The 137,038-nt window shown below is 54.4% G+C and overlaps 9 protein-coding genes and 1 pseudogene across 11 annotated transcripts in view; 5 read left to right on the plus strand and 5 right to left on the minus strand.

The window, feature by feature from the left end:
- Positions 1-227: 227 nt before the first annotated feature.
- On the plus strand, positions 228-3,836 carry PRAP1 (proline rich acidic protein 1). The gene is made up of 7 exons (XM_065919237.1): positions 228-232; positions 733-916; positions 1,398-1,470; positions 1,573-1,727; positions 2,370-2,419; positions 2,884-2,984; positions 3,087-3,836. The coding sequence occupies exons 1-7, from the start codon at positions 228-230 to the stop codon at positions 3,296-3,298; spliced, it is 780 nt and encodes a 259-aa protein (XP_065775309.1). The 3' UTR covers positions 3,299-3,836.
- A 5,598-nt stretch (positions 3,837-9,434) lies between these two features.
- FUOM (fucose mutarotase) lies at positions 9,435-12,447 on the minus strand. The gene is made up of 6 exons (XM_065923612.1): positions 12,326-12,447; positions 11,796-11,864; positions 10,784-10,854; positions 10,518-10,616; positions 9,973-10,046; positions 9,435-9,759 (listed from the first exon to the last, which is right to left on the minus strand). Exons 1-6 carry the CDS (start codon positions 12,408-12,410, stop codon positions 9,684-9,686), a joined length of 474 nt encoding a protein of 157 aa, XP_065779684.1. The 5' UTR covers positions 12,411-12,447; the 3' UTR covers positions 9,435-9,683.
- Positions 12,448-19,128: 6,681 nt separating this feature from the next.
- On the minus strand, positions 19,129-27,678 carry ECHS1 (enoyl-CoA hydratase, short chain 1). Its single transcript, XM_065923613.1, has 8 exons — positions 27,522-27,678; positions 26,253-26,450; positions 25,664-25,791; positions 24,747-24,846; positions 23,509-23,613; positions 22,938-23,057; positions 21,830-21,897; positions 19,129-19,818 (listed from the first exon to the last, which is right to left on the minus strand). Exons 1-8 carry the CDS (start codon positions 27,607-27,609, stop codon positions 19,753-19,755), a joined length of 873 nt encoding a protein of 290 aa, XP_065779685.1. The 5' UTR covers positions 27,610-27,678; the 3' UTR covers positions 19,129-19,752.
- A 13,502-nt stretch (positions 27,679-41,180) lies between these two features.
- On the plus strand, positions 41,181-49,061 carry PAOX (polyamine oxidase). Its single transcript, XM_065923614.1, has 7 exons — positions 41,181-41,449; positions 41,968-42,454; positions 43,055-43,254; positions 44,966-45,218; positions 45,879-45,991; positions 46,419-46,576; positions 48,669-49,061. The coding sequence occupies exons 1-7, from the start codon at positions 41,266-41,268 to the stop codon at positions 48,810-48,812; spliced, it is 1,539 nt and encodes a 512-aa protein (XP_065779686.1). The 5' UTR covers positions 41,181-41,265; the 3' UTR covers positions 48,813-49,061.
- A 2,441-nt stretch (positions 49,062-51,502) lies between these two features.
- Positions 51,503-64,227, plus strand: MTG1 (mitochondrial ribosome associated GTPase 1). Of its 3 annotated transcripts, none has more exons than XM_065923615.1 (11): positions 51,503-51,685; positions 52,540-52,604; positions 55,272-55,376; positions 57,454-57,534; positions 58,015-58,071; positions 58,273-58,363; positions 59,503-59,564; positions 59,819-59,915; positions 60,131-60,212; positions 63,108-63,220; positions 63,422-64,225. In XM_065923615.1, exons 1-11 carry the CDS (start codon positions 51,574-51,576, stop codon positions 63,553-63,555), a joined length of 999 nt encoding a protein of 332 aa, XP_065779687.1. In that variant the 5' UTR covers positions 51,503-51,573; the 3' UTR covers positions 63,556-64,225. The 3 variants fall into 3 exon arrangements, with proteins under 3 accessions (XP_065779687.1, XP_065779689.1, XP_065779688.1); XM_065923617.1 differs by lacking the exons at positions 51,503-51,685; positions 52,540-52,604 and adding exons at positions 52,639-52,748; positions 53,618-55,220 and having other exon boundaries at positions 55,305-55,376; positions 63,422-64,227; XM_065923616.1 differs by lacking the exons at positions 51,503-51,685; positions 52,540-52,604 and adding an exon at positions 52,767-55,220 and having other exon boundaries at positions 55,305-55,376; positions 63,422-64,227.
- On the minus strand, positions 64,078-67,759 carry SPRN (shadow of prion protein). Its single transcript, XM_065923618.1, has 3 exons — positions 67,561-67,759; positions 64,719-66,801; positions 64,078-64,211 (listed from the first exon to the last, which is right to left on the minus strand). Exon 2 carries the CDS (start codon positions 66,783-66,785, stop codon positions 66,354-66,356), a length of 432 nt encoding a protein of 143 aa, XP_065779690.1. The 5' UTR covers positions 66,786-66,801; positions 67,561-67,759; the 3' UTR covers positions 64,078-64,211; positions 64,719-66,353.
- Positions 67,760-74,144: 6,385 nt separating this feature from the next.
- On the minus strand, positions 74,145-75,080 carry LOC136157314 (olfactory receptor 226-like). Its single transcript, XM_065919238.1, has one exon. It carries the CDS (start codon positions 75,078-75,080, stop codon positions 74,145-74,147), a length of 936 nt encoding a protein of 311 aa, XP_065775310.1.
- Positions 75,081-89,718: 14,638 nt separating this feature from the next.
- Positions 89,719-90,694, plus strand: LOC136157316 (olfactory receptor 287-like; annotated as a pseudogene).
- Positions 90,695-110,158: 19,464 nt separating this feature from the next.
- On the minus strand, positions 110,159-111,206 carry LOC136158382 (olfactory receptor 6P1-like). The gene has a single exon (XM_065920175.1). It carries the CDS (start codon positions 111,170-111,172, stop codon positions 110,159-110,161), a length of 1,014 nt encoding a protein of 337 aa, XP_065776247.1. The 5' UTR covers positions 111,173-111,206.
- Positions 111,207-129,155: 17,949 nt separating this feature from the next.
- SCART1 (scavenger receptor family member expressed on T cells 1) overlaps positions 129,156-137,038 on the plus strand; it is an 11,456-nt gene continuing 3,573 nt past the window's right edge. The window contains exons 1-8 of the mRNA XM_065919239.1: positions 129,156-129,222; positions 131,039-131,356; positions 131,990-132,286; positions 133,098-133,406; positions 133,755-134,060; positions 134,208-134,525; positions 134,598-134,912; positions 136,748-137,038. The exon at positions 136,748-137,038 is cut by the window's right edge and continues 24 nt beyond it. Of these exons, the coding sequence (XP_065775311.1) occupies positions 129,156-129,222; positions 131,039-131,356; positions 131,990-132,286; positions 133,098-133,406; positions 133,755-134,060; positions 134,208-134,525; positions 134,598-134,912; positions 136,748-137,038 (2,221 nt within the window). The remainder of the gene's footprint in view (positions 129,223-131,038; positions 131,357-131,989; positions 132,287-133,097; positions 133,407-133,754; positions 134,061-134,207; positions 134,526-134,597; positions 134,913-136,747) is intronic.

Below are 137,038 nucleotides of genomic sequence, written 5' to 3' on the forward strand. Positions count from 1 at the left end.
GGCGTCCTGGGCCTGGGGACAGAGCTCTCTCTCCTGAGTCCCCCAGAACGGTCATTGTCTCCAGGGCTCCATCTCCAAAGGCCACCCCTGTGGCTTGGGAGAGAGAGCCCCTGTCTCTTGGGGCGCCTTGCCCCTGAGGAGAAGCACCGGAGAGGCCCTGGAAGCAGGTGGGAGACACCAGGGTCAGAGGAGGCAGCCCTATGACAGAAGGGAAAGGGGTCAAGACGATGAGGTAGGGGTGGAGGCCCGAGGGACCCTGGGGGCGGAGGCAGCCGGAACCCAAGGGATCGTCACCCTGGGAGCTGGGGTTGAGGCCGGGAAGTCCTGCGGCTCCTGCTGGGCGCCACTCCTCCTCACGTCGGAGCTCCCCTGGCCCTCCTGTCCTGGCGGCTCTTCCGGGCACCCCAGCTTGGACACGAGGTGGGCCCATCAGTGACGTGGGGGCCTCCTGGTGTTCAGAGCCTCAGCCTAGGGCTCGGTGCCCAGACCAGGCCAGGGCCCTGCAGTCCAGGGCAGCTGCCTGCCCTTTGCCCCCGTGGTGTGCATGGAAACCCCATGAGTCAGCTGGAGGGGTAAAGGTCTCCGTGGGGCTGGAGGCGAAGCTGGGGCATCGGCAGGAAGCCTTGGTCCCTGCCCCCAAACATGGCCCCCAGGCCCTCCCCAGGAGCGAATGCTCCCTACACAGGGACAGCTGAGCCAAGCTTGGCGGGTGAGACGGTCTGTTTATTTAAGCGAAACCCCACTGGAGTCGGGCAGCACCCAGTCAGCAGACAGAAGGAGCTCGAGTGGCACAGAAGGGGAGGCCGTGCTGGGCAGCGGCCCGAGCCGGGACACGCAGCAGCTGCGGGTGGCCGGCGCGGCGGGCTTCTCTCCACCAGGCCCTGGAAGGCAGGGGCTGCAGGCCGCCGGCCCCGCGGTGCCGGGCGATCCTGGACTGTCTGCTTCAGATTCCGTCCCAGGAGGGCCCAGACTGCAGTGAGGTCTCAGTTCAGGGCCGGACACGACTGAAGCGGCTTATTATGCGCACGCGCAGCGGCAGCCGCTCCCCAGGGGCCTAGTGTCCTGTGGTTTAATAACCGAGACGCCAGGGCACGCGCACAGCACACACCTGCACACGTGTGCACCCTCACATGCCTCAGGCCCCTGCCATCAGCCCCGGCCCCCTCGAGTCCTCGGGTCATCTCGTGTCCCCCGCGTCCCCCCTCACCTAGCCTTGGCCATGCCCCCCAGAAGCCCTGCTCAGGCTTGGTCTTTGGCCTCAAGGTCAGGCTGCAGGTGTCCATGCAGAGCACCCCATCTTTCCTGCCCACGTCGGGGGCAGAGGGAAGTGCTGCCTGCCTCTGAGGAGCCACAGGGTGTAGTCTCGGAGTGCTGTGGGCCCCTCACCCACCCCTCAGCCCCAGGCCCCGAGCACACAGCTGACAGATTCCGGAGCCGCAGGCAAAGCCGTGGGAAACCGGGGCCTGCAGGGTGGGGATCAGGCGTGGGCCTGGCCTGCGTGTCCTGATCTGCGACGCGGGGGACAGTGAACTAGCTGTGGACCTGAGCAGGACCCGCCCCTGGCTCCCCCAGCTGGACCAACTGCCGGCCAGGCCAGGCGTCCTGCCTGGAGGTGGAGCGGCAGGAGCGGCCTGTCTCTCACTCTCCCCTCTGCTCCCAGGCTCCTGCTGCTCACCGGCCTGGTGGCTGTGTTGCTGCTGGAGGCAGGCTCAGCCTGGACCCACCAGGTACGTGTGGGCTCCTCACCCAGCCGCCCCCCGGGGCTGGAAAGGCACCAGCGGGTGCGACCGCAGGGCCTGTGGGCACTGGGGCCCTCAGCAGGGTCTGCGGGGCAAGTCTCGATGACCCCAGGTGAGCCGGGTGGAGGAGAGGCCCTGGTGAGGCTCCCCTGTGCTGAGAAGCCTGGGACCCCTCCGTGTGCAGGGCTGCCCAGGGGGCCACGACTGCTGGGACCGTGTCCTTCCCCAGCCCTGGGTCCAGGCCACCCCGCCCTACAGCCTGGGAGTGCTCAGGTCAAGGGGGAGACACAGGCGGACGGGCACAGCTGTCCCGCAGTTGCTGGGCCCGGTCACGGCAGTGGGTCGCCGTTTCACCTGCTGCCCTGTCCCCGTCGGCCCTACAAGAAGGACAGGCAGAGGAACCAGCCCTGTCCTCAGGCCGCCAACTGGGGTGGGTGGAGCAGGTGCAGCCCCGTGCTGTCCCCAAGTCTCCTCAGAAACCACAAGGCCTCCAGTCAGAGACGCGGGGCAGGATGGAGCCAGCAGTGCCGTCAGGGGCCTCAGTGTGGCCCCTCCCAGCCGCCCGCCACCCGCCCCTCCCACCACCGCTGAGTGCTGCGCTGAGCCTCACCTGCGGCCTCCCTCTCCTAGGTCAGCGTCCAGACCAAAGGCAAAGTCGGGGCTGAGCAGGACACAGAGGAGTGAGTGCCCCTGGCAGTCCTTCCCACCCCCTGGGATGGTGGGTGGGGGGTCGTGTCCAGCTTTGGGGAGGGGAGGTATGGGAGCCCCTGAGAGCTGACTGACCGAGCAGAGCAGAGCGCGGGCCTGGGGGGTTCAGCGGCCCCCTGCCGCCCCACCCAGAGGATCGGGCCCCGCAGCCCGCCCGGGGCCCTGGCACCCACTAGGCTGGTTCCCGCTGGGGGGCAGCAGGCAGACAGCTGCATGGGCCGGGCAGCCAGGCCAGTGGATGCGGCCCCGTCTGCAGCCCCAGGCTCCGCTGACCTCTGCCCTGGCCAGGCCCCTGGAGCCTCCTCCAGGCCTTGCCAGCAGGGCCTCCTTGGGCCCACACACAGGAGGGATGTGGTGGGGACCCTGACCCGGGGATCTGGGCCAGGGCCAGGCCTCCTGCTGCGCGTGAGACGTGAACTGGCACTCTGAATCACAGGGCCTGGGATGCCCGCGCGGTCGAGTCTCCGGAGAAGGACAACCAGCTCATCTGGCTGCTTATGGCACCCAAGATCATGGCCATCAGCGAGGAGCAGCAAGGTGGGGGTCGGCAGTGCCCGCTGGGCCGGGGGAATGGGGTCGGCTTGGACGATGACACCTCGGGAGGGAGACTGAGGCCACCGCCGCTCTGTCCGTCCCCAGGTGCCAAAGCCCCGGCAGAGACCGAGGATGCCCTGGGCCGCGTCCTGGGCCCGAGGGAGGGTCCTGAGCCTGACCGGGACAGCCTGTTCCACAATGTGCCCGAGGAGGCCCTGGAGGAGGCGAGGCCCTGGGTTCGGGTGCTGCCCCCTCGCCAGGTGCTTCACGGACCTGAGGAGGACCGAGACCACATCTACCACCCCAGGGAGCCCTGACCCCACCCTGGCCAGAGAAAAATAAAGCCTGCAGAGGTGGTGGCGTCTCTTCAAGCATAGTGATTGTGGGCTGCCCGCTGTCTGGGAGAAGGGGGCTGCAGGTTGGCCCCACACATGCAGGGTCCCTGCAGCACAAGCTGAGCCCAGGCCCCCGCCCAGAGCCCTCTAACCTGGCAGCAGCTGCTCCCCCCGGCCTCCCCGGGTGCTGGGATGGGCGGGGAAGGAGCGGGATCGGAGAGCGGGAAGACTGGGAGGAGGGGACCCGGCACTGCTGGCTCAGTGCACGGGCGAGTGCGGCAGATGGGCCCAGGCTCTGTGTCCCGCGGGTCGGCAGGCCCGCCGTCGGTCGTGGGCGCAGGTCACTGGAGCGCTGCATGCCGTCTGCGTGCAGGTGCAGAGGGCTTTCCCTGGGGCCCGGGGTGTAGAGGGACACGTTTGGTGCCTGAAGCCTCCCCACGGCTGGACGGAGCCCACTCGGGGCTGAGACACAATGAGATGCCCAGCGGGGACCTCACGTGCCCTACAGCCAGTATGTCACCCCCCAGTTTCAAGCTCCTCAAGGACTCAAATGGTAGCCTCACCCCAAGATGCACTGCTCAGCAGCGTACAAGCCTCCCAGCCCAACAGGAGCTCTCGCACCCAGGCACTGATGAGGAAACCAAGGCTTGGCAGTGACCTGCTCACAGTGAAAGTGAAGTCGTTCAGTCACATCTGACTCTTTGCAACCCCATGGACTGTCCATGGGATTCTCCAGGCCAGAATTGGAGTGGGTAGCCTTTCCTTTCTGCAGGGGATCTTCCCGATCCAGAAATCAAACTCACATCTCCTGCATTGGAGGCGGATTCTTTACCAACTGAGCTATTAGGAAAGACCTGCTCAAGGTCCGGTCCTAACTGGGGCAGAGCAGTCCTGGTCTCCCCACCAGGCACCTCGCTGCCCTCTGGCTAAGTACAGGGGCAGTGCCGACTCAGTCCCCTGCTCCTGCCCCAGAATCGCCCAGGTCTCAGGCTGTTCTGAACCTCACACAGCCCCCATGAGGGCTCACGCCTCCTCCAGATCACCCTGTTAGTGAGGGGACAGCCATCTCTGAGTGAGAGTACAGGCGATCAGGCACTCTGTCCTGAGGAGGGCAGACCCAGGTCCACCCTGGGCACGGCCTTGGGCGGCCCGGGGGGTGTCTGTGGCCAAAGCTGCCTCCAGCCCCACTGGAGCCGGGTCATCTTGGGCCGTTCCTGCACCAAAGGCCGGCTAGAGAGGCAGCGGGTACCAGGGGTCCTCGGTGAGCAGGGGACACTGGCGGAGGCCACGGGCTGCTCCGCCCCCTGAGAGCCTGGGGAGGTCTGTTACCTGAAACAGCCGTGGCTCCTTCTGGTCCTTCATGGCAGACGGGGTGGAGGGGGTTAGGGGAGGCCCGCCTGGCTAGTTCCCCCTGCAACGCCCTAAACTCCCAGGGGCATTTGCACTGCTCAGCCGCCCGAGGGCGCCGAGTCCTCTGACTCCGAGCACGGTCCCCTCCCTCCGCCCCCATCACCAGGCAACGCATCTGCAGTGACGGCTGGTGGGGGAGGCACCTGGACAGGGAGGGGACGACTGAGGTCACCCTCCCGGGAGCCACGGCCTTCTGCCCTGATGCACAGCCCTGGGCACAGGCTCTTAGCCAGGCGGTGCCCACCGACCCTCACCGCCACACGCCTGAGCTGCCCCGAGTGGACTGGCTGTGACCCTTCCTCCCACGGCTGGAAAGGGTGGTCTGTGCTCTTCCCTGACTCTGAGCTTTTGGTTGAACCCAAGAGTGGAAATGACAATTGGGTTCAAGGGATTAGATCTGATAGACGGAGAGCCTGAAGAGCTATGAACAGAGGCTCATGACATTGTACAGGAGGCGGTGACCAAAACCATCCCCAAGAAAAAGAAATGCAAAAGGGCAAAATGATTGTCAGAGGAGGCCTTACAAATAGCCAAGAAAAGAAAAGAAGCTAAAGGCAAAGGAGAAGAGAAACATCTGAATGCAGAGTTCCAAAGAATAGCAAGGAGAGATAAGAAAGACTTCCTCAGTGATCAATCCAAAGAAATAGAAGAAAAAATAGAATGGGAAAGACTAGAGATGTCTTCAAGAAAATTAGAGATACTAAGGGAATATTTCATGCAAAGATGGACACAATAATGGACAGAAATGGTATGGACCTAACAGAAGTAGAAGATATTAAGAGGTAGCAAGAATACACAGAAAACTGTACAAAATAGATCTTCAAGACCCGGATAACCATGATGGTGTGATCACTCACCTAGAGCCAGACATCCTGGAGTGTGAAGTCAGTTGGGCCTTAGGAAGCATTACTACGAACAAAGCTAGTGGAGGTGATACAATTCCAGTTGAGCTATTCCAAATCCTAAAAGATGATGCTGTTCAAGTGCTGCACTCAATATGCCAGCAAATTTGGAAAACTCAGCAGTGGCCACAGGACTGGAAAAGGTTAGTTTTCATTCCAATCCCAAAGAAAGGCAATGCCAGAGAATGCTCAAACTACTGAACAATTGCACTCACTTCTCATGCTAGCAAGGGTCATGCTCAAAAATTCTCCAAGCTAGGCTTCAACAGTATATGAACTAAGAACTTCCAATGTACAAGTTGGATTTTGCAAAAGGCAGAGGAACCAGAGATCAAATTGCCAACATCCATTGGATCATAGAAAAAGCAAGAAGATTCCAGAAAAACATCTACTTCTGCTTCATTGACTATGCTAAAGCCATTGACTGTGGATCACAACCGTGGAAAATTCTTAAAAAGATGGGAATACCAGACCACCTTACCTGCCTCCTGAGAAATCTGTATGCAGGTCAGGAAGCAACAGTTAGCAGGGTCGGGCCTGGTTAGTACTTGGATGGGAGGAAGCAACAGTTAGAACTGGACATGGAACAACAGACTGGCTCAAAATTGGAAAAGGAGTACATCAAGGCTGTATATTGCTACCTTGCTTATTTAACTTATATGCAGAGTATATCATGTGAAATGCTGGGCTGGATGAAGCATAAGCTAGAATCAAGACCGCTGGGAGAAATATCAATAATTGCAGATAGGCAGATGACACCACCCTTATGGCAGAAAGTGAAGAGGAACTAAAGAGCCTCTTGGTGAAGGTGAAAGAGAAGAGTGAAAAAGCTGGCTTAAAACTCAACATTCAAAAAAACTACGATCATGACATTCAGTCCCATCACTTCATGGCAAATAGGGAAACAGTGGAAACAGTGGCAGACTTTATTTTTGGGGGGCTCCAAAATCACTGCAGGTGGTGACTGCAACCATGAAATTAAAAGACACTTGGTCCTTGGAAGAAAAGATATGACCAACCTAGACAGCATATTAAAAAGCAGAGACATTACTTTGCCAAAAGAAGTCTGTCTAGTCAAAGCTATGGTTTTTCCAGTAGTCATGTATGGATGTGAGAGTTGGAACATAAAGAAGGCTGAGCGCTGAAGAATTGATGCTTTTAAACTGTGGTGTTGGAGAAGACTCTTCAGAGTCCCTTGGACAGCAAGGAAATCCAACCAGTCCATCCTAAAGGAAATCAGTCCTGAATATTCATTGGAAGGACTGATGCTGAAGCTTGAAGCTCCCATACTTTGGCCACCTGATTCAAAGAACTGACTCATTAGAAAAGACCCTGATGCTGGGCAAGATGGAAGGAAGGAGGAGAAGGGGATGACAGAGGATGAGATGCTTGGATGGTATCACCGACTCAATGGATGTGAATTTGAGGAAGCTCCAGATGGTGAAGGACAGGGAAGCCTGGCGTGCCGCAGTCCACGGGGTTGCAAAGAGTTGGACACGACTGAGTGACTGAACAAGAACCTTCTGGTGGGCACAGGGGATCCCCAGCAAGAGCTTGGACTAAGTGAAAAATGCTGTGATTTGTCATCAGAAACATGTTTGGTCCTCATCCCTGATCCTGCACGGAGGTCCAAAAGCCTTGGGACTTCCTGTGATGAGTGTGATCCTTCACTGTGTGAATTAGGTGACTCTGGGAAGGTCCCTAAGGATGGGGCCAGTTGCCAGGGAACCCACCAGGAATTGAGGGTTGGAACTTCCAGCCCCACACCCAGTCCTGAGAGAGGGGAGGAGGCTGGGGTTTGGATCAATTGCCAGTGGCCAGTGCATGAACCCTCAGAGAAAACCAGGCTGGTCTAGGGCGCTCTGGGGTTGCTGAGCATGTGCAAAGGTGGGGAGAGTGGTGCCCGGGGGGCAGGAATGCCCCCCCCCCCAGGACCTCCCCACCTGGCGGTTCCCGAGTCCTGTCCTTTTAGGGTAAATGGTGATTCAGGGAGTGGTTGTTTCCCTGAGTTCTGTGAGCTGCTCCAGGAAATTAATCAAGCCTGAGGAGGGGTTGCAGGGACCCTGAATCTACAGCCAGTCAGCCAGAAGCACCTGGGGCTGACATCTGGAGAAGGGCGTCGTCAGGGCAGTCCTGTGGGATCCAACACATCCCCGGGCAGGCGGTGCCAGGAGCAAGCTGGAGAATAGGTCATCCGCTGGGGCCACAGGGCTGCCTGGTGGGGGTGGGAGCCCAGGGGAATTGGGGACCAGGATCATTAAAGGCTCTGGTCCAAAATGGGCAAGAGACTGACCGTTCATGTCAGCAAAGACAAAAGACAGAAGGTCACACACACCTATGAGAAGATACTCAACATCATTAACCAGTAGGGAAGGAGAATTAAAGCTGGAGGTGACATCAGGACAGTTCCACCAGAGAGGGATGAGGACCAGGGCTGGAACATGTATTCCCTGGGGCTGGGGAGGTCAAGTGGCTCAGCGGCCTGAAACAGTCTGGGGGCTTCTTACAAAGTCACACACGTGTGCCCTACGGCCAAGCCTTAAACAGAGGTGTTTACCCCAGAGCTGACATTCACAGCAAGCTTATCTGTAACAGCAAGAGCTGGAAGTAACCCAGAGCCCCCCAAGAGGTGCCAGGGAGTCGTGGAACCCCGCTCAGCAGCTAAGAGGAATCATGGGCTCACATGGCAAGCACCCTACAGGAGCATGCTGGGCACACGCGGCCTTCCTCGAGAACCAAATTCTGCAAAGTGCACACCGACCTGTGGGGTAGGGATGGGGGTGCTGATTCAACACCCAAACGAGCTTAACTGAACATGTTAGATGTGATCTGCTTACCGCCTGAGACTTCAACCTCAATAAAGCTGTTTCAAAAGAGGCCCTTCTTTGGCTGGAAGCGGCCGGCTGTGGGGCCAGCTGTCTGAGGTTAAGCCCCAGCAGTGGCGGCCACAGCACGGTCCCTTCCTCAGGCTGCGTCCCAGACCTGCCCAGCGCGCCTGTTTGCCCTCCAGGTCCACCAGCCCCGAGTCCAGACCACGGGAGGCTCCCCCGGGCCCTGGGGCTCCCCGCTCATCCCAGCTCCCGCACCCAGTCCTGCAGAGTCTGGAGGAGGGAGGGGAGCCTCAGGGAGGGACCCTGCGCAGCGGCCAGTGGGACCCCTGCCCACCGTAGTTTGAGACCCAGTTCGAGAACACACCAGGATGCCACCGCAGCCTCACGGGCCCCGTTCACCTGGGCGTGGGGCATCCCCGTCCTCTGCCACCACCCCAGCCATTCCCAGACGCACTCAGGCTTGTGTGTACACATTCAGTAGGTGCCTAACCACCGGACAGGGAACACGGCAGTGCCGTCCCCCAGCCGGTGGTCTGGTCGGTCCCCAGAGCTTCCGGGCCAGCCCCTGACATCTTCCCTCCTGCCTTTGGGGCTGAAGGAACGGCCCCAGCCCCCTCTTCAAGGACCACCTCAGTGCTTGCAGCGGGCGGGGCTCGCGCAAGCCCACACCCTACTCAGGGCTGCCCGGGCGGCTGACGCACCCCCTCCACCTGCCCTGTGCTGCATCACCAAGGACCCCCACCCAGACCCCCAGGGCCCTGCCCAGGCCCCCTCTGTGCTCTCCCCACTCACGGGTCTCTCTCTACCTGTGTGCACTCTTGTTCCACATCCAGGGACTTGCCAAGTCAGGTGACCCAAACCTACTAGGAGGAGGAAGGCCTTACCTCCCCCCTGAGGATTCACCAAGAGTGGGTGGGGCTCTGCTCTCTGGGGAGCCAACAGCCTCCCTTGCACTTAGCACCAAACAGGCCTCTGTGAGTCAGGAAAGAGCTACTGTTTAAAGCTGTGGACCCAGCGCTGGGCACACCACCTCACTTTTGCATCATTGTCATAAACGGGACAATCCTGGCCCTGGTCAGCAGAGGCCCACGCAGGACCCTGGCAAGGCGAGCTTTGGGTGCTGCTGGGGAGGGCCGGGCTGGCTTATCTGGCCACCGGACGGACGTGTCTGCTGGTGACCTTGGCAGGCTCGGGGGTGTAGATTCCTCTCTAGGTGGGTGGTCTTCAACAGGCGTGGCACAGGTCTTCGGGAGCCAGCACCCCCTTCTTGAGGATGAGGTTCCCGTAGAGGGCTGTCTCCCTGCACAAGGAGCAGGCTGAGCGCTGGGTGGGGATGCAGAGGACCCGGTTGCCCGGGCACGCCCAGCAAACCCCTCAGCGCTCTCATTCCCTGTGGGGCATTTAGTCCCAGGGCAGGGTCTGCGTGGAGGGTGGAGAGAGCTCTGGAGTGGGAAGGGGTAGGGACCCTGCTCAGCAGACGTAGTGTGACCCACTGGACCCAGCCAGAACTCACCCAGTTGCCACAACAGCAAAAGCCTTTTTCGCCCGCTCATAAAACGCAAACCTCTCCACCATCCCCAGGGAGCCCTGGAAGGCAAAACAGAAGGGTTGAAGCCCAGGCCCGGCAGGAACAGGCGAGTCTCCAGGCCAGGGCCCCAAGGACGCTGGCCTTCTGACCTGTGCGGGCTGCGCAGGCAGGGACTCAGGGGGCTGTGGTGGCCACCTGCCTGGGGCCCTTGAATCACCTGAGCTGCACCCAGGGTGGTGGGTGGGGCTGGGGGCCACTGAATGGACCGGGAGCCCCGGGTCCTCTCTTCAGGAAAGTCCCACCCAAGACCTGCCTGGCCCTTTGCAGGACAGGGGTGACAGGCAGCCTCAGGCCAGGCCTCTGGGAGCCAGGGGTACCCTGCTGTCCCCAGGCTGGGGTGTGTGAGGACCCCCGGGCAGAGACAGATGAGGGTCCCAGCAAGGAGGGGGTTGGCCCGTGGTGCAGAGTTTGGGGGCCTCCAAGGCACAGAGGGTCCCTGAGCCCTTCCCCGGTGGGGATCTCAGGCTCACCTCATAGCCAGCCTTGGAGAGGATGGACTGGTAGCTCGTCCACACTGGGGTCAGCAGGCCCCTCTTCCTGTCGCTGGGCATCAGCTCCATGACCACAGCCTAGGGATGGAGAGGCTCGACTCTGTGGCCACCCACCTTGCCCTGGGCGCCCCAGGGCTCCTCTGGTCGGTTCAGGACCTCGGGAACACACGCCCTCCCCGCCCCATCAGGGCAAGTGGTCCCCCATGATCTGGCAGAAGGTGAGCCGAGGCCGGGAGCAGCCTTACCGGGCTCTCCACGTAGGTGTCCAGGGGTAGCAGCTGCAGCACAGCCTCCAGGAGCTGGGGGATGCCCAGGCCTGGGGGCAGAGGGTGGCCTCAGACACCAGGCTCGAGCTGCCTACCTGGGGACACTTACTGAGTTCACACTGAGTCTCCCCGCCGGAGCCACAGCCCCTGTCTCTGTCTGGCCCTGCCCACGCCACCTTCACTCTTCCACACAGGCCGTTGGTGGGGACCCCAAACACGTGTCCACCAGGAGGGGCAGCCAGGCCACCTTCTTGATCCCAGGAGGCCCTGGAGATGACCCCCTGAGACGACAGTGAGGTCTGGGAAGAGGCTTCTCTTGGCTGCCCTCAGAGCTGCCCCGCTTGGCTCCAAAGCCCCCTGCTCTCCTGAAAGTTGGTTTCTGCTTGTTACACTAATGTGTGTTCATGTACAAAACTGGGAAATACAGAAGCCCATGAAAAGAAAGGACCATCCCACCCTCAGAACATGGCTGGGGGTGGGAAGCACCCAGGCGCAGCCGAGCCCAGCCCACCCCCGTTACCCTCAGGACTGCTAACCTCTCTCTTAGGTGTCCCCTCCAGAACCTGGCTCCAGGGCCCGCCCCCCAGCCGCACCTCCCACTGTCCCCTTCGGGACCTGGGACCCGTCCGCACCCCCCACCCCCCCCACCCCCGCCCATGAGAGGGTGAGAAGGTCTTTAGAGGCTTGTGAGCTGCGGACACCTCGAACATTTGGGGCCAGGTCACCAGGGCTGGGATTCTATAGCAGAGTTTAGGCTGAGCGCGTGGCCTGGGCTGGCCACGGCTGCTCGGTCGGGCCTGTTTTCCCCGTTGTAAGAGGCCACCAAGCGCTGCGTGAGACGGCGCAGGAGGCCCAGGCTCCGTCTAGGGGCGGGGCTGAGGGGAGGAGCTGGCGCTGAGACCTCCTGGGTCCCTGGGCAGTGCCTGCGGGCCTGGTGGGAGCGGGAGCAGAGCCCAGCGCCCCCTCCCACCCTGCGGCAGGCGGGGCTCACCGTCGGCTCGGATCTCCTCCGGGCCGCCTCTGCAGATGGAGCTGCTGGGGAAGTTCACGTCTGCAAGAACTGGAGGGCCAGCACGGCCAGACATCAGCGCGGGGTCGTCCCACGTCCCTCGCGCCGCGTGGGGGGCACAGCCCCGGAGCCGCAGGGCCGACGCCTGAGGACTCGCCCCGCCCCGCCCGGGTCTGCGAGCGCGAGGGACGGGAGCCCCCGCGCCCGAGGACCTGAGGGGTCGCCGAAGGCTGGGCGGGCTCCGGGCGCGCGGCCGCAGTCTCAGGAAGAGAGGCCGACGCACACGTCCCAGGCCGGCCCGGGCGCCGGCGGTGCGGGCCCGAGGGCCTGCAGGGGACGGGGCTGAAGCGGGGGCCGCGCGCAGGGCTGCGGCGGGGCGTGCGCTGGGCCGCTCAACCCGGACGCCGGGCTGGAGAAGGAACCGGACCTGCCCACCCCAGCCCAGGCCCGGCGCCCTGCCCGCCCGCGGCCCGCTGGGCCGGCTCTCCCGGAGGCTCGGACCCCGCGCTCACCGATCTCATCTCCGTGCCCCATTCTCGCCAGGGCGAAGAGGAGCTCCGGGGACAGGAGCGCCGGGACGCCCTTGAGCACCACCATGGTCGTGGGCGGGGGGCTAGCGGCCGGGGGGCGGGGCTGCGCGGGGCGGGGCTGTCCGAGGGGCGGGGCTGCGCGGGGCGGGGCTGTCCGAGGGGCGGGACGGCTGAGGGGCGGGGCCTGGGCCGAGGGGCCCCTGCCAAGCGCTGGGGATTCGGGGGTTGTTTGGGGAGAGTTGGACGTCAGTCAGTCCATCCCAGTGTTGCCGGAACCAGTACTAGAGAAAGCAAGCACCACACTCGGAGAGTTGGAGAACTCAGATTTATTATGTCAGGGGGCCCAGAGGAGTTAGCACTCCAAGCGCTAATCCCCGAACGAGTTTTTAGAGACAGACTTTAGTGGACTTATAGTGGGCTTCCCTCATAGCTCAGTTGGTAAAGAATCCACCTGCAATGCGGGAGAACCCAGTTGATCCCTGGGTTGGAAAGATCCGCTGGAGAAGGGATAGGCTACCCACTCCAGTATTTTTGGGCTTCCCTTATGGCTCAGGTGGTGAAGAATCCCCCTGCAATGTGGGAGACCTGGGTTCCATCCCTGGGTTGGGAAGATCCCCTGGCGAAACGGAAAAGCTACCCACTCCAGTATTCTGGCCTGGAGAATTCCATGGACTGTATATTTGTGAAGAGTCAGACAGGAATGAGCGACTTTCACTTTTCTTTTCCCACTTGATAGTGGTCAACACTAGCTGTTATAGGCTGGTTTAAACTAAGGGAACATGAGTTAAGACAGGGAAGGAGATGTCTGACCTTTACACTGACAGGCATGATTAAGCAGGTTTGCAGGGGCTGGGCAATTGCAAAGAGCAGGACAAGGGTGAGTAAGATAAGCTCCAGTTCCTAGTATTCTAAGTCCCCACTTTCTGAGACTACGTGATCCAGACTTTGCAAGGAGCTCGCTGAGTTAGGGAGGCAGAATGAGCAGGAGGTTATGTAAAATTTTAACTTTTCCTCTTCACCAGCAGCTGCCGGCTTTCAGGGCTTTGGCACCCCACCGGATCCGGCACCCGGGAACCCACGTGTTTGTGGTCGGAGATCCCCAGTGCCTTCCTTGCTCCAGGCCTCCGTTCTGCCCCCAGGCCTTGCTGACTTGCCCCCACCTCCACAGGGTCCCGGATGCCCTGGGGTGGGGAGGAGTGGGTGGTGGTACACGGTGACTTCTTCAGCTAACGTCTTCACACTGGAAAGACCCTGAGAGCAGGTGGGAGGTGACCTTCTCCTAAGCAGCAGTTCAGAGAGCACCGCCCCTCCCCCCCCCCGTCTCCCAGGTCAGCCTGCTGAGACCCATCTGGGACCCAGCTTGGGGCCAGCACCCCTGCTCTGGACAGTAGTTCTCGGACTCCACCCTTTGGCCCGGAATCCCGGATGCCAGCTCTGGGTTAACACCTTCGGGTTCAGCCCTTCAGAGCTGGGACCATCTACCACACCGCTTCCCTGTGCAGGGTGTCACCACCTCCTGTGCACCACGCTCGGAGGCTGGGAGAAGACGCCCATCACCCCAAAGGGGAGGCTGTAGCCTCTCAGCCTCCAGGGCGGAGTCAGGATTGTGGTCCTCGGACCTAATCTTGGCTGTTGTGTGTGGACAAAGAATGTCCCTGCCATGTTCCCAGGTGGCCCTATTGGTAAAAAACCTGCCTGCCAAAGCAGAAGACATAAGAGACGAGGGTTTGATCTCTGGGTTGGGAAGATCCCCTGGAGGAGGGCATGGCAACCCACTCCAGCATTCTTGTCTGGAGAATCCCAGGGACAGAGGAGGCTGGCAGGGTACAGTCCATAGGGTCGCAAACAGTCAGACATGACTGAAATGACTTAGCATGCATGCACACCATGTCATTAAACAAAGGATATTGAGGCCACCAAGCCTTCAGCTACTGCAGCTGCACCTGCGTTGCACCCTGAGGGGATTTACTATGAAGAAGAAAAAATGATCCTGGCTCTAGATAGCTGAGATGCATATTAAAGGCATGATTCCAAGGAGCCCAAACGCTGGCATCTGCCCATACATAGGCGCTAGATTCATTAACTTAAGATGTCTGGTTTTCTTTACTTAGCAATAATCTTTTGCTGTTCCAACTACCTGGTTTTTTGTTTTGTTTGCAAAAACTCCTATATACTGGCTCCTCCTGTGACCTGAAAACTGGGTTCACCTCAGTGAGTGTCAAACCAAAAGACACAACCAAGCTGGCAAAGATGATGAAAAGAATTATCACTCACAGCAAGTAAGGAAAACAAGAGGGATCTTTCCCAAAGCATTGTCTCCCCACTGGCAAAACTGGGGAAGTTTTAAGCTAAGGGCACCACCAGAGGGGTTTGAGCAGAGAATTCAACATAGAACTGGAGAAAAGATCAGGTGGACAGAGTCCAAGTCTTTGTTGTCTTAATTCAGGAGGGTCAACATCATCAGCCCAGCCTCCACCTGGGTGGGAGCCTTAGTTCCTGCAGAATTCAAAGTGTGTTATTATGTTTATCCCTTGAGAAGAACTAGGACTCTGCTTTGTCACTGCATTTTCTCTGTCCCTGCATTCCTCTGTACCTTTAAGATCACTGATTACTGACTGAGACCTGTTCAAGGGCAAGCACCATGACCAGGTTTAGATCACAAAATGATTTACACCAAAATGGGTTGTCTTATGTCAAGAATGTCTCTTATGCTGTGAAAGTGCTGCACTCAATATGCCAACAAATTTGGAAGACTCAGTAGTGGCCACAGGACAGGAAAAGGTCAGCTTTTATTCTAATCCCAAAGAAAGGCAAAGCCAAATAATGTTCAAACTACCGCACAATTGCATTCATTTTACATGCTAGCAAGGTCATGCTCAAAATCCTCCAAGCTAGGCTTCAACATTATGTGAACTGAGAACTTCCAGATGTACAAGTTGGATTTAGAAAAGGCAGAGGAGCCAGAGATCTAATTGTCAATGTCTGTTGGATCTTAGAAAAAGCAAGAGAGTTCCAGAAAAACATCTACTTCTGCTTTATTGACTACACCAAAACCTTTGACTGTGTGGATCACAACAAACTGTGGAAAATTCTTCAAGAGATGGAAACACCAGACCACCTTACCTGCCTCCTGAGAAATCTGTATGAAGGTCAAGAAGCAACAGTTAGAACCGGACAGGGAACAACAGACTGGTTCCAAATTGGGAAAGGAGTATGTCAAGGCTGTATATTGTAACTTAGCTTATTTAACTTATACGCAGAGTACATCATGCGAAATGCCGGGCTGGATGAAGCACAAGCTGGAATCAAGACTGTCAGGAGAAATATCAATAACCTCAGATATGCAGATGACACCATCCTTATGGCAGAAAGAGGAACTAAAGAGCCTGTTGATGAAGGTGAAAGAGGAGAGTGAAAAATCTAGCTTAAAACTCAACATTCAGAAAATGAAGATCATGGCATCTGATCCCACCACTTAGGGCAAATAGATGGGGAAACAATGGAAACAGTGAGAGACTTCATATTCTTGGGCTCCAAAATCACTGTAGATTTGACTGCAGCCATGAAATTAAAAGATGCTTACTACATGGAAGAAAAACCATGACAAACCTAGACAGCATATTAAAAAGCAGAGACATTACTTTACTGACAAAGGTCTTTATAATCAAAGCTATGGTTTTTTCAGTAGTCATGTATGGATGTGAGAGCTGGACCATAAAGAAAGCTGAGCGCTGAAGAATTGATGCTTTGGAGCTGTGGTGCTAGAGAAGACTCTTGAGAGTTCCTTGGACTGCAAGGAGATCAGATCATTCAATCGTAAAGGAAATGAGTCCTGAATGTTCATTGGAAGGACTGATGCTGAAACTGAAGCTCCAATCCTTTGGCCACCTGGAAAAGACCCTGATGCTGGAAAAGAGTGAAGGCAGGAGGAGAAGGGGACGACAGGGGATGAGACGGTTGGACGGCCTCACCGACTCGATGGACATGGGTTTGAGAAAACTCGGTTTGGTGGTGCACAGGGAAGCATGGCGTGCTGCAGGCCACGGGGTCACAAAGTCAGACACGACTGTGCGACTGAACTGAACTGAACATGGTATCAGTCAAGAAAGCCATTCCTGCTTCTCTCTCTGGGGACCCCCTGCCCTATCTATTTACACCCCCTCAGCTCTGTGGAACAGGCCCCTCAGAGCTCTCTGAGAGGCCGTGCCCAGGGCTGAAGTCTTCAGCAAGTCTGCTGAATAAAGCCTAATTCTCAACTTTTAGGTTGTGCATCCTTTTTAGTGGACAGGTATGATCATCTTCCCCAAATTGCAGTGCCACCCCCATGCCATATGGCATGCCTCCCCTGAGAAGTGGGTCTGTCTCCTTTCTTGGACCAGGTGAACCTCTGTGACTGCCTCCAATAGAAAATGCTCTACAAGCTGCTGCCTGGCTTCTGGGGGCATGTCATAAAAGGCAGTATGGTTTCTCCCTTCAGAACACTTGCTTTGGTGTTAAAATCAAATAAATTTGGGATAATTTGCTACGCAGCACCAGCTAACTAATGCAGGTGGCTCCGATGCCCAGCCGAGATGTCAACAAAAGTCCTGCTACACCACCCTTGGCCTTCCACCCTGTCTGCTCCATCCTACCCACCCCCGACCCCCAATCCATGCACTTAGGATAGAGGGCAGACCTCAGTTCAGATGGCCATGCCTGCACCAGCTGGGTCATACCCTTGCTTTAGAACCCTGCACCTAACCTCACTGCCCAGCCTGTAGACTGGCTTTTGCTCAGGCCAGCCAGCTCTCAGCTCTTCCATGCTCGGGCTCCTCCTTACAGGGCTGCCTTGCTCACTTGAGGACTTACTGCTGCTGGCCCTGCAGGAAAGTCCAACTCAGAGCCCGGACAGGCCAGGCTCTCTCCCCTGGGGACCCTGCCCCTTCCACCTCATCCCTCAGTGGACCTCAGCCCTGGCTGTGGTGGCGGGTCCAGAGGCCTGGCAGGTTCCGGGGAAGTACCGTATGTGAAAGAGGCAGAAGACCTGAAGACAACAGGCGCCCCTCAGCCATTGCTCGTCCCTGGGGAGCCTTGGTGGTCACAGCCGCCAGGAGGTGGCCGGCAGGGCCCGCACACAGCCACCCACAGCGGCCGACTGCACCCAGCACGACCAGGCTACTCCAAAGTCCGAGCGGAGAGACTAGTAGTTAACATTCCCTGAAGCTTTTTTTTTTTTTGAGAAATATAAGAGGGAAAAGCCAAGTTTATGGATAGATGAGAAGGAAAGTTCTCAGCTTCAAAAGCCAATCGCAACCCAAAACCAGTATGGGGTGGGAGGTCAATTAACTCCAGAGGGAGTGAGGGCTCTCAGGGTTTGGGGTCCCTGCCATCTGTCCAGGGTCTGCCTGCTGCCCTCTCGCCCACAGCAAAGCACGTGGTTACACGTGGACAGTCCTGTCGCTCCCAAGCCCAGGGCTAGCACACAACCCAAAGAGAAGGTTCTGTTCCCTGGGCCTGAGGGTAGACCCATCCCTGCCACGTTCTGAAACCCAAACAACTGTGTGGGTGCAGACCTTTGAGACACACACAGACACTCATGTGTGGGCTCCACATCCAGCCTTTCCTCAGCTTCCAACTGAGCCACTAGGACAAAGGACAAGGGTGCCTGTGGGCCTCAAACGGGCTCCTTCCAACTGGCCCCCAGCACTCGGGGCTCCATCAGTCTGAATCAAATCGATTATTTATTTGGCTGTGCCAGGTCTTAGTTGTGGCTTGCAGGATCTTCTCTGGAGCTTTTTTATTTCAGTTGTAGCATGTGGGATCTAGTTGTCCGATCAGGGGCTGAACTCAGACCCCCTGCATTGGAAGCTCAGTCTCGGTCACTGGACCACCAGTGTAATCCCACTTGGAATCAATTATGACGCGCCCTGACCGTGTGTGGAAAATTAAACCAATGCATTTCCTTCCTCAATGGGAAGGTCTCCCCCTGCAGATACTTCTGTGGGGTCATTCTAGACGGCGCGTCACTCGCACAAACCCTGGTTACACAGCTTTAGCACGTGGGTGCCCACATCTGTGATGGTGAGGACTGCCCGGCCGGGGCCAGCCTTCCGACCCCAGGGGAGCCTGATCTCACGGTCCCTTTGCGCCTGCTTCCTCTGCGAGGGCAACCCCATTATCCAGCACCTTCAACGACTTGCCCTGGTGCTCCGCTCCGATCTGCACAGTTGGGGGCGAGGCCCCACGAGAGCTGCTCTGCGACCCTCTGCCAAGGGGGACGAGGCTGCACCCCGGCCTGCCTGCTGCGTGTACTGCGAGGAGGGGCCGGTGAGGAGGCAGCGGTTCTGTTACACGACACGACCCTCACAGACGCGCTTGAGCTGAAGTGCAAGGGTTCACCCAGAGAATGTTTGTTGCACTGTTGTCACGACGGCTCTGACACAGGAACCTGGACATGGTCTCGACATCCTGAGCCACTTGAGTAAGCAGATCACAACGCACACACATCATAAAACACTTCAGGGCGAATAGGAATAGAACGCGAGTAGGAATCGTATTCAGCCATGAAAAGTGGCTGTTGTCACTGTAAAGTTGTCACTGTTACAACCTGGGTGGACTTTGGAAATATTACATTCAACTCAGCAACACAAAGTGGAATAAAGGTCCCCAGGACCTGGGGGCGGGGGGCCAGGTAGGGGCTTAATGTTGAGGCGTAGTTTCTGTTTGGGGCGATGAAACCGCATGGGGATAGATGAAAACACTGTGAAGGCACGCTGCGAGGTACATCCAAAAGTGGATAAAACAGCAAGTTTTCTGTTATCTATTTTACAATGAAAAAGAATCACAGTCATGAAGAACAGGGAGCATCTGTGCAAAAGCAGCAGAAATGTGGAGAACCATTTTCATACAAAGAAAACCGAGTTTCACAGGTTGAGCGCGTGGGCACAGAAAATCCTAAGAGCCATGAAGCTGTGAACAGAAGTCACCCTCGGACGAGGATTGGGAGCACTTCGCGGACTTTGTTCTGTTTGAATGTTGTTGCTTAGAATGACAGACAAAAGTGTTTAAAAAGTGATAGAACTCTCAAGAATAGAAATAACCAAAAAAATGCCTAATGTGACCTGAAGTCTGTCAGTCAAGAGCATGTCCCTTTAGAGACCCAGCAGCAAGGCCTTCACTCTGAGTGGCCACGTCCACCGCTGCAAATGACAGTGGCCAAGCTGGGGCCCCGTGACCACTGGGTGAAGGCCACCTGCCCCCCGGCAGGCTGGGAGCCCACACCACCCTGCAGACCCCGCAGACCCCGCAGACCCCGCAGACCCCGAGAGAAGCCGTGTGTCACCGACACTGCGCACGAGACAGAAGCGTTGATCATCTTCTGAAGCTGCTCGTCCTCCTAGAAAGGTGGCCGAGGTAGAGGCGGCCGGCTGTCACTGGTCTTTGAAGTTGGCCTTTCTCTTCTCCACAAACGCGGCCATCCCTTCCTTCCGGTCTTCCTGTGGGGAGAAGCAGCAGGGGTGGACGGCGACTTTTCCCGAGTCCAGGCCTGCTCACTGCCTGCCGGATCCTCCCACCCTCAGCCGTCCACACCCATGGGTTCTGTGGTGGGATCACCTCAAGGGTGAATGACCCAACTCCCTGACCAGCGAGGGTGGGCCCGGAAATGGGTATTTTCACAGTAAACACCCCTGCCCTGCCGTGGTAATCATCATTCTGTCATCCACTAACCTTCGAGTGAAACAAACCCTCATCTACAGAGAACCTCAGTTGCATGTACTCGTTCACCACATCATGACCTGGATCTAGTGCGACCTGTGTCAGGTGGTGTCCTGAGGGTGAGGAAGCAGGACACAAGGAAAGGCTCTACCTCGGCCCTCCTTCCTCACACACTCACTGACACACACGCGCACACACACACACTCGCAACACATGAACGCTCACACCACATACATGCACTCACACACAAGAGTACATATGCAATACCACACGCATGCACTCACACATGTACTCACAACACACGAATACACTCACATGTGCACACATATGCACTCACAACACACGAATACACTCATACCACATACATGCACTCACACATAAGTGCACACAGGCACGTACTCACACATGCACACATGCACTCACACCACATGCACTCACAGGACACGCATGCACTCACATATAAGTGCACACACGTACTCACAGTATACACATGCACCCCCACACAAGTGCACACACACGTACTCACACATGCACACAGTACATGCATGCACTCACACCACACACATGCACGCACACACGCATGCACACATGCACTCACAACACACAAATACACTCATACCACATGCATGCATTCACACATAAGTGCACACAGGCACATACTCACACATGCACTCACACCACATGCACTCACAGTACACGCATGCACTCACATATAAGTGCACACACATGTACTCACACGTGCACACAGTGCACTCACAGTACATGCATGCACTCACACCACACACATGCACACATACACACATGCACATATGCACCCACAACACATGAATACTCATACCACATGCATGCACTCACACATAAGTGTGCACATATGCACATATGCACTCATACCACATGCATGCACTCATACAACACACACTCACACAACACACATGCACCCCCACACAAGTGCACACACATGTACTCACACACATGTGCACACAATGCACTCACAGTACATGCATGCACTCACACCTGGACTCACACCACACACACGCACTCAGTACATGCGTGCACTCACACACAGATGCACCCATACCACACACATGCACACACACATATCTGCACTTCCTCAAGAACCAAGGTCATTTTAATCTTTCTTTTATGAAACACCTACATATGATTTCCTGATAGTAAAAAAAGAATTTTAGTGACTATTACAAGAATGACTTCCTTCAAGTTACTGGCAGATACCCTGGAAAATAATGTGCCAAGGCTTCAAATTAGTGTTAAAATACATTTGATCCCCATTCCAAGTAACTGGAACGATCTACGAAAATTATGGGTAAATAGATTGCCTTTTAAATACAGGAACTGCTATTTAAGTGTGCAGTTCCTAAGATCTTCTGTAATAAGAAATAACTGTAAAAGTTTTTGTACTTTTGAACTTCCACACACGGTGCTGTGTGCTATTTGCTCAGTCGTGCCTGGCTCCGTGTGACCCCGTGGACTATAGCCTGCCAGGCTCCTCTGTCCTTGGGATTCTCCAGGCAAGAATGCTGGAGTGGGTTGCCATGCCCTCCTCCAGAGGATCTTCCTGACCCAGGGATTGAAGTCAGGTCTCCCGTACTGCAGGTGGATTCTTTATGGTCTGAGCCACCAGGGAAGCCCCATTTATTTGCAAACATCACTGCCCAGCTACAGGGAGGCTATGAGTTCTGACCAGAGAGAAACGGTGATAAAATCTACAACCAAATTCCAGAACTTCCACGGCTGGACCATGTGATTCCCCACGTGAATGAGGCTACTCACGGTGGCAAAAGTTGAGTAGAAGAGCTTCTTCTCCAATTTAACGCCCTCTGCTAATGTCATTTCAAAAGCTGAAAAAGAAAACCCTGCAGTGAGGAGCTGAAACACAGACGTGGGAGCGCAGAACTTTTTGCAGAGGCAGGAACCAGCCCGGGGACCGACGTGTGCTTTGAAGTCACGGGATTGAAGTGCAGCCTCCCTCTCCAGGTGTCGCCCCGGCTGCGGCCCAGTGAGCAGCTGCTCCCGGGCTCCGTGGGCCTGTGTGGGGACCAGTGTGACCGGTGTGGAAGGCGGGATGGAAAAAACTGTCCAGTCACGAGGGGGCTGAGGAAGCCCAGACTCTAGAAGCACGACAAAGAAGTAAGGGCGACACTGAAAACGGAGCTGTGGGCAGTAGGAGCGAGGCCCAAGTACGTCTGCAGCAGAGGCGAGGGGGCGCGAGGCTCGTGGAAGCTTCCGCGGCAGCCCCCGCAGCCAGGTCCCGTGACCAGCGCCAGGTGATGACAGGCGCCCCGGGCCTCGCTGCGCACCCGCGCCCTGCACACTCCACACACTGAAGGCTGAGCCCGGGGAGCAGAGGCAGGGTTGGGGCAGCACGGCCCTCCAGGGCCACTCCCTGCCCTCACAGGCGGCACAAGCAAAGGGGCAGCCTCGCTCCACGCTGAGAAGAAATCGCCGTGGTAACACCCAAGCGATTCTCAAGAAGGGTGATCAGAGCTGCTCTGTTGGCCCAGAGTGGCCACTGAGCCCAGACCCACAGCCGGGAGGGCGGAACTGCCCCAGGCTCACCCCTGGACGGTCAGGAGTGGCTGCGGCAGAGAGGAACCTCTTCCTCCCAGGTTTTGCAAGGGACCCTCCCGGGCTGCCTCTGCTCACCAGCACTGGCCCCCAGGCTGGCCCAGTTCTCAGGTCCTGCTTCCAAGGGGAGCTCAGACCAGTTCAACAGAATTTGTGAGCAAGCAACTAGAAACTAGAATGCTACGAAGAGCCAAAATCGAAATACTGAGAAATCTAACAATTTTTGTCCAGATTAATTAAGATGTACAATTCAGACCCCGAATTGTCAAGCCTCGCAACTACTCCTGTGCGGCCTCTCCACCCTCTTCCCTACCTGCGTTCACTGATTCTTTGGCCATTGCTGTTACAATTTTAGAGTTGCTGGCAATTTTTTCTGCACATTGGATGGCTTCTTCGACCACTGTCTCAACAGGAAAAATTTTGCTTACAAGACCTACAACACAAAAAGGTAAACAACACGTGGAAACAGCTGATTCTAGTTCTCTGTCACAGCGTGGGCCTCCAACAGGGACACAGGAAAGGATCCACAGTGTCCCCTGGTGGGGCCGCTACCCTTGGTTGTGGAGGTCATGGGGCTCTTACAGTCAAAGGTCACTGAGGGGCCAGGAGAGGGCCTGCCTGCAGGGGGTCTTAGAGACCACCCATTGTTCACGTTGGTTCTGAGAAGTGGGATGGTTTCACTGTTAGTGTTTAATTCACAAGGACATTTGAGTCACTCCGTTGTGCATGGTGGTATTTCAAACAGACACAGGCAGGGAGTATCCTGGACTCGTAGGATGCCGGAAAGCTCCGTGCTGACCACTGTGGGAATCCCTGGGTGAGGCCCTCCCCTCTCCACTCAGCTTCCCAAGGGGGCAGCTCCACGGGGCGGCCCCAGCCTGTACCTGCTTGCTTGGCGTCCTGGGCCGAGATCCGGTCGCCAGTGAGGACCATCTCCATGGCCAGGGACTTTCCGACGGCACGGGTCAGTCTCTGGGTCCCGCCTGCACCTGCGGGGGCAGAGGGCTGCTGGGCGCCGCTCTGCGGCCAAGAAGCCACAGACACGCTGCTGGCAAGTGTCTCGGGCCTGAAGACCTACAGCACGGCTGGGGGGTGCGCAGAACTGGGGGACCCAGACACCACAAGTAACCTCCTTCCCACACTCAGGCCCCTGACTTGCGCCCTGGGCCCCCTGTACCAGTGCCTCTCCTGCAGGAGTCAGACTCTGGATGGACGCGTGGAGCTTGCAGACCCTGACCTGACCCACCCCGGAGGGCAGCTGGGGGCGGCCTCCTATCACAATCGGCTCTGCTCCCGGACTGGAACGTGGGCAAGGCTCCTGCCTCTCCGGCCTGGGGACGTGCTCCTCTCTCCTGGGATCTTCGGGTGTCTAGCCCCCCATGGACTTCACCTCCACAGGCGCTGCTCCCCTTCCCGCCCACTCAACGCCTCTGACTGGAAAGACTGGTCTGCCCATTCACCTGCCCACAGTGAGCCCCAGGGCTGCCAGGGCGAGCAAGCGGCCACCTGAGGGAGGCGTCCACGGTCCAGCAGACTCAGGCGCTACCTCAACATGGTGGAGACCTTGGGCACTGGGACAGAAAGAGTCTGGCAGTCACCCTCAGCTGACCCCACACGGCTCACCGCCTGGCCTGGCGGAGACCCTGGACTCCAGGCTCTACACCCGGGCAGAGACTTTGTGGGACACAGCCTGTGGCTCTCGTCAGGTGGGCCGAGGGGCAGAGGCACCGCTGTTGGCCCACTGCTCCCATTGCCCTCCCTGCGGGGGATGCGATTCCCTGCTCTGAACCTGCTGAGGCCACGGGTCTCGCTCTGGCCACTGAAACGGGAGCCCTCAGCGCTGGCCCATGGTCACCATGTTTTCTTCTCTGAGCTGCTGACCTACAAGGACCCACCATGGATGCGGCTCAGCAGCAAGAGTCACTACGGTCGGAAGCCAGTGTGTGGCCTGCCCAGAAGAGCCGGCAGGGCTCCAGGCCCCCATGCCCTGCCCCTCGCGGACGGTAGTGCAGCCAGGCTCACACGACAGCCTCTGTTTCTGTCTGACGCTGAGACAGCCCAGATGCCCGGCAGAGGGCTGATTTGGGCTGATTACTTGAAGAGCTGACGCTTGAGCCTTTACCTGGGATGGTTCCTATTAGAATCTCCGGCTGTCCAAACTGGGCTTTCTCTCCAGCATAAATGATGTCACACATCATAGCAAGTTCACAGCCACCACCAAGCTGCAAAAGAGGCAACACAAGAGGACCCCAGTTAAAAATCACTCTATTTGCTCATTTAAATCTTCTATTAAAAGGAACGCCATCTGGGGTACAGTAGACGTCAACACAGAGGTGGTAAGTTAGGTAACTGTTTCCATAAATTACGTACACAGTTGATTCTGCCAACCTTTCTGGCAAGAGCCAGACAGCAAATGCTTTTGGCCTTGCATGTCCTATAGTATCTGTCGTGGCCACTCCACACGGCTGAGGGAGCTCAAAAGCAGCCAAGAGAGGGAAGAACTGAGAGGCCGCTGTGTTCCAATACACTCTGCCCACTGACCTGCTCACCCCAAGGAAGCTTTACTAAGGATTGTGAGTTGAAAGGTCCTTCTCACTTCTGTACAGGCCACAACCAGCCCCAGAACCTCTGAACCTTCCAGGCGCCTACAGGAGACCCTGACGCACCAAACGGGGCACCCAGAGCTTTCAACAGTAGCAGAAGGAGTTAAGTCATAAGGCAGTGCAAGTTGAAAAGTCATCAAAACTGCACAGAAAGCCAACACATGTGCCCTTAACCTTGCAGAGGGGGGAGGCGGCTCCTGGGGAGTCTTAGGGACCGTGCTGAAGACTAGGGGGCTTTACTAACAGGGGAATCCAAAGGCCAACAGCTGAACCCCCTCCCACAGAGCAGATGCTAAACGCCCTTTACAGGTCTTGGTTCTTTTGCATCACTGAGAACAAGACACAGCCTCCTCCAAATAAAAACCGGTCTTACTGCTCAGATACAATTCCTTCAGGTGCTCCGAGTGCAAGGAGGCGGTGTAGGGGGAACACTCACGGCATAGCCATTGACAGCAGCTATGATTGGCTTCTTGACACGTGTGAGTCGGTCCCAGTGGCTCAAAAACCCGCCAGAGTAACAGTCCTGGAACGTGTGGCTCTGCATTTCCTTGATGTCGGCTCCAGCTGGGTGGTGGGAAATCATGTTCCAGTTATCAGAGGTCCCACATCAACAGGCAGCTGTTGAGTGTCCCAAGGGTAAGCATTGGGGTTTTGGGGAAGGCCACATGGACACACAGCTGGGCTGGAGGCAGAGGGCAACACCGTGCGATACGAGGTGATGGAAGTAATGCAGAGGGAAGTGGGCAGGACAGACCAAGAGGGGACTCAGAGAGAGCTGGGCTCACTCACTAGTCCCTCTCACCTGAGACCTGCCTGCCTGTGAGCAGGTTAAGTTTGCTGGCAGAGCGTGCTCAACATTAAACACCAGAGGTCCCTCCAAGCAGCTCAGAGTTTGGTCTACCTTATGTAAATAAATCCTCACGCTGCAGAACTTGCCTGATGCCTTCATGGAGGTATAAGGCTGCCTGCCACGCCACAGGTGTGATCACATACCTGGTGGCCGGCCACCATGCTGCCCAGCTCACCTGCAAACGCCTTCTCCCCGCCTGTGAGGACAATGGCCCCCACGGCTGGGTCTTCCTCGAAGGCCTGCAGTGCCTGGTTGAGCTCCGCAATCAGGCCATTGCAGAGCGCATTGAGGGCCTTGGGGCGGTTCAGCTGGATCAACCCCACGTTGCTGTTCTTTCCCTTCTTTGCTGTGATGATGTACTCAAAGGCTGCACCTGGGAAGAAAAGGGAAAGCGGGATTTCCACTAACAGAGGCATCAAACTGGGGGATGTATTCCGTCACTGGATAGGGTGACCCCGACACCTGAGGGCCCTGCTCAGTCCCTGGTGCTGCAGCTCACACTGCAGGGCTCTCTGCTTTCACAGATGTTGGAATGTTTCCTCAAGTTAAGACAGCCCCAGCAATGACCAGCGGCCTTCCTTCTGAATGTGTTGGTTGGCATCTCCCAGAACCTGTGCTGGAGATGCCTGGGATCCTGCACAAACAAGAAATGAGGAAACTCCCTCTTTAAACAGATGCCAACTGGGTTAAGTGCACACAGGCAAAGGGCAGGGGCAGCCTGCTCAGGGAGCCAGAATGACCTCGGGGCGGGAGGGGGTTGGGGGGGGAGCTTAACAAAGGCAGCTGCTTCCTTGAACGGGGTACCTATCCGGTGGGCTTGCTGGGGAGTGACTGAAATCACCCATGTGTAGGCAGCATCCCCCACACCCCGTATACAAGACCAGAAAAGACTGCTGGGTACAGGCCAGGATGTAGGAGCAGGTGGTCAAAAGGAACTCGGGTAACATGAACGCCAGTTAACAGCTAGGTTAAGTGGACACATAGGTGAAAGAAGAGGCTGTAGAGATTCGTTCCCAGAGATGTGGCCAAGAGTTCCTGGGAAACACGGGGTGGTGGGGGCGGAGGAGGGGGGGTGCCGGCTGGCCGGGGGTGGTACAGGCAGAGCCTGAAGGGAGAAGCAGTGGATCTGGGGAGGATGGGCGGGAGGCACCAGAGGACAGCACGCGCGACCCCTTCCAAATGCAATGCGCGAACCGCGCGTCCTCTTGGTCTGAGGGCTGTCACACCAAATGCTGAAGTGGCCAGAGGTCTTGGTACTCAGCCCCGAGAACCCGGGGTCGAGACGCTAGTGATCCCAGGGCTCCGCGCGCTCAGGAAGGAGGTGCTGGGCGGGGGAGTCAGGCTGGACGCTCCGGGGCAGGAGCGCGGAGCGGCCCAGGGGTCCCGCCCCAGGAAGAGGCCCTGCGACCCCAACCACGGCCCGCCCCCGCGGCCCCGCACTCACTCGAGGCGAAGGAGCGCTGTACCGGGCAGCAGAGCCAGGGCCGCAGCGGGGCGCGGACGCGGGGCAGCAGGGCACGTAAGGCGGCCATGGCGCTCGCGTGGACGACTGTACCGTCCGCCCGCCTGCGCTGAGGGCCCTTCCCCGCGGAGCCGCCCCCCGGCCGCGCCAGTCAGCGCCGGCCCCGCCCACCGGCCCGGGCCGCGAGACCAAGCAAGTATCGCGAGACCACGCCAGGCGGCGGAAGTGGGCGGGGCGACGGGCCTGCGGTTTTGGGAGGAGGGGGCAGGAGGGTCCAGGCGGAGGGGCGGAGGCGGCACAGGGCTGGGCGAAGGGTTTGGAATTCGGGTTCTGGTCCTTCTGCTGCCTGTGCTGCCCCAAGCGGTAGGAAATGTTGACTAAAAAAATGCACAATGTGAGAGTTTCAAGTCAAGTTTTATTTGGGGCAAAATGAGGACTGCAGCTGGGGGAGGCTGTACCTCAGATAGCTCTGAGGAACTGTTCAGAGGCAGCGCTGCTGCTGCTGCTGAGTCGCTTCAGACGCATCCTACTCTTCGCGACCCCATGGACTGCAGCCTACCATGCCCCTCCGTCCATGGGACTTTCCAGGCAAGAGGACTGGAGTGGGTTGCCACTGCCTTCTCCGAAAGAGGCAGTGGGGGAAGGTCAATATGTAAGATTTTGGTGCCCGGGGAGGTCACTGCAATCAAGTGCTTACTTTACAAAAGGTATTCAGTTAGTCATGAGGAGCCAGGGTGAAAGGTGAACGTCAGGGTGAAGGGATTTAGTGCTTTTCTAGATACCAAGAGATGGAAGGACTGGGGTCATGAAATAAGTCTCTGAAAATATCTGTCTAAAGAGCCCTTACACCAGTTTCCCTGGAGCACAGAGTGTCTCACTCTCCACCCTGAATGAAGATCGGCAACCACAGTAGCACAGGGTTGGATCTCCGAAGACGCAGATGGCAAACGCCCTTGTTGTTGTTCAGTCACTGGCAAATGCCCTTGGCAAGTGCCCATTGGCAGTTGACAGAAGTAGCCCAGAAGATCTGAGACCAGACGCTCCGGGGCTAGCTGAGCCGTGCGGGTGGAAACTTGCGTGGCCTGCTCACCACCGGCCCCCAAGCCTGGGGCCTGATGATGCACAGCTGGCTGGGACACCCAAGTGCCAAGAGGAACCTGCAGGAGCTCGCGAGAGTGCACCAGTCCACCGGTCCATGGTGCTGGCCTGCAGGGCTCTTGGTGGAGCTGTCTGCCGGCCTACACTACCTCGGTCTTCTCTACTCTAGGCGCAGCCGTGCCCTTGACCTTTGGCCCTTCCCGCTGTGTCTCAGGCTGCGGGACAGGCAGGGTGTACCCACTCTTGAGTGATTGGACCTGGAGCCACAGCTGGGTCCTGGACTCTGAGCTGGAGGCAGTGGCTTTCTAGCCAAACCTGCCTGTGGACTCCCTGGAGCTGGGCGGCCCTACCTGTGACCTGAAGTCAGCACTCAGGGCCATGTTCAGGTGTAACCAGAGCAGAAAGCCAAACTCCCTGACAGTGGGTGTTAGCAGCATGCCAAGCAAAGGGGTGAGAGACAATCTCAGATCCACTCAGACCAACTCTGATAAGCCTCTGACCAACTTGGTCTTTGATTTACAGGATTTTTTTTTTTTTTAAGTTTTTTTTTAAAAAAAGGTTGAGATTCATTTTGTGACATTTCTAAATCTAGTTTCAGGACTCAGGATATCTCCGATTTACGTTCTCAGGCTTGGTGGTCCATGGTTGAGGGGTCTGTGAGCTCATCTTGCCCTGGAGAAATAACCTGAGTTTGTACATTAGTGAGGTCTACAGCAGCAATTTTAGTACACTAACTCTTTTATCGACAGCATCCATCTTAGTCATCTGACTCTACCTGGTTAGTGTTCAGTTAGCACAGTACTGAGGTCAGAGGGCACAAGAAAGAAAGGTTTGGGTGGAGAGATTAATCATGAACTCAGAGGATTTGGTTTTAGGGGGACCTGATTTAAATGTCACGGAGAATTCAGTTAATACTGTTTTGCAGTGTGGACAGGAGTTGTGAGGCAGATGTGTTTAGAAAAGGGAAAGATAATTTATTAACAGAATGCTTCCTTTTAGAGGCATCACGTAACTGAGTTTCCCCCTGCTGAGCACTGTGACAAACATCTATTAGTACTTCATGTTTCGCTTCCTCCCATCTCATGGGCCAGTCGTGCTCATGAGGTGTGTGCGGCGTTAGTCGCAGCAGCTGCACTGAGTGGCTGAGGGAAGTTTTGCGACAATTATGAACAATTCATGTCAATCTGAAGTTTATGTATTTATAGGTCTAGACATAACATGAGTGAAGCATAATACAGACTCTTTACATTGGTAGCTAGATATCTATCGAATATTAGATGTGAGTAGTTTATTTTTGTTAGATAAGATGTAATTGGTGGTGCTAGTAGTAAAGAATCTGCCTGGCAATGCTGGAGACATAAGAAATGTGAGTTTGATCCCTGAATCAGGAAGCTCCCCTAGCGGAGGGTATGGCAACCTACTCCAGTATTCTTGCCTGGAGAATTCCATGGACAGAGGAGCCTGGCGGGCTGCCTTCCATGGGGTCACGAAGAGTCGGACATGACTGAAGAAACTTGGCACGAACACATGCAAATTTTAACAATGAAATAATTTCTTTACTTTGATTTATAAATTCCAAATGTTTGGACACCTATTATTAGCCTCCATTTGTATTCTTGCCCAAATTCTGCAAATTTGAGGGTGAAGATAAAAAGATAACCTACATGGGACTACCTGGTGGTCCAGTGTTAGGACTCAGACCTTTCACTGCTGGGGCTTGGGTTTTACTCCTGGTCTATGACCAGGAGAACTCTGACCCTGCAAGTTGCACGGGGCAGCCAAAAAGGAAAGAAAAAAAAATCACCTACAAATGAAAAGCAAAATGGATGTTTTCAAGCAAACAATAAAATCCAAATTAGAATTTAATACTCAGCAAAACTTTATTTCCAGGCTAAGGATAGAATAAAGACGTTTTCCTACAAAGAGATAACAAGAGACTTCACCACAGTCGGCTCTGTCTTAGCGTGGGCTGCGGCGCTGTGCAGGCACCCGGCGGGAGTGGCTCCAGCATGGAAGGGTTTCCTAACACTCCAGGGCTAGTATTGAGTAGGTGGCTGCTGTCCTTCATGAAATAATTTATGGACAAAAGCACAAATGACAAAAGAAAAAATACACACACACACACACATATAAATTAGACTTCACCGAAATTAAAAACTTACATGTTTCAGAGGCAAACATAAAGAAAGTGAAAAGCTATCTCACAGAATGAGACAAAGTCTCACAAGTCATATACCTGAGAAGGGTCTTGTGTCTAGAAGATATAAAGAATACTTTCAACTTGCTATCCAAAAAAACAGTCGTTTTACCATTTTCGTCTATTTTATGAGACTCATGACTCAATGGACATGAGTTTGAGTAAACTTCGGGAGTTGGCGATGGACAGGGAGGCCTGGTGTGCTGCAGTCCATGGGGTTGCATAGAGTTGGACATGACTGAGTGTCTGAACTGAACTTAACTTACCATTTTTCCCTATTTTACAGAGAAAAAGAGGAAGTTGGGAGGAGTTCTGAAAAAAAGTCAATTGGAGGCAAATTAGAGTTCAGGGTGGTGACAGGTTCTCATTGGCCTAGTAGCTAGGGTCCTCACCTTCCTGGAAAAGATGCAGTGAATGTCTTTTGGGTTGGGACCCGTCAATGCAGTGAATGTCTTTCGGGTTGGGACCCGTCATGGAGGATTCTTTCCTGCTGGTGACCCTCCTCTCTGGGTCTGTAATTGACAGTCAAGTGTCTGAGAGCTCCCCCTTCTGGCCTTCCAACTCCATTTTAAATGGTTTCCCTTTATTGATGTTCACAAACTCAGTGATACAAAGACAGTTAACAAAGAGCAGAGGATTGAACAGACATTTCTACAATAAAAATACACAGATGGCCGATGAGCACACAAAAAGTGTTCAACACTACTAGTCACTGAAAGTGAAAGTCGTTCAGTCGTGTCTGACTCTTTGCGACCCCATGGACTGTATAGTCCATGGAATTCTCCAGGCCAGAATACTGGAGTGGGTAGCCTTTCCCTTCTCCAGGGGATCTTCCCAACCCAGAGATCAAACCCAGGTCTCCCGCAGTGCAGGCGGACTCTTTACCAGCTGAGCCACAAGGGAAGCCCGAGAATCCTGGCGTGGGGAGCCCATCACTGGGGAAAAACGAACCAGTGGCATCATGAGATGTCTGTTAGGATGCTGTTCAGTTGCTGAGTTGTGTCCTACTCTTGTGACCTCGTGAATGCCAGGCTTCCTGTCTTTCTTTTTTCATTTTTTTTTCCATTTATTTTTATTAGTTGGAGGCTTCCCTGTCTTTCACTGTCTCCTGGAGTTTGCTTAAGTTCATGTCCACTGAGTTGGCGATGCTATCTAATCATCTCACCCTCTGCTGCTCTCTTCCCCTTTGGCCTTCGGTCCTTCTCAGCATCAGTGTCTTTTCCAGTGTTGTAGCTTTCTGCATCAGGTGGCCAAAGTATTAGAGCTTCAGCTTCACCATCAGTTCTTCCAATGGAGATTTTCAGGGTTGATTTCCTTTAGGATTGACTGGTTTCATCTCCTTACTGTCCAAGGGACTCTCAAGAGCCTTCTCCAGCACTACAGTTCAAAAGCATCAGTTCTTCTGCACTCAGACTTTTTTTATAGTCCAACTCTCACATCCATACATGACTACTGAAAAACCATAGGTTTGACTATACACACCTTTGTCAGCAAAGTGATATCTCTGTTCTTGAATACATTGTCTAGGTTTGTCATAACTTTCCTTCCAAGAACCAAGCGTCCTTTAATTTCATGGCTGCATTCACTGTCCACAGTAATTTTAGAACCCAAGAAAATGAAATGTCACTGCTTCCACTTTCCCCCCTTCTATTTGCCATGAAGTGAGGGGACTGGATGCCATGATCTTAATTTTTTGAATGTTGAGTTTTAAGCCAACTTTTTCACTCTCCTCTTTTACCTTCATCAAGAGGCTCTTCGGTTCCTCTTTGCTTTCTGCCATAAGTGTGGTGTCATCTGCATATCTGATGTTATTTCTCCTGGCAATCCTGATTCTAGCCTGTGATTCATCCAGCCTGGCATTTTACATGATTTACTCTGCATATAAGTTAAATAATCAGGGTGACAATATAGCCTTGTCTTACTCCTTTCCCAATTTTGAACCAGTCCATTGTTCCATGTCCAGTTCTAACTGTTTCTTCTTGAGCCACATACAGTTTGCTCAGGAAACAGGTAAAGTGGTCTGGTACTCCATCTCTTGAAGAATTTTTCACAGTTTGTTGTGATCCACACAGTCAAAGGCTTTAGCATAGCTAACGAAGCAGATGTTTTCCTGGAATTCCCTTGCTTATCGAATGATCCAATGAGTGTTGGTAATTTGATCTCTGGTTCCTCTGCCTCTTCAAAACCCAGCTGGTACATCTGGAAGTTCTCGGTTCACATATTGCTGAAGCTTAACTTGGAGAATTTTGAGCATTACCTTACTAGTGTGTGAGATGAATGCAATTGTGTGGTAGTTTGAGCATTCTTTGGCATTGCCTTTCTTTGGGATTGGAATGAAACTGACCTTTTCCAGTCCTGTGGCCACTACTGAATTTTTCAAATTTGCTGACATATTCAGTGCAGCACTTGAACAGCATCATCTTTTAGGAATTTAAATAGCTCAGCTGGAATTCCATAACCTCCACTAGCTTTGTTCACAGTAATGCTTCCTAAGGCCCACTTGACTTCACACTTTAGTCTGTCTGGCTCTAGGTGAGTAACCACACCATCATAGTTATCTGGGAAATTAAGACTTAAAAAAAAAAAGTTCTTCTTAATCTCTTCTGCTTCCATTAGGTCCTTACTGTTTCTGTTCTTTATCTTGCCCATACTTGCATGAAATGTTTCCTTGATCTCTCCAATTTTCTTGAAGAGACCTATAGTCTTTCCCATTCTTGTTTTCCTCTGACTTGTTTTCATTGTCCTTTTAAGAAGGCCTTCTTATCTCTTTGCTATTCTCTGGAACTCTGCATTCAATTGGGTATATCTTTCCCTTTCTCCCTTGCTTTTTGCTTCTTTCCTCAGCTATTTGTAAGACCTCCTCAGACAACCACTTTGCCTTCTTGCAGTTCTTCTTTGAGATGGTTTTGGTCACTGCCTCCTGTACAGTGTTATGAACGTCTGTCCATAGTTCTTCAGGCACTCTGTCTACCAGATCTAGTCCCTTGAATCTATTCATTACCTCCACTGTATAATCATAAGGGATTTGATTTAGGTCATACCTGAATGGCCTAGCGGTTTCCCCTACTTTCTTCAACTTAAACCTGAATTTTGCAATAAGGAGCTCCTGATCTGAGCCAGTCAGCTCCAGATCTTGCTTCTCCTGACTGTATAGAGCTGTTCCAATCTTCAACTGCAAAGAAAATAGTCAGTCTGATTTCAGTATTGTCCATTTGGTGATGTCCATGTGTAGAGGTGTCTCTTGTGTTGTTGGAAGAGGTTGTTTGCTATGATGTATGTTCTCTCACCAAAACTCTTTTAACCTTTGCTCTGCTACATTTTGTCTTCTAAGGCAAAACTTGCCTGTGATTCCAGGTATCTCGTCTTCCTACTTTTGCATTCCAATCCCCTATGATGAAAAGGACATTTAAAAAAATTTTTTTTATTTTGGTGTGGTGTTAGAAGGTCTTGTAGGTCTTCATAGAACTGGTCAACTTCAGCTTCTTTGGCATCTTTGGTTGGGGCATAGACTTGGATTACTGTGATACTGAATTGTTTGCTTTGGACATGAACTGAGATCATTCTGTCTTTTTTGAGATTGCACCAAAGCACTCTATTTCAGAGTCTTTTGTTGACGATGAGGGCTACTCCTTTTCTTCTGAAGGTATCGTGCCCAAAGTAGTAGATACAATGGTCAACTGAACTAAATTCACCCATTCCTGTCTCTTTTAGTTCACTGATTCCTAAGATGTCGATGTTCATTCTTGCAATCTCCTCCTTGACCACGTCCTACTTACCTTGATTCATGGATGGAATATTCTAGGTTCCTATACAATACTATTCTTGGCAGCGTCAAATTTTACTTTCGTCCCCAGACACAGCCACAACTGAGTATTGTTTCTGCATTGTCCCAGCTGCTTCATTCTTTCTGGAGTTGTTAGTAATTGTCCTCCACTCTTCCCCAGTAGCATATTGGACACCTTCTGACCTGAGGGGCTCATCTTCCAGAGTCATATCTTTTTGCCCCTTTCATACTGTTTATGAGGTTCTCACAACAAAGACAGAGGAGTGGTTTGCCACTTCCTCCTCCAGTGAACCATGTTTTGTCAGAACTCTCCACTATGACCCATCCAGGTTGAGTTGGCATGGCATGGCTCACAGCTTTATTGAGCTACACAAGCCCCTTCACCATGACAAAGCTGTGATCTATGAATGGGCAAAATTCTATGTATAGTAAATGTCCAGAATGGGCAAAGCCATAGAGGCAGAAAGTAGACTGGTGGTTGGCAGCAGCTGCAGAAGGGGGTGGTGGGCCCTGCTAAAGGGCAGGGGGTTTCTTTATGCAGTGATGACAATGTTCTAAACTTGACGTGGTGATGCCTGCACAACTCTGTAAATGTCTTGTAAACCAGTGAATTGTTCACTTTAAATGGGTGAAGTGTATGGCATGTGAATTATAATAATAAAAACTGTTTATAGAAATGAACAGCCTGATTTAGTTAAGCCACAGATATTGTCACTGGGTAGTTACGGCCTCTATTGTTGTGCATGGCCCTTGGGCATCAGAAGAAGCCCATGACTTTGTTCTAGGCAGACTGAAATGAGGTGTGTGTGTCAGACCTGCTGCTGGTGGCCTGAGAGCCAGCAAAACAGTCCAGCGCCTGGCCACGGCCACATGAGCAGGTGGGCCAGTGATGACAGACCAGCTGCAGGTCAGAGGGTTGGCTGCAGTCACTATAGTGTTCAAGTGGTAGTACTACATTAAGGGGACAAAAGGCATGAATGCCACACCCCTACATCTCCTGGGGTCTAAGGTGCTCCCTTCCCAGGAGTCAAGAGTGCTGCCCTCGATCCCTGGCCATAAAGTCAGTGTCACAGTTTTGTAACTCTGCCTTTGGTTCTATCACCAGGCCTTTAGTCCAGATCAGGTATGAGTGGGATGAGGGCGTTTTTACACCTTGGCCACCACGGGGGTACTCAGCCATGTAGTCCCTGCCTCCATGGTGCAGAGTCCTGCCAATCAACAAAAGGCTTCAAGAGGCTGAGCCAGAATTAAGTTCAAGCCCCTCAGACTCCTTCTGGCTGTTTCCACCCAGGGATGGTCAGGGCTGAATCTCAAATTTTCTAAATAGGCCTAGGTAAGCCCTTGTCATCCTGAACTTTACTAGAGAAAGGCTGACGGGCAGAGAAGAGGGAGGAGATGAGGAGGGCAGTGTGGAAAGATTCTACTCTGACCATCCCTGGGTGGGGACAGCCAAAACAGGGTCTGGGGACCATTCACCCTGCTGGGCTTCAGCTTAGCTGACTCTTGGGGGAACACCTCAGGAGGGTGCTCCGCTCTTCAGGCAGCAAAATGGGGGGCACAGTTCCCTCTGCAGACAGGGACACCAGGGCCAGGGTGGGGGCACCCCAGATGGGCTGTCTCATTGGACTTGCAGGGTCACCTGGCCCTTTCCTCCTTAGTTGCAGGATGTCAAGCTGAGCGACCAGGCCAGAGGTGTGGGCAGCATTATGGGCTGGGCTCAGGCCCCGTGCTTTAGCCAGGAGGTGGCACCGCTGAGCCCGGGCCGCCTCTGGATTTCCGAGGTCACTGCCACCTCCAAAGGTGGCGCTGCGGGGACAAACGAGGTGAGCCCCTGCCCAGGACCAGCACGAAGGTGGCCGCCTACCCCACTCGCCGCAAGTGGGGTTCTTCAACCGGGCGCTTTCCCTGTGGGACAAGCGTGATACGCGCCTGGAGGGCAGCAGCCGGCTCTCGTGGTCCCATGTAGGGGAGGGGTGCAGGGATGCGAAGCGGCTTGGAGAGGCGAACGTGGGAGAGGAAGGAAGGGCAGGGGGTGCTCGGCAGGGCGGGGTGGGGCGGGGTGTGGACAGTGTTGAGTGAAGGGCCTGAGACGGCACACGTGCAGCAAACTCGCAGCAGACAAGTTATCAAGCCTCTCCAGAGCTGCCCTCCACCCCTGCTGTCCCTCGGGCAGCGGGCTGTTACTGGCAGTCACGCCTTGATCTGCTTGGCAGCCTGTACGACCAGCCACAGAAACTGTTCAGTATCAGGAGCCAGAGAGCCTGTAGTCTGAGCACAGGGGGAGAGTTTTCAGAGCTTGCTACCGGTTCATAGCGACACCTCTCCTCAGTTCAGTTCAGCTGCTCAGTCGTGTCCCGTTCTTTGCGAGCCCATGGACTGCAGCACGCCAGGCTTCTCTGTTCATCACCAACTCCCAGAGCTTGCAAACTCACGTCCATCGAGTCGGTGATGCCATCCAACCATCTCATCCTCTATCGTCCCCTTCTCCTCCTGCCCTCAATCTTTCCCAGCATGAGGGGATTTTCCAATGAGTTGGCTCTTCACATCAGGTGGCCAAAGTACTGGAGCTTCAGCTTCACACTTCTCCTAGATAGTTCTTTTAAAAGGCAGGTAAATGGCCACCTCATGCGAAGAGTTGACTCATTGGAAAAGACCCTGATGCTGGGAGGGATAGGGGGCAGGAGGAGAAGGGGACTACAGAGGATGAGATAGCTGGATGGCATCACCAACTCGATGGGTATGAGTTTGGGTAAACTCTGGGAGTTGGTGGTGGACAGGGGGGCCTGGCGTGCTGCGATTCATGGGGTCGAAGAGAGTCGGACACGACTGAGTGACTGAACTGAACTGAACTGGCTACCCAATCCTATGGACAGAGGTGTCTGTCAGGCTATAGTCCATAGTGTTGCAAAGAGTAGGACATGACATGGCTTATCAATTAGACAGCAGTAGCCGCATCCCTTGCACACACATCTCATTGGAGGAAAGGACCACATTCAGTTCAGTTCAGTCGCTCAGTCATGTCTGACTCTTTGCGACCCCATGAACCACAGCACGCCAGGCCTCCCTGTCCATCACCGACTCCCAGAGTTTACCCAAACTCATGTCCATTGAGTCAGTGATGCCATCCAACCATCTCATCCTCTGTCGTCCCCTTCTCCTCTAGCCCTCAATCTTTCCCAGCATCAGGGTCTTTTCAAATGAGTCAGCCCTTCGCATCAGATGACTAAAATACTTGAGTTTCAGCTTCAACATCAGTCCTTCCAATGAACACCCAGGTCAGATCTCCTTTAGGATGGACTGGTTGGATCTCCTTGCAGTCCAAGGGACTCTCAAGAGTCTTCTCCAATACCACAGTTCAAAAGGATCAATTCTTTGGCGCTCAGCTTTCTTTATAGTCCAACTCTCACATCCATACATGACTACTGGAAAAACAATAACCTTGACTAGTCCATATTGACTTTTCAATATGCTGTCTAGATTGGTCATAACTTTCCTTCCAAAGAGTAAGTGTCTTTTAATTTCATGGCTGCAGTCACCATCTGTAGTGATTCTGGAGCCCCCAAAATAAAGTCAGCCACTGTTTCCACTGTTTCCCCATCTATTTCCCATGAAGTGATGGGACCAGATGCCAGGAACTTAGTTTCCTGAATGTTGAGCTTTAAGCCAACTTTTTCACTCTCCTCTTTCACTTTCATCAAGAGGCTCTTTAGTTCTTCTTCACTTTCTGTCATAAGGGTGCTGTCATCTGCATAGTTATATGACTATTTTCTGTCTCCCTCCCACTGGTCTCCCATGAGGGCTGGGATTCTGTCCCTCTTACTCAGGATTGAGTCCTCAGCACCTTGATTCCTTGTATAGGTACTGTCTTCTCAGGTTTGAGAAGCAATTAGATCTTAAACCTCATTCCAGGCAGTGGCGCTGAGTGACTGGCAACAGCCTGGGAGGCATTCTCTGCAAACCAGGATTCCAGGAGGGAACAGCACACGGAACAGCATGCATAGTTGGAGGTGGGTCTGCTGTATCCAGTACGCTGACCTTCCCCCTCCTGTCCACTCTTTGGCTCCCATAATACTGGCAGCAAGGCTTAAATGCTCCAGACAGGAGACTGGAAGACCCTTCCCAGGGAGCCTGACCAACCCAAGAGGAAGAACTTAAGAGACATGGATGATGGGGGTTCCCCAACTAAAGCCCCTCTCAAGGAACACCCCAGAGTCAAGCTCACAAACAGCTATCTGGTCTATCATTCCTGTCACCAGGAGACAGACAAACATCACCTGATATCTCAGAAAGCCAAAAGAAACAGGAAGAGGGACTCAGAAAACAGCGACTGAGCAGGACACAGCACTCACATCCCCCGTCTCCCGAGAAGATGAGGCATGAAGAGACCCTTCTTTTCTCTAGAAAGAAACATCTGTACATGAAGAAAGGGCTCCTGGAAATGAACACTATGATAGTAGAAATGAAAGCCTCAAGTACCACAGAAGCAGAGCAGTAAAGATGGGAAACAAGAGGAACGTGAGCATTCAAGGGCCGGGTTCAACCTCTGACGGCCTAAATTGAGGACTTTAGAAGAGCTAAGAGCAAACCAGTAGGGAGCTTGCTCAGGGACGAGTCATCAGCAGAAATGACTGACTGTGAAATAATGACATCGTTCGCTAGGACTGAAGCACAGGAATTCCCAGACCGAGGCCCTCTGAGTGTGGGACGCAGTAAACAAAAACCAAGGAGCACGGGAGCACCACATTGTGAAACTTCCGATCTTAATCCTTCTTGAAGTTTCTAATTTTCTTTGGCCACGAAGCACAGCATAGGGAATCTTAGTTCCCCAACCAGGGGTTGAACCCGTGCCCCCTGCACTGGACACGTGGAGTCTTTTTTGTTTAATTAATTATTTTTGACTGTGCTGGGTCTTCATTGCTGCTCATGCGCTTTTCCTAGTTGCAGCGAACGGGGTCTATTTGTTTTGGAGTGTGGGATTCTCAGTGTGGTGGGTTCTCTTGTTGTTGAGCACAGCTCTAGGGTGCCTGGGCTTCAGTAGTTGCAGCACTGGGGCTCAGTAGTGGCCCACGAGCTTTGTTGCTCCATAGCACGTGAGATCTTCCCAGACCAGGGATCAAACCCGTGTCCCCTGCATTGGCAGGCGGATTCTTCACCACTGGGCCACCAGGGACGTTTCCAGAACATCTTAAAAACTTCCAGGGAGGAAAACACCCCCACTGCTTGTAAGGGATTAGAAATTAGAATGGCATGGATTTCTTCACAGCACCCCTTGGAGGGAGGAGAAAGGGAGCAGTGCCTTCAGAGTCTGAAGGAAGAGGCTTCGGACCTAGAATTCTATGCCCAGGCAAACTACAGATCAAGTGTGAGGGCAAAGTGAAGGTATTTTCAGCTTTGCAATGTCCTTTAAAGAATGATCTCCCAGACACCTCTTCTGGGCTTCACCAAAACAGGAGAGTGAATGCAAGAAGAACAAGACTATATGACTGAGGGGGGCAACACGGGGAGAGAGACGGGGCTCCTTGGAGATGGAGGAAGACGCCAGACAGAAGGACCACCTGCCCAGGCAGGAGTAACTTCCCTCCCCGCCCACCCCAACTCACGGAGGCACCACGGGCAGCGGCGGGAGCCGCAGGACCAGGGGTGGAAGGATGATGTGCTTATGGGGCAGCCCGATGGCCCTTTTAGCAGAAAGCAGGCGCTTTCTAATCGCTGCAAGGCTGTAGGGGAGACTTGCCCAAACCAGAATAATTCTCCAGAAATGCCTGCAGGCTCGAGCTTGTTTCCGGCTCCTGGGGTCAGAGAGGTGGGCGCGGGCGGGGGTGGGGGGGGCGGTAGGACTCGTTCTCCACTCACTGTTTATCTTGCACTTTGTATTTCACAGGTGTGGCATCCTAACTGTGGACACACACCAGGATCGTCGTCTCTCCCTATCCGCCCTGAAACCTCGGCACCGCGCTCCGCTGGCTCTGGAGGTGAGGCGCTCGCTCGCGCATCGGAGGCAGAAGAGAGGCTCCTCCTCCGCCTCCTGGCCGCCGTTCTCACGTCTCCTGAGGACCAGGACACGACCCGAACAGGCCACTCGGCCTCCTCGATTCTCCCTCGGTGGGGACGGTCATGCACACCGCCGGCACCGGTGGATAACGCACCGACCCCTCCGCGTTGGCCGCCGCACTCCCGGGCGGCCTTCCGCCACCTTTCCGTGCAGTGGGCCAGACCTCGCGTCTTAACTCCCTCGGCGCGCGCGCAGCGGAGCCGGGCCCACGCCGTGGGGCAGGCCGGGCCGGAACTCCTCGCTCCCCTCACCCCGCCCCCGCCATCGCCCCGCCATTGCCCCGCCCCTCACCCATCCTCCTCCGGCCCCGCCCCTCGCCCCTTCCTCCTCCGGCCCCGCCCCTCGCCCCTTTCACCTCTGGCCCCGTCCCTCGCCCCTCACCCCTTTCCTCCGGCCCAGTCCCTCGCCCCTTTCCTCCTCTGGCCCCGCCCCTTGCCCCCTTTCACCTCCGGCCCCGCCCCTCGCTCCGTTCTTCCTCCGGCCCCGCCCCGCCCCTTGTCCCGCCCCTTATCCCCGCCCCTCCTCAGATCTCTTCTCGGCTCCACGAACCTCCTAGCGGCGGGGGGACTTTCGGGAACCGCCCGGGACGGCTGCGATGCAGTCGGGTGGTCGTCAGGCGGAGGCCCCGGGCCGCGGCCCGCGGGTGCTGGTGGTGGGCGGCGGCATCGCGGGGCTGGGGGCGGCGCAGAGGCTCTGCCGCCACCCGGCCTTCTCACACCTTCGGGTTCTGGAGGCCACGGCCCGCGCCGGTGGCCGCATCCGCTCGGAGCACAGCTTCGGTAACAGCCTCTCCCGAAACCCCTTCCCAGAGCCCCTTCCCGGAGCCCAGCCGGTGCCTCCGGAGCCCTGCTGTCTCCTGGCTCGGCCTACGTCCAGGGTTAGGCGTCCCGGAACCCTTATCCGGCCCCTGAGCGAATCCCCGCTCGGCCCCACGTAATTACCGAAGTTCACTGCTCCCCGAAACTCAGCTGCCCGCAGTGAGCAGGGTCGACCGCTGCGGCGGAGGGGAACCCGTGACTACACAGCGGCCCTGGTTCTGACGGCCGCAGGTAGCCCCCCACACCACCACCTCCAGCCTCCAGGTGGTGCCTCTTCTGCCCCCAGGCCTTCCTCCAAGTATCCTTCCCAGGCATTTGCAGGCCAGCACCCCCTCAGGGGGTGTTCCCTAAGCCAGGTCTGACGGGCCTGCCTGTGGTCCTCGGGGACCGTGTGGCCCTCTGGGAAGGGCAGGGCTGAGTGTGCTCAGGGGAGGGACACAGGGCAGGGAGCCTCAAGGTGGCCTCTCCTGCCGCTCCAGGTGGCGTGGTGGAGGTGGGCGCCCACTGGATCCACGGGCCCTCCCAGGGCAACCCCGTCTTCCAGCTGGCTGCCAAATACGGGCTGCTGGGGGAGAGCGCCCTGTCCGAGGAGAACCAGCTGATTGAGACCGGGGGTCACGTGGGCCTGCCCTCTGTGTCCTATGCCAGCTCCGGGGTAAGTGTGAGCCTTGAGCTGGTGGCGGAGATGGCCAGTCTGTTCTACAGTCTCATAGACCAGACCCGGGAGTTCCTGCAGGCTACTGAGGCCACCCCGCCCAGCGTCGGGGAGTACCTCAAGGAGAAGATCCGTCAGCACACGGCCAGCTGGACAGAGGATGAGGAGACCAAGAAGCTCAAACTGGCCATCCTGAAGAACTTGTTCAACGTGGAGTGCTGCGTGAGCGGCACCCACAGCATGGACCTGGTGGCCCTTGCGCCTTTCGGGGAGTACACTGTGCTGCCAGGGCTGGACTGCACCTTTCCTGAGTATGTGCCTGCCCCACTCACCCAGACAGACCCCTCCATGCACCCCCGGGGGTCCCGACCTGTACCTCAGGCCAAGCTTTGGGAGGGCTGTTTGTCTTCCCTGTGTTAGGGAGCTTGGTCATTTATTTCCATAGTTTTGATCACTGTGAAAAAGAAAAGAAGTCTTCTCAAGAAAAAGTGGTTAAAAGAAGGAAATGCATCTTGTAATGCCTTGCTCCCCCCAGGTTTAGGAGGCCTCCTGCCTGTAAGCACTGTGGGGGCTTGGACCTCAGAGTAGGGCAGACAGGCCTGCTCTGTGTTGGGGTGGCTGTCCCCTCAGGGGGCCCTCCCGAGACTCTCCAGGACTGCCCTGCACAGGGAGGGCGCTGTGATGGGGACGAGCCCAGAAGGGGAGCCCTAGGCCTGCTCTCCATGAAAACCTGGGGAACTCTGCTCTTGTAATCCTCCAGTGAGACCCCTTCCTCCCTGCCCTCTTCTCTGGCTGAACTGGGACCAGAGCCCCCTGCAGCTCCCTGATCTGGTGTGAGCTTGGAGGGGCTTGTTGCAGAGCCTCGCCTCCAGGGCCTGGTCCTGACCATGGGACACCTCTGTTTCCCTCAGGGGCTACCAAGGACTCACAGACCGCATCGTGGCCTCCTTGCCCAAGGACGTGATGGTTTTTGACAAACCCGTGAAGACCATTCACTGGAATGGGTCCTTCCAGGAAGCTTCTGCTCCTGGGGAGACATTTCCTGTGCTGGTGGAATGTGAGGATGGAGACTGCTTCCCAGCCCATCATGTGGTCGTCACCGTGCCCTTAGGTAAAGCCCGCTGTTCTGGTTGGTTCTTCCAGTTCCTGTTCAGGTGCCCTGGCCCCTGGCTTTCTCCAGCCTCATTCACTCCAGGATACTCATTGGCTGCTCAGCTCACATTTTCATTCTGAGTTTGGGATAGAGTTACTCTACTGTGCTTTGTAGCAATTGTATGCTTTGAAATAAAAGTTTCACAGGAAGAGAAAACACAGGTCAGCAGGTGTGTTGCCTCTTTTGGAAGTAATTCATGGAAAGGTTGGGACGGCCTCCTGAGGCTCACCACACTGCTTTCTTAGCAAGGTGGAGAGGGCAGAAAGCCAGGTCTTATGTTTCTGTCCCGGTGGTAATCGAGGAAGGAGTTGTGAGCATAATTCTATTTAATTCCAGATATGATGCTTTGGATCTAGCAGCAGGAGCTGGCAATCTGGTAAAAGGTGGAGATAAGTGAAAGCAAGTTTGTGCCTGTTTATCTCATCTGCTCCTCTGGCAGCTTGGGAAATCTTGGCCCCACCCCCTATTTGACAAATGATAACACAGAAAAGTCACGTAACTGCCCAAGTTCACAAAGCTAACGGGTGCCAGCATGGCCGGAAGGTGAAGGGCAAGAGTCTCCCCTGCCCCGACCCCAGCCTGAGGGCTGTGGCCGCAGATTCTGCCTGTCCCCTCGGGCAGGGTTGGGTGTCGATTGGCGTGCTCAGTGCCGGCTCCTCTTTCCCACAGTGGACTCCACTGCACACGTTATTAGCTCAGTGTTCTGCTACTCCTATTTCCAAATCAGTACAGACAGGTCTGTCACGGTCTTTGTTCTTTTACATGGATGGCCTTGTTCATGCACAGTTGTGGTGTGGGCTCACTGAGCCTGCTGCAGTCAGTAGGTGCATCATTATGGCTGTGTCGTCACAGTTCACAGGGGGCCAGGCACCTGTCCCATTTGTTCTTTATAGCTACGCCGTATTTTCTCATGTGTAGGTACCACTAACTTGCAGAAGGAAATGGCAACCCACTCCAGTATTCTTGCCTAAAGAATCCTGTGGACAGAGGAGCCTGGTGGGCTGCTGTCCATGGGGTCGCATAGAGTCGGACACGACTGGAGCGACTTAGCAGCAGCAGCAGCGGGCACCATTGATAAATACTGACACAAGTTTAGTTTCCATGTGTTCTCTTGCACACGGTGCTGTACACACGTGTGTCTGGATGCGTATGTGTAGGACCAAGTCCGGTCCTGCAGGAACTGGTGGGCTGAAGCTCTACAGTGAGAGCGGCTGTGGGGAGACACTCCCCTCCGTGACGTTCGTGGCTGGTGCCTTGCTTCCTGTCAGACTGTTGGTCTTCTTCTCGTGAACTAGCGAGGTTGGCTTGTGCTGCGAATGTTTCCTCTCCTTGTGGTCTGACTTCAGGCTAAACGCTGATCGGTTTTCCTGTGGCTTCTGGGTGAAGCCTGTGTGTTTCACTGTTCCTGCCAACTATCCCCGGGCAGCCTGAGAGGCAGCAGGCTCAGGCCTGTCCCGCAAAGCGGTCTGGGGCTGGGCCACCTGACCCTGCGCGGCCAGCCTGTCCCTCCACTGCGTGCTGGCTGTCGGGGCTCTGGCCTGCAGGGAGCCTGCGAGGCTCGCAGACGCCTTTCTCTGACGACTCTGATGGGCTCAGGGTCCATTCCTGTGGTTGTCGATTCCCATTTAAGAGACTGACATGGTGTAAGGTGTCCAATTTTGAATTTCAGGTTTTTTTAAGAAACATCTGGACACCTTCTTTGAGCCGCCACTGCCCACTGAGAAGGTGGAAGCGATCAGGAAAATAGGCTTTGGGACCAACAATAAAATCTTCCTGGAGTTTGAGGAGCCCTTCTGGGAGCCAGACTGCCAGCACATCCAGGTGGTGTGGGAGGACACGTCGCCCCTGGAGGACGCCACCCCCGAGCTGCAGGACGCCTGGTTCAAGAAGCTTGTTGGCTTTTGGGTCTTGCCTCCCTTTCAGTACGTCTTCTTTCCGGGTCTCTCCGAGGAGGCCTGGGTGTGAGCTCTCTGGGGGGGGGTCCGGCACTGTGCCGATTCTCCTTGAGGCGTTTCTGGAGGGTTTAAATGAGGGGGGGACGCCAGGGGCACCCTAAAGTGGCGAGACAGACCCCCCAGGCCCACTCCCTGCAGGAACAGACAGAGGCCCACTGTGTGCAGCTCGTCAGTATCTCTCGGGACCTGGAATGTGCAGTAAATACTTGCAGTTGTTTTCCTTGTAAGAGACACACTTTGCTCATTTATGAGACGTGTTCGCCGAGGACCCAGGGGTATTCACCCCTGGCAGCCAAACCGAGGTCCGCATGGCGTGCCTGGTCCCCTCCAGCCCATTGTGTGGGCTTTTTTTTTTTTTTTTTTTTGTCCGTGCAGGGTTTTATAAAGAGGAGTAGAAGGGTCAGGATTTGATACAGAGTCCCCGACCATGCTAGGGACAACTGTCCCCACCAGCCTTCGACAGTGGAGACAGCAGGAACCATTTTGGTGCCCTGAGAGTTCTGACCTTGCAGACTCCGTGTTGTTGAGGGACCCCGGGGCTTCGAGGCTACACCGCTGGAGCTGCTGGCCAGGGTGGAGCCAGCCTGGGTGTGGCGGGCCTGGTCCAGCTCTGCTTCTCTCTGGCAGGGCCAGCCACGTGCTCTGTGGCTTCATCGCGGGGCTTGAGTCTGAGTTCATGGAGACACTGTCGAACGAGGACGTGCTCAGGTCTCTGACGCAGGTGCTCCGCAGGGTGACAGGTACTGACCGCAGGGGCCATGCTGCCGCCTCCCACCGGAGCGGCTGGTCTGGGACAGGGACCAAACCTCCCCCCAGAGAGGAACTGGGTTCAGCCCTGAGTCTCTGGGGACAGTCCTTCCCATGTCAGCTGGCACTAAGAGTTCTCCTCTCTGGGGGACTGAAATGGCTTTGCAAGCACTTCCCACTTCTCTTTTCTAAAAATCTGCCACCAAGATGGACGTGAATGTCTGCAATCAGAGCTTTACAGGCGAGACGCCGAGGCTCGGGAAAGCAGCGGTGCGTGTCCGTACGCTGCTTCAGGGGCCTCCTGAGGGGAGCCCTACTCACACTCCCTGGGCTTGGCTTCCCAGCGGGGGTCTCGCTGTTAACTGCTCGGTCTTTACGGGTGGGCGGGCTGCTGGCTGACCTGTGCGTCTCTCGGCCCAGGGAACCCCCGGCTCCCTGCGCCCAGGAGTGTGCTGAGGTCCTGCTGGCACAGTGCCCCGTACACCCGGGGCTCCTACAGCTACGTGGCCGTGGGCAGCTCTGGAGACGACATGGACCGGCTGGCTCAGCCCCTCCCTGCAGACGGCAAGGGGGCGCAGGTAGGAGGATGCCGCCAGGCGAGGGCACCAGGGTCCTGCGGAGGGCCCGGGGCCAGGACGGGCCCCGCGAAGGCTGGGGCTGCGGTGCAGTCAGTGGGCCGGGACTCTGCGACTCAGTCCATTTTCTTTTTGAAACGTGTTATTTTAATCAGAATTATACATACCCGTAGCTTGAAGTGTCACAGCATTGTATAGTGATGGCTAACAAAATAGAATAAAAACAAAATATAGCCTTTTGGTGGGGGGCACACCGCTGACCCTTCCCAGGCTGTACTTCAGGCTGGTTCTGATTGCTAAATAACACATTAAGCTACTGCCTTTTTAAAACCGCCTTTTAAAAGTGAAGTTTAGTTGATTTACAATGTTGTGTTAGTTTCAGGTGTCCGCGAAGTGACTCAACCATGTGTATATATGTATGTATTCTTTCTCAGACTCTTTTCCATTATAGTTCTAGCACTGTTTACAAAGGGGCTTCCCTGGTGGCTCAGTGGTAAAGAATCTACCTGCAATGCAGGAGACATGGGTTCAGTCCCTGGGTCAGGAAGATCCCTTGGAGAAGGAAAAAGCTACGCACTCCAGTATTCTTTGTCTGGAGAATCCCATGGACAGAGGAGCCTGGTGGGTTACACTCCATGGGGTCACAAAGAGTCAGACACAACTGAGTGACTAACACTTTCACTTTTTACAAAGCATTGAATTGTGGAAAACTTTCAACGCTACAAAGGTTGGCAGAACATTTGGCTTCCTGTCTCCAGCTTCACAGCTGTCTGCTCCTGGCATCTCCCTGCCCTCCTAACTCACTTTCTAGTAAGCATGTTCCACAGGCGATATTGTTTTATTTGCAGCTGTTTCAGTGTGCATCTCTAAAAGATCGAGGACATGTCTTAAAATACGTCATTACAGCACTGTTATCACCCCTCGGAATTCACACATCATCTAACATTCCCTGTTCAGTTTTCTGTGTGCCTCTCCTTCCATGCCTCACAGCATGTGGGATCTCAGTTCCCAGACCAGGAATGGAACCTGGGCCCCCTGCATTGGAAGCACAGTCTTAACCACCAGGGAAGTCCTCCTAAGTGCTTTTTGATAAAGTTGCTTGTTGATGCTTCACTTTCAGGAATCGCTGATGGAATTCTGACCACAGCACATAAAGTTTTAGCTTTCTTCCACTCCTCCGCCCACCCAGCCCTCAGGCCTCTCCCCACCCTCCCAGGTGGGATGAAGTAATTTTGTTAAGACTACTATTTGCACACACCTTCTTTGCTGTGGGCACTGTCCATGCCTGAGCTGCCTTCTTTTTGGTGGAAACAACCACTTCCCTGGGCTGCTGAATTCTGTAGGTGGGCACCGTGGGACAGCTGTTTCTGCCCATGGTGTCCAGGCCTCAGCTGGGGGTGACTCAGGGCTGGGCTGGGTCACACGAGGCCGCTTCTGTCACACGTCTGCCCCGGGCACAGCTGGCATGCTGGCCGGAGCGCCTGCCTGTGACTTCTCCGAGCGGCCTGGGCTTCCTCACAGCGTGGCAGCCTCGGCATGGTCACGCTGCCCTGTGGTTGCCCGGTGTCCTCGAGGGCCTTCTGTGAGGGCAGCTGCCTCGCTCCAGTGAAGCTGGAAGGAGAAGAGGTCCTGCACGCAGGGGCTCAGAGCCCAGCCGTGCTGCCTTCTGGCATGTATTCAGTCATCTGGGACTCTCCTGAATTATCTCATCATGGTTTTATTTTTGTTCCCTTTTTCTTTTTCTGGATTTCTGGTTGGATGGTGTACTTCTGAGCTGGCCCTAGAATTTTATCTTTTCCCTGCTAATTTCCCTCTCTGGTGTTTTGCTCTATGTTCAGACTTTCCCCAGAACCACCTGACGGGTCTTCCACTCTGTGATTGCGCTGGATTCCGGGTGTGCCAGCTCTGAGGCATCCTCACTGTTGTAGCGCCTTCCCGTGGCAGCGGCCGGGTGCTGGTCCTTGCCCAATTGCATCACGGTGCTGGGTTAAGGCAGCAGCAAAGTGCCACACTTGCCATCACTTCTGCAGCCAGGGGACTGGTGTGGGGCTGGCGGCCAAGGCCTGGCACCCAGCTGACCCCCCCTTCTTTCCAGCTCCAGGTACTGTTCGCAGGCGAAGCCACACACCGGACGTTTTACTCCACCACGCACGGGGCTCTGCTGTCTGGCTGGAGGGAGGCTGACCGGCTCATGACGCTGTGGGACCCGCAGGCCCAGTGTCCAGAGCCCAGGCTCTGAGCCCGGCCCTGCACTCCCAGTGCTGGGGTGGGGGAGGCTGGCCCCACCCTGTCCTGTGACGGATGAGGTTCAGGCAGGCTTGGGATGTTGTCACCGGGGGTCAGCTCCCTCATTTCTCAAGTTGCTGGATTCCGGCCAGGACTGAGCTTGATCTGAGCACAGTCTTCTTGGAGGAGGGAGATGTGGGATGCTGTCGCTGCCGCCGTTGGTGGCACATAAAGTGTGTAAAACAGCCTGTGTCCAGAGTTGTACTTACGCCTCCGAGCTGTAGCCTGGGTGGCTCTGTCCTTGTCTTGCTCTGGCCCTGGTCACTGCAGGACTCTGTGCCCCCAGCACATGGCCCGCCTCCCTCAGACAGCTGGGACCCTGGGTATGTTCCCGGGTCCCCGAGTTCTCACTGCAGTGGCAGCGGAGCTGGTGGGCCTCCCCGGTATGCGTCCACAGACCCTTCACCAGGCAGTGGCTGCCCTGTGGGCTGGGTGAGGGCCAGCGAGTGGGAGACGGGAGTTCACAGAGGCTGGTGGCACCCTGTTCTGATCTGCGGCCCAGGGTTTTCTGGAGGAAGTGAACAGTGAGGCCTGAAGGGTACAGAGGAATGGGGTGCCCTGGGCAGTGTTGGGATAAATGTGGGGGCCTGGGTGCTATGCTCAGCTGCCCCCATCTCATTTCACTGCATCCTCAAAGTGTCCCAGGGAAGCGGCTGCATGGTCCCCATCTCACAGCTGAGGAAAGGTCAGAGGCCTCAGGTGGGGCTGGCAATAGCCAGTCTCACAGCTGCCACGGCAGACTGTGGGCATCTTTCCAGGACTGTCCCCAGAGGCGGTGCAGCTGGAGGCCGGCCTGCAGAGGGAAGCGGGGAGCTGCAGAGGGAAGCGGGGAGCTGCAGAGGGAAGCGGGGAGCTGCAGAGGCTGGGACTCCGCACCGCAGGCCTGGAGCCCCCCGGCCTGGCGCCCACCTCAGGTCAGTGGCTCCTGATCCTCCTCGAGCCTCGGGCTGCACGATGTGCCCTGCTTCGCATGTGGGCCCTGGAGGAGTGTGTGCGTGCCTGAAGAATCGCCTCTGGGCTCCTTTCCAGCCCCAGGTGGCCAGACTGTCAGCCGTGGTGCCCTCAGCCTGGCACCTTCTCATCACCTTATCTCAGGTCAAACGCCCTCCTGGGGACCTCTGCCCCCAAAGGTCTGTCTGTGTGTCCGCTGTCTTGTGCCCCCGGAGTCACTTTGCTTGGGGCACCTGCCAGTAAGATAGCTGAAGAGAAATCCGGGATTTGGCAGGATTATATTTCAGTTCTTTGGTCCCAGGGCTGTGGAAGGGCAGCTTCTGTCAGGCACACAGCTCTGTGTTGTTGTCTCAGGTTTTGTGAGTCCGTGTGCAGGACTGAGGATGTCTGAGTGGGGAGGGCAGCTCAGTGAGGAAGGTCTCGGAGGTTGGGCAGGGGGCCCAGGTGGTCTCAGCCCCAGGAGGGCCTGTCTCAGCCCCAAGAACAGCTCACCCTGAGTATTAGGCTTAGGGCCATCAAGATGACAGTAATGATAGCTTTGAGCTGAGAATCTGAGCATCTTTGGACTTTTAGGAGCTTGTTTTAAAAATTCCATTAGCTTCATACTTTTATAACAAAGTGCAGTTAGCAGTAGCCCCGGCTCCTGATTTAAAGTTAAAATCTGGGGACTTCCCTGTGGCCTAGTGTTTACGATTCTGGGTTTTCACCACTATGGTCTGGGTTCAATCCCTGGTTACGAAATAGCACCTGCAAGCCCTGCAGCACAGTGAAAAAAAGAAAAAAAAAAGAAAGTTAAAATCTGACTATACTTACACCGAGTATTGGTGCAATGAAGAGAATTTCATGCTCACTGTATTTAGAGATTTAATTTAGCAGAACTGCAGTGTTTGCAAAGGGTTTGTATATTAAAATCCAGAGTACTTGAAAAAGAGGATCTTACACTTGTCAGTTACATTTAAAATATCTGAAAAGTTTTAGCCAAGTTTGTAAAAAGGATCAAATTGACAACGGACTATTAAATTTTGTCACTCAGAATATGGTTAAGGAAGAACCAAGATTTTTAATTTAATGAAGAGGACCCCTGAGAACTCCCGGAACTGCGCGGGTGCGCCCCTGGCTCGTAGCCCGGGCCGAAGCCCTTCCAGGGGACCCACCGGTCCCCGTCCCCACCCCCCCCGCCCCCCGGTCCCCCGGGCCCCCGTCCCCAGGTCCCCCGGGCCCCCGCCCCCGGTCCCCCCGTCCCCCGTCCCCCCGCCCCAGGTCCCCCGGTCCCCCGTCCCCCCGCCCCAGGTCCCCCGGTCCCCCGTCCCCAGGTTCCCTGGGCCCCCGCCCCCGGTCCCCCGTCCCCGGTCCCCCCGTCCCCCCGTCCCCCGTCCCCCCGTCCCCCGGTCCCCCGGTCCCCCGCCCCAGGTCCCCCGGTCCCCCGTCCCCAGGTCCCCCGCCCCCGGTCCCCCGTCCCCCCGTCCCCCGGTCCCCCGCCCCCGGTCCCCCCGTCCCCCGGTCCCCCGTCCCCAGGTCCCCTGGGCCCCCGCCCCAGGTCCCCCGGTCCCCGTCCCCGCCCCCGGTCCCCGTCCCCGTGCCGGTCCCCAGCCCCAGTAACCGCCCGCTAAGCGCCTCCTGCAGGCCGAGGCAGCGCCGTGCGCATGCGCGGGCCGCGCCGGCCGCGTGGAGCGCCGGAACCCTTGTGCGGGGTCGCTGGCCGGGCGGACAGGTCCGTGGGCGGAGCGGGCCGTAGTGGTGCGCGGAGCCCGGGACGCCGAGCCATGAGGCTGTCTCCGCGGACTCTGTGCGCCGCCGGGCGGGCGGTCTGGCGGGAGAGCTTCCCTCTGGAAGGTCGCGACGTGGCTCGCTGGTTTCCGGGCCACATGGCAAAGGGTGAGGCGCGGCGGGGCGCGCTGCTCCCCCGGCTCCTCGCTGGTCCAGCGCGGGGCGGGCTCGTGGGCTAACGCCGGCAGGGCCTGTTACTCGGCTCGAAGCCCATGTCCCCACCTGCTTGGAAAAGGACACAATTTCCTGGACGTTATTTGGGGACGGAATGAGGCAGGGGTAGGAAAGCACTTTCCAGGTTGAAGTCGGCTGTTTAATTACCTGAGCACCTTGAGGCGTAGATGGAGCTGTCTGTCTCTCGCCTGCACCCCCTGAGGTTCTTACTTTCCTCAGAATTTGGCTCCAAGAGCGCCTGCAGGCCCAGCCCCACCCGGTGTGAGGGTGGCGGCCCGCGGCCTGCGCAGCGCCTCGGCCCCTAATCAGGGGGACAGGGCGCCCGCGGGCGGGAAGCAGGCGGGGGAGGCGAGTTGTTGGAAAAGAAAGAAAGAAAGTGAAGTCGCTCAGTAGCGTCCGACTCTTTGAAATCCCATGGACTATAGCCGTCCAGGCTCCTCCGTCCATGGGGTTTTCCAGGCAAGAACACTGGAGTGGGTTGCCATTTCCTTCTCCAAAGGATCTTCCCGACTCAGGGATCGAACCCAGGTTGAACCCGCGTCTCCGGCTTTGCGGCAGACTCTTTACCGTCTGAACCACAAGGGATCCAGCCACAAGGGATGTTTGTGGGTGTGCTCGAAAGACTGGTCTTGGCTGAGTCAGGGGACGCTGAGGGGCAGTGTGTATGTACAGCTGATTCACTTTGCTGTACCGGAGAAACTAAAAACATCATAAAGCAACTAACTGTGCTTCAGTAATAAAGACCTGGATCCCGTCCTCCCCTGAGGCGTCCCTCTTCTGTTTTCCAGGGCTGAAGAAGATGCAGAGCAGCCTGAGGCTGGTGGACTGCACCATCGAGGTGCATGACGCCCGGATATCCTTCAGTGGTGGTGACGTCCTCACTTAGAATAAGCAGTACCTATCTGGTCTTTGTCCTGGTTCTGGCACAGAGCTCCTGAAAGTCTTGGAGTTTCCAAAGTGAGGAGTGTGATAAGGTGTCTCTTGCTGTGTTAATGAGGTGATTTTGGAAAAGACCCCTGGTCACTTAAGGGGGGAGCTGGTTGCCGGGGGAACCACCCTTGCTATGGGGAGGATTAGAACTTTCAGTCCTACCCCTGCCACCCCCACCTTAGGGCCTGGAGGTTGAGTTCACTCACCAAAGGCCAGTGTTTCACTCTGTCCTGCCTGTGTAATGAAGCTGCTATAAAACGCAGGCTGTTGTGGGGTGGGGGTGGGGAGAGCTTCCTGATGGCTGAGAGGGTGGAGATGCAGGCAGAGGCACCTGCATGGGGGGAAGCTCCACGTCTTTTCTCAGCCTTCCTCCTGCACATGTCTTCCATTTGGCCACTCCAGAGTTGTGTCATTTTTGTTGTTTAGTCATTTAAGTCATGTCTGACTCTTTGTGACACCATGGACTGTAGCCCGCCAGACTTCTCTGTCCATGGGATTTTCCAGGCAAGAATTCTGGAGTGGGTTGCCATTTCCTTCTCCAGGGGATCTTTCCCACCTAGGGATTGAACCTGGGTGTCCTGCACATATCTCCTACATTGCAGGCAGATTTTTTACCCCTGAGCCACCAGGGAAGCCCGATCATAATGTAATAAATAAAATGTTTCTCTCAATTTCTTGAGCCATTGTCCAGACTAGTTTTGCTAGAACCCAGGAAAGGGTCTTGGGAACCCTTGATTTGGGCCTGTTGTTCAGAAGTGACAGGTGACAACCTGGACTTGGAGTTGCTATTTTTTAAAATTAATTTATTTTTTATTGAAGGATAATTGCTTTACAGAATTTTGCTGTTTTCTGTCAAACCTCGACTGCAGTTGCTATTTGAAGTGAGGAGTGGTGGCATTCCTGAGCTCAGACTGTGGGGTCTGATGCTGTCTCTAGGTAGATGGAGTCAGAGCTGCGCTGAACAGAAGGACCCCAGCTGGTGGTGAGAACTGCCCAGCCCCACTGGGACCGGGAGCAGAGCTGTGGTGCAGGGGAGGCCATTCGGCATCGGGCAGCGCACGGCTCGAGAAGCACTCCTGGCTGTCACCTCGTCTTCATCTGCCTTCTTCCCTGGCCCCTGCTCTGGTCCAGTCAGCCCCACGGTGGCCAACAGGGTCGCCTCTCATAGTTACTGACATTTAAAGCAGTGGTTCTCGATCCTTGTTACATATTAGAATTCCCCCGGGAGGCTCTTGAAAATACTGATGTCTAGGCCCCTTTCCAGGCCTGTGAGTCAGAATCCCTGGTGTGGGGCCCAGAAGCTCCCCTCTGGCACACAGGTAGCTTGTTTGTCTCAGGTTTCCGCCTGGCACAGCCGCGCCTTCCAACTCACTACAGCAGTAGCAGGCTCCAGGTGGGATATGAAATCTCCATTAGAAAGTTGCTGCCAACCAGGCTTTCTTCCTGTATGAAAGGATGCATCGGAAGAGGGAACCATCTCCCTCAGTAATGAGCATGCTTTGCATACCCTGTTTTGGCTGTATTTACATGAGCTGTGTTTAGAGGCTCTCTGTAAGACACATGTGTTGGTTTGAAAGTCATCACCATCTCTAGTTGGAATTTCTGAGAAAACTCTCCAGTTTCTGTACCGTAGGCTAAATGTTTCAGTTCATACAATATCTCGTGCCAGTCAGAAGGGCTTGCTGGCAATTGCATGTCTGATTACTGAAAAACAAGGAAACCTGCTGTTGCTGTCTGTGTGCCGAGGGGCGGCGCCTCCGCTCCGTCCTCCTCTGCTCGCTGGATGTCCTGACTTCTCCAGGACGGCCTCTCGAGGGAGTCTGGAGGCTTTCAGTATGCTCAATTAGCTCAGGCTTGGTTAACCTCTGAGGGCAGAGTGCTGTTTATCGAAAAAGTAAGTTGTTGTTTTTGTCGTCCCTTTGTTGTATGGGTGGGGACACAGCGGCTTAACTGGGTGCCTGGAACGGGGGCATGCTGAGGCTTCGGGACTCCTGGGGACAGGCACCAGGGAAGGGCTGAGCACTCCCGACCTGCAGATACAGACCTCCCCTCCTGACGTGCTGGGGTCACAGTGAGTGCTGGGGGCCCCTGGTGGAGATAGGAAGGGGCTGCCCCTGGTGTGAGGAGGTGGGCTCACTGGAGGTCTCCATGAGGACGCCTGGGGCTGGCGGTGGTGGCGTGACATGCATTGGTTAGGACTCATGGGAGGCACTTGTCCTGAGTGACCAGATCTTTTGGCAACTAAACAGTGATCTAGTCACAAAACCTTCCATTGAGCTTTGTTTTTGCCGCCATCGTTCCTGTTTGAGAAGCCACGAGAGGGCCGCTGCCCTGCCTCTTGTCCACAGGACGTGTCGGGGGGCCTGCAGGGGCTCAGTGGCCCTGAGGTCAGTGAATGCAGGACTTGGGGTCGGGCTTGGTCTCGAGGTTGGGCTGGCTGGAGCTCTCCTGCTCCTGGACAGGCTTTAACACCCTGTCCTTTCCTTCCGAGGGTGTCCTGTTACAGGCTGGTCCAGTCTGCATAACAAGACAGGGGAAAGTATGTGAATTGGCTGGTCAAGTTGATGGAATTTTGCCTTAATTTTGCCACATCCCACTTTCAGGCCGAAACCCTCTGTTTCAGGAAACCCTTGGGCTTAAGCCTCACTTGCTTGTCCTCAACAAAATGGACCTTGCAGATCTGAAGGAGCAGCAGGTAGGGCTCAAATCTGACCGAATCTCTGGATGGACGTGGTGCCCGTCTGCCCAGGCCTGCCAGCTTTAGCAAAGTAGCCTTTGACTAACCTGTCATCCGAGAGACAGAAGAATTTGTACCCTTCAACAGGGGTTCAGCCGTGGGCAAGGGGAGGAGCTGTGCTCCCACGTGGTGGGCAAGGGGAGGAGCTGTGCTTCCATAGAGCAGCCGCAGGGCCCTCGAGGCTGGGAGCATATGGCATGTGGCTGCAGCTGCGGTATGGATGCCTACATCTTGTTGAACTGTCACTCGCTAACGTTTCAGTTGCCTCCTGAGGTGGGTCAACAGCACCCTGCTCAGTGCTCTCCAACCCAGAGGCCTCTTGGTGTGGCAGCGGTGGCTCCCAGTGTCCTCAATGGCCAGGCCCATGGCCTCCCAGACCCCTGGTCTGAGCTGTGGGCTGCCTGCTGCCCCCCGAGTGATCTGGAAGGTGGGAGACCCAAAGCAACTGGGGGTGTCCCCGAGCCCTGCTGAATGGGGACACAGTGTCCAGGGGTGATGTCCCTGAGTAAGAGAAATGTAAAGAGTAGGTGTCAGAATCTTGAAATCGAGCCAGCTTTTGTGTGTGTGTAGCTTTTCCTTTTGCAGCAGCAGTTCTGGTTTCTTAGTTGGCTGTGGTACATTGAATTCTTTAAACTCCATCCACAGACCTATAGCTCAAGGTTTGCAGGGAAACCCAGGCACTCCAGCCCCAGGGTTCTTTGTTCATTGAGTGCCCGAGGGAAAGGCATTTCCCATCCGAACCCACCTCCCCGCAGGCTTCTAGTTGAATCTCTCCTGCCCCGAGGACAGATCCCTGGCTCCCACTCCAGGGGCAGCTGTCCTTACTTGTCATCACAAGCTTTCACTTGCTTTTCTTAGTTGAGACTTGGGTCTTAGCATCCAGCAATTGCTTCTGCTCCGAAATGCTCATCTTTGTGGAGTGATGGGCACATTAGGTGGCCTGATGGGGGTGTCGGATCTTACCTGCAGGAGGCAGCTGAGTCTGGGGAGGACAGGAGGGAGCAGCCCCTCGGTGGGGGTGGGGGGTGGGGGGTGGGGTTGTGTCTGCCTCTGCAGGTTAGGAGGGGGGCGTCCCATGCAGATTTGTATGCAGCCTGCATTGTGACTTCACGAAGTCTTTGTGGGCCTGACCTTCATCTGCATCATCACAGCAAACGATAAATCAGTAAAACTAACTGAAATTATGAGTGACTTTTTTGTTCCTTTAAGTAAATCAGTAGCTGATCAAACAAGGTAGTTCAGTTCAGTCACTCAGTCGTGTGACACTTTGTGACCCCATGAACTGCAGCACACCAGGCCTCCGTGTCCATCACCAACTCCCGGAGCTTGCTCAAGCTCATGTCCATCGAGTCAGTGATGCCATCCAACCATCTCATCGTCTGTTGTCCCCTTCTCCTCCTGCCTTCAATCTTTCCCAGCATCAGGGTCTTAGAAAAGACTCACTAGAAAGTGAGTCAGTTCTTTGCATCAGGTGGCCAAAGTATTGGAGCTTCAGCTTCTGCATCAGTTCTTCCAGTGAATATTCAGGACTGATTTCCTTTAGGATGGACTGGTTGGATCTCCTTGCAGTCCAAGGGACTCTCAAACAGTGCAGTACTGGTTGTAAAAATAAGAGTCATACGGTGATTTTGCTTCATGTTAAGGCCAGTAAGTTCATATTAACCTCAGTTTACTTTGGGGCTTTTAAAGTATTCCATATACTTCGTAGTTGGGTTCAAACCTAAGTTTAAGTGGAGCTTGTTTTGTGGAAGCTGGTTGGGAGGAGAGGAGCCATGATGTGACTGAGTGGAGACCAACGCTGCGTCTCCAGGGCTGCAGGTGATTTTGGATGACCTGGTGTGGCCCCTGCACCGTGTCCTCACACAGAGCAAGGGTGCCCCGCGGCCGACCTGCTCTCCCCCGACGTGCCCTCAGGCCACCTGCCCCGGCGGCCCAGCCTCCTCCCTGGCCCACGAGCAGATCCTCAGACTTTAGCTTATGATGCTGTCCATGTCTTCATTTAGTGTTTGAAATGGAAACGTCTTGTCTCTTTTAGAAAATTCTACAACACTTAGAAAGAGAAGGCCTAAAACATGTTGTTTTTACCAACTGTGTGAAGGATGAAAATGTCAAGCAGGTGGGTCTCTTCTGTTTTGTGCTCTGAGGCTTCTGCTTAAAATGTTAAAGAAACACCACAGATTACTCTGGGCTTCTGCAGGGAGCAGAGTGTTGTTGGGTTCGGGGCACAGTCACCTCCTGGGTCGGGCAGACTAGGGTGGGAACAGCAGGGTCGGGCCGAGAGCCGTCTTCGGTCCCAAGTAGGAGGAGCCCGTGGATGGTCTGTGCCTGTTTTCCCGGTCAGGTTTGAGAATTCTGCCGCTGTCATGTGTCTTTGGAGGGCATGGCAGTGCCTGCTGTCCCCCTCGGGCTCTCCTCGTTCCTGGGGAAGGACAGGGCAGGGCCCCGGCCACCCTTACAGCTCCCCAGAGCACAGCCTGCGACTGATGTGTGTGGACCCGTGCCGGCCGGTGGTGGGACGCCGGTGGGAGCGCCCGCCTCCAGGGGCCGAGGGAGGCCAGGCTCCCACAGGACGGTGCCTGGTGGTTGTTGGTTGCAGATCATCCCGATGGTCACGGAGCTGGTTGGGAGCAGCTACCGCTATCACCGAGGAGAGGTTGGTGGTGGGCCGGCCCGGCCGAGGGCCTGCCCCTTCTGCTGGGACCCCAGGCCCAGCTGCTGAGCCCAGCCTGGGTCCCCCCTGCGGGGTCTCGGCAGGTGGGGTGGGGCGGCCTCACCCTGTTGGACACACCGGTGCCCCGGGCGTGTGGGGGTGTGGGGCTAGGTGGGCGCCCAACCCCTGCCCTTGCGCTTGCAGCACGTGGAGTACTGCATCATGGTGATCGGGGTCCCCAACGTGGGCAAGTCCTCACTTATCAACTCCCTGCGGAGGCAGCACCTCAGGAAAGGTACTTGGGGGAGGGGCAGGCACAGATTCTCGTGCTGGGATGACCCTCCAGAGCCTGAGGCCCCAACTCGCTGGGGGCGCTGTTGGCACCAGGAGGCCCCGCTGACAGCTTGGCGTGCAGTCAGCTGGTGAGACAGTCATCCCCTTATACATTTTCACTTCATTCGTTTTCTGTCTAAAATGTTTAATATATGCAATTTCTAAACGTGGGTGATTTTGTCCTTCCGTTGCTTTGTCTCTGTCCCGCTGTGCTCGGGGTGTGGGAAACGTGGGTGAGACGTCAGGCTGGGACCTGGGGAGGGCTCTCGGGCCTGTGTCTCGTACCTGTTGGTGTTTGACGCCAAGGCCGTGTTGACTCGAGTTTTGCACAAGTGTGTCCTTTGGGAACCTCCCCCAGACAGACCTGTGCTGGACCGTCACCTCAGGCTGTTTCTGCTGCCAGTTGGAGCACAGTTACAGTCAGCTATTGCTTATTTTCCTGTGATTGTGTCTTTAAAGCCATCATTGGTGTTAGTACATTAAATGCTGTGCAACCTCACCCTGTCAGTCTCCAGACACAAGTGGGCCTGCCCCCCGGACCCCCTAGAGCCTTGGGTCTACTTCCTGTCGTATGAATTTGATCCTCTGGTGCCTTGAGCCTGGACTCACAGGATCTGAACTGTGCTGGGCTTATTTCATGGACCTAACTCTTCGAGGTCCAATGGTGTAGCATGAGGTATAATTTCCCTCCTTTTTAAGGCTGAGGAACACTCCTTTGTGTGGGCGAAGCACATTTTGCTTACCTGTCCGCGCTGATGGATGAGAGTGTTGCTCCAGCACAGGGGGAGGGTCATGCCCTGAGCTGGGACCCGGGGCGGCCAGTGTCGAGAGCACAGGCGGCTTCCCGGTCAGGAGTGGCCCCAGGGATGGCCTGTTGTGGGTGGTCCCGGGGCGGTGCCGGCCTTGCAGGGAGGAAGGCGATGCCAACAGGCAGCCCTGCCAGTTGCTGTGGGCGTGTCAGTGGGTCGTGGTGCCTGGGAGGCAGTTCTCTGCTTGCAGTGGCCTCGCTGGGCCCTGCTAGGCTCCCCCGTGCATCCCTGCTCATCTACCTTATCTGCCTGGGGGTTTGGCAGACTCTGACATCTCCCTTTCATCTCACAGGAAAAGCCGCCAGGGTGGGTGGCGAGCCTGGGATCACCAGAACTGTGATGTCCAGGATTCAGGTAGGGCCTTGTCCTCACGCCAAGCCTGGGCCAGGGCTCAGGTGTCTTCCATCCCAGGGGCATGCAGGATCAGGGCAGAGCCTGTCCTCCTGGGGCGAGGTGGCTGCTGGGCTCCTGCCCTTATTCCTTCTCCACTCAGCAGTGGCATCTGTGGGGATGCTGAGAGCTTGGTGGCAGTGACGACTCTGGGGGACAGGTTCCAGGGCCTCCTTGAGCCTCAGGCAGAAGGCCAGCTGACCCCCCTCTGCCCACAGGTGTGTGAGCGGCCGCTGATGTTCCTGCTCGACACCCCCGGGGTGCTGGCTCCTCAGATTCCAAGCGTGGAGACAGGCCTGAAACTGGCCCTGTGCGGTGAGCCCAACGCCCACCCCCACAGCAGGCTCCCAGGCCCCCAGGCTGGGCGGCTTGTGCTTGGCCTGGCTGCTCACGGGTGACACCCCTGGCACCCTCTGAGCCCGTCGGGCCTCCTGGCCCACTCTGGAGGGGGCGCCCTCCTCCCACTTGACTGCTGGGGTGCAGAGGGCAGGGAGCAAGCTGAGCACTCACCCTCCGCTGCCTGTTCCCAGGAACCATACTGGACCACCTTGTGGGCGAGGAGACCCTGGCTGACTACCTTCTCTATACTCTCAACAGGCACCAGCTCTTGGGGTGAGTGCAGGGGTGGGCCCTCTTCCCCGTCCTCACCAAACATAACTAGAAAGCCAGCACTGTCAAGGAGCTGTAGACAGTCTGTGGTCATTTAATCTGTACAGTCTGCTACGCTGTGACATGTGGGTACACCTGTGAATCTGTTCCGTTCAGTCACTCAGTCGTGTCCGACTCTTTACGACCCCATGGACTGCAGCACACCAGGCCTCCCTGTCCATCACCAACTCCCGCAGTTTACTCAAACTCATGTCCATTGAGTCGGTGATGCCATCCAACCATCTCATCCTCTTTCGTCCCCTTCTCCTCCTGCCTTCAGTCTTTCCCAGCATCAGGGTCTTTTCCAATGAGCCAGCTCTTCGCTTCAGGTGGACAAAGTATTGGAGCTTCAGCTTCAGCATCAGTCCTTCCAATGAACACTCAGGACTGATCTCCTTTAGGATGGACTGGTTGGATCTCCTTGCAGTCCAAGGGACTCTCAAGAGTCCTCTCCAACACTACAGTTCAAAAGCATCAATTCTTTGGCACTCAGCCTTCTTTATGGTCCAACTCTCACATCCATACATGACCACTGGAAAAACCACAGCCTTGACTAGACGAACCTCTGTTGGCAAAGTGACGTGAAGCCGTTACTCTGTCCAGGAAACCCCCCGTTTCCTGTGCTGCTGTGTAAACCCCTCCCTGCCCCGCCTGCCTCCTGCCGCCTTCTGAAGTCTCCTGGTGGGGCCACGCGTGCAGCCTCCCTGCCTGGCAGGGGCCCCCTGGCTGGGCACCCGCCTGGGCTCACGCGTGTCCACACAGTGGGCAGTGCAGGCGGTCAGTGCAGATGTCCAGTCGGTTTGCCCTCACCAGCGAGGATGGCGAGCGTGCGTGTGTCCTGCAGGCCCCGGAGACGTCCTTTATGACCCTGAGGACCTCAGGCCAGGTTTTTGGTTTTCCCCACAGAAGTGGCTTCTGGTTTCCACTTTCTGATCTCTGGGTTTTGTTTTGTTGATTGCTGTCTGGTCTGTGTTCCTCCCTTGTTTCACATTGCTGATTGTCTTCCTGTTACTGCTGTGGGCAGGAGATGGGCTCTCCCCCCACCGCTGGTCCTGCTCACGTGTTTCTAGCCTCCGTGTCGCGGGGAGGTCTTTGTGTTCTCCTGGTGACTTGAGGACGTGACCTCCTTTATCCTGGACAGGATAGTCTCCGCTCTGAAATCTCCCTCATGTGTTCCTCTCCCTGGTCGCTTTATTTGAGCTGGTGTGTCTTTACATTTAAAATATGTTTATTGCTGCATGTAGCTGGCCCTTGCTTTTCACCCAGTCTGACCGTTTCTCCTTTTATTTTAGGTATTTAGACCATTCACGTCTGACGTGGTCACTGACGTTAGGTTTACATCTGTCATCTTGCCTTTGTCCCAACTGTCCTTCGTGCCTCTCTTCCTCTCTCTTCGGCCTTTTTTAGATTAGTCAGGTACCTTCTCTTTAATTCACTTGGCTGTGCCAACTCTTAGTTGCAGCTTGCAGGATCTTTAGTCACAGCATGCGAACTGCTCTTAGTTGTGTCTTGTGGGATCTGGTCCCTGCCCAGGGATTGACCCTGGCCCCTGCACCGGGAGTGCGGACTCTTAGCCCCTGGACTACCAGGGAAGTCCCTCAGACGCTTTTCATGATTCCCTTTTGTCAGCTTGTGACCTAGAACGTGGGTGAAGGTGGCTCTAGGGTTTGCAGGATGTCTGGGTGGCGTTAGCGCCGTGTGGCCTGAGGGCCTTTCCAGTCTGCGGACCTCGCCTCTGGGCCAGTCTGGTGACACGTGTTGTTCTTTGCGGCAGACATGCTGCTGCGCTTTCTGAAAACATGGATGTAAAGTGAAGACTCAGTCTTGGTGGTCTGCCCTGGGCCTCGCAGGTCACGTCCCGCCTGGTGTGGGCCCCCTGCCCTCTGGGGCCGTCTCCCTGTCAAGGATTTCCTGTGATGCTGGTGGCCGTGCAGCTGCTGTCTGAGGATGTGTTCATTTCACCTTCCGTTTTGAAGGGAGTTGGCCCTGTGGGTGGAGTTCTAAGTGGATGGACTGTCTGCAGAGGAGCGGTTTCTGATGAGGGTCTGTTCTCTACGTATGACGCTCTGGCTGCTAAGGTTTCTCTTTGTCAAGCGTTTGGGCAGTTTATGACACTGGGCGCTGGCGTGGTTTCTTCTTGTTTCTTGTGCTTGTCCTCAGCCCTTGATCCTCACCCCCGAGGCCGTGCAGTTTGCGTCACATGTTGGTGATTCCAGCCGCTGTCCTCGTCCACCCAGGACTGTCACCAGGCTTTGACCGCAGGTGCAGGGCTCTGTCACCTGCTCTGGCTGCAGGAGGGCCAGCTCAGTGCCGCTGGGTCCCCAGCTCCTTCACCCTGTCCCCTGTGGAGTTCGAGCTGCTTTAATTTCCTCTGTGTGTGTTTCATAGTGTTTTCTTCTAGGTATTAGATTTGGATTATTTCTTTTTATTGTCTTCTGTGTGGGTTCTTTGCTTTGTAACCACAGGGAATGCAGTTCTAATAACTGATTCAGGGTCTCTCTGGATTCTGGCATCTTGGGCGGTTCCAGCTGACGGGTTTCTCCCCCGACGGGTCTGTTCTCCCGCCGTGTGTGCCTGGCAGCTCTGCCCTGACCTTCGGGTGGCTGGTGGCGGGTATTCCTGCCCTGGGACTGTCATCAGGAACGCTCCGGCCCTTTTGGTTAGGGTCTGCAGGGAGACCCTCGAATGGTCAGCTATCCTGGCAGCTGCATCCAGGGTTCCGGTGTGTGGCTGGGTCTCAGGGCAGCCGGCTGTGGCCACGTGGAAGGTGGGTGTCGGTGAGGCCCTCAGCTCTGCAAGGCGGTCATTGGCACCCACGAAGGGGTCGTCGGAGAGCCAGTGACTGCCGCCTGCACGCAGGTACGTGCAGCACTACGGCCTGGGCGAGGCCTGTGATGACATCACCAGCGTGCTAAAGCGGGTGGCTGTGAAGCTGAGGAAGACCCAGAAGGTGAAGGTGCTGACAGGCACAGGTGAGACAGGCAGCCCCGGGCCGGGCGGGGGTTGGGCCCAGGGCAGAGGGGAGGAAGCTCCAGCCTGCGATGCCCTCATTTTTGTGAATTCAGGTGTTTTTCCCGAATGTCCTGTGCAGACACCCACCTGTGTGGGCCTGAGGGGGGTGGGCTGGGCCCCGCGCGGGGCTCCCTCCTCACCGGCGCCTCCTGCCTCCTCAGGGGACGTGAACGTCATCCAGCCCGACTACCCTGCCGCTGCCCGCGACTTCCTGCGGGCCTTCCGCAGCGGGCTGCTGGGCCCTGTGATGCTGGACCGCGACGTCCTGCAGGGCCGCCCCGCGGAGGAGCCGTGACCTGGCCTGGCGGGAGGGCCTGGCCCCTGGCCTCGGCTCCGCGGCTGGGGCTGGACTCCCAGAGTCCCCACGCTGGTCACCACACTGGGTCTCTGTTCCAGGAAGGAGGCCGAGCCCTCCTGCCCCACAGCCGGCCCCTGGTCCCAAGGGACAGGCCTGGGTGTGGATGTCAGGGCGGTGGGCGTCCCGTGCGCCTGGCCCCGGGGGACACTCACTCATGTTGTGTCTCTCAGCTCCTCTCCTAAGGAGAAGCTGGTGTTTTCTCAGAAGGAGTTGAAACCATCATCTGTAATTTTAAGATTTTAAATTAAAAGGCCCGTCTCTGAGCACAGCTGGGCTGGGGCCGTCAAGGAGGACTGAGTTGCCCAGGAGCTTCCCTGGTGGGCCTTCCTGTTTAAGACTTTCAAGCCGTCACATTGCCTCTGGGGCCCTGGCTCGGGCTCGGCCACCCCCAGCTGGTCTTGCAGAGCCTGGAGCTCTGTCTGTGAGGATGAGGGCATCTGGGCGCCGCACCCAGGAATGCCGGCAGCATGGACACAGGAGGCTGCGGGGTCGGCCTTCTTACTGTGCAGACCTGCGGGCCCCTTGCCAAGAAAAACAACACGAACTTCTCAGCACCCAAGGGCTCGTGCGTCAGCTTCCTGAGTGTCCTGGTCCTGCAATAAGGATGGTCTTATTGGCAGCAGAGTTTATTTCACCACTGAAGCGCACACACACACACACACACACACACACACACACACACACACACACACCCTCTCCCTCTCCCTCTCCCTCCCCCCCGGGAAGCCTTGGCAGAATCCAGCAGCCCCATCCCCTTGGTGCCCAGGGCTGATCTGCTCACACAGCCCGGCTTGTGCACAAACCAGGGCGGTCAGTTGAGACCTCAGGCCTTCCTGCCACCTCTGAGCACCTTCCAGCTAATGAGACGGTGCCAGGCGTAGCTGTGCTCACGCCTGAGGGGCAGGAAGGTCACCACCACAGCCTGCACTTCTAGAAGAGGGCGGGGAGGGAAGGGTGCTGAGCGTGGGCGTGCACCTGGTCACAGTTCCAGCTCTTCTGTGTCCAGTGGTGGTGCGACCTTCCCGGAGCCTCTGCCACGACACCCCTCTTCCTGTAGGCGGCCCTCTAGGTCCTGTTGCCCCCCCGCCCAGCACACTCACCAGTTCTCCTGAGGCTGTCCACCCTGAGCGCCGCCTGTTTCCTGCTGGAACCCTGCCCCGTGGGGTGGGAAGTGTTCAGGGATGTGTGGCTGCACATGCCAAACCCTCCTGAAGTTGCGTTGTGGAGTGGAATCATTTGACATGAGTGCTATTTCCAGCACGTCCATTGTTAGCGGTGCATGCTGCAGAGGCAGAAGAGGGTCTGGACCAGCCGGAGTCTGTGTCCTCCTGGGCGTCTGAGGCTGAGCACAGCTCAGCCCGGCCCATCAGGGAGAACTGAGTCACCAAGGAGCTGCCTTGATGGGCCCTCCTGCTTAAGACTTTCAAACATTGCCTCTGCGGCCCTGGCTTGGGCTCAGTCACCCCCCGCTGGTCTTGCGGAGCCCGGAGCTCAGTCTGGGAGGATGAGGGCATCTGGGCACCGCACCCAAGAATGCTGGCAGTGTGGACACAGGAGGCTCCAGGGAGCTGTGTCCTGTAGCTTGACACCTGGGTCTTTGGAGAGAAATGCTTGGTCCAGGCCCCGTGGATAATTTGAGACCCTGACTGCAACCAGAGCCGAGGGCCAGCTGGGAAGGCAGAGGCGGCAGGGCTCCCGGAGATGCTGGTCTGGACACGCGTCTGTCAGCTGAGCACAGGCCTTGTAGCACGGGGCATGCGAGGGCAGATTCTGGAGGCAGGCCTGTGGCGCGCGAGGCTCCGACACCCGCAGCAGTGCCCGACCAACCAGGAGCCGGGCTGGAGCTGTCCTGCGAGGCCCGGGGGCTCCTCTAGCCAGAGGACGGGCAGGCGAGCCTGGGCCCAGGCTGGGCCCACGCCTGTGGAGCAGGTTGGCAGCTGGAGGGAAAGGCACCTGAGACGCCCAACATGGCGTCGGGAGCCAGAGGCAAACCTTGCGTCTTCGGAGGCCGCTGTGGGCTGTGTTCCCCTGGTTCCCCCAGCAGTGCATCTTGCAATGTCTGCCCAGAGAAGGCTGTGGCCCCTGGGTCCACAGGCAGGGCAGGGCTCTGGGCAGGCCCTGGGTGAGGGTGTTCTGGGAGTGTCCAGAGAATGGGCCATGTTGGGCTCACAGATCCACAGACGTACCTCTCTCCTTTTTGGATGTGTGACCAGCGCTTTTCCTCAAGTCCTTCAGTCCCTGGGGCTGCCTCTGTTGGGGGACGGGGGGCACCATGTCCTCGGCTGTGGCAGAACCAGCCCAGCCTGAGGGCCCGCCTCCCTGCCCAGTGGTCACCACTGCCCACAGCTCTCAAGTGTCCAGGGTGGGCTCAGAGGAGCTGGGGTGACCTGAACAGCCTGTGGAGTGGTGGGCGCCGGCCAGCATGGACCAGTGCGGGAACAGCAGGACACCTCCCGTCCTGGCTCAGGCGGGACTTTAACCCCAGCCGGGAGGCAGGGTATCCTGGAACTGCGGGGCGCCCCCCAGGGAGGGTGCGAGGTGGGGAGGGGGTCGGGCGGGAGGTGTCACAGCTCTGGGCAGACTGTCCAGAGCTGCCGATGCTGCTGCTCTAGGCTCCTGGCTGTGGGCAGGGGAGGGAAGGGGCGATCAGGGCTGGGTAGCCTCTAAGGCGGCTGCGGGGCCTGGGAGGAGGGCACAGGCTGGGGGCAGCTCTGGCCGGAAGCGCCCAGCCCAGCCTAGGGCCGCAGCAGCCGCAGGGCGCCCAGGGTTCCACCCAGCAGTGGGCAGAGGTGCCTGTGGCTTGTGGGTCCCACGCCCGAGGTCCACGCCCAGTAGCTGTAGACACTTTGCTCCGTCCCGTTGCCACCAGGTGCCCCGTCCTCCGCATCCTCTGGGCCGAGCTCCGCCGGCCCCGTGGCCCTCCTCCAGCTCGAGCCCGCTGCCAGGCCTGCGGCTGCGCCCGCCGCCGCCCCCGCCGCCGCCCCCGCGGCCACGCGCATCGAGGAGCCCGCGTAGCGGGGCGCTGGCCTCACACGCACCCTCGAGGCCCCGCGCCCACCCCGGGCGCTGCCACGGGCCCCACCGCGGCCACCCTTGGCTGCACTGCCGTCGCAGAGGAAGGTGGCCGCTAGCAGCAGAGCCCAGCACACGGTGGCCGCCCAGTTCATGTTCCTGGAGCAGAACCTGCAGGACGGAGGAGGGGACCTCAGCTTCTGTGAGGACGGGGCGCTCAGGACCTGGGGACAGGGGACTTGGGAGGCGCGGTGGCGTTCGGGGCCTGGGCACAAGGGGCTCAAGGGGCAGGGCCGGGCTCAGCATTGGGTGGTACCTGGGGGCCTCGACTGCTGGAGGAGTGGGGAGTGGGTTGGGGGGAGGCCTGCCTGAGGATGAGGGCCTGGGGCCTGGGGCGGGGATGGGGGTCTTGTTCAATAGCCGGGAAGAGGCGGTTGGGGGTGAGGGTTTTGCAGCGGGGTTATTCTGTGTGGGGCGTGGAGTCGGGGCAGAGAATGGGGCTTGTGAGCCCCCTGCGGTTGAGGGCGCTCAGGCCTGGGGAGGGAGTTCCATGTGTGGGCCGCTCCAGAAGGACCACCTCGGGCCTCCAGGGCTGGCAGGCCCACCGGCCACTGGGGTGAGGCTGCGTTTCTAGGTCCGAGGCCCGAAGGAAGCAGGTGAGGGTCTGGAGAGGGGCCAGCAGGGAGCCTCGGTCGGCTCTCCCAGGCCCCTCCCGGGGCTCCGGGGCCGGAGACGGGGTGCGAGCCCCACCCCGCGGGCGAGGTCCAGTCTGGCGCCCCCTCCCGCCCGCTCTGCCTCGCGCTCACCCCTCCCGCTACCGCCTGGCTCGCAGCTGGGCGGGGGGACCGGAGGCGACCCCCGGGCGGCGGCTCCACCCGCCTCCCGGCCTCAGACACACCCCCACCCCCACCCCAACCCCCCCAGCCTTACCAGCCGCGGGCCTCGGGCAGAACCGCGGCGGCTCCGAGGACTGCGGCCCGAGCGGATGGGGGCTGTGGCGGAGACCCGGCGGGCGCCGAGCGGAGCGGGTTTGTGCGTGCGGCCTCCGCCCTCGGCGTGGGGCGGGCAGACGCGGAGGCTCATCCCCGGGAAGGGCGGGAGGGGATAGGGGCGGGCCTTCGCAGGCGCAGCCCCCCTCTGCCCAGCACCCCCTCACTCGCTGCCCGGTCCTCCATCCCTTGCGCACCTTCATCCTGACTGGTCCGCCAATACCAGTCGGCCCCGCTGTCTTCAGCACCTCGCTCCCCCAGCTCCACCGCATCTGTCCTCCCCCCAACTTCGCACACTCCGTCCCCCGCCACTTCAAGCCCCATCTCCCCCACACCCTCTCCAGTTCCTCTTTCCATCCGTTTCCGGGGGGTGTGTCCACACGCGCTCCTCTCCAGAGAGGAGAGGACCGCTCGCCAGGGCTCCAGGGCGTCCCAGACCCTGAGCAGCACCGGCCCTAGCAGGCCCCCTTCCAGGCCTGGGAAAGAGGCGCCGGGACCTCTCTTCCCGCCTCCAGGGGCTACTGCTCAGGCTCCTCCAGGGCCCCGCAGGCGGCCCCACCGCCTGTAACCCGCCTGCTCCCGCTAGCGCGCCTCCAGGGCCCGTCGGATTGGACCCCTGGGCCTGGCTCCGATTTGCTTCCCAAAGTTTGTCTGCTCTCGAGTCTACTCCCCGCCCGCTCCCAACCCCAGACTCTAGCCTCCCCCGCGGAGCCGCTCCCCTTGGGGACACCCGCCCTCTCACACAGCCCCCCCCCCCCCTCCCCCTGGGATGCAGAGCGCCTCTGTGACACCATCTCTCTACACTTCCATCAGATTCTCGTGGTCCTTGAAGGCTCAGCCGCGTCCCACGCTGTCCTGGGCAGGCTCAGGTCCTGTTGGTTTCAAATGCCACCTGGGCCAGAAGGGCCGCGGCTGAGAGCTGCCTGCTGGCCCCAGGCCTCGGGCTGCTGTGGCGATGCGGTGGGAGGGGCGGGGCTCGTCCACAGCTCGCATCCTCTGGTGGACTCCCGGGTCCCACGCACAGAACAGCCGCAGCGAGTTGCTCACCTCCAGGAAACAAGGGCACTTCTCCGACGGGATCAGGATGCCGCGTGGGGCCTCAGCGCCCTTCCCCCGCTCCGGCGTGTCCCCTGGGAGCCCACCTTGTCTTATTTTCGCCCATGGAGTCTGACTGTGACTGCCCCCTCCCGGCCCTGGGAGCAGACGTGGCGCGCCTTCCTGGCCCAGGGACCCGCTCCCCAGGGCAGGCCCGGGCCTGGCCCCTCTCCTGCGGCACCGCCAGTCGGGGGCGGTTGCTCACAGGCTGCACTGCACGGAGCCTGGAGCGCAGCGGGCGGGTGGGCCCGGAGGCAGTGAGGGGCCTGTGACCCCCGGCCTCTCGCGTCGGCCAGTGCCGCAGCTGACACTGGGCACCTTCCCTGCCACCTGCGCTCGGAAGGCCCCCAGCGCAGGGACATCCCTGCCCCTCGTGCTCAAGGGTCCTCCCGGCACCTCCCAGACAGCCGTCGTGTGAAAGCCTAAATGGCAGCCGGCGCTTATCAGACATTTGAGGAAAGTCTGCAACACAATAAAGACCACAGCAGAGAAAAGGGGGAAAAGGCTCAACAAGTTTGAGGAATTAGAGAAAAACCTAAAAAAGCAAAAATAATCCATAGGCTCAGAAAGACAGGGAGATACTGTGTTTGTATAAGAACAGGATGCTGTGACAAAAGTCAAGACCAAGTAAGAGAACAAGGTTGCAGAAAGCCAGCAGGAGAGCCGAATTACAAAGTGAAGGACATTTGTTTGGATGAACAGCAACAAGACGGCAGGTATAAGAGAAAGGGCATAGTTTTGGACTCGGAGTCGGATGGACTCCTGCTTCGGAGGAGAGTCAAGGGCACTCTGTAAGAGGAGCCGTGGAGTGAGGCTAATGAACCCTTTCACAAGGCCCTAAGCCTTTTCTGTTAAGAGATGTGAGGGAAGCATAGGAAAAAATGTAGACTATTTTATGTTTAAGTATTAACGTGAAAAATTCAAATATAATACTAGCCCCTGGGACTTCCCTGGTGGGAAGACTGCGTTTCAATGCAGGGGTGAAGTTTCGACCCTTATTTGGGGACCTGGGATCCCACATGTCTCATGGCCAAAAAATCAAAACATAAAAACAAATATTAGCCACTGAGCCCAACAGTACATTAAAAGCAGGTCACTACCGCTCAGGTCCAGGCGGTTTTGTCTGTGGACACACTTTGCCTATTGCTGCACAAAGGGAGAAGAGCACTCATGGTTTTCTCAGAAAAAGAAGACAGCACATTTCACTTCTCTTATGTTTGGTTTTTTGGGTTTTTTGACTATGAAAATGTATTACTATCGTGCCTTCACTATCAACACAGGATCCTGGTCCTTTCTCCTTCCTTTGTTTTTGATGTTCAGTCGCTCAGTCGTGTGTGACTGCCACGCTATGGACTGCAGCACGCCTGGCCTCCCTGTCCTTCATCATCTCCCAGAACTTGTTCAGACTCATGTCCATTGAGTCAGTGATGCCATCCAACCATCTCATCCTCGGTTGCCCCCTTCTCCTGCCTTCAGTCTTTTCCAGCATCAGGGTCTTTTCCAGTGAGTCAGTTCTTTGCATCAGGTGGCCTAAGTATTGGAGCTTCAGCATCAGTCCTTCTAATGAATATTCAGGACTGATTTTTTTTTAGGATTGACTGGTTTGATCTCCTTGCAGTCCATGGGACTCTCAAGACTCTTTTCCAACACCACAGTTCAAAAGCATCAATTCTTCAGCACTCAGCTTCCTTTACAGTCCAACTCTCATATCCATACATGACTACTGGAAAAAGCATAGCTTTGACTATATGCACCTTTGTCAGCAAAATAATGTTTCTGCTTTTTAATATGCTGTCTAGATTTGTCATAGCTTTTCTTCCAAGAAGCAAGCATCTTTTAATTTTATGGCTGCACTCACTGTCTGCAGTGATTTTGGAGCCCAAGAAAATAAAGTCTCTAAATATTTCCATTGTTTCCCCATCTATTTGCCATGAAGTGATGGGACCGGATGCCATGATCTTAGTTTTTTGGATGTTGCTGCTGCTGCTAAGTTGCTTCTGTCGTGTTCGACTGTGTGACCCCATAGACAGCAGCCCACCAGGTTCGCTGTCCCTAGGATTCTCCAGGCAAGAACTCTGGAGTGGGTTGCTGTTTCCTTCTCCAATGCATTAAAGTGAAAAGTGAAAGTGAAGTCGCTCAGTCTTGTCCGACTCTTAGCGACCCCATGGACTGCAGCCCACCAGGCTCCTCCGTCCATGGGATTGTCCAGGCAAGAGTACTAGAGTGGGGTGCCATCGCCTTCTCCTGTGAATGTTGAGTTAAGGCCAAAAGAGAGGTGTTGGCTATTTGATGAACTTCAAGCCGACTCCAGTAATGTCACCAACAGCATGACCTTTGTGACGAAATCTAGCAACCAGCCCCTCATCGTTTTCCTCAATAAAATCAAACAACCACCATTAAGTATAAAAGCTGAGTTCTTTTGCGATTCTTCGTTAACTGAACCCTGACACGCGTCCTGAAGGCAGAATCTGGCTGTTCGACTTCAGCCCCCGCTGTCTGGAGCGCAGTTCCCTTGTGCAGGAGCTCGGTGAGGGCGGCCCTCGCTGCGCCCTGCGTTTTCTGGTCCTGCTTATCAGGCCCTTTCTGGTCTCATCAGTGGCTTGGAGCTTCCCAGCAGGACGAAAATATGCCAAAGGCCTGAGCCAAAAAGAGCATTTTCTTAATTTTTAAATGTCTTTTTTAAAAATTGAAATATATTTGACACATAAAAAAGTGAAGAAGAACTAAAGAGCCTCTTGATGAAAGTGAAAGAGGAGAGTGAAAAAGTTGGCTTAAAGCTCAACATTCAGGAAACTAAGATCAGGGCATTTGGTCCAATCACTTCATGGGAAATAGATGGGGAAACAATGGAAACAGTGGCTGACTTTATTTTTTTGGGCTCCAAAATCACTGCAGATGGTGATTGCAGCCATGAAATTAAAAGACACTCTTTGGAAGGAAAGTTATGACCAATCTAGACAGCATGTTAAAAAGCAGAGACATTACTTTGCCTCCAAAGGTCCGTCTAGTCAAGGCTATGGTTTTTCCAGTGGTCATGTATGGATGCGAGAGTTGGACTATAAAGAAAACTGAGTGCAGAAGAATTGATGATTTTGAACTGTGGTGTTGGAGAAGAGTCTTGAGAGTCCCTTGAACTGCAAGGCGATCCAACCAGTCCATCCTAAAGGAGATCAGTCCTGGGTGTTCATTGGAAGGACTGGTGTTGAAGCTGAAACTCCAGTACTTTGGTCACCTGGTGTGAAGAGTTGATTCATTTGAAAAGACCCTGATGCTGGGAAAGATTGAGGGCAGGAGGAGAAGGGGACAACAGAGGATGAGATGGTTGGGTGGCATCACCGACTCAATGGACATGGGTTTGGGTGGACTCCGGAAGTTGATGATGGACTGGGAAGCCTGGTGTGCTGCGGTTCATGGGGTCGTAAAGAGTCAGACATGACTGAGCGACTGAACTGAGTGGAACTGACACGTAACATTTTGTAAGTTTAAGATGTCCAACACGTTGATTTGATACACTTACACATTGTTATGTGATTTGATTTGATTTCCATCAACATTCATTTGTGGGGAAAAAGGCCAAGAAAGCTAGTCATAGAAATGACTTTTTAAACTTGATTAAAGCTGTATTTCAGATAAACCCTCAGCAGATTTCATATTTAGTGGAGAGCCTTTAAATATGTTTTGTCAAAAAATATGAGCAAGGAACGCTTCCTACCTTCACCACTTCTGTTGATCACAGGCCTGAACCCAGGAGACAGCCGTGCCCTGAAGAAGCTGTGGACTCTGTGGGTGACTGCTCACCCCCAATGCCTTGAACTGGGGAATCCTCTACTGGGCAGAGTTGGGGAACCAGAGTGTGCTCTGAGGGTGCTGGGTGGGGCTCTGCTTCCCAAGGAGGGGCCAGCAGAGCCTGCGCGTCTCCCCACCCCTTACCCCACTCGGGACTGTGACCTTGGTGCTGGGAGCTGCTGGGAGCTGCTGCTGCCCTCTGAGGACTGCAGGCTGGACACGCAGGCCAGAAGGTAGGTGGAAGGTGGGGAGGGGCGTTCTGGGTCCAGGATCCTCAGTGGGGCCGCTCTGCTGGCCCTGCAGTGCCCACAGCTTGACTGCTTGTCCCCGTTGGTTCAAGAGATTGCTACCTGCATATTTTATGACTGCAGCCACATGAGTGTCTGATGGCAGATAAAACAGAAAGTCTCTACCAAAACAAGAAATAGTAGAAAATAAAATGCCATCCACAGTAACAATGCACTCTATAAAAAACCTCCCAGAATGCAAAGGATCTTTATGGCAAAAATAAACAGATCTTTAAGGAACATAAAGGAAGACCTGCATAAACAAGGGAGAAAGAGAGGCAGCACAGCTGGGTGCCACGCCTGGGCCTCCTGCACACTCACCCCTAAACTCCATGCAGCTCCAGTAAGAATCTCAGCAGTTCTTAAAGCAGCCTACTGTTGACTGAATTGTGGCCCCACTGTTCATATTTTGAAGTCCTGTCCCCAGCACCTAAGATGTGATTATATTTGGAGATGGATCTTTATAAAGGTGAGAAAAGGTTAAATGAAGTCATCAGTGGTCCTGACCCAATGTGACTTGTGTCTTTGTAAGTGGAGATAAGAGGAGATTGGGTCACAGACATGCACCCGGGGATGACCACATGAGGATGGCTGGGTACTAGCCATGGACACGGGCCTCAGAGGAAACCAACCCTGCTGACACCTGGTCTCAGATTCCAGGCTCCAGAATTGTGAGAAAATGAATTTCTGGTGTCTAAGCCAGCCTGTTCGTGGTACTGTTTTTTCCCTGTGCCTTATGCTTGTGGAATCTTAGCTCCCCAACCAAGGATTGAAGCACAGAGCCTACCATTGGACTGCCAGAGACGTCCCTGTGGTGCTTTGTTATGGCAGCCCAAGCAAGCTAAGGAACTCAGGGGCTCATACAAAAGGATAAAAGTCAAATTTAAGCAAATTTTGAAAAAGCAGTTCAAAGAAGAGGGATTCACCGTGCCAGATAAGAGCTCGCAGACACCATGGTGACAAAGCAGTCTAGACAGAAGACAGCCCAGTGCAGAAAGCCTGTACAGGCAGGGGCCTGTACACGTGCAAGGAGAGAAACAAGACCGGGAATGTGATGGAGAAGAGGGAAATTGTGAGAAGAACCAGAGAGCAATTTTAAAATGCATCAGAGAGCCGAGTCCAGCTCACCCTGGGCTGAGGAGCTGTCCCCGGCTCTGGTGCTGAAGTTCCCTGAGAGCAGCAGCTGGCGCCTTTGGTGTTTGCCTGCTGCTACTGTGTCTCAGAGTGAGGAGGGAGGAGACGAGCTCGCTGGCTGTGCTGGTGGGAGAGAGCTGGGGCCCACCTGGTGCGTGGGCTGGTGGCGGTGAGCAGATGACAGGGTGGGGAGGGTTTGAAGTTCCTCCTCCTGCTGCTGGTGCTAGGAGAGGCCAGGAGCCCGGTGGAGTTTGCCCAGGGCCTCGTGGATGTCACGGTTCCGGAGGCAGTAGATGATGGGGTTGAATAGTGGGGTCACAACGGAGTAGACCACGGACACCAGTTTGTTGAGGTCAAAGGAGCGGATGGCCTGAGGCTGGGCGTACATGAAGGTGGTGGTGCTGTAGAAGAGGGCCACCACGGTCAGGTGGGAAGCGCAGGTGGAGAAGGCCCTCTGGCGGCCAGCCCTTCCTGGGATCCTCAGCACTGTGGCCACGATGTGGGTGTAGGAGATCATGGTCACCAGCAGGGAGGTGGCGAGCACAGCTAGGGCTGCCACGAAGTCCAGCACTTCGATGGTGGTGGTGTCAGAGCAGGAGAGCTGCAGCAGGGGTGAGATGTCACAGAAAAAGTGGTTGAGGACTTTGGGGCCGCAGAACCTGAGGCGGGAGATGAGAGCTGTGGACACGCTGGAGGCCAGGAAGCCACCCAGCCAGGCGCTGAGGGCCAGGCGCAGGCAGAGCCTCGAGTCCATGATGGCTGGGTAGTGCAGGGGGTGACAGATGGCCAGGTACCGGTCATAGGCCATGGTGGCCAGGAGGAAGCACTCAGAGGAGCCAAGGGAGAGGAAGACAAAGAGTTGGGTGAGGCAGCCTGAGAAGGAGATCGTCCTTGCTGAGGCCAAGAGGCCAGCCAGCAGCGTGGGGATGGTGACTGAGGTGCAGAGGGTCTCCAGCACTGACAGGTTGGCCAGGAAGAAGTACATGGGCGTGTGCAGCCGACGACTGGCTCTGACGGTCGCCACAATGACCAGGTTCTCCAGGATGGTCACCATGTAGATGGTGAGGAATGACCCGAACAGCAGCCCCTGCATGTGGCACAGCTCTGGGAAGCCTAGCAGGATGAACTCTGTCACCGGCGTCTTCGTGGAGTTGCTCATAGCCCTCTTGGCAGGGGAGTCACTTCTGAGCACCTTGGGACAGTGGAGAGAGGCAGGTGTGATGTGTGCTGGGTGGGAGAACTGTAACCCCTTCTCAAAGTTGCTGCAGCACTGACACCCATATCCTTAACCCAGCACACAGCTCACCCTGAACAAACCCCTGGCAGGGGGGCCTGCCTGCACACCAGTGAGCACAAGCACACCTCTCACGTCCACTCTCACATGGAAGCTCTCAGGTGTGCACTGCTCCCTGTCCCAGCACTGCGTACACAGCCACACGTGGGAGTGTGCATGCCCGTGCACACACACATACCCAGGCACAGGCACATGCACACACGTCTAGGTGCATGCACACAAGCACACACCCAGGTGCACTCCTGCACACCCCCACCCCTGCCCAGGTGCATGCACACACACGCACACACATATCTAGGTTCATGGACCTGTGCACACATTCAGGTACACACACACACCCAGGTGCATGCACACTCACACACAGGTCCATGTGTGCACACCGCAGGGGAGAAGACCTGTTCTGCGTGCTTGGTGTGCTGTCTTAGCTGTGTGTCCAGGCACTTCCCTGGCCTTCTCCATGTGGGCCCCTCATCCTCAGGAAGGATACCACTTCCATCAGAAGGTTAGCTGGATTTCCAGGGGTGAGCAAAATCTGGGCCTCGGATTTGTGGGCCTGGGGCTGGGGGTGGGGGGGAAGGTTCATCCCCACCTTTGGTTTCCCCACATGGACCCATCTTGTGCTGACCTGAGGTCTGTATCCTGTGTTTTCTGAGCTTGAAAGTGGCCTTTGGGAGATGGTGGAAGCAGTCCACTCAGAGCCTTTAAGGGGGCAGGTGCTTTGGGACTTTCGGGCCAGGACACCCAGGAGCTGGGTGTCTGAAGGACAGGTGGGCAGTCGGAGGTGGCAGGCTGGGGCAGAGCCGGTTCCCGGTCAGCAGGCCCGGCCTCCGGGGCTTCCACGCCTCCTCAGTCCCTCGCCTCACTGGCAGGACCAGAGAACCCCTCTGGAGGTGGAGGGGATTCCTGCGGGCAGGTGGAATTCTTGGGAAACCCTCAGCCTGTTCCTCCTACGTTTACCTGTGCTGCACAGAGGCTGAACTGGGGTGCTCCTGGCTCACCTTGAAAGGGCTCGGAGACCCCCCCCCCCCCAATAGCAGCAATGCTCAGTCCTGTGGGAAGGGGCTGCAGGAGGGCTCAGGGCTAGCGGGGGTGCGGGGGGGAACAGAGCAGCTGGAGGGCTGTGCCCCAGTCTCTGGGGACATAAGACCATCAGTGATGTGGCAGAAGAGGCTGGGCCTGCAAAGGGTCTGCAGAACCTGGGTTGGTGCCAGCCTGGACCCAGGGCGTCAGGGCTGGGGCCCCAGGAGCCCTGCTATCTGGGCTGAGCAGCTTGGCGGTGTGTGTTGGCGGCACTCGGAAAATCTGCCTGCCTAGCACCCCCAGGCCCTTTGCCTCAAGACCAGGCTGTTACCTCCAGCCTCCTCCAGGTCTCTGCAGTTCTCCAGCCAGGGCCTGGAGAAGCACTCCGGGTCTCCCTGGGTCCCCCTGCCTCGTGGCCAGGTGGCTTTTATGGTGCTTATTAGTAGCCTTGCCACCCCCTGGCTTTCTGGAGAACTTGAATTGAGAATTCTCACCCCTGTGGGACTCTCAGAGCAATCTGCAGGGTCCCCAGAGGGAATGTAAGAAGGGAATAGGAGGTAAGGTGTGGGGGCTTCCCGCCTTCCCCTCGGAACAAACAGAGTCTGGCCTGCTGCCTGCCCTCCAGGTGCCCTGGCCCTGCTGAGGCCCATCCTGAGCCGGCTCTCAGCCTTAAGGCCCTCGCCTGGGGTTCAAAGGGGAGTGGATGCTACACAATAGCATTCATTTTATTTCCTTCCCATGCACAGCATTTATTTATTCATTTAGTTGTAAAATAATGAAACTATGGTAAACCTACTCTCAACTTGAGACCTAGACAGTGGCTACTAAGTGACCCCAGCTTCCCCCTCCCTCTCCAGGAACCATTCATGGGATTCCCCTGCTGCCTAAAGCATTATAATTATAGATATTGCTTAGTTTTGCTTGTATTCAAATGTTATGACAAAGGGTATTATGCTACATGCTGTCTTCTGGGTCTTGCTTTTTTGTACTAAGATTCTTTCTCTTCTTGGTGGCTGTTCTGCATTCATTCTGACACCTGAGCAATAACATTCTGTCACGTCTGCCTCTGCATCACAATTGGTGGCTTTGTCCTTTGTGCACAGCTCCTGAGCGCCACGCACCAGAATTTCTCTTGGAGCTACACCTACGAATGGGAGCGCTGGGGGTGAACTTCACATGCAACTTCACAAGAAAATGCCAAGTTCTCTCCTCAGAGTGGCTGTATGGCTTACCCTCCTACAATCGAACTACATCCTTTCCAACAGATGGTGTGGTGGATATCCTAATCTCTGCCAGTGGAGAGGGTAAAAATAGTGTTGCACTATGAATTGTCTTTCTCTGTTGCTCTTGGTATGGTTAGTATCAATGAGCGTTTCTGCTTCTGTGAGATGCCTATGAGTGTGTGTGTGTGTGTGTGTGTGTGTGTGTGTCTTTTGCCCATTTCTCTCCACATTTTACTTATTGACTTGCAGGCGTTCTTTATACACTCTTCTAAATTTCTTTATTGAGGTGTAATTTACACAGTGAAGTGCACAGACCTTAGATGCTAAATTTGATGAGTTTTGATGAATGCACAGATGCGTGAACCTGCACCTCATCAAGATACAAACTTCCTTCACCATAGAAGCACCCTGCACGCTCCTTCCCAGTCAACCCTTCACCCCCCACTTCGAGGCAACACTGTTCTGAGTGTTTTCTTTGCAGATTACTTATTTTCTAGACTGTAACAGAATGAAACCACCCAATGTCCCCTCTTTGTCTGACTTCTGTCAGCATGTTTTTGAGGATGTGTGTTCTATTATATGGGTAGACCATGGTTATCTGGAAGAGTGTTTTAAAATTTTCAAATGTTTGGGGATTTTCTGGAGATATTTTTGTTATTGATTTACTTTAACTTCATTGTAATCAGAGAGCACACTGGGCATAAATCTGAACCCTGTGAGATTCATTTTATGCTTGAGAATATGGGCTTGTGTTGGTGAATTATCTGCGTTCGCAGGTCTATTTCTGGGTTCTGTTCTGTTCCGTTTGTCTCTAAGTTTGTCATCTCTCTGATTCTGCACTGCCTTGATTGCGACAGCTTTATAGGTTTGAAACCAGCTGGTGTGAATGTTCTGACTATTCTTGTTTTTCAAAATAGTTTTGGCTCTTTTAGTTCCTTAGCCTTTCCATAAATTTTAGATTCAGCTCGTTGATTTTATGAAGTATTCTGTTGTAATTTCTATTGGAATTGAATATAATCTAGATCAGTTTGGGGAGAATTAACATCTTTACAATATTGAGTCTTCCAATCCATGAACGTGATCTATCTCTTTATTCTTTGGTTCATCTTTGATTCCTTTCATCAGTATGTTATAATTTTTATAATGTTTTGCAAATATATTTTTCCACTTTATAGCTTTTCTCAGTTTCTTTAAGATGACTTTTGATGAACAGAAGTCCTTAATTTTTCATAATTATTTTAGAACAGTTTTAGATTTATAGAAAAGTTGCGAAGATGGTAAGACAGTTCCCATACGTTCCACACAGTTTCTCCTCATGCTAGTATCTTGTATTAGTGTGGGAGTACATTTGTTACAATTTATGAGCCAGTGTAACACATTATTATCAACCAACGTCCATACTTTATTTGGATTTCCTTAGTTTGTACCCAATGTCTGTTTTTCTGTATCAGGGTCCCATCCAGAATCACATGACATTTAGTTGTCATGTTTCCTTAGGTTCCACTTGGCTGTGGGTTTCTCATACTTTTTTGGACAATTTTGAGGAGTTTGGTAATCTATTTGATAGGATGTCCCCAAATCGGGGCTTGTCTCATGTTTTTCTCATGATTAAACCGAGGTTATGGGTCTTTGGGAGGAAGAGTGCGGAGATATAATCACGTTGTGTCTAGATCCACACCGTCAGCAGGACTGTCGCTGCTGTTGACCTTGACCATGGGGCTGAGGCCATGAGTCCTCTCCTGTCGCATCACCCTCCTGCATCCACATTGTCCTCTCTGAAAGGAGGTCATTACATCAGCCCACATTTAAGGGTCACACTCTCCCTCCTTGAGAGACAGATACAGAGTTAAGTTACTTGCAGTTCTTCTGCATGGAAAATTTGTCTCTTCTACTCATTTCTTTCTTTATCCAATCATTCATTTATATCAGTATAGACTCATGGGCATCTATTTCATATTTCGGTGTATAATCTGATACTACTCTGAGTGTTTGTTGCTTGATATGGTATGTAGCATTTTGTGTCTGGGTTCTTTCGTTTAGCCTGGTGTTTTCCAGGGCCGTTCGTGCTGTGGCCTGAGTCGGCGCTCCGCTCCTTCTCATGACCGCATCACATGCTCTGGTAAGTGTATCCCACCTTCTCTTTCTCTGCCCGTCTCTTAGGGTTGCTTGTACCTTTTGGCTATTGTAAGCAGTGCTGCTATGGACATTTGTGTACAAATACTTGCTTGAGTGCCAGCTTTCAGTTCTCTTGGATATATATCTATAAGTGGGATTGCTGGGTCACATGAGAATTTTCTGCTTAACTTTTTGAGGAAATGCGGAATTATTTTCCACAGAGGCTGCACCATTTTATATTCTTATCAGAAAACTACAAGCATTCCAATTTCTCTACATTCTCACCAACACTTGATATTTTCTGTTTTTAAAAAATATATAGCCACCCTAGTGGGTGTGAAGTGGTATCTCATTGTGGTTTTGATTTGCATTTCCTTGGTGACTGATGACACAAAACATCTTTCCACATTGGCCATCTGTACATGTTCTTTGGAGAAATGTCTATTCAAGTCCTGGCTCATTTTCATTTGGATTGTTTGTCTTTTAGTTTTTGAATTGTAAGAGCTTTTTATGTAGTTTACATACAAGACCCTTATTAGAGATATGATTTGCAATATTTATCCCATTTTGTATGTTTCGCTTTCTTGATAGTGTTCTTTGATGCACAAAGTTCTTGATTTTTATGAATTCCAATTCATCTATTTTTTTCTTTTGTTCTTCTTGCTTTTGGTATTTTATCTAAGAATCCTTTGCCAAATCCAAGGTCCTAAAGATTTACTCATGTTTTCTTTTGAGGGTTTTATAGTTTTAACTCTCCTGTTTTCATTTTTGATCCATTTTGAATTCATTTTTGTATCTTGTGAGAGGTGGGAGTTGGACTGCGTTCTTCTGCAGATGGAGATTTGTTGAGAGGCTACTCTTTTCTCATTGAGTGGTCTTGATACCCTTGTCAAAAATCAATTGACCACAGGTATATGGGTTTACTTCTCAACTGTCAAGTCTATTCTGTTGGTCTATAGTCTGTCCTTATGTGAATCCCACGGTTTTGGGTAATAGCCTTGTAAGTTTTGAAATCAGGAAGTGTGAGTCATATAATTTTGTTCTTTTTCAAGATTGTTTTGGCTTTTGGAGCCCATTGCCATTCCATATTAATTTAGAGTCAGTTTTTCCAATTTTGAGAGAAAGGCCATTAGATTTTGATAGGTGTTTCACTGAGTCTATAGATCATTTGATGTAGTGTTGCCATGTTAACAATATTAAGTCATTTAATTCATGAACATGGGATGTTTTTCCATTTATTTAGATTTTTGTTAATTTTTCCACAATGTTTCTTCACAATGTAGTCTTCAGTAAGCCTTTCCCTCCTTGGTTAAATTTATTTCTAGATAGTTTATTCTTTTGGATGCTATTATAAATGGAATTGTTTTCTTAATTTCCACTTGGAATTGTTCATTGCTATTTCAGGAACACAGTTGATTCTGTATGTTGATTTTTTACTCTGAAACTTTGCTGAATTTAGTTATTAACTCCAGTAAGTTTTGGGGTATAGACTCTGGGGTTTTCTAATAACGAGTCTTGCTGTCTGGAAACAAGGGCACTGTTGGTTCTTCCTCCCGGGTTGGGCGCCTTTCTCTGTTTACTTGCCTCGTTGCTCTGGCTGGAGCTTGCGGCACGGTGCTGAACTGTAGCGAGAAGGCTGCGGTCTCACGTGGTCCTGCCCCCAGCACTGCTTCGCCATCAGTGGTGACGTCAGCTGTGGGTTTTTCATACTTTATCATGTTGATGAAGTTCCTTTCTATCCCTAGTCTTCTGAGTATTTTTATCATGAAAAGATATTGAATTTTGTCAAATATTTTCCTGCATTGAGTTGATTATGTGTCCTTACCCCTTCATTCTATTAATGTGGTATAAATATTGATTTTTATATTGAATCACCCTTGCATTCCTGGGGTAAATCCCGCTGGTCACACTGCATAACCTTTCCATATGCCATTGGGTTTGGTTTTATTGTATTGTGTTGAGGATTTTGCATCTGCATTTGTAGGTATTGGTGTGGAGTTTTCTTGTGATGTTTTTGTCTGACCGTCTTATGGTCATGCTGGCCTCACAGAACACATTAGGAAGTGTCTCCCTTTCTAATTTTTGGAGAATTTTGAGAAGGGTTGGTGTTGGTTATTTGTTAGCTTTCTGGTAGAATTAGTGAAGCCATCTGTCTAGTCCTGGGCTTTTCTCTGTTAGGAGGAGTTGAATTACTGATTACATTTCTTTACCTATTGTACGTCTGTTTATTTTTTATATTTCTTTTTGAGTTGGTGTTGGCATTTGTGTGTCCAGGAATTTGTCGCTCTCTTCTAGGTCCTCTAATCCACTGGCACAGCCCTGTTCAAAGCACCCCCTTGTTTCCTGTTTATTTCTGTGGGGTCAATAGTGATGTCCCCACTGTCATTTCTTATTGAGTTGGTTGCATCTGTTTTCCCCTTAGGGAAAGGTTTAAAGGTTTGTTGACTTTGTTGATCTTCTTGAAGAACTGACTTCTGGTTTTATTGATTCTCTCTGTTGTTTTCTGTTCTCTGTTTCACTTATCAGCTTGAGTTTCATTATTTTCTCCTTTCCACTGACTTTGAGTTAGGTTTGCTCTTTTTTTTCTGGTTCCTTACTGTTTTAATTTTATTGGTTAGAGATTTTTCTTCTTTTAAAAATGTAGATGTTTGCTCCTATGTATTTCCCTTTAGGCACACTGCTTCTTGTACATCCCATAAACTGATATGCTGTGTTTTCATTTTCAAAAACTTCCATCTTTCACAAAACTTTATATCTGGACTTTATCGTTGAGCATGGTTTGAGGTAGGCACTCATCCCACACCAGTTTTCCAGTATTTGAAGAGTGCTTTCTGTTCTCCGTTATCTGCAAAGCTCCTCTGTTCTATGTAACATTCTCTGATGATTGACTGTGTTTCCCAGGTTCCGTGTTTAAATCATACTTGTGAATAAGTAGTTAAGGCGTGGATGCCCTTTATGTCCAGGCGTATATTTAGTACTGGCTCTAAACGGTTTCTGTTTTGAGTCTTTCACTTCTTTGTAAAACTTGTGGTTTCCAGGCTCCATCTTCACCAGCTGGAGCCTGCCTGACCCCAGATTTTGTCTTTAATATGCTGCTGTACACAAAGGCAATGGGCCTCCCTCCTGTCCTTCTCCCTCTGTCCCTTCCTCCCCACCCCTGCCTGGAAGTCCCAGGGGAGAGGCTGGCTCAGGGAGGGGAGGCCCAGACCCCGCAGCCTGGAAGAAACCCGGCCTCCTCATCCTTGGCCATTGCTTAAGCCACACGGCATTTTGAGGGAGATGTCTGGCTTTAGGCAACTGGAGGTCATAGAGTGAGGTTCACATTCTTTGACGTTCTCAGGCAGATCAGCAGAGTAAGGTGGGCTGGACCAGAGTTTGGCTCTGTCAAAACCAGGCTCAGAAACTGAGGAGGAATCCGGGTGTGGGACAGCCATGGTGTGGGCTCCCAGGTGTGAGCTGAGCCACAGGAGCCCAGGTGTGCCCAGAGGCAAGAGGGAAGCCTTGTTGTCCTGGGACCTGCGGGGTTCGTGGGGCCTTGAAGGTGGCTGGGAGGTGCTCGGTTGGCGCTGGTTATCAGAGCCACCAGCACCATGGACAGTGTCACCCTGCCGCCAGTAGAGGGCTTTCCTGGGGGGGCCTGAGTAGCCAGGGGAAGGGTAGATCCCCAGACAACTGAGGCTGTGAGGTGTGCACACACACTGTCACACACAGACACGCACACGTCTGACTCAAGTACCGCGTGGAGACAGTCATGATACATGCACACCGCCTGCAGTCGGGGCGGGCTGGACCAGACGCAGTTATGGATGGACCGTCTCACACACACATGTGCAGGTCTGCCCCAGTGCACCATAAATTACTTCACTTAAAATGAATTTCCCTAAAACAAAACTAAAGCTGAAGCGCATACATACACAAACATACTCAAGTGGATGATATCTGCCCACACTAGATTCATACCAATTACTCTAGTGATCAATATTCCCGATGATTAATAACCTAAAAGACACAGTTAAAAGCAATACTGTCACAAGTTACACATGGTTTCGGCACCTTTGAGTTTAAAGCTTCTGTTGTGTGTTTTCACATTCTGCCTACTTCAGGGCGTATTCAGGGACTTTCCATGTCCGTGGAGGAAGCTCTAGCTCAAGTTCATGTGTCTGGTGAGTACACTCACTAGGCACTGACATTATTTCTGGCATCTTTTTAACAGCCACTTTCCAGTTTTATCTACTGTTCCGCATCTCCGGGGAGCGGGCACAGCCGTCACAGCTGACTGTCAGCCTCTCCCGGCGCCCCTCCCGTGTGTCTGGCTTTGCTCTCATACTGCACACTCAGCAGTGACTCCTTTTAGAGAAGGAGAGCGAATCTGACAGAACAGGCAGGCTTGATTGAAATGTGGTTTATTCAGCAACTTTATCAGGATGTCAGCATCGGAAAGAAATGCTGTGCTGCAGAATCTTTCAAAGGGCAGGTGGTGGCATCATTATTTTTGACCCAGGAGTCCATGTCTTACATGACTTTACAAGGAGACACACACAGGACTTCATGTTTGCAATCAGACAAATTGGAAGCAGCCCACACACCCGCTGATGGGATTCAGGCGGAGGGCGCTTGCCTGGGCAGGGATGCAGACAGAGGCAAGTTACGAACAGGGCCTGGAAACGTGTCCTAGGTGTTGTGAGCACATCGTGATAAAACAAAACACATCCATGAAAATGTTGGGCAAGTTCCTCACGAGACTATTCTAAGCAGTGACTTCTGGGGAGTACATTGGGACTTACACTTTTGTGCAGTTAAAATTCCCTAAAAAGCACAAACTTAAGTATTACTTTGAAAAATAAAACCAGTGATCATACAGTATTATGGAAACATGTAATAGCAATTATAAGCAGAGTTATTTTTTGGATGATTGCTTAAAAAGAAAGAGTTTCATTACAATTGCCTGTCACAAGTAAAACGTGGCTCTCCTTTCTTTCCAACTGCTCCTTAAAATGCGTTCAGACGGAAACATTTCCAAATCGTTGACTTTGCTGATGACTGTCAGATAAGGAGAGGCCTCCTACCACTTTGAGCTGCAGAGCAGACTGTCCTGGGAGGCAGACTGTCTGGACAGGACAGGCACACGGGGCGTTTTGCCCACGTCCCGTCTGTGGTCAGCACAGAAGCGCACCCCCTCCACGACAGCGTCCACATTGTCCTCCTGGACACTGAGAGTGCTGCTGCACCTGGACAGGGCAGTTAGAGCTGGGAGTCCCTGGACAGCCCGAGGGAGACCGGCGTCATCACAGGGTCCTTAAAGGTGAAGCAGGGGGCTGGAGGACCCGCGACTATAGAGCAGTGTCAGGGAGACGCTGAGGGACTGGCTTTGGAAAGGGAGGAGGGGCCACACGCCCAGGAATGCAGCGGCCTTTGGGGAAGAGGTGAGGAAAGCGGTCTCCCCGAGAGCCTCCAGAGGGAACCAGACATTCTGGTCCCTGGGATTTAGCCCAGAGAGCCCTGCCTGGAACTTCTAAGGTGTAGAGCATAAGATAACAAATTTGTGTTGTTCTAGGCCACTTGTGTGTATATATGTGCTAAGTCACTTCAGTTATGTCTGACTCTTTACGACCCTATGGACTGTAACCCACCAGACTCCTCTGTCCCTGGGACTCTCCAGGCAAGAATACTGGAGTGGGTTGCCATGCCCTCCTGCAGGGATCTTCCCAACCCCGGGATGGAACACGCTTCTCTTACATCTCCTGCTGTGGCAGGCAGGTTTTTTGCTACTGCTCTACCTTTAGACCACTACTTAGTGGTAGTTTTTTGCAGCAGCCACAGGAAACTTATGCATGATCCGATTTTTTCTTCCTCAACTCAGGATGCAGTGAGGGGTAGGGACATGTCGGGGGGTTCTTGGGAGCCAGCTCTGTGCTGCTTTTGGGTCTGGCGGTGGGACAAGGCCGTGGGACAAGGCCCTTGGGCCCCTTCCTGGTCTTCCCAGCCTCCTCTATGGACCCTGATGCATCCCCAGGATGTCCTGGGGTGTCTTCTTGGGAGTTCTGGTGCTCCCAAGGGCTACATCAGCCCAGAGGAGCTGCCACCTCCCTTCCCAACTGAACTTGAGGAGACCACCCCTCCCCCCAGCTCCCTGCTCCAGGACCCTCCCTGCCCCCCACTCCAGGGTTCCAACCATACTGGCAGATCCCTCCTCCCACAAAAGAAGAGTGTCTGCACAAACTTCTCCTCTCTCGGCTCTTTACTAACCATTACCACCCCTTCAGCCCCCACTGGGTGAGGTCCAGACCCCAGACCCTGTTCTGACACCGTGAAAGACCTTCGTGTCTTCTGGTGCCTCGTGTGGTGTCTGATTTCCATCACATCAGCGACACGGCTGGAATGTGGTCAGGACGAGCCCTATTCTGTCAGTGTTTTCACTCTTCTTTTAAACAAGTTTCTGCAGGAACATTTGTCTGCATTATTACAGGTCACTAGAATGAGATACGTTCATGGGCCCTCATCTTCTTCCACACCTCCTCACATTCACCCCCAGTGCAGGGGCAGCTGAGAGAGACCAGGGCCCCATCATGGAGAAGAAGGCGCTGGTCCTCAGACGACCGTGGGGGTCAGACCTGCAGAGGACCTGGGGGCACCCAGCCTGGCCTCAGGGTCGGCCTTTCTGGAGATGATCCTGCTGGGCCTTGTCACCTCTTGAGTGGTCTTGTCAGTGGAGATTATGGATTTGAAGTGCACTTCTTTATTATAAGGAAATTATTCAGAAATATAGGCAAATACTTCTGGTCGATGTGTCTTTCCAAGGGCTTTAGTTATAATAACAAGAATGGGAAGTCCAATCTTCAGACCTGGAGTAGTTGGGGGAAGAGAGGGCAGTGAGCTTGAGAAACTGGGCCATGTGTGGTGTAAGGTATGAAGTAGGAGGTGCATCGTATGTCGAATGTTTCATCACATAAAACAAAACAGCACAGGGACTTTTAGAGGCAATGGAGATGTTTCACAGATGGCTGGTTATCTCCAGACTCATCCAGATGTGTCCATTACACATGTACAGCTGTTTGTTTGTCAACCATATACCTCAATTAAAAGAAAAAATGAGAACTCAGCAGTTTTCTCTAACATGAGCCCTGAAAGTGGACGGGGGAGAACAAAAACACAAGAGTGGGCACGTGTGACACACCACATCTTCACACTCATCTGTGCTTTGAAAAGCCTTCTGCACCTTTCAAGCTCCTCGAGCGTGGTTAGATTTGGGAAAATTCGTTTATTGAAGCAAACAGAAAGTGGCCCTCTTGTTCCCCCAGACAAGTGGCAGCCCTCCACGGAGCCAGTTGACGAGGCCAGGCTCCCACCCCGGGGAGCCTGCCACCAACTTTTAATGAGCTTCCAGAACGAGCTTAGGGACAGACGCACGCCTGTGGTGGGCGTGCTGCAGCCCCCAGGACGGATGACACTTGAGGCTGAGCATGGGTGGCCAAGGCCAGTGGTCCCATCAGAGCCCCTCTGGCTGCTTCCCACCTGCCAAGTGCCAACGGGCGGAGGGGGGGGGGGGCGGCAGGCTGGGGGTGGGCGCACACTCCCGCCACCTCCCAGACCCCTGCCCCTGGAAGCGGTGTCCCTGCCTCCAGGACTCAGGCCCCTGGTGACTAGCAGCACGCAGCCTGTCTGTGGCTGAGCCCACACATCCCACGTGCGCCCCACACTCGTGCTTGCAGAGCCCCAGGGTGGGCTCTCCCACCTGGTCCATGGAGGCTCCTCCTTCCAGCCACTGTTTCCTCCTGTCCTCGCTGGGCTGGGGTCTCCGCCTCGGGGAGCTTCAAACATTTGCCAGCTGGGGTCTTGTTGGAGCGAGCGGCTATTCCTGGAAGGCTTGGGCAGTGGTGGAGGTGGGGCTATCTGTGGGTTGCCTATCAAACTCTGGGGTATCATCCCCTGTTTCCAGAGAGGAAACTGAGATACGGAGTATCTGCCAAGAGCACCCGGGGTCCACTGTGCCCCTCAAGGCGCTGGGCCCTGCAGCACACACAGCAGGGCTCTGGGCAAGAAGCGGCTCCCAGGAGAGCCCAAGGGAAGAAGGCCCCTCAGGACGCTGGGTGCCGCTGCGGACCACCCCCAGGCCCCTCCCCAGCGCCTGGGGCCAGGATCTTGCTCCTGCGTAATTGGCAAGAGGGTCCTTGCAGGCCTGAGCCCCAGGGAGGCCAGAGGGAGGGCAGAAGCATCTGAGAGCAAGAGGGCTGCCTCTTGGCTTGGCTCTCCCTGCTGGGGGTGGCAGCCAGGGCGCCAGGAGGACACCCTTCCCACTGCCTTGAAGCAGGTGCCTCCGCTGCCCGGGCTGTGAGCCGGAGCGCCAGCAGCCCTGCTGATGCCCAGCGGGGCGCAGGGGAGACGCTGCCCTGGAAGAGCTGGGGCGGCATGTGCCTGCGGCCACGATGAGTCAAGTCTGGCAGCCTGAGGAGCAGGACACGGCAGGGGCGCCTCTGCTTCCTTCCCCCAAGGCTGAGCCGGTGCTGACCACCCTGAGTGACCAGAGTCAGCAGTGTGAGGGTCCAGTGTGAGTGGCAGGTTAGGGCACCTTCCCTGGCACCTGAGATCGCCTTCTGGCCACTGCCATGAACTTGCTGGGGCAGTGTAAATGGTTTGGCTGCTCCCTGGGTGCCCAGAGCAGCCTGTGACTCCATTCCTCTGGCCACATCTCCAGAGGAGGTGGCCAGCAGAGGCAGGTGGCTCAGCCAACAGGCGGCCTTCATCAGCAGAACAGGGTCAGCCAGGCAGAGGCAGCCCCCAGGGGCACAGCCCCACCTGGAAGGTCCTCGGGGGTCCCATGCTCAGCCTTCTGGTCTCCAGGTGGCTTTGGGGGGATGTGTCCTGGAGCCTGCTCAGACCCCAGGTGAGTGACCCCTCATCATGCTGTGTCCCCACAAGCTGACCTGCAGGGAGACGTCCCCCTTCCCCATGGTGGGCTCACAGTGGGGCCCCCATTTAGTCCCCCTCCCCTGTGGTGGACTCAGAATGGGACTCTCATTTAGACCCATCTTCTCAGCTTCAGGGGATCCTTGAGACGAGGAGGACTCTGAAGGCTCTGGGTGTCCTCACTGTGTGCACGCACACTCCCAGGCATGCGCGTGCGCGCGCGCACACACACACACGGGAGAGCAGCCTCACTGTCTTCACCTCCAGGGCACAGCAGTAGCCACCCACAAGTCCTGGGACATTCGGAAATTCAGGCTGGAGGATTCTTAGAGCTCCAGACAGGGCAGGCTTGCCAACTCTATGCGGTTCTGTGCTCCCTGCATATTGTGGGGCCAGGGCTCACGAACAGTGCAGGGGGTCCAGGCCCCGGTGCAGCCCACAGGGGGTCCCTGCCCACCCAGGGGTCCAGCGGACAGCTGCAAGGAGCACTCTGGCCCTGTCTGCTGCACTGTGGCCGCTGGTTCTGGACTCTGGGCTCTTGTCGGTGGGGTCAAGGCCCACTGAGGGTTCCAAGAAGCAGTGGGCGGCACCGAGGGACTGAGAGCTTCTTCGCTGGGCCTCCTGCCCCACCCGGTGACCTTCAGCTGCGGCTGGAGGGGCGCTGGTGATAGCTGTCTGCCTCCTGGCTTCCTCGCCCTGGCGAGTAGAACGGCTCCCCTAGGTTGCCTCCGAGGTGGTCATCCTCGTGGACGGGGGCGGTTTCATGGCACACCACGATAGGGATGCTTTACTAGGAATCAATCCGCTTTGTTGGATAAAAATGCCCTAAATTGGGCCATACGTAATTTCATTTGTGAAAAGTTGACACTGTCCTTTTGCAGCTTCCTGAGTCTAGAATAAGGAAATGCCCCCCACCCCCATGAGGAGTCTAGAATAAGGACAGCCCCAAGGAAGGAATCTAGACCAAGGATCCTCCCCCACCCGCAGGTGACAAGGAGTCTAGAACAAGAACTCCAGGTGGCAAACGGCCGGATCCGAGTCCACGCAGCTCTCTGGGCCGCTCCACCGCAGCGGGTGCTTCCCGCCTACCGTCGCAGGCCGGCCTGGGGCCCTGGGGTTAGAGGGCAAGGTGAGTAGATCCAGAGAGCGGGGAGGGGGCCTCTTCTCCTGAGCCCCGCGGAGGGCTGCTGGCTGGCAGTCCCTCTTGCTGGCTTCAAGGGGCCTGTGTCCTGATGGGTGTCATGGCCTGGGGCTGCAGCCAGAACCTGTCCACTGGGGCCCGTTCATCCTGCTGGGCTTCCCGGGTGGGGCCTGCACGTGGGGCTCTTCCCGGTCACCTACATGTTCATGGTGGCCGGGAACCTGGCCATCCTCTCGCTGGTCGGGGCACACCGGCGCCTGCAGACGCCCATGTACTTTTTCCTCTGCAACCTCTCTTTCCTGGAGATCTGGTTCACCATGGCCTGTGTGCCCAAGATTCTGGCCGTCTTCGCCTTGCGCAGCGGAGCCATCTCCTTCTCAGGCTGCGCTGTGCAGATGCACTTCGTCTTCTCTCTGGGCTGCATCGAGTACTTCCTGCTAGTGGCCATGGCCTACAACCGCTACCTGGCCGTCTGACTGCTGCGGCGCTATGGCAGCATCATGATGCCCGGGCTCACTGGCCACCGGGCCCTGAGCTCCTGGCTGTGGCTTCTCGGCCATCGCCGTGCCTGCGGCCCTCATCGGCCGCCTCTCCTTCTGTAGCTCGTGGGTCATCAACCATTTCTTCTGTGACATCGCGCCCTGGATCGTGCTGTCCTGCAGCGACATGTGGGCAGTGGAGCCAGCGTCTTTCAGCATCGCCTTCTCTGTCATCCTAGGCTCCTGCGTCATCACGCTGGGCTGTGTGTCATCACGCTGGTCTGCTACGTCATCACGCTGGGCGTCATCACGCTGGTCTCTTACGCCCACATCGTGGTCGCCATCGTCAGGACGCCCTCGCCGCAGGCCCGGCACTGGGCCTTCTCCACCTGCTTATCACACCTCACGGTGGTCCTCATCTGGTATGGCTCCATCATCTTCCTGCACGTGGGTACCTCGGTAGAGAGCTCGCTGGACCTGACCAAGGCCGTCACCGTGCTCAACACCATCATCACCCCGGTGCTGAAGCTCTTCATCTACACCTTGAGGAACGAGGATACCAAGGAGGCTGTGCGGGGCGGGGTGCAGGGGACTTGAGGCCCTGGGGCCTCTCTGCCCTGGAAATGGCACCCGATCTCACCGTGTGCAGAGCCGTTGGGCAGGCCATGGAGGCAGCGCCCACGCCGGCCTCAGGCGCTTCCCTGCGGAAGCCTGGCAGCCTGGGGGGTCTGTTTGGGTCAGTGTGCGGGTGTGCTTCACTTTGAGGAGCCTCAGAGCACACCACCAGGTCTCACACCCTCCTGGGGGCCTGGTGGTGGAACCTGCAGACCTCGGACGCAGGGGATTTGCTGAGGTCTTTCAGTGGATAAGCCACACAAGATCCTCAGGCACCCAGAGGCTCAGTGAGGGGACTGGTCTGGCCCTGCAGCTCATCAGGACTTATCCTGGGAGCATGCGTGGAACTAAAGCTGGCTCTGAAGCTGGGAGTCTGGATGCAACTGTTTGTCAACGTGACTTATGCAGGTCACATGGCCGCTCTGAACCTGTCTCCATCGCTACGTGGGGATTGTGACAGTGTGATCCCACGGAGCCCTTTGAGTATGAAGGAGTTGGTGTGTCTCCAGTGCTGAGAATGGGGCCTGACAGGGAGGCTGTGGTTTCTTTTCACTCAGGCAGCCGGATGGACTGGCCACCAGGTGGCTCTAGTGGTGAAGAACCTGGCTGCCAGTGCGGGAGACATGAGAGACACGGGTGAGATCCCTGGGTCGGGGAGATCCCCTGGAGAAGAGAATGGCAACCCACTCCAGTGTTCTTGCCTGGGAAGTCCTATGGGAAGAGGAGCCTGGTGGGCTGCAGCCCACGGGGTCGCAGAGAGTCGGACACGTCTGAAGTGACTGCACACACACACACTCACACACACGTGACGGACTGGTGCCCTCCACCAGTGTCCACCCTGATCGTCCAGCCGCAGGGCCCCCCGAGAGGGCTGGATTCCTGCCAGCTGGGCGGGGAGAGGGAGCCCCAGCCCTGAGCTGCCCAGGGCCATGGGATGCACAGCGGTCCCTTGGGGATGGGCATGGGCCCAGGGCCCCCGTGCAGGGCGCTCCAGGCCTGCCTGGTGTTGATGGCATGCTCGGGGGCCACTAGGGGTGCTGGAGCCGCCGCAGCTGGAGTGCACCAGGCCTAGGCTTTCTGGTGGGTCTTCTGACCCCTCAGTCTTGGCTGGAGCATGACCTCTGGAGCGCACTGAAGACCCTCCACCAACTTAAAACTGCCCCTGGCCACCCACCCCTGCCTGAGGGCACCGACAGGCACCCCTGCCCCACATCTGGTCTCTCCCCGAGAAGGAGGCGCAGGTGGCGGGCTCCGATGGCTTCTCCTTCCTGTGACCCAGGCCCACAACAGGAGTGTCCCTGCCGGAGTGGGTGGTGTCTGCCCAGCTGAAGAGCCTCTCCCACTGCAGAGAAGTCAGGGTTCCTGGAGGGCCCTTCCAGAGGCCAGAGGAGAAGGACACATTTGTCTGTCATCTATGGGTAATGATGCTTCTGTAGTTTCTGTGCTTTGTGAAGTTATTTTCCAAATAATGAGTTAAAGTGTCCCAATGTAATCGGTTCCGGTGTTTGTTAAGCTGATGAGGTAAGTCCGGAACACCCCCAAGTTAGCGTGGCACCCTTCCCCGCAAGATCCGTTCTTCTCCTGCCCTCCCCCTCTCCAGCCCACGGCCCCGCCCTCTGCCCCATCTCTGTCATTTTGCCTTCATTCTCAGCCAGTCATGGAGGATTTCTCTGCTCAGGGCTATGGGCTCCGGCCCTTCTGGTGCAGGTCAGGACGCAACTGCTGCCCCTGTCTTCCTACCTGGGGGAGGGCAGAAGGCCCGATCTGACCCAGCCTCCAGATGCTCCCAGCCCCGAGGACGTTCCTGGGTGGAGGAGCGGAGGGGCCAGGCCCAGCACTTGGCTCCTTTTGTCCCGAAGGCCCAGGAGTCCCTGGGGAGGACCACATGTCCTGGAGGCACCGTCCTAGGCACCTTCTCAGGTTTGGGAATTAGGTGGTATTTGAAAGCCGAAAGGGATGCTGAGAACCATGCCTTTGCTCTCGCAGAGTCTGGAAGTGGGAAATGCTTTAGAGATGCCCCTCCCGGGGAATGTGGTCTGGGGATCAGGGATGGGGGTCCTGGGCCGGCCTCTCTGGGGACCGCCTCCCTCCCCAGCCCCATCCTGCCCGCATGCGAGGTGGTGGTCACACCACATGGGCAGTGTTTTGGATTTTAGATGCTCTGCGAGGTGTTTAGTGGTACCTCCTGGTTGTTTTAGTCGGTAGTCCTTAATAAGCATCTTTTGGCATGTTTATTTGCCTTCTACATAACATCTTTGGTGGGGTGTCTGTTCAGATCTCTTGCACATTTAAAATCTGAGTTGTTTTCTTATTGTTGAAGTTTGTATATTTTGGATACAAGCCCTTTGTCATATCTTTTCTTTCTTTCTTTCTTTTTACTATTTTATTCTTTTTTTTTATTATCTTTTCTTTCTTTTCTTTTCTTTTTTGTTAGCTATCTTTTGAAAACATTTTCTAGTCTGTAGCTTGTCTTTTCCACTCTCTTGGCTATGTATTTTGCAGAGAAGAAATTTTTATTTTTAATAATGTTTGACATATCAACTTTTTATTTCATGGCTTGTGGTTTTGATGTATCTTAGAAAGTTACCACCAAACTCAAGGTCATCTTGATTTTCTTTTGTTACCATCTGGAAATTTCATAGTTTTGCATTTTAAATTTAATTCTGAGAGCTATTCTGAATTAATTGTTTGGTTGAAATGTCTAAGGCCTCTGTCTAGAGTCTTTCCTTTTTTTTTTTTTTTTTTTTGACTTTTTGCATGTGGATGCCCTGTTGTTCCAGGGCCATTTGTTGAAGAGATTGTCTTTGCTTCACTGTATTTTCTTTGCCCCTGTATCAAAGAGCAGTTGACTACATTTATGTGGATCTATTTCTAGGCTCTCTATTCTGTTCCATCAATCTGCTTGTCTCTTTACCAATAATACCATACCATCATGATTTCTGAAGCCTTATAGTAAATCTTGAAGTTGGCTAGTGTCAGTCCTCCAACTTTGCTGCCTTTACTGTTGTGATGCTAAACTTTAGAATCAGTTTGTTGATATCTACAAATTAACTTGCTAGATTTCTGATTAGAACCACACAGAATTTATAAATAAGACTGAGAAGAACTGGCATCTTAACAACTTGAGTCTTTCTATCCATGAACATAGATTATCTCTCCATTTATTTAGATTTTCTTTGGTTTTATTCATCAGAGTTTTCTAGTTTCCTCTCATATACGTCTTGTACACATCATGTTAGATTTATACTTAAGTATATCACTTAACTTTTTATGTTTATGTAAACTTTTTATATTTATGTAAATGGTATTGTTTTTAGTTTCAAATTTTAATTGTTTATTGCTGTTATATAGGTATATATAAAAGCAATTGATCTTATATATTAACCTTGTATCCTGAAACCTTGCTGTTATTATTAGTTACATACATCTTTAAAATTATTTTTCTAAATTTTATTTGCAAAAGAATTTTATTTCTTTTCAATTGATATACTTTTATTTCATTTTCTTGTCTTATTACATTAGCTAGGACTTCCCATATGATACTGACTATAATTGATGAGGTGGCACATTTTTGCCTTTTTTCCAGTCTCATGGTGGAGGGTATTTAGGTTTTCATAGTGAAGTATGACATTACCTGTAGGTTTTTTTTTTCAGATGTTGTTTATCAAGTTGAGGAGGTTCTTTTCCATTCCTAGTTTGCTGAGCATTTTTAGAAAAAAATTTGAACGGTTGTTGGATTTTGTCAAATGTTCTTTTTTTCCATCTAGTAGTATAATCAGATGATTTTTCTTTTTTTTTTTTTTTTAATTTAAATATTATTTTATTAGTTGGAGGCCAATCACTTTACAACATTTCAGTGGGTTTTGTCATACATTGACATGAATCAGCCATATAGTTACATGTATTCCCCATCCCGATCCCCCCTCCCACCTCCCTCCCCACCCGACTCCTCAGGGTCCTCCCAGTGCACCAGGCCCGAGCACCTGACTCATGTATCCCACCTGGGCTGGTGGTCCGTTTCACCATAGATAATATACATGCTGTTCTTTCATAACATCCCACATCTTTAGACTTTATATGATAGATTGCATTAGTTGATTTTCAGGTGTCCAACCTGGAATAAATTCCACCTGGTTGTGGTGTATAATTTTTTAAAGGACATTGTTGGGTTTGATTTGCTAACATTTTGTTTATGATTTTTGCATCTATCTTCATGAGAGAGATTGATCTATAGTTTTGCTTTCTTGTGACATCTTTGTCTTATTTTGGTATTAGGGTGATGCTGGCCTTGTAGAATGAGGTGTGAAGAGACAGGGACATGATGAGATGGTGGCTGCAAAGATGGGGAGGAGACCTGAGGGTGGATGACAGCCAGATGTGGAGTGAAGAGAGAAGTTGGGACACTCTGGTTACTGTCTAGGGGATGGTGGAGCCTTGAGTACCTCTCATCACCTTGGCCACATCAGCGCACACTGGTATCACGATGCAGCTGCCTGCAGTCTGGCCCCGCTCTTGGGAACATCCTTCCCTCCGCTACTGACACCACATTCTTTTTTAAACCTCAGCTCTTGGCTTACCTCCTCCACCCTGTGCTCCCAGGAGCCCCACATTCATTCTTGGAGCAATTGAAGCCCCCACAGAGCCTCAGGGTCACTCATGCTTATGACCTGCCCACTGCCTCCTCAGTGGATAGCCTGTGACTGAAGGACTCCACTGACTTTTGAGGCATACCTCCTCCTAAAATGGGCTTCCCTGGTTTCTTAGACAGTAAAGAATCTGCCTGCAATTCAGGAGACCAGGGTTTGATCCCTGGGGAAAGATCCCCTGCAGAAGGGAATAGCAACCCACTGCAATATTCTTGCCTGGAGAATCCCATGGACAGAGGAGCCTGGTGGGCTACAGTCTATGGGGTCACAAGAGTTGGACATAACTGAGCATACATGTGGACACATCAAGTCCACGAGGTCAGCAGATGTCCAAATAATCCAAGTGGAGATGGTGATGGAGCAGCTGGACATGATTCTGGACTTCAGGGGTATTGGAGAATGTCATAGAGAGAACCACCGGACTGACTGAGACCCCGCAGAAAGGTACGGAGAAAAGAGACCTTGGATGAGTGGCCTGGGCTCCTGTTGCTAAGAGATTGGGATTGTGAGGCAATAGCAGTTTGGGAGGCTGGGCGGGGTGGTCCCGGGGAGGGGATGGGCAGGGCTGAGAGAGGGGGTGCTTCCTGTAACAGTGCTGCCTCTGCTCAGCCTGGCTGAGGCGGTGGGGCGCACATGGCTGAGACAGAGTGGTTTGGTGAGGTGCTGGGGCTGGGGCTTGTGAGGAGAGTGGAGTCCCTGCTCCAGGTTGAGAGAGAGATGTTTGAGACTTCTGGACAATTGCAGTAATTCCCCTGGGCCCCAGGAAACACCTACAGACGTGGAATTCCTGTGCCTACCCTCAGAGGGATTTGGAATGAGCAGCTTCCAGCCCACACACTAGAACTCAGCTGCAGCTTTCTCCCCAGGTAGGTGCTGGCCAGGACACACCTGCTGGGCCAGGAGACGGCTGCTGGGGGGACGGCTGCCGGGGGGACGGCTGCCGGGGGGGACGCCTGCCGGGGGGACGGCTGCCAGGAGACGCCTGCCGGGGGGACGCCTGCCGAGGGGACGCCTGCCGAGGGACGCGGGACGCCTGCCGAGGGGACGGCTGTCGGGGGGACGCCTGCCGAGGGGACGCCTGCCGAGGGGACGGCTGTCGGGGGGACGCCTGCCGAGGGGACGCCTGCCGCGGGGACGGCTGCCGCGGGGACGCCTGCTGCGGGGACGGCTGCCGCGGGGACGCCTGCCGGGGGGACGGCTGCCGGGGGGACGGCTGCCGACGGAACGCCTACCGAGGGGACGCCTGCCGAGGGGACGGCTGCCGACGGAACGCCTACCGAGGGGACGGCTGCCGAGGGGACGGCTGCCGACGGAACGCCTACCGAGGGGACGGCTGCCGGGGGGACGGCTGCCGGGGGGACGCCTGCCGGGGGACGGCTGCCGGGGGGACGGCTGCCGGGGGGACGGCTGCCGAGGGGACGGCTGCCGAGGGGACGCCTGCCGAGGGACGCGGGACGCCTGCCGAGGGGACGGCTGCCGAGGGGACGCCTGCCGGGGGACGCCTTCTGAGGGGACGCCTGCCGAGGGGACGGCTGCCGAGGGGACGCCTGCCGGGGGACGCCTTCTGAGGGGACGCCTGCCGAGGGGACGGCTGCTGAGGGGACGGCTGCCGAGGGATGCCTGCCGAGGGGACGCCTACCGAGGGACGCGGGACGCCTGCCGAGGGACGCGGGACGCCTGCCGAGGGGACGGCTGCCGAGGGGACGGCTGCCGGGGGACGGCTGCCGGGGGGACGGCTGCCGAGGGGACGCCTGCCGGGGGGACGGCTGCCGGGGGGACGGCTGCCGGGGCGACGGCTGCCGGGGGGACGCCTGCCGGGGCGACGGCTGCCGGGGGGACGGCTGCCGGGGCGACGGCTGCCGGGGGGACGCCTGCCGGGGGGACGGCTGCCGGGGGGACGGCTGCCGGGGCGACGGCTGCCGGGGGGACGGCTGCCGGGGCGACGGCTGCCGGGGGGACGGCTGCCGGGGCGACGGCTGCCGGGGGGACGCCTGCCGGGGGACGGCTGCCGGGGGGACGCCTGCCGGGGGGACGGCTGCCGGGGCGACGGCTGCCGGGGGGACGCCTGCCGGGGCGACGGCTGCCGGGGGGACGCCTGCCGGGGGGACGCCTGCCGGGGGGACGGCTGCCGGGGCGACGGCTGCCGGGGGGACGCCTGCCGGGGGGACGGCTGCCGGGGGGACGCCTGCCGGGGGGACGGCTGCCGGGGGGACGCCTGCCGGGGGGACGGCTGCTGGGTTAGGAGGTACCAGCTCCTTGCTGGTAGCAGGCCCTGACCATGTCTGGGTTTTTGCCTGTGTTGGATTTTCAAGCCTTGTTTCCCCAGCTTCCTGCAGACATGTGTCCAAAGTGCCTGTCCCCACAGGCTTCTCTGGGCAGTGGTGTCCTTCTCAAGGGCCAAGAGCTGAGGGCAGGTGGTCCCCCTGCCCAACTCAGCAGCCTGTGCAGCCTGGGGCGGCTGCTCATCAGTTGCCTCTTCCCTGACCTGCTGCACCCCAGGGAATGTTTTTCTTCTGAGTTCTGTTTCTGAGAAAAGTTTGTGTTCCTCAGACAACTGGGGAATCCTTCAGAATCCCCTTGGTGCCCAATCAACTCACGGCTGATGAGCATTCCTGTCCAGAATAATGGGAGAAGTTTTTGGAGCTGTGCGCTGAGGGGTTGCCTGCCCTGGAGTGTCATTAAAAAGAAGCCAGGTGGGACTCTGGGGGCTGAAGGTCCGGGGTTAGCAGGTGGGGGGCCTTCTGTCTCATTAGCCCTGGGCGACACGCCAGGATGTCATGCTGAGGGGTGAGGATCTTCCCAGTTAACAATGACATGTCATCCTTCCAGGGTTCAGCTCGGAGGAGACAATTAATTTCAAACAAGCAATTGCCTCCCAGGTGGGCGATGTCCCTCCTGAGAGAGGGGGTGTCTGCTGGGAGGCAGGGCCACAGGAGGGGAAGGTTGAGCAAGACCTGGACTGTCTCCTCCTCCCGCCTCCAGGGCCACGGGACTGAGGCATGGAGAGTGTCCAGGCCTTGGCGGCCACCTGCTCTCCCGGTCCCCATGGAATCCCACTGCGGAGTCCTTCTGGCGGGTCTGCTGGTGGCCCCAGGGCACACCCAGGGGGAAGACCAGCCGACCTCAGTGTGTGCAGGTCACACTTCTTCCACCTGTACACGCCGGACCAAGGACCTGATGAGGCTGGAGCCCTAGATCCCGACGCCTCGTTCCCCTGGGGGTCCCCCAGGGCAGCCACAATCTCCACCACCTAGCAGATTTATTTTGCCTTTTTTTTCTTTCCATTTTTATATAAGTGGGATCACACAGAATGTGGTCTTTTGTGCCTGGCTTTTCCCCTTGATGTAACGTGTGTGAGACTCTCCCGAAGTGATATGTGGTTGTTGTTCGCTAGTCCTCACTGCTGGTTGTCCTCCACTGCACAGACAGACCACGGTTCATCTACTCAGTCATTGAGGTTGTCTCCGTCTTTCGGTTCTTATAGATTATGCTGCTCTGATCATTCTTACAGTGTCTTTGGGAAGAAGACTCATGCAGCTCTGTTGGGCGTGTATGCGGGAGTGAACCTGCTGGGTCCCAGGTCACGTGTGTCTGCCTTCCCAGAGCACCGTCTTCCCCGGTGAGTGCCTCAGTGTTCAGTCCCTTCAGGGGTGCAGGCGTGTCCTGCATCCTCGCTGACATGCAGTACTGTCTGTCTGCATTTTGACCAACGTGGAGGGTTTATCATACCTCGGTTTCATTTTGCATCTTCCTGATGACTAAGGAAGTGGGTCTGTCTGCTTGCTTGTTCACCATGGATATAAGTCAGACCTCCCTTGATTTTGGGTTCAGGAGAGCAGAACACAGCTTTCTGTTCATTCCCAGTGGCCCAAAGGATGGCACTGGGGTGGTCCTACTGATGTTCATTTCAGCATTGACCTGGTCTGAGGGTCGCCTTGGAGACGGTGGACCAGTCCTGTCCTCAGTACGCTCCCCCAGCCTCTCCATTTGAAACACATGTGCTTGGCTAACAAGCTCCCTTCAAAGCAGATGTGTCTGTGTGGCCATAGTATTGCCGTGAGCAGGTGATGCCTTCCGCCAGCAGTCTCTGCTCGAGGGACCACCTGAGGCAACACCACCATTGCCAGGAGCTGGGGTGGGGTCTTGCTCAGTCCCCATGTGGGTGTGACCAGGCCGCCCCCGAAGCACCGTGCACTTGGCCTGCTGGCCCCCTGGCAGGATGAGGCAGGGGTAGAGCCTCCTTGCAGGGGAGGCTCACGGCTGGACCAACGGCACTCAGCAGCCCTGGCCTGAGCCTTGGTCCACCGCCTCCTCGCACGGGAGTGAAAGGGCACGGCCCGGCCGCAGAGAGGCGGCCGGGCGGGAGGCACGGTCCCTGTGGGGAAGGGCTAAGTAGTGCAATGGGTAGACACGTGTTATTTTTTTCTCTTTGAAAATTAGTTAATTTTTAATTGAAGTATAGTTGATTTACACTTCAGGTGTACAACAAAGGGATTCAGTTATACATGTGTATGCGTATATACATTCTTTTTCAGGTCTTTTCCCATTACAGGTTATTACAAGACATTGGATATAGTTCCCTGTGCCATACAGTAGGTCCTTGTTATTTTTTTTATATATAGTAGTGGGTGTATGTTAATCCCAAACTTAACTTATCCCTCAGCCTTGCTTCCCCTTTGGTAACCGTGAATTTATTTTCCATGTCTGTGGGTCTATTTCTGTTTTATAAATATGTTCATTTGTATCATTTTTTAGACTCCACATATAAGTAATATCATATGAGATTTGTCTTTCTCTGTCTGACTTGTTTCACTTAGTGTGGTGATCCCTAGGTCTATCCATGTTGCTGCAGATGACATTATTTTGTCTTTATGGCCAAGCAGTATTCCGTTGTATACATGACCCTTATCTTCTTCGTCCAGTCATCTGTCTGTGGGCATTTGGGTTTCCATGTCTTGGCTGCTGTGAACACTAGGGTGTATGTGTCTGTTTTTGTTTTGGATATATACTCAGGAGTGGAATTTCTGGATCATATGGTAGTTTTATTTTTAATTTTTTGAGGAAATGCAGTACATTTTCCCACAGTGGCTATCATTTGCAAAATATTTTTCTAGGTTGTCTTTTCTTTTACTTGATGGTTTTCTTTGCTGTGCATACAATGGACTATTGTTCATCCTTAAAAGAGAAATAAACCTGCTGTGTGTGACAACATGGATGAGCCTGGAAGACATCATGCTTAGTGAAATCAGCTGGACACAGAGGGCAGAGCCCGCATGAGTCCGCTCACTTGAGGCATCAGCAGCGGTCTGACCTACAGCAGCAGAGCAGGATGGAGGAGCCAGGAGCTAGGGAGGAAGAGGCGCCTGTGTCAACGACTGCAAACTCTCTGTGTGCGAGTGGGTGAGCGCTGGAGCCCCGCTGGTACAGGTACTCATAGTCAGCAACACTGTTTGCACCTGCATTTCCAGCACGGGGAGAGCGAGGGGGTGATGTGGCCTGGGCTGGCCCCCACTCCCAAACTGCACGGCTCCTGAGAGGGGGCAGGAACCCCTCCCCGCCCCGCCCACCCAGAGCCAGGTCCTCGTCCAGCTAATGGGCAAGTGTACCTGGCTCTGTCCTAGGCACACGGTACTGGGTGTGCACACAGCAGTAGGAGACACAGACCCTGTCCACTTGGAGCACACAGTCCAAGCATTTCTCAGGAGTTGCTCCATGGTCAAAAATAAAACCTGGACTTAGTTGCCAGTATTGCAAGAAACACGCTTTACAGACAACATTTTCTTCCCCCCTTTATTAGTTGGAGGCTAATTACTTCACAATATTGTAGTGGTTTTTGCCATACATTGACGTGAATCAGCCATGGATTTACATGTGTTCCCCATCCTGAACCACCCCCCCCACCTCCCTCCACATCCCATCCCTCTGGGTCATCATCCCAGTGTACCAGCCCTGAGCACTTGTAAAGACAACATTTTAAAGAAAAACATTACACCTTGCACTTATATGGTATGAAATTTCTTCCTGGTAACACCAATTTCATCATTATCAATACACAAGGTTTACTTTTGTTAGAATTCACCTTACATTCCCTTCTGTAATTTGAATAAAGATATTTTGAAAAGCAGATTTTGCAAGGCTAAGTAGTGGACGGGCTAGGTACACAGTTGGCCAGAGCTGTCTGGGCAGAGGAGCTGCAGACTATCTAGTGCACCTGGCTCTTCTCAGGTCGTTTTTACTGACGTCTGGAGGACAACAGAGGCCCTGGGAGCAGTGGCGAGGGCCGTCCCACCCTCAGCCACGCCACATGACGCTTTCTGGACCAACCTGCTGCCATCTGCGGGGCTCGTGTCGGGGGCCTCCTGGAGCAGAGAGCAGCTGGAAGGGAGCCGGGCCTCAGCCCCCGGCTGAGCGGAGATGACTTCTGCAGGGAGCCTTGGCCGCCGAAGTCCCCTGTGCCTTCTTGTCTGTGTGCTCTCCCTAAGTCTGTTCGGACCGTTTGCCCGTTGAAACATCTGAGGTCTCTGTGTTGTTCTTGGGCTTCAGATACAAGTTGCTGAGGTTTTAAACCATTTTCTCTGTCAGGCTGGCTTTTACCTGTGCCTCTTGAAGAGCAGATTTTAATTTTTATGAAATCCAATGATACATTTTTTAAAATGGACTTTTGTTTTACTTTCTTAGCAAAGACATTTTTGCTTAACCCAAAGTAAACAAGATTTTTGTTAAGGTTTTTTTTTCTAGGAGTTTCAGATTTTATATTTAAGTCTATGATCTATTTTCAGTTTATTTTTATATTGTGTGAGTTATTGATCAAAGCCCATTTTGAGGAATCCAGATTTCCAATTTTTCCAGCAATGTTTACTCTAAAGACTCTTCTTTCTCCTTTGCATCTTTGCCAAAAAATCATTTGTCTATTTCTAGCCTGTCTCTCCTGTAACAAATAGGCTTCCCAGGTAGGGCAGTGGTAAAGAATCCACCTGCCAATGTAGTGGGTTTGATCCCTGGGTCAGGATGATCCTCTGGAGTAGGAAATGGCAACCTGCTCGGGGATTCTTGCCTGGAGAACCCGTGGACAGAGGAGCCTGGTGGGTGCCGCTCATGGGGTCCCACACACGCATCCTCTTTCTGCTCACTTCCACAATCTGGGTCTGTCTTGATGCTGACACCTCACTTTCTTGCCCTCTGTGGCCTTATAAGACTTGAAATCTGGCTGTTTTTTTCCAACTTTGTTGCTCTTTTGCAAAGTTGTTTTGAATATCCTAGGGCCTTTGCTTTTGATATAAATTTTAGAATCAGCTTGGCAGTGTCTAGAGAAGCCTGTTTAGATTTTGGCTGCGATAACACTGAATCCACAGATGAGCCTGGGGGATTGGCATCTTAACACTATCGAGTCTTTCAGAGAGACAGTGTGGTTTGCATCTCCATCAAGTTGGGTTTTAATCTTCTCCACGTCACCTTGTGGTTTTCAGCGCATGGCTCTTGCACATCTTTGGTAAGATTTACACTGACCTATTCTGAAATATTAAAAAAATATTTCAGTTTCCTATTGCTTGTTACTAGCATATAGAAATAGAGTTGATTTTGAATATTGATCTTGTATCTGTAACCTTATTACTCACTTTTTTATGGATTCCATTACCTTGCCCCTCCTGCTGGGTGTGTCAGCTGTGAACAAAGACTGTTCCTTTCCTGTCTGGACTCCTTGCATGTCTCTCCCACAGGGCTGGGTTGGCGAGAGCCTACAGTAGCGTGGACTGGGGGCAGTGGGGGCAGACCCTGTCTTGTTCTTGATACTGGGCAGCTGCTCTGCAGATGCGCTTTGTCAGACTGCAGGGGTTCTCGTGTTGGTGGTGAGAGAGATATTTAGGCAGGTTGATGAGGAGTCCAAGCCTAAGGCCCCTTTAAGGAGGAGGTAAACATTCTTTTTCATTCTTTTACCTTAGACAAGTAGGCCTTGTAGGCACCAGTATCTCTTGTTCAAGGACATGCCTCTTTTTTGAGCTTTGGATGAATGTTATGGAAGAAGGCCTGGGTAAAACTTCCACAGCCTTGAGCTCTGGGTTAACCTTCCTTCTGATTAATCTTGTGCTGATATCATCTCAGGATGTATGCTATGGGAAAGGGTCTGGGCAAAATTCTCACAGGCTTGAGGTATGTTTTATCTATTCTCAGCAGCTGGTTGAGAAGTATACAAAATCCTGCTCAAACTAGTGAGGTGGGTACTCTCCTGCCCGCTTCTGATGTCTGTGTCAGAAGCCTTTTCTGTCACTTCCACTTTAAATAAAATCTACACAAAGTTCTGAGTGACTGAGGCTGTCTTTGGTCCCAGAGTTAAATCTTCTCCTTCAGAGGCCATGAGTCTGGCAGCACTGATCACGTTCATCATAAGCTATCAGTAGTTTGCTGAGAGTGTTTTCCAGGGATGAAGGTTTTCAGGAATGAATTTTGTCACATGTCTTTCTGCATCTGTTGAGGTGATTGTATGGTTTGTCCTTTAAAATCTGTTGTTATGTTGTTGATGTTTTAAAGTCTTGTTATTTTAAGATCTGTAATAAGTCACATTAATTGATTTTCAAATGTTAAGACCAACCACACTTGGGCCTGATGTATTATGCCTTGCGTACATGGTTGGATTCTATGGGTTAAAATTTGTTTAGAAAGGCTGTGTGTGTATTCATGAGAAATATGGCCCGTAGCCTTCCTTTTTTTTTGTAATATCTCTTTTGCCTCTGAATCAAGGTAACATTGGCCTTATACAATGAGTTGGGAAGTATTCCCTTCTCATCAATTTTCTGGAGAATTTTATGCATTATATATTTTTTAAATGCTTTGGGTAATTCACCAGTGAAGCCATCTCTCCTGAAGTTTTTTTGTGAGTATGGCGAAATTTTCATTTGCAAATTTAACTGATATAGGGCTACTTAGGTTCCCTGTTTCTTCTTAAATGAGCTTTGGTACTTTGTGTTTTTCAAGCTATTTGTTTATTTAATCTAAGCTGTTAAGTTTATTGGCACAAAGTTGTTTGTAATATTTTCTTACACTTTGAAGCTCTGTAGACTATGTAGTGGTGTCACCACTCTCAATCTTGATATTTTTAATTTGTGTCTTATCTTATTTTTCCTGATCAGCTTGAGTAGAGATATATCAATTTTATTGATGCCCTCAAAGAAGCAGTTTTTCGTTTCATTGACTTTCTTTCTCTCTCCCCCGCCACCCCGTGTTTTATTTCACTGGTTTCTGTTCTGATCTTTATCATTTCCTTTATTCTGTTTATTTTGTGCTTAGTTTATTATTATATTTCTGGTTTCTTCGTATGGAAGCCGATCTCATTGATTTAAGGCTTTTCTTCTTTCCTAACATAGGTGTTTGATGCTATGAATTTCTCTCTAAGTATTGCTTTAGGGAAATCGCACAATTTTTGATATGTTGTGTTTTTATATTGATTTAAAAACATTTTCTTATTACTCTTCTGATTTCTTGTTTAATGGGTTATTTAGAAATGTGCTGTTTCCAAATAGCTGGAGATTTCCCAGATATCTTACTCTTTTATTAATTTCATTTTAATTCTATTGTGATCAGAAACATATTTTGTATTGCCTTTAATTCTCTTAAGTGCAGACTCGTATGGTCTAGACTACGTCTCGTGAGTGCGTCTTTCAGGCTCCCCTACGTCCAGCGCTGGGTCTCGTGAGTGCGTCTTTCAGGCTCCCCTATGTCCGGCGCTGGGTCTCATGAGTGCGTCTTTCAGGCTCTCCTATGTCCGGCGCTGGGTCTCATGAGTGCAGTTTTCAGGCTCCCCTACGTCCGGGGCTGGCTGTTGCTTGTGGCCTTTCACCTCTTCACGCCCCGTAGCGTCTCTGATTTTGTGCTGATGATCACAGCTGAAGCAAAATTTGAAGGAATGCTTGGCACTCTGATGTTATCTTCCTCCAGGACAGATTTTTGTTGGTTTTTACTTCTTCCAGACACATGGTGGTGCTGGTTGTCTACGGTCCTGTGCTGCCAAGGTCAGAGTCTGCGCTCCGTGTTCTGATTGTCCTGTACCCCAGGGAGCTGGGTCTTGTGCGAATCACCCTCGTACCCTGCGTGTTGCTGCTTCCCAGGCAGGCTGTGGGTTTGCAGGGTCACCATGTCAGTGGGGTCTGCGGGGCCTCAGTTGCCTGAGGGCTGAGTCGGGGCTCCCCTGCCAGACACCAGTGGTCTGCGACCCCCAGCCTGGCAGTTCCTCACTAAGCCTTGTCCCTTTGGTGCTTTTGAGATGAAAACGTCGTTCTTTCCCTGTATCTGGTTGTCCTCCAGGAAAGCAGTAATTTGAAGCGCTCAGTTTTCCAGCCTGGGTCTCCTCCGAGTCTCTGGTACTCTTGTTTAGACATCAGATCTCCTGGCCAAGTCCTCGATCCATGCTCTGGGAAGTGTCTCTGGGCTGCTGCGGCCCACATGAGTGTCCTTGGTTCTGGGCATGTGTAGGATGGCTCCTCAGAGAAGTTCTGCCCAAGTTCCTGTCTGGAGGGACCAGGGCCAGAGCTGGGGCCTCTCTTTCCCTCAGACGTCTGGATGTGTCTTCCCTGGGCCTCTGTCTCTGGAGTTCTGAAGGGTCACACTGGGCTTTGCGGCCTTCTCTAACCCCCCATTTTCAGCCCCTACACTAAAGCCTTCAACTGTGTGGATCATAACAAACCATGGAAAATTTGTAAAGAGATGGGAATACCAGACCACCTTACCTGCCTCCTGAGAAACCTGTATGCAGGTCAAGAAGCAATAGTCAGAATAGGACATGGAACAATGGACTTGTTCCAAATTGGGAAAGGAGTATGTCAAGGCTGTATATTGTCACTCTGCTTATTAATATATGCAGAGAATATAATGTGAAATGCCTGGTCTGGATGAAGCACAAGCTGGAATCAGTATTGTTGGGAGAAATGTCAATAACCTCAGATATACAGATGACACCACCTTATGGCAGAAAGCAAAGAGGAACTAAAGAATGTCTTGATGAAGGTGAAAGAGGAGAGTGAAAAAGTTTGCTTAAAGCTCAACATTCAAAAACTAAGATCATGCATGGCATCTGGTCCCATCACTTAATGGCAAATAGATGGGGAAACAATGGAAACAGTGACAGACTTTATTTTCTAGGGCTCCAAAATCATTCTGGATGGTGATTGTAGCCATGAAATTAAAAGGTGCTTGCTCCTTGGAAGAAAAGCTATAACAAACCTAGATAGTGTGTTAAAAGGCAGAGACATTAACTTTACAGACAAAGGTCTGTTTGGTCAAACTATGGTTTTTCCGGTAGTCATGTATGGATGTGAGAGTTGGACCATAAAAAAGGCTGAGCACTGAAAAATTGTTGCTTTCGAACTCTGGTATCGGAGGCTTCTTGAGAGTCCCTTGGACTGCAGAGAGATCCAACCAGTCCATCCTAAAGGAAGTCAGTCCTGACTATTCATTGGAAGGACTGATGCTGAAGCTGAAACTCCAATTCTTTGGCCACATGGTGCAAAGAACTGACTCATTAGAAAAGACCCTGATGCTGGGAAAGATTGAAGACAGGAGAAGAAGGGGACGACAGAGGATGTGATGGCTGGATGGCATCACTGACTCAATGGACATGAGTTTGAGCAAGCTCTGGGAGACGGTAAGGACTGGGAAGCCTGGCGTACTGCAGTCTGTGGGACCACGAAGAGTTGGACACGACTGAGCGACTGAACAACAAGATGTGAGCCTGGAGCTAGTGGACACCTTGCTCCCTGCTTCCCCAGGGAGGCTTTTCTTTGGTCCCTGCTCCTCTGAGCCAGCACGCTCTGTCCTGTTTCTGAAACGCCGCTGTTGTCCTCTTGGTGGAGAGGGTTCCTCTGCCACCGTTCAGGGGGAATTAAAGGTGAGAGCACGTGGTGCCCAGTCCACTCTGCCTGAAGGCTGGTGTCCACTGGGGGTTCTGGGAGGAGGAAAGAGGGCAGAGGAGCCCTGCGGTGGGGTGGGGGGGTGTGGTCCCGGTGAGTTGGGGGCATCTTGGCAGGGCGCTGGCCCGGGGCAGCTTGCCTCCGCACCGCTGATGGGGTGTGTTGCCTGGCAGAGCGGGGTGAACTGGGCAGCCCCCCTGGTTTCTGGCCGTTGCTCCGACAAGCAAGTGGGAAAGCCCAGCACGCAGGCCTCCTTTGCTGCAGTGGCCGCATCTTCATGGTGTGGAAAGACAGGCGTAGCCACTGGGAATACACAAGTTTCCAGAGTCCGAGGGAACTGGAGTGGGTGTCAGCCGAGGTGGAGGGTGGGGCGGCGCAGACTCATTCGTGTCCACTCCCCCACCCGCGTTTCCCGCCCCCTGCCCGCCCTCTGCCCTGCTGCCCTAGGTCTGCCCGCCTTGCCTTGGGCCCCGCCCCGGGTTTTTCTGCTCACAGTGGTCCCCTCGGCGCCTTCCTTTGCCCTTCAGTTGGGGGTGTGTGTGGAACAAATGACCGCGGTGGGTGGACACACATGTGTGGACACTCCTGTGAGCTGGGGTGGTTTTAGGGGCATCTGTGTGCAAGTCCTGCTGGTCTCTGAGAAAGAGGGGTGGGGAGAGGCGGGGTGCCCTGGGGGACCAGGCTGGGAGGCTGGTGAGCGCTGGATCTCAGCGTCCTGGTACGGATTTGGGACTTTGTCCGATGGGTAGTGGGGGTTTGAGGAGGATGGTGGGGGGAGGCGGGAGCCGGGATGGGCCTGCAGGGGTCCCCATGGAGGGAGGTGCAGGAGGGCGGGCACAGAGCCCTGCAGGCTGGTGGTGTGGAAGGAACAGAGGAGGGTGCTGGGGCTGGGCTGAGGGGTGGAGGGTTGGCTCTACCCCCTGGAGGAGGAGTGGCCAGTAGCGGTGGAGTGAGGGCACTGAGGGTGGCTGTGGGCCTGAACCTGGAGGACCCTCCTCTGGGGGTGGGTGAGAACGGTCCTGGGCAGTGTCCAGGGCCCAGGGTGTGGCCTGGAGCCGAGGGGCCCACACAAGGAGGCCTGGGAGGCGTTCCCACAGCTCTGCAGAGCCTGGGAGGGAACGCCCCACCAGGGTCTTGGGGCTCGGAACTGTGTGGTGTCGGTCGTGGCCTCAACAAGAGGCAACTGAGCACTGTTTACAATAGCCAGGATGTGAAAGCAACCTGGATGCCCACTGGCTGACGAATGGTGAGAAAGCTGTGCTACATACACACAATGGAATATCACTCAGCTGTTAAAAAGAACACATTTGAATCAGTTCTAATGAGGTGGATGAAACTGGAGCCCATTATACAGAGTGAAGTAAGTCAGAATAGAAAAACACCAATACAGGATATTAATGCATATATATGGAATTTAGAAAGATGATAATGATGACCCTGTATGCGAGACAGTGAAAGAGACACAGATGCAAAGAACAGACTTGTGGACTCTGTGGGAAAAGGCAAGGGTGGGATGATTTGTGAGAATAGCATTGAAACATGTAAAGTATCACATGTGAAATAGATCGCCAGTCCAGGTTCGATGCATGAGACAGGGCGCTCAGGGCTGGTGCACTGGGATGACCCTGAGGGATGGGATGGGGAGGGAGGGGGGAGGGGGGGTCAGGGTGGGGACACTGTACACCCATGGCTGATTCATGTCAATGTATGGCAAAAACCACTGTAGTATTGTAAAGTAATTAGCCTCCAATTAAAAAAAAGAGGACCTGCTGAGGGCTGAGACCACTGACCCGGAGGCGCCCTCCGTCCCAGCCGAGGACGCCTGCCTGTCCCGCGTGCTGCTCCTGCGCTGAGCACGTCTGTGCCTCCCTCTGCCCCCTTCCCCAAGCCCCGGGCCCTGCTCTCCCCGCTGGTGTCTGACCTGCTGCGGTGAATCCAGTGGAAACGCCGCGTTTCGCCTGGTCCTCTTGTCCAGGTCACCGCCTGCATCCTTCAGGCTTTCTCTGAGGGTGAGGGTGGTATCTGGCCTCTTCCCTCCTAGGTCTGCATCCTGCCCTCGGACACGGTCCTGACCTCGGCTCCCACTGTATCCTGGTGACACTGAGGCTTTTATTCTGGCGCCTTCCATCTGGAGCCCCAGATCCAGGCCGTGCACTGCCTGCTGGGTGTTTGCAGATGTGAGCTCAGTCTAGCCTGGGGTCTGCCCTCCCCTCTGCCTCCTGTCACTGTCACTGCTGCTGTCCTGCAGGGACCGACCCTGCCCTCCCCGCTTGGAGCCTCCAGGCCCTGCTGGCTGGCTCAGGACGGGGCCTGTGGCCCCGGCACCTTAGAGGCCCTGCTGTGTGGCTCTGACCAGTTGCACCTGCTGCTCCACCGTGTCAGCCAGGCATGATTCCCTGACCTCCTGGTCTCAGCAGTACCTCATAGCACCTGGCAACAGGCTGGCCTGCAGTACTCACTTTATTAGTTAAGTGACAAACCAGTGACCCAGCATTTTCACTCTGCTTTTTGAAATGATGACTTTACAGACATTTGATTTGAAAGTACACCCATTTTGAAAGAGGGACATACCCGTAATTTCTGATGTTAGGCACCTCTTGGGGGACATCTGCCATGACGGCTGAGCGGCTGGACTTTCGGAACCTGGACCTGCTGCAGCGATGGGGTGGTCAGTGCCAGCTCTCCCAGGGCGAGGCCCCGTGGTGGGCTCTACCCTCAGTGAAGGGGCAAAGCACAGACTTGGTCCCCCACCCGCAGTGCTGGGGCTCTGTTCCCCTCATCTTTCCTGTCGATGGTGCAGAGTACCTCCCTTGCAGAGCCTTGGGCAGCCCTGCACTGTCTCCTGGCCCGGCAGGCAGTCCTGTCTGTCTGAGAGGGGTCCCGGGGCGTGTGGGGAGCGTGTCCTAGGAGGTGGCGCCCCGGGCCTGGGCTGCCCTCTGCACCACCTTGTGCAGGGCCTCCTTGACCTCCCGGTTCCGCAAGCAGTAGATGATGGGGTTGAGCAGGGGCGTGAGCACTGTGTAGACCACGGACACCAGCTTGTGGAGGTCAAAGGAGTAGATGGCACGAGGCCGGGCATAGATGAAGAGGGAGGCAGAGTAGAAGATGACCACCACGGCCAGGTGTGCGGTGCAGGTGGAGAAGGCCTTGTGCCGGCCGGCGGCGGAGGGGACACGCAGCACGGCACTGATGATGGCCGTGTAGGAGGAGACAGTGAGCAGCAGGGGCCCAAGCAGGATGAGCAGCGCCAGGAGGAAGTCCACCAGCTCAGCCAGGGCCACGTCGGAGCACGCCAGGTTCAGCAGGGGCGACACGTCGCAGAAGAAGTGGTTCATGATGTTGGGGCCGCAGTAGCCCAGCCGCGCGATGAAGAAGACCTTTCCCACAGAGATGGTGAAGCCCGAGAGCCAGGAGCCGGCGGCCAGGAGGCTGCAGAGGCTGGGACTCATGATGGCTGGGTAGCGCAGGGGGCTGCAGATGGCCACGTAGCGGTCGTAGGCCATGACACCCAGGAGGGCGCACTCGGTGCAGGCCAGCGCCAGGAAGAAGTACAGCTGAGCCATGCAGCCCGCAAAGGAGATGCGGCGGGCCCCGGGCACCAGCAGGCTGAGCAGCATCCTGGGCACCGTGACGGAGACGTACCACACCTCCAGGAAGGACAGGTTGCTGAGGAAGACGTACATGGGCTTGTGCAGCGCGGGGCTGGCCTGGACCACGGCAATGATGAGCAGGTTCTCGGTGACGGTCAGCAGGTAGACCAGCAGGAACAGCACCAGCAGGCACACGTGGAGCCCCAGCGAGCCCGGGAAGCCCACCAGGATGAACTCGGTCACCTCCGAGTGGTTGGCCCCTGCAGACGGGGCCCGCATGGCCCTGCCTGGGGGCAGAGGTGGCGGATTAGGCGTCGCGCCTCCCATGTGGCGCCCAGCTCCCCGTGAGGAAGGGTCCTGACCCTCGTATGCATCCTCACTGCTGCCCACGCCTGGTCCACGGCACCACGAGTTTCCTACGGGTGCTTGGTGGGTGCTGGGCAGATGTCTGCTCTGGGGCCGTTAGCCTGCCTGGCCGCCGGCAGACAGATGCGGTTATTGGGGGGAGGGGGAGCGGGTCGCCTGTAGGACATCTCAGAGCTTGATCTGGGGACCTGCCGGCAGGCTTCATGGGGATGGGTTGGGGGCCATGGCCCAGGGCCTCTGGTCAGGAATAGTGGGCAAGTGAGTGGGGCATCCGGGTGGGGCCAGGCCTGGAGCCAGGCTCACTGTCTCCCCAGGTGAGGGCACCCTGTGCATGCGATGACAACCCTGCCAAGTTTACCCATGGTTACACTGCAGCGCTCGGCAGGCCCCAGGAAGGCTGGCACATGTTCCCGAGGAGAAGCAAGCTCCAGAGGGTTAGCAGCACCCAGGGACCAAGTCCCTCCACCCTGGGTCCCCTCATAGCCCTGGACATGTGAGCTGTGACTCCAGCCCTCAGCCGCGGGATTCCATGCCAGTTCTGCCAGTTCCGTCTGAGCCTGGCCCTGCAGGCGTGCTCTGGGGCAGGACCATTCTGTGTGGGTCTCTGCCCCTCCAACCCAGGGGACAGTCAAGGGGCTGCCAGGGCTGGCGGTGGCTTCCTTCCTGCTACAGGAAATTGTTCTCATGGGCTCAGAAGGGCTGGATCCTCAGGTGGGAGTCAGCCCCCACCCCACCTTACTGGGCAGCCGGGTCTCTTTTCTCCTGCTGCTCCCACCCGCCCCGCTAGCCTGTTCCTCTGTCCTGGGCCCTCTGGACATTCCTGTGAGCTTCCAGGCCTCCAAAACCCATTTACAGACCAGCCGCTCATTGGTGATGTGGCTGACTTTAGCTTTGTGTCCATTGTAAGAGCCTCGAACATGGCCCCGAGTGGGCCCAGGCTTGATGCTGGACTCACACCCTGTCGGTTGTAGGCTGGTCACCTCTGGAGAGCGTGTCTGGGGAACAGAAGCCCCAGCCTCTCATCTCTGCCCCGTGTCCAGGTGCTCCAGGTGGCAGGAGCTCCCAGTTTTCATTCCGCAGAGATTTCAGGGGCCAGTGGAGCCCCAGGCTCCCTGGTGTGGCTCCGGGACTGTCTGCTTGGGTTCAGACCTCGCCCTCCTCCGGTCACCTGCTGTCCCCTTGCCTCCGGCCACTCAGCTGTCCTGCGGGGTCATGGCAGGACTCTGGCTGGGCTCCCAGGGGTGGGGATGAGCTCTGAGGACCTGCACTCACTACCGACCCTGGGGTGCCTTGAGGCCCTTGGGGGCGGCAGTGACTGCAGGCGGAGGAGGGTGCCTGGCTAGACCATGGAGGCGGTGCTGGGCCTGCTGTGGCCGGGCCTGGGCAGGACTGCCCTGGTCCTCCCTCCCCGCTGTGGCCCCTGATGGTCCGACAGCCTCTTCTGCTCAGACGGGCCGCTGACTGGCTGTGGGGCTTGGAACAAAGTCTGTCCTCACCCAGCACCCATTTCTCTGAAAGATGGAGCAAGAGGCTGCTTCCTGGGGGCGTGGGAGGGGGAGCCCCGGTGCTCACCACCCGACACGTCACACAGACCCGCAGCACGTCACACAGACCCACAGCACATCACACACACAACACGTCACACACACATCACACAGACACACAACATGTCACACACAACACATCAGACACACAACACGTCACACACAACACGTCACACATGTCACATATAAAACATCACACAGACCCACAGCACATCACACACACAACATGTCACACACAACACATCAGACACACAACACGTCACACACAACACGTCACACACATGTCACATATAAAACATCACACAGACCCACAGCACATCACACACACATCACACAGACACACAACACGGCACACACACAACTTGTCACACACAACACACATCACACAGACATGTAGCATGTCACACAGACCCACAGCACATCACACACACAACACGTCACACACATGTCACATATAAAGCACATCACACAGACCCACAGCACATCACACACACAACATGTCACACATACAACACACATCACACAGACACACATGTCACACATGCAACACACATCACACAGACACGCAGCACGTCACACAGACATGCAGCACATCACACAGACCCACAGCACATCACACACACAACACGTCACACACACATCACACAGACACACAACACGTCACACACATCAGACACACAACACGTCACACACAACACATCAGACACACAACACGTCACACACATGTCACATATAAAACATCACACAGACCCACAACACATCACACACACAACACGTCACACACACATCACACAGACACACAACACGTCACACACAACACATCAGACACACAACACGTCACACACAACACATCAGACACACAATATGTCACACACATGTCACATATAAAACATCACACAGACCCACAGCACATCACACACACATCACACAGACACACAACACGGCACACACACAACATGTCACACACAACACACATCACACAGACACGCAGCACGTCACACAGACCCACAGCACATCACACACACAACACGTCACACACACATCACACACACGTCACACAGACACAACACGGCACACACACAACATGTCACACACACACACGTCACACATACAACACATCACACAGACACGCAGCACGTCACACACACACCTGTGGTCCCTGTCCTGCACTGGGATGCACCAGTGAACACAAGTGCTCCCCAAACCTGACACGATTGCTGAGCCCACAGGCCCCAGCAGAGCACCGTTCACGCGGACCCCACGCCTCCAGGCAGACAAGGACACACAGACAGACGTCCTCTGCCCCACGCCGCCCGCCCAGACCTGGTTCTGGTACACGGGTAATCCCCCAGCCACAGACACGTGCCCTTCACGCCAGCGCAGTCGGGGCACAGGCCCGGCTGCCGGCCGCCCAGGTCGCTGTGGGCACAGCTGTGCGGTGTGGTCTCAGCCACGCCGAGACGGCAGGCCCCCGGGGCGGAGCCGGGCGCGCTTCAGCCCTGCCGCGGCCCTGCCTGCCCGTCGGGGGGGCCTGAAGATCTTTGGGGCAGGGACCCGGCCGGCGAGGCTCCCTGCCTGGTCTCGGGTGCTCAGGCTCAGCTCTGGGCGCCTGGCCCACGGATGTACCACCCCCCCCAGGGCAGTCCGGTTCCCCACGACCATCCGGGTGCGTCCCTACCAGGATAGAGCTCTGAGGAGGCAGAAGGATGAGCCTGGCGGCAGAGACCCCCTTCACAGTAAAGAGGCCCCTCCAGTCAGAAACGGCAGGTGACGCCCAAGACGGAAGCAGGTGCCGCCTCAGGGTCCCCGCGTCACAGGAGCAGGAGCTGGGCCTTTTGGGGAGCTCAGGGGCCCTGGTCCCCTCTGCGTGGGGAGAGTGGCCGAGGGCAGGCTCCCGGAGCCCACACCGCCCCCTCCCCGGGCACAGCCGAGCTAGCCGAGCCTTAAGTGGGAGGCTGAGCTGGGTCCCCATTCCCCGCCTTCTCACACAGGAGGAGGAGGGGACAGGCCTGGGCTCTCCGCCCTCCTCCCAGGGGCCAGCGCCGGCCGCAACTCCCCTGGGGAGGCCAGGCCTCCGCCCGTGTGATCCGCTTTGTCAGCCACGGGGCTGGGAACAGACCTCAGAGGGAAACCTTCCTTCCCCGCGCTCCTCCTGGGGCCAGAGCTGATGTGACGGGTGCAGGGTGTGTGGACCAGTGGACACTCTCTTTACCCAGCAGCTGCTTGGTGCAGCAGGGGGGCCTCAGGCGGGAGCCGCTGCCCAGCATTGGCCAGCGCTGGGGCTGTAGGAAGGGCCCAGGCCACGGCCCAGACCTGCTGTCCTTGGGCGAGCTCCGTGCTGCCCCCCAGAGGGGCTGGAGCCGGGGCCCCTGCTAGACTCACAGTCACCGGCCACCTGCCCCCCCCCGCCCCGCCGGTGGTCCACTGTGGGGGTCACACGAGGTGCACGGAGACTCCTCCGTGAGGCAGGAAGGGGAGCTGGCGCTGAGACCCTCAGCCCGGGGGAGGTGAGGGGAGGGGCTGGGACCCCACAAGTGGGCCTTGGCACCCTGGCATATCGATGTCTGTGCTGGATCAGAGAAGGGGCCCCACAGGCGACAGGGACAGCCAGCCAACCCTCAGAGGGAGGCAGGGCCCAGGAGCGGAGCCTGGGGCGGGCAGATGGGGGACGGAGATGTTGGCCGTGAGGCTGGTTTTCCTTTGCAGTGAGCGAGGGCCTGACCGCGCCTCGTCCTGAGGCTGTTAAAGCCGACCTATGCAGGGGGTAATTTAAGTGACGGAGAGTGTGGCCAGCCCTGACGGCACTGGAGGACACCGAGACGTTGCTGATGGGGTGGGTGGCGTGTCTTTCTGTCCGACACCCTCCTTTCCTGCTGGGCGGGTGCAGAGGCGCAGCTGGGGGCTCTGGGCTGGGCTGCCCTGCCTGGCGGGGCCCTGTCTGCTGCGCCCTGTGGCTCTGCCTGCGTAGAGGCCCCTGGAACCTTCGTGGGGCGTGGCTCCGGCCTTTTGAGCAGCCCCCACTCCCACATGCTCAGGGCTTGCTCTCAAGCCTCCGGGGCCTGGCACCAACCCCCCCCGAGTCAAGGTCGGGGTCTCTCCCGGAGCCTTGGTGAGCTCGCAGTATCTCAGGCTGCAGAGCGCCTGGGACGTCGAGCCATCTGTTGAAGACCTCGGTGTGTGGTTGGGGATTCTCTTCTTGGGAACCCAGGCATCTGTGGACAGCCTCTTGGCTCATGGTCGAGGGTTCCCCAACCTCCACTTCCCAGGGCCCTGCGCCCCATGTCGAGTCAGACCCTCCCCTGACACCCCGGCTTCACGTCACCCTGTGTCCGAGAACTCTTGTTTTGCCTGTTTCCTGGGTCACTCCCACAGCACCCTCCCCCGCCCCACATGCAGCCTCCAGGGTTCAGTCACCCACCCTGCCGAGGACCCCTCTCTGTCTCTGCCACAGGAACTGCCTCCCCAGGAGCTTCCTAAACTCCACACCCCCCCTTCTCAGAAAACAAGCCACAGGGTAGGGGCTGGACTTCCTGCCTCCGCACAGAGACCTTATCTGTCCCCAGGACTTCCGAGGCCTCCTGCCCGCGAGTGGGGCTGGCCTCCCCCTGTGCTGAGCTCTGCACCCCCACCCCCACACCCCAAGAACCCTCCCCGGCTTCGCTCCTGGGTCTCCACCTGCTTTCTCTTCTGACTTCCAGCCTCAGTGTGGAAACTCCCAGTCCCCCCGTCTCCCCCACCTCTGCCCTTGGCCGTCAGACCCTCCCTTCCATACCCCGCTAGTGCCAGCCGGGCAGGGAGGCCTGTGACTGGCCGTGTCTGCAGGAGGAGGGAACCCGCTCTTGTACCCCGCTTTCTGCCCCTGCTCTGCTCTTTGGCCCCACGCTGCCTAGCCAACCCGGGTGGGACACCCTCAGTCACACGGACCACTCACCCAAAGGGGGCCGCTCGGTGCTGCTTGAGTTGCCTGGGATGGCTGTTTCTACTTGTTTGGTGCCTGCATGCTAAGTCGCTTCAGTGGTGTCTGACTCTATGTGACCCCATGGATTGTAGCCCGCCAGGCCCTTCTGTCCATGGGCTTCTTCAGGTAGGAATACTGGAGTGAGGAACCATTCCTTTCTTCAGGGGATCTTCCTGACCCAGGAATCGAACCTGCCTCTCGTAGGTCCCCAGGATAAGCAGGCAGGTTCTTTACCACGAGTGCCTCCTGGGAGGTCCGTGTAAAATTTAGAATCATTTTGCCAAGTTTAGTCCCCTTCCTTTGTCTGCATAGTTAATGTCTCTGCCTTTTAATATGCTATCTAGGTTGGTCATAGCTTTTCTTCCAAGGAGCAAGTGTCTTTTAATTTCATGGCTGCAGTCATCATCTGCAGTGATTTTGGAGCCCCCCCACAATAAAGTCTGTCACTGTTTCCACTGTTTCCCCATCTATTTGCCATGAAGTGATGGGACCAGATGCCTTGATCTTAGTTTTTTGAATGTGGAGTTTTAAGCTAGCTTTTCATTAAGTAGTTACTCCTAAAGAGTTAATACTTTTGTTGTTTTTATCAACCGTAGCTATTTATTTATTTATTTATTTTTCAACCGTAGCTATTTAAAAGAATTAATTTTCTGTTTATTCTTACATGTAGAAAATCAAGTGACTTGTTTATTGACAAGTGTCAACTACAAATTGGCACTTGCCAAGAGCATTTGCCAGCAACTGAACAAAAACAACAAGGAAGTGTGCCATCTGCCTCTGGGGAGATTGAACCCTGTGCTGCTGCAGTTGCAGAACTTCAACACCCGCTGAGGGGAGTTCAGCGTGGAAAGTGAGGCACTCTGTGTTCCAGGGAATCTGGCGGGACAGGTCTTTAGATAGTTAGATATTTTCAGGAACTGATTTTATGGTCCCATTCCTTCCATCTCTTCGTATCTAGAAAATCACTAAATTTCTTAATGGTGACATGAACTCCTCGTGACTAGCAGAGGAACTTTTATAAAGTACAAGCAGTTGATGGCCTTGAACTCCCCCCTTCACCAAAGTCTCATATGTTGACGTTCCCCCACTGCCTCTTTGGAGCAATCTCAGTGCTGTCTGAGCTGCTGTCTCCAGGCTGCAGTTCTCCTTTTGCCCCTAATAAAACTTAACTTGCAACTCTCACACTGTGTATCTTTTTTTAGTCAACACAAGTTATCCAGTTATCTTGCTAAACTTCTGAACTCTACTAACCTATCCATAGCTTCTTCTGGATTTTTATATTCTCAGGGACCTTGTCTGGGAGAATGACAGCTTCACAGTCATTTCCAACCCTTACAAGTTTTCTTCCTGTAACTCACCACACCGGTCAAGACTCCAGGGCAAAGTCAGACACAGAAGCGAGCATAGCCTGTTTCTGGTCTCAGAAAGTAGGATGCTGGCTGCGAGCTCTGTTCTGGTGACAGTTCTCATCAGATTGAGAAAACTCCCTCCTACTTCTCGTTTGCAAAGACTTACCTTATTTATGAGGCTTCCCTGGTGGCTCAGACCGTAAAGAGTCTGCCTGCCAACACAGGAGACCTGGGTTGGGTCCCTGGGTCGGGAAGATCCCCTGGAGAAGGAAATGGCCACCCACTCCAGTGTTCTTGCCTGGAGAATCCCATGGATGGAGAAACCTGGTGGGCCACAGTCCACAGGGTCACAGAGAGTCGGACTTGACTGAGTGGCTAACACGCATGGATTTGCCATGTTTGCCTGTTGGCAACCATTTTGGTTGCTTGAGTTTTTGTCTACTGTGAATAATGCAGTTATGAACATTCCCCTGTACGCTTTCCGTACACACAGGTTTTAACTTCTCCTGGGGGCCATCCAGGGGCTGGGTGGCAGGACCGTGGGTCGGGGTGTGTCGCCCACCGTGAGAGGCCCCGCCTTCCCAGGTGGCTGTGGACTGGGAGCGCCAACGGCCTCACAGCTTTCAGTCTCCTGACGGGCCTGCACGGCTGCTTTGCTGTTTTAAGTTGCAGTTCCCCAGAGAGTCATCTGACATCTATGTTTCTTCTTTGGTGAAGTTAAAATAGTTTGCTGATTATATCATTGGGTGGTTTTCTTATCCTTGAGTGTGAGAATTTATTATCTTTTGAATAGAAGTCCTTTATTAGATGTGTAATTTTCAAATATTTCCTTCTTATCTGTAGTTTGTCTTTTCCTCCTATTTCAAAGAAAGATTTTTAATTTTTATGTAGTTCATTTATCTATGGTTATTTTATATTTTGTATTTTTGGGTCATATCTAAGAAATATTGGCATACTCTCAGGTCAAAAAGATTTTCTCCTATGTTTTCTTGATAATGTTAGATTTTTACATTGAAGTTTATGATATATTTTGTGTTAATTTTTGCCTATGGTATGAGGTCAAACATTCATTGGATCATAGAGAAAGCAAAGGAATTCCAGAAAAACATCTACTTTAGCTTCATTGACTACATTAAAGCTTTTGACTGTATGGATCAAAACAAACTGTGGAAAATTCTTAAAGAGATGTGACTATCAGATGACCTTACATGTCTCTTGAGGAACCTGTATGCAGGTCCAGAAGCAACAGTTAGAACCAGAAGTGAAACAACTGAGTGGTTCAAAATTACAAAAGGAGTAAGACAAGGCTATATAAATTGTTACCCTATTTATTTAACTGATATGCAGAGTGCATCATGTAAAATGCTGGGCTGGATGAATCACAGGTTGGAAATCAAGATTGCCAGGAGAAATATCAACAACCTCAGATATGCAGATGATATGACTCAAATGGCAGAAAGTGACCAGGAACTAAAGAGACTCTTGATGATGGTGAGAGAGGAGAGTGAAAAAACTGGCTTAAAACTCAACGTTCAAAAACTAAGATCATGGCATCCGGTACCATCACTTCTTGGTAAATAGGTGGGGAAAAAATGGAAACAGTGACAGATTTTCTTTTTTGGGGCTCCAAAATCACTGCAGATGATGACTGCAGACATGAAATTGAAAAATGCTTGCTCCTTGGAAGGAAAGCTATGACAAACCTAGACAGCATACTAAAGAACAGAGACATCACTTTGCTGACTAAAGTCCAAGGTATGGTTTTTCCAGTAGTTATGAGAGTTGGACCATAAAGCAGAATGAGCTCTGAAGACTTGATCTCTCAAACTCTGGTGTTGGATAAGACTCTTGAGAGTCCCTTGGACTGCAAGGAGATCCAACAGTCAGTCCTAAAGGAAATCTACCCTGAAAATTCATTGGAAGGACTGATGCTGAGGCTGAACCTCCAATACTTTGGCCCCATGATTTGAAGAGCCGACTCATTGGAAAAGACCCTGATGCTGGGGAAGATTGAGGGCAGGAGGAGAAGGGGACGACAGAGGGTGAGATGGTTGCATGGCATCACCGACTTGATGGACATGAGTTTGAGTAAACCCCGGGAGCTGGTGACGGACATGGAGGCCTCGTGTGCTGCAGTCCGTGGGGCTGCAGAGTTGGGCAGGATTGAGTAACTGGACAGCGGCAACTTTGGGTTGCAAGCTGATGTTGCTGTGTCTATGTAGCTGCTCGCACTGGTCTGCATGTGGCCTCTGCGGGTTCTTTCAGTCGCCCCCGTGTGCCTGTGGCGCACTTCCTTCCGTTCTTTTATTATTGTTTTGATCACTTCTTTATTAGCTTCAGGTGTACAGAGATTCAGGACTTTCACAGATTACACTAAATTAAAAGATGTTATAAGATAGTGATTCCCTCTGCTATAAAGCTCTGCTTGTTGCTTATCTATTTTATATCTACATAGTGTTTTGTATCTCTTAATTCTATACCCCCAGTTTTCCCCTCTCCCTTCCCTATCTCCTTTGGTAACCATTGTTTTTCTTTTTTCCCCCTTACATTTGTGAGTCTGTTTCTGTTTTGCATATACATTTATTTGTATTATTTTTAGATTTCACATGTAAGTGATATCACGTAGTGTTTGTCTTTCTCTGACTTGTTTCACTAAGTATAATATTCTCTAGGTCTACCTGTGTGTGCATGCTCAGTTGTGACTGACTCTTTGCAACCCCATGGACTGTAGCTCACCAGCCTCTGCTGTCCATGAAATTTTCCAGGCATGATTACTAGAGTGGGTTGACATTTCCTTCTCCAGGGCATCTTTCCAACCCAGGGACTGAACTCGAGTCTCCTGCATTGGCAGGTGGATTGTTTACCACTGAGCCTCCTGGGAAGCCTAGGTCTGTCCACTGTAAATGGCAGAATTTCACTCTTTTTAATGGTTGAGTAATATTCCATTGTATGTATGTACCACGTCTTCTTTACCCATTACTCTGTTGATGGGCAGTGGGTTGCTTCCATATCTTGGCTGTTGTGTTAACATTGGAATGCATGTATCTTTTCAAATTAGCATTTTAATTTTTTCTGGATATATGCCCAAGAGTGGAACTGCTGGATCCTATGGTAGTTCACTTTTTACTTTTTTGAGGAACCTCTGTATTATTTCCATAGAGGCTGCACCAATTTACATGCCTATCAGCAGTGTACAAGGGTTTCCTTTCCTCCACCTCTGTGCCAACATTTGTTACTTGTAGACTTTTTGATAGCCATTCTGACAGGTGTGAGGTGATATTGCCTTGTTTTGATTTGCATTTCTGTGTCTATTGAGATGGTCATGTGATTTGTATCTTTCCTTTTGGTAACGTGTATCACATTGATTGATTTGAGAACATTGAACCATTCTTGTGTCCCTGCAGAATAAATCCAACTTGATCATGGTACATGGTCCTTTTTATATATTGTTGGATTCCATTTGCCAATATTTTGTTGAACATTTTTGCATCTATATTCATCAAGGATATTGACCTGTAATTTTTTTGTAGTGTCTGTGTCTATTTTTTGTATCAGGGTAATGATAGACTTGTAATGTGAATTTGGGAGTGTCCCAATCTCTTATATTTTTGGAATAATTTGAGGATAGGTATTACTTCTTTCGTATATGTTTCATAGAATTCCCCTGTGAAGCCATCCACTCCTGGACTTTTATTTTCTGGGTTTTTTTTTTTTTTTTTTAAATCACAAATTCAATTTCACTTCTAATGATCGGTCTCTTTAAATTATCTGTTTTCTGTGGGTTTTTTTTTGCCATGCAACCCAGATTGTGGGATCTTAGTTCCCCGACCAGGGATTGAACCCATGCCCCTGAAGTAGAAGTGTGGAGTCCTAACTGCTGGACTGCAAGGAAAGTCCCAAATTTCATTTTCTTGATTCTGTCTTGGCAGTTGTACATCTCTAGAAATTTGTCCATTTCTTCTATGTTGTCCAGTTTATTAGCATATAACTGTGGTATTCTGTTATGAGTTTTTGTATCACTGTGCATGGTGGTTATTTCTCCTTTCATTTTTTATTTGTTTATTTGGTTCCTCTCATTTTTCTTCTTGGTGAGTCTGACTATAGGTTTATCAGTTTTATTTTTTTCAGAGAACATTTGGTTTCACAGACTTTTTCTACTTTGTTATGTCTATCTTCTTGATTACTTTCCTTCTGGGGACTCTGGGGCTTGTTTGTTCTTTTTCTACTTCTTTCAGGTGGCAGGTGAGCTTCTTTGCGATTTTCCTTCTTTCTTGAGGAAAGCCTGTGCTACTGTGTTACTAAAAGCAGCTCTTGGAACTGCTTTTGCTGCATGCCGTAGATTTTGGAGAGTTGTGTTTCTGTTTTCATTTGTCTCTAGGTGTTTTCTGATGTCCTTTTTGACTTCATTGACCCATTTTTTTTGTTGTTGTTTTTATTTTAGCAGCATGTTGTTTAGTCTCTACATATTTGTTTTTTTCTTTTTGTTTCTGTAGTTGATTTCTTTTGTTTTGTTTTTTTTTTCTTCTGTAGTTGACTTCTACATTTCATACAGTTGTGATCAGAAAGAATGTATGAGTAACATATGCACCTTTCTCACAGTTTTTGCTGTACAGGAGCCCTCTGCTGGTTTCCAGGGATAACTGCTCTGCACGGAGATGTGTTTCTGGTGAGTCCCTGGGAGCAGGTGAGCTCTACCTCCTCTTACTCCACCATCTTGACTGATCCCCCTGAGGTTTGTATAATTTTCTTAGTAGTTGCTCTAGCTATTATACATATAAGTAATTTATCACCACTTACAGGTGAAGCACATATATTTAGATCAGATACTTAGGAAATTGTATTTTTAAATTGGGAGGGTGAAAGTGAAAGTCGCTTAGTTGTGTCCGACTCTTTGTGACCCCATGGACTGTCCATGGGATTCTCCAGGCCAGAATACTAGAGTGGGTAGCCTTTCCCTTCTCCAGGGGATCTTCCCAACCCAGGGATCAAATCCAGGTCTCCCAGACTGCAGGAGGATTCTTTACCAGCTGAGCCACAAGGGAAGCCCAGGGATGGTAAAGGAACCTAAACGTGAGTAAGGCTTCTGTATTTCACTTGAGGTGGTAAAATGTCACACTCTATTTATGGGCTTCTATGTACCCCGAGCACCACTTCAGATGTTGTAACTTTTGCTTCAGTCATAAAACGTGATTAAAGAAACTCACAAAGTGAAAGTCTATTATGTTCCTTTCTACTTTTACCTATTTCATTGTTCTTTCCTTTCAGAAAGGCCCATCTTACTATTATCATTTTCTTTCTGTTTGAAGGGATTTTTTTAGCCATTATTTAAGGGTAGTTCTGCTAATTTTTTTTAGGATTTTTTTCTTTGTCCTTAGTTTTCAAATGTTTAATTATTATGTGTTTTCATGTGAATTTCTTTGAGTTTATTCTCTTTGGGATTTACTCAGTTTCTTGGATCTGTAAATTTACATCTTCTATGAAATTTGGGAAGTTTTCAGCCATTATATCTTCAAATTCTTTTTTAGTCTGACATTCTCTTCTCTCCTCCCCAAATCTCCAATGATAGCAATGTTAGATCTTTAGTTATTGTCCCAGAGGTCTCTGAGGCTCTGTTAACTTTTTAATTTTTTTCCTGCTGTTTACACTGAGTAAATTCTATTTTTTTTCTTCAGGTTCACTGATGCTATTATTTGTCATGTCCATTCTACTCTTGAGTCCACTAAGTGAGTTTTTTTAAAAAAAATTCACTTATTGTATTTTCAGTTCTATAATTTCCATTTGGTTCTTTAAAAAAAAAAACACCTAACAGCTTTTTGAGATACAATTCACATACCACAAATGCATCTTTTAAAAGTGTATCATCCAGTGATTTTTAGTGGATTCATTCAACAATCACCACTGGCTAATGTCAGAACAATTCCATGGTCCCCCAAAGGAGATCTGTCCCCATCAGTGGTCATTTTCCATCTCCTACTTCTTCCAGCCCCTGGCAACTGCCAATCCATTTTCTGCGCTACAGACTTGCCTATTTCAGACACTTCATATGAATGAAACCGTGCATGCAGTCATTTGTGGCTGGCTTCTTTCACTCAGCATGATGCTTTCAAGGTTCATCCCACTGAGGTATTTGTCAGTACTTCATGCCTTTTAGTGGCTGACTCATATTTCATGGGAATATCTTGTTCCATTAAAACAAGACTCAGTTTCCCCCACAGTCAGGCTCTCCCATCAGGAAGCTTCCATAAGCCTCTTACCTTATCCCTCAGAGGGCAGACAGAATGAAAACCACAATCACAGAAAACTAATCAAACTGATCACATGGACCACAGCCTTGTCTAACTCAGTGAAACTATGATCCATGCTGTGTGGGGCCACCCAGGATGGGTCATGGTGGAGAGTTCTGACAAAATGTGGTCCACTGGAGAAGGGAATGGCAAACCACTTCAGTATTCTTGCCTTGAGAACCCCATGAACAGTATGAAAAGGCAAAAAGATAAGACACTGAAAGATGAACTCCCCAGATCGGTAGGTGCCCAATATGCTACTGGAGAAGAGTGAAGAAATAACTCCAGAAAGAATGAGGAGACAGAGCCAAAGAGAAAACAATGCCCAGTTATGAATGTGACTGGTGATGGAAGTAAAGTCCGATGCTCTAAAGAACAATACTGCATAGGAACCTGGAATGTTAGGTCCGTGAATCAAGGTAAATTGGAAGTGGTCAAACAGGAGATGGCAAGAGTGAACATAAACATTCTAAGAATCAGTGAAATAAGATGGACTGGAATGGGTGAATTTAACTCAGATGACCATTTTATCTACTACTGTAGGCAGGAATCCCCTAGAAAAAATGGAATAGCTCTTACAGTCAACGAAAGAGTCAGAAATGCAGTATTTGGGTGCAATCTCAAAAATGACAGAATGATCTCTGTTCGTTTCCAAGGCAAGCCATTCAATATCACAGTAATCCAAGTCTATGCCCCAACCAGTAATGCTGAAGAAGCTGAAGTTAAATGGTTCTATGAGGACCTGCAAGGCCTTCTAGAACTAGCACCCAAAAAAGATGTCCTTTTCATTATAGGGGACTGGAATGCAAAAGTAGAAGTCAAGATATGCCTGGAGTAACAGGCAGATTTGGCCTTGGGGTACAAAATGAAGCAGGGCAAAGTCTAACAGTTTTGCCAGGAGAATGTACTGGTCATAGCAAACACCCTCTTCCAACAACACAAGAGAAGACTCTACACATGGACATCACCAGATGGTCATTACTGAGATTGATTATATTCTTTGCAGTCAAAGATGGATATGCTCTATAGAGTCAGCATAAACAAGACTGGGAGCTGACTGTGGCTCAGATCATGAACTCCTTATTGCCAAAGCCAGACTTAAATTGAAGAGAGTAGGGAAAACCACTAGACCATTCAGGTATGACCTAAATCAAATCACTTATGATTATACAGTGAAAGTGACAAATAGATGCAAAGGATTAGATCTGACAGACAGAGTGCCTGAAGAAGTATGGACGGAGGTTCATGGTATTGTACAGGAGGCACTGATCAAGACCATCCTCAAGAAAAACAAGGCCATTACAAATAGCTGAGAAAACAAGAGAAGCTAAAGGCAAGGGAGAAAAGGAAAGATACAGTCATTTGAGTGCAGAGTTCCAAAGAAAGTAAGGAGAGATAAGAAAGCCTTCCTTAGTGATCATTCCAAAGAAATAGAGGGAAACAACAGAATGGGAAAAACTAGAGATCTCTTCAAGAAAACTAGACATACCAAGGGAACATTTCTTGCAAAGATGGGCACAATAAAGGACAGAAATGGTATGGACCTAACAGAAGCAGAAGATATTAAGAAGAGGTGGCAAGAATACACAGAAGAACTATATAAAGATCTTCATGACCCAGATAACCACGAGGGTGTGATCACTCACCTAGAGCCGGATATCCTGGAATGTGAAGTCAAGTGGGCCTTAGGAAGCATCGCTACAAACAAAGCTAGTGGAGATGATGGAATTCCAGTTGAGCCATTTCAAATCCTGAAAGATGATGCTGCTGTAAGTGCTGCACTCAATATGCCAGCAAATCTGGAAAACTCAGCAGTGGCCACAGGACTGCAAAAGATCAGTGTTCGTTCCAATCCCAGAGAAAGGCAATGACAAAAATATTCAAACTACCACACAATTGTACTCATCTCACACACAGAAAAGTAATGCTCAAAACTCTCCAAGCCAGGCTTCAACAGTACATGAACCGTGAACTTTCAGATGTTCAAGCTGGATTTAGAAAAGGCAGAGGAACCAGAGGTCAAATTTCCAACATCCATTGAATCATAGAAAAAGCAAGAGAGTTCCAGGAAAACATCGATTTCTGCTTTATTGACTATGCCAAAGCCTTTGACTGTGTGGATCACAACTAACTGTGGAAAATTCTGAAAGAGGTGGGAATACCAGACCACCTTACCTGCCTCCTGAGAAATCTGTATGCAGGTCAGGAAGCAACAGTTAGAACTGGACATGGAACAACAGACTGGTTCAAAATCAGGAAAGGAGTACATCAAGGCTGTATATTGTCACCCTGCTTATTTAACTTATATACAGAGTACATCATGTGAAATGCCAGGCTGGATGAAGCACAAGCTGGAATCAATATTGCCGGGATAAATATCAATAACCTCAGACATGCAGATGACACCACCCTTATGGCTTAAAATGAAGAAGAACTAAAGAATGTCTTGATGAAAGTGAAAGAGGAGAGTTTAAAAGCTGGCTTAAAACCCAACCTTCAGAAAGCTAAGATCATGGCATCTGGTCCCCTCACTTATGGCAAATAGATGGGGAAACAATGGAAACAGTGAGAGGCTTAATTTTCTTGGGCTCCAAAATTACTGCAGATGGTGACTGCAGCCATGAAATTAAAAGAAGAAAAACTGTTACAACCTAGACATCGTATTAAAAAGCAGAGACATTACTTTGCCAATAAAGGTCCATCTAGTCAAAGCTATGGTTTTTACAGTAGTCATGTTTGGATGTGAGAGTTGAACCATAAAGAAAGCTGAGCACTGAAGAATTGATGCTTTTGAATTGTGGTGTGGGAGAAGACTTTTGAGAGTCCCTTAGACTGGAAGGAGATCCAACCAGTCCATCCTAAAGGAAATCAGTCTTTGGAAGCACTGATCCTTGCCCACCTGATGCTGAAGCTGAAACTCCAATCCTTGCCCACCTGATGTGAAGAACTGACTCATTGGTTAAGACCCTGATGCTGGGCAAGATTGAAGGCAGGAGAAGAGGACGACAGAGGATGAGATGATTGGATGGCATCACCAACTCGATGGACTTGAGTTTGAGCAAGCTCTGGGAGTGGATGGACAGGGAAGCCTGGCGTGCTGCAGTCCATGGGGTTGCAAAGTGTCAGACACGAGTGAGCAACTGAACTGAACTGAATATTTCATGGTATAGATATATGACATTTTGTTTATCCACTCATTGACTGAAGTGCATTTAGGTTGTTTCTATTTTTTCTATTAAGAATAATGCTATTATGAACATTTGTTCACAGGTTTTTATGTGAACTTATCTTTAAAATATTCAAGTATTGCTGATTTGCAGTATTAGTTTCAGGTGTATCTGTTAGTCACTCAATGATGTCTGACTCTGTGATCCCACAGACTGCCTGCCAGGCTCCTCTGTCATGGAATTCTCCAGGCAAGAATACTGGATTGGGTAGCCATTCCCTTCTCCAGGGGATCTTCCAAACCCAGGGATCAAACCCAGGTCTCCTGCACTGCAGGCAGATTCTTTATCATCTGAGGCTTCAGTTGTACAGCTGAATTTCAGTATTTTTACAGATTATACTCCATTTAAATGATTACAAAGTAATGTCTGTAATTCCCTGATTTGCACGATATCGCCTTCTTGCTTATCTTGGACATAACTTCATTTCTCTTTGATACACAGGATTTCTGGGTCATAGGGAACCACTGTGTGCTGTGCTTAGTCGTGTCTGACTCTTTTTGACCCCATGGACTGTAGCCCACCAGGCTCCTCTGTCTGTGGGGATTCTCCAGGCAAGAATACTAGAGTGGGTAGCCATGCCCTCCTCCAGGGGATCTTCCCAACCCAGTGATCGTACCCAGGTGTCCCACATTGCAGGCAGATTCTTTACCATCTGAGCCACCAGGGAAGCCCTAGGGAACCTCTGTGTTTAACATCTGGAAGAACTGCCAGATTGTTGCCCAAAGTGGTTGCACTATTTTACCATTCTGACTGCAAAGTATGAGTGTTCCAGTTTCATTTTTATAACTTCTATTTCTTTGCTGGAATTTTTTTCATTTATCTAAAAAGAATTTGGAACTTATAATAGAAGCATCTTTATGATGACTGTTTGAAAGTCCTCATCAGATAATTTTGACGAGTATTGGCAGCTGATTGTCTTTTATCATCAGATGTGGTTTCCCTGGTTCATCTCATGGTGAGTGATTTTCAGTTGTACCCCAGGCATGTTGGTTGTGATGTCAGACACTCTCGATTCTGTTTAAATCTTCTATTTCAGCAGGTGGCCATTCTGTTTGGACTCAGTGTGTAGGTTCCAGTCTTCTTTTGTGGCCTCAGTTCCAATGATAGTTTACGCCTCAGAGCCCTTGTAAAGCTGTCATGGCCTGTCTTGTTCTTCTGTGCTCTGGGACTCCTACTGTGTCCCTGCTGGTCCCCATAATGTCTGGGGTCACTGTGTCACCACCCATGATGGGGAGCTGAAGCCTGGGTGGAGGGCAGGGCTTGGCTGCTGCTGTGGCTGTGAGCCCGTTGGACCACCTGCCTGTCTGCGGGGTCTGAGTGCAGCTACCCTGTCAGCATTTTCAGCAGAGGAGGAAACAGGAAGGCCGGGCCCCCCGCTCGGTCTGGTGATGCTTGGGGCCGCCAGCCATTGGCTGCTCTGCCCACAGATGGAGACGGAGCCACTGATATGCCCTGGAAAGGCCCTTGTGGCAGCGCTGGTCCTGAGGGGCCGCTGATGGCTCTGCTTCTATGTGTCGCCCTGGACTGTGATCCCCGCGTTTGCACAGGCGGAGCCACGGAGCTGGCTTGCAGCTGCAGGGCCATGAAGGTGGCTCTCTGGGTCTTGGGACTTGGCATCTTCCTCCTCAGGACCAGGGCCGCCCCCACTGGTAAGAGTTTCCTTCCTCCGCCCATGGAACCTTCTGGAGGCTCTGCTCCACAGAAGCTGAGGCCCTGGGGTATGACGGTCCCCTGTTGCCTGCTGTCTGCTGGGGTCTTGCTCAGCCCAAGTGGGGCCACGTCCTAGGGCAGAAGACATGTGGGGCTCCTGAGTGCAGACACCCAGAGACGCTGGTCCTCGCGCTGACTGAGCAGGTTCCACCCGCGGTGAGCCAGAGCCCCCGGCCCCGCCACTCGGAGTCTAGGATGCAGGGCTGGCCAGAGTCCAGACGGAGTGAGGGACATGGCTGGCATCTGGCCCCCGTGACCCAGACAGACAGGGGATGCTGATGGGTTCTTCAGGGAGCTGCCCCATCTCCTTCCCTTGGGGTAGGCAGGTGGTGGGTGGGTGTAGGCAAGCTGGGGGCACCCAACTGTGATGGTGAGTGTGGTTTGGTGCTGGGCCACGGAGGAGAGCCAGTCCCGGAGAGACACCACATCAGGGTGGGGGGTGGGGGCTGCTGGGTCCAGAAGCCAAGAGCTAGGTCATGGCAGGAGCTGTGGACGGGTGTCCTGCCGGGAGAGAGCACAGAGAGGCTGGGTGAGAGTGTGCCGTGTGGTCTGCGAGTGGGTCTGCGCGAAGAGTGGTGGAGAGTGAATGCCGAGTACAGGCAGGGATGCGTGTGAGAGAAGGCTGGGCAGCTGTGTGTGGATGCACGTGAGTGTGTCTTGGGGCTGGGGAGGGGGTGAGGGTGGCCCTGTGCGGTGCCCTGGGAGCTGATGGGAGGAAAGGTCACTGGGGAGGTTGATCCAGGGTCCAGCAGGAGGTGACAGAAAGCCAGACAGAGGGACACGCTGGGTGGGGTGGGGTCTGGGTGATGCTGGAGCGCGTGAAGGGTGGGGGGCTGGGTTCTGAAGCACAGTGAGGTTGGCTGGCGGGAGGGTGCTGGCTTGTGTTAAAAAGGCGCACACACTGTGCACATGTATGTTCAGAGGAGAAGGGGTGGGTGTGAGGGGCTTTGGGAGCGGGTGGGAGCGGTGGATGAAGGCCTGGAGGGTGGTGGGAGGAGTGTGCCTTCTGTACTGAAGGCCGGGGGTCTCCCCCTCTCTCCTGCTCCATGAGTCCGGGACAGGCCCTGGAGGTGGTCTGGCCCAAGCTGGGCATACTTTTCCCTGTGGAGGCTATCTGACCCCCCTGCATCAGCCCAGGGCTCGGTGGGATGATGGAGAATCCAGGGGCCAAGATGAGGGGCTTCCGGGGCTGTGGTGTGGTGAGGAGGACGGTCCAGGGTCCGAGACAAGGGGGGCTGTGCAGGAAAGACCGGTGTGCAGGGGCCTAGTGAGGAGTGCAACCCTGCTCCCGGTAGGACTGGAAGGTCAGGGGGCAGCTTGGTCAGGAGACTCCAAGGTCAGGAGACTCTTGGAGACTCAGGAGACAGCCCCCAGGAAAGTGAGCTGGGGGACAGGGAGTGGGCAGTCAGAGATGTGGGGTGGGGGTGAGCAGGAAGATGAGGGGCTGCGGGGCTGCTGGGAAATGACCTTCGGCTGGAGGCTGGGATGGGTGATGAGAGGAGCCTGCCATGCCAGGCAAAGGACAGGGGACTTCCATGCCTCGGGCCTGCGGTCACCCAGGATGTGGGGGCTCCAGCGGGCCAAGGAGGGCACTCAGGGCCCTTGCCCCACCACCTGTCTGGACGGCTCTGCGGTGCGGGACTTGGCTTTGCACGGAGGCCTTGGAGTCAGGCCTTGGCAAGGGCCCCAGGCACTGTCATCACCACTACCGACTCTCTGCTGTTGTCGGCCCTCACTGGCCCGTTCCATCTGCAGGTGGACCTGATGACCTGCGGTTGGCCTACCGGCCCAGTCCATGCGACGGGGTGGTGCTGGTCTGGCATGAAGGGGCCTGGGGACATGTGTGCAACTGGGAGTGGACGCTGAAGGAGGCGTCTGTGGTCTGCAGGCAGCTGGGCTGCGGCCGGGCCGTGGGCGCCCCCAAGTACGTCCCGCTGCCCAGAGAGGCGGTGCGGCCCTGGCTCCACAACGTGTCCTGCAGGGGAGACGAGGCCTCCCTCTGGAGGTGCAGCCTGGGGGCCTGGACGAAGACCGAGTGCCCCTACGAGTGGGTGGTGGTGGCTCTGTGTTCCAGTAAGTCGTGGGCTGGGGTGTGGGGGGACGAGGGGTCCCAGGGCTCTCGGCGGGAGCCCCCAGAGCTATCTGAGACAGGCCGGCTCTCAGCTCTCCCTTCTTCCTGTGTCAGCAGGCCTCTGTGTTTTGCTTAAGAAATCCCTTCTTTACAAGGCAGCGTCAGTGTTCTGGGTGCTGGGGATGCAGCCATGAGTAAACAGTACGAAATTGGCTGCACAAAGCCTGCTGTCCAGGGAGAGACTGAGGGAGAATGCACAAGCAGGCAGAAGCGCAGTGAGGGGGTGGACATGCAGGCAGGGGTGGGGGCGACACTTGAGGGGGCCCCACGGACTGTCCCTGGAGGTCTGTCTGGAGGGTCTAGGGCTGTGTCTGGCACTTCACGTCCTGTCTGAGCTGACCCACAGGGTGGTTTGTGGGGCCTGGAGCAAAGCAAGAAGGCAGGTGTCTGTTGAAAAATCAACGAGGGTGTCCAGAGATTGCTGAGCCAGGAGGGCCTCTGAGCAGCCCCGTGCTGACCCCTCAGGGAGGCACAGGGCTGGTCTGGCCCAGGCCGGGCCCTGCTGGGGATGGCTGTCGTCGAGGCCTGAGGTCAGCAGAGCCTTCACTGTGCGCGACGTCCTTTATGCTTCGCAGGTGGCACTTTCCGGGAGGTGGGGCTGGTGAAGGGCGGGAGCCCCTGTGCGGGGCTCCCTGAGATCAGGAATGTGAACGGGGTGGATCGTCTCTGTGGCCTGCACCGGGAGGAGGCCACGGTGTTCTGCCGGGAGTTGGGGTGTGGCCCTGCCCTGCAGGCCCCCCGCCAAGATGGCAGCGTCACCGGGAAGTACATGACTTGTGTGGGCAATGAGCTGACCATCCGAAATTGCAGACTGAACAACAAGTTCCGCAGTGGCTGCGACTTCCAGCGAGATGCCCAGGTGGTCTGCTCAGGTGAGGTGGACCCTCCACCCTGGCGTGGGATGGGGTGGGGACAGCAGGGAGCTGGCCATGGGCTGGCCATCCCTCCATGCTCCGAGTGGGCTGCAGCAGAGTGCGCCCTGGGAGTGCCTCCCGCTGGCCCAGTCCTGTCTGAGGCCTGGGGTACCAACGTGGGGGAGATGGCCCCTGTGCAGCCCACCTGTTGTGGCGGAGGCGAGAGCAGGCCGGGGAAGGTGAGTGAAGGCAGACAGGAAAGTCTCCTTGAGAACAGACTCTGTAGCTCTCCCTCGCTTTGGACAGAGACCTAGAGGTGAGGGCACAGGATGGAGCCGGGGGCATGTACAGCCGGTGCCTCGGGAGTGCAGGGCGGCCCAGGAGAGGTGCGGGCGGAAGCCGAGGGCGGGTGCAGTCCCGGCTGCGTGCTGCGTCTGTGCTGCATTGACTGTGACCATTGTGGGTCTCACACAAGTCAGGGTCAGTAGTGGGAACAATCTGGTCTCTTAGATCCTGGTACATTCTGGGCGGAAATGAGGTAAAGTGTCCAGTCTCCTTGGTGCCCTCGGGGGCTTGCCCTCAGGGGGCCATTACCTAGTCTCTGAGACAAGGAGGGTCTTGATGCCACTGCCCCGGGCAGGCAGAGATTGTGCAGCGTCTGTTCTGATGGGGCGGAGGGTCTCTGGCCATCGGTTCTCCCAGTGCTCAGCAGGCTCTGCTGCAGGCGGATGATCGCCTCTGGCAGGACTGCTCAGGGTCCACAAGGGGGCTCAGGGCTGAGCTCTGAGCTGAGAAGCCCTGTACATGTCAGAACTGTCTCCTCCTCCAGGACACATGGAGGCCCGGCTGGTGGGTGGCGAGCACTCCTGTGCGGGGCGCCTGGAGGTGAGGCGGGGCCTGACCTGGGGCACCGTCTGTGATGCTGACCTGGACCTGGCCACTGCCCACGTGGTGTGCCGGGAGCTGCAGTGCGGCACGGCCGTGTCCACACCCAAGGGCGCCCACTTCGGCCAGGGCTCGGGGGTCGTGTGGACCGAGGCCTTCCGCTGTGCGGGCAATGAGTCCCTGCTGTTCCACTGCCCTCGGGGCCCGGGGCACCAGTGTGGGCACGGCCAGGATGCGGGACTCAGGTGCTCAGGTGAGGCCACGAGCGGGGCTCCCAGGCTGGGCCCTGCCCGCTCCCTGCCAGCCTCCCTCTCGGGGTGCAGCTGGCCCAGCTCCAAGGGGCCTCCTTCCAGGAGGTGAGCCCATCCCCTTGAGGAAGTGCTGCTTCTGCGGGTTGCGGGCAGGCTCTGGGGACAGAGGGATGTGACCCCAAGGCCGGCACGGAGCCCTGCACACATGTATCCGCTGGGTATTGCCGCTGAGGCTGGTGGGGAGCTGGCAGGGAAGGGGACCCGGGAGCCCCATCCTGGGTGTGAACGGAAGAAAGAGCCGGGAGCGGGGCCCGTCTGGGGAGCGACGCCGACACCCCCTCCCCCTGCAGAGTTCCGGCTGGTCAACGGCAGCAGCGCCTGCGAGGGGCGCGTGGAGCTCCAGGTCCAGGGGGCCTGGGCGCCCCTCTGTGCCGCCCACTGGGACCTGGCAGACGCCACGGTCCTCTGCCACCAGCTCGACTGTGGGAACGCGGTGGCCACGCCCCCAGGGGGCCACTTTGGGGGCGGGGCCTCCGCCCTCTGGCCTGACCAGGTGCACTGTGCGGGGACAGAGTCCCACCTGTGGGGCTGCCCCGTGCGCACCCTGGGGGCGCCCGCCTGTGGCCCGGGCCGTGCAGCCGCCGCCGTCTGCTCAGGTGGGTCAGCGCGAGCGCGGCCGGAGGGCAGGCCGGGAGCGGACAGGGCTGCGCTGGGAGGCGGCGTCCTCGGCCCGGGGCAGGTCGGGGGCACCCGCCGGCCCCCGCCGCCCTGCAGTGTCCCCCTCCCCCCGGCCCCGCCCCCAGGTCTCCCCGACGCGCTGCGGCTGAGGGACGGCCAGAGCCGCTGCGACGGCCGCGTGGAGGTGTCCCTGGATGGGGTGTGGGGCCGCGTCCTGGACGAGGCCTGGGACCTGCGCGGCGCAGCCGTCGTCTGCAGGCAGCTGGGCTGCGGCGCGGCGGAGCGAGCCTACGAGGCGGCGGCGCCCGCGCGCGGGACGGTGCCCCTGGGGCTCAGCCGCGTGCGCTGTGCAGGCACCGAGCCCCGCCTGACGCGGTGCAGCGTGTCCGCAGCCGAGCTGGTGTCCGCGGGGGCGTCGCGGGACGCGGGCGTCGTGTGCTCCGGTGAGTGCAGGCCCAGCCCCCAGGCCCGCCTCCCGGGGCCCCCGCGCCCTGACTTGGCCTCTCCGTCCGCAGGGAGCCTCCAGGTGCGCCTGGCCGCGGGGCCGGGCCGCTGTGCGGGGCGCGTGGAGCTGCTCCACGCGGGCGAGTGGGGCACCGTGTGTGACGACGGCTGGGACCTGCGGGACGCCCAGGTGGTCTGCCGGCAGCTGGGCTGCGGGCACGCGCTCAGCGCCCCGGGGGCCGCACACTTCGGGGCCGGGGCCGGGCGCATCTGGATGGAGGAGCTAGCCTGTGAGGGCCACGAGGCCGCGCTGTGGCGGTGCCCGTCGGGGGGCTGGGGCCGACACGACTGCGGCCACAAGGAGGACGCCGGTGTCCTCTGCTCAGGTGGGTGCTGAGACCCAAGTGCCCTCCCAGGGCCGCTGGGTCTCCAGGGGTCTCGCGGTGTTCGTGCGTAACGTAATGGCCAGTGCTTTTCTGGGATTGCACTGAAACGTCCAGGGCTGTTCTCCTGCCGGTTTGAAGAACTCTGCACTTGACTCCTCAGTGCCCTCCTGCTGCATGATGCTGCGCGACTGACGCCCCCTTCTTTGCCCTGTGGGCGCCCAGGGGTGGGGGTAGAGTGGGAGGCGCCCTGCGGTGGGCAGAGTGAACTCGCCTTGCTCCTGCTCTTGGAGTAGCACTGGGGGCCTTTCTCCGCAGCTGCTGGAAGCCCATCTCACATTTGGACTTGGGGCTTCCCTGTCTTGGATTCTTGATTTTGATTCACATTTCAGTGTGCAGGACGGCTTCTTTCCAGAGTATTGTTGAGGCATGGTAGGAAGATTGCTTGCTTTTAGCTCATACATCTCTGAGGCTTCTTCTGTGCATCTTGTCTGGATGGGATTATTCTCAATGGTGGGATTTTGTCACATGCTGGAGGCATCTGTGCTTCCTTCCTCCTCCGGGGTCTCTGGGAAACCCTTTGAGAGGGGGTGGGCATCCCCGCGTGGGCTCTTGGCCTCTTCTGATGGATTTTGGTTCCTATTTTTGCTTTAGGAACGTTTTCTGCAACTTTCTTGGATGCCTTAGATGACTGCTTCTACTTAAGCCATTGCATTTCTTTTCAAGTAGCAGGCCCCTTGTTCTGACTCCCCCAACCTTGTCACTCATCTGGTGGGGGTGGGGCCTCTGCTCCTTCCTCTTGCTTCCTGGGAGAGGGTCTCTAGGTGCTGTCCACTTCACACTTTGCTCTGCTGGCACCTCTGGTCTTTCTGTCCTTGGATGTACATTTAACTTCCACTGTTTTCAGCTTGAAGCCCTTCCTTCCTCCGTGCTCTGGGCTCCTCAGGCAGCTGCTGGTGCTCGCTGGTGGACAGGCCTCTGTAGGGGACCTGGCTGTTGGCAGGGGAGGGGACTCTGCTGTCCCGATTAGCTTGGCAGCAGCGGGGTTCCGAGGGGAGATCAGAGGCAGGCAGGCGCTATGAGACCCAGGCGTTGAGCAGGAACCGGTCACTCTCGCCCCGTGCATTTGGTTGGTGGAAGGTCAGAGGTCAGCCCAGATCCAGAGCTGAGGGTAGACTCGGTGAGGGGGCAGGGACAGGCGGGGATCTGAGTGGCCGCTTTTACTCTATCACAGATGCAATTCCTGCCATTTATTTTCTAAGCTTATTTTACTTAGTTACGATCCTGTCAGATGCAATTCATGTCTCAATTCTTCAGTTTATGCCCAGGTATGTATTTTTGATGTATTGCGGGCCCTTTTGACTTATTTGTAGAGGGTTGTGTCCTACTCCACTGTGTGGTCATGTTATAGTCGGCTTAACACACTCCTTGTTCCTGGACTTTCACCACTCCAGGGTAACAAGGCACTACTTGGGTGCTGACCAGCCAGGACCAGTGACAGACTCGGAGATCGGGCTAATTCCTTTTTTGTTGTTGAATTTTTACAGTCACTGCTAAATTGATCATGTTGCTTAAAAGCGTTATTCTGTATCTGAGTGACTTCCAGGGACAGATTTCTACAGTCAGTTGAGTTACTAGGGATCGCATGCAGCATTGGAGCTGGGGCTTAAGTTGGCTCCCTGTGGGCCGCTGCTCCCGTCTTGGGTGGGGATGGGCGGGGATGTGGGTGGTGTGAGCTGGATGCCGGACGCCCTCGCTTGGCTCGGGTCTTGGTGCTGGGGTCCCCTGGTTTCGGCCTCCTCCTCCAGAGCCCCTGACCCGAGGGGCTTGTCTTCCAGAGTCAGTGGCCCTGAGGCTGCGCGGTGGCGCCGGGCCCTGTGCCGGGTGGTTGGACGTGTTCCATAATGGAACGTGGGGGGCCGTGTGCAGTAACGCCCTGAAGGACGCCTCCTTGTCCATCATCTGCCAGCAGCTGGGCTGCGGGGAGCAGGGCTGGCTGGAGAACAGGCCGGGGCACAGCAGCCTGGGCATCTCCTGGGTGGACAACATCCAGTGCCGCCGGCTTTGGAACTCCACACTGTGGCAGTGCCCCTCAGCCCCCTGGCACCCGCACTCTTGCGCCCGTGGAG

Source organism: Muntiacus reevesi, chromosome 2, assembly GCF_963930625.1.
Source record: "Muntiacus reevesi chromosome 2, mMunRee1.1, whole genome shotgun sequence".
Classification (NCBI taxonomy): Eukaryota; Metazoa; Chordata; class Mammalia; order Artiodactyla; family Cervidae; genus Muntiacus; species Muntiacus reevesi.

Bases quoted from the DNA above. Each gene is read 5' to 3' on its own strand.
- PRAP1 (XM_065919237.1), top strand. The intron at 1,728-2,369 runs GTACGTGTGGGC...TCCCTCTCCTAG, and splicing joins GCTCAGCCTGGACCCACCAG to GTCAGCGTCCAGACCAAAGG. The intron at 2,985-3,086 runs GTGGGGGTCGGC...GTCCGTCCCCAG, and splicing joins CATCAGCGAGGAGCAGCAAG to GTGCCAAAGCCCCGGCAGAG.
- MTG1 (XM_065923615.1), top strand. From the start codon at position 51,574: ATGAGGCTGTCTCCGCGGACTCTGTGCGCCGCCGGGCGGGCGGTCTGG. The intron at 52,605-55,271 runs ATATCCTTCAGT...TAATTTTGCCAC, and splicing joins TCGAGGTGCATGACGCCCGG to ATCCCACTTTCAGGCCGAAA. The intron at 55,377-57,453 runs GTAGGGCTCAAA...TGTCTCTTTTAG, and splicing joins CAGATCTGAAGGAGCAGCAG to AAAATTCTACAACACTTAGA.
- ECHS1 (XM_065923613.1), bottom strand. From the start codon at position 27,609: ATGGCCGCCTTACGTGCCCTGCTGCCCCGCGTCCGCGCCCCGCTGCGG. The intron at 23,058-23,508 runs GTACAGGCTGGG...TTTGTGTTGTAG, and splicing joins CCAGGACGCCAAGCAAGCAG to GTCTTGTAAGCAAAATTTTT. The intron at 19,819-21,829 runs GTGAGTAGCCTC...TTCTCCCCACAG, and splicing joins TCTACTCAACTTTTGCCACC to GAAGACCGGAAGGAAGGGAT.
- PAOX (XM_065923614.1), top strand. From the start codon at position 41,266: ATGCAGTCGGGTGGTCGTCAGGCGGAGGCCCCGGGCCGCGGCCCGCGG. The intron at 42,455-43,054 runs GTATGTGCCTGC...TGTTTCCCTCAG, and splicing joins CTGGACTGCACCTTTCCTGA to GGGCTACCAAGGACTCACAG. The intron at 46,577-48,668 runs GTAGGAGGATGC...CCTTCTTTCCAG, and splicing joins CAGACGGCAAGGGGGCGCAG to CTCCAGGTACTGTTCGCAGG.
- FUOM (XM_065923612.1), bottom strand. From the start codon at position 12,410: ATGGTGGTGCTCAAGGGCGTCCCGGCGCTCCTGTCCCCGGAGCTCCTC. The intron at 10,855-11,795 runs GTGAGCCCCGCC...CTCTGCCCCCAG, and splicing joins GGAGGAGATCCGAGCCGACG to GCCTGGGCATCCCCCAGCTC. The intron at 10,617-10,783 runs GTAAGGCTGCTC...CTCCATCCCTAG, and splicing joins ACACCTACGTGGAGAGCCCG to GCTGTGGTCATGGAGCTGAT.
- SPRN (XM_065923618.1), bottom strand. From the start codon at position 66,785: ATGAACTGGGCGGCCACCGTGTGCTGGGCTCTGCTGCTAGCGGCCACC.
- LOC136157314 (XM_065919238.1), bottom strand. From the start codon at position 75,080: ATGAGCAACTCCACGAAGACGCCGGTGACAGAGTTCATCCTGCTAGGC.
- LOC136158382 (XM_065920175.1), bottom strand. From the start codon at position 111,172: ATGGGAGGCGCGACGCCTAATCCGCCACCTCTGCCCCCAGGCAGGGCC.